The sequence below is a fragment of the Mirounga angustirostris genome, unplaced genomic scaffold (genome assembly GCF_029215605.1).
Source record: "Mirounga angustirostris isolate CCGP_5_RB_7025 unplaced genomic scaffold, mMirAng1.0.hap1 SCAF_7, whole genome shotgun sequence".
Classification (NCBI taxonomy): domain Eukaryota; kingdom Metazoa; phylum Chordata; class Mammalia; order Carnivora; family Phocidae; genus Mirounga; species Mirounga angustirostris.
This window is the reverse complement of record NW_026991715.1, coordinates 77,081,235-77,225,413: the sequence shown is the minus strand read 5'-3', so window position 1 is coordinate 77,225,413 and position 144,179 is coordinate 77,081,235. Positions and strand designations below refer to the sequence as shown.

The window sequence follows — 144,179 nt, the reverse complement described above, 5'->3', positions numbered from 1 at the left end:
AAGTTGCTTTTATCCAGTACATTAGGTCCAAATATCAAGAAAAATTACCCGGCATACCAAAAGGCAAAAAACGTGATTTGAAGAGACAGAGCAAACATCAAAACCAGACACAATGGAATATTAGAATTATCAGACTGAGGATTTAAAACAAGTATGATTAATAGGCTAAGGGATTGAATGGGTAAAGTAGATAGAATGCAAGAAGAACAGACGGGCAATATAGGCAGATAGATGGAAATCATAAGAAAGAATCAAAAAGAAATGCTAGAGATAAAAACCACTGTAACAGAAATGAAGAATGTCTTTGATGGGCTTATTAGTACCCTGGACATGGCTGAGGAAAAGAATTTCTGAGCCAGAGGATGTATAAGTAGAATCCTTGAATACTGAATTGCAAAAAGAACAAAGACAGGGAGGGGAGTTAAGGAATAGAATATCCAAGGACTATGAGATAACTATAAAAGGTGTAACATACACATAATAAGAATACCAGAAAGAGAAGAAAGAGAAAGGAACAGAAGAAATATTTGAAACAATAATGACTGAGAATTTCCCCAAATTAATGTCAGACCCCAAACCACAGATCTAGGGAGCTCAGAGAATACCAAGCAGGATTAAAAAAAAAAAAAGTCACTACACCTAAATCTATCACAGTCAAATTATAGAAAATCAGAGATAGAGGAAAAAATCCTGAAAAAAACCAGAGCATAAAAACACCTTACTTATAGAGGAGCAAAGATAAGAATTGCATCCAAATGACTTGTCTTCCATCTCAATAATTCTCTTTTCCAGAATCCATGTAAGTGGAATCATACAACATGATGTCTTTTGGTTCTAGCTTCTTTCGCTTAACCAAAATACATTTGAGATTCATTCATGTTGCATGAATCCACCATGGTTTCTTTCTCCTTTTGTATTGTTAAGTAGCCTTAAAATGTATAGATATGCCACAGATTGTTCATTCATTCATTCATTCATTCACATTTGAGTTGTTTCCAAGTTTTGACAACTACAAATAAAGCTGAAAGAAATATTCATGCACAGATTTTTGTGGGCCTTAAAGCTAAACACTAAGTTTGGGTAAACTTGGGTAAACATATAAGTATATATTTAAATTTGTTTAAGTTAACAAAAGTATCAAACTGTTTTTCAAAGGGCCCATACCATGTTAGATTCTTACCAGCAAAGTATGAGGATTCTAGTTGTTCCACATCTTTGTCAACACTTGGTAGTATCGGGATTTTTTTTCTATTCTAATAGATGTATAGTGGTATTTCATTGTGATTTTAATTGAATTTCCATTGTGAGTACTGGTGTCTTTTCATATGCTTATTTACCATCAATATGCCTTTTTGAGTAATGTAAATTAAATGTAAAATAAGTTTTGAACAAACTTATTTTCATTTACATATACATTTACAAACTGTACATTTACATATACATTTACAATCTTGTTTTACATTTACATATACATTTACAAAACTTATTTTTTTGAGTTGTTTTTTAATGTTGAATTTTGTGAATTCTTTATATTCTGAATACAAGTCTTTTTTTTGAGGTATAATTGACATAACATTATATTAACTTCAGGTGTACAATATAATGATTCAAAAATTTGTATATGTAGGAAATGATTACCTAAGTCTGGTTAATAGCCATTATCATACAGTTAAATTTTTTTTTCTTATGATGAGAACATCTTAGCAACTTTTAAATATGCAATATAGTATTATTAACTATAGTCACAATGTTGTACATTACATCCTCATGACTTATTTATTTTATTACTGGAAATTTGTACCTTTTGATACCCTTTAAACACTCCCACCCCCCATCTCTGGCAACCATCAATCTTTTCACTGTATCTATGAGCTTTTTTATAATGGCCATCCTAAAACAGGTGAGATAATACATCAATTTGATGTCATCTCCCTGATGATTAGTGATGTTCAACATTTTTTCATGTAACTATTGGCCATTTTTATATCTTCTGTGAAGAAATGTCTATTCATGTTCTTAGCCCATTAAAATGTTTTTATTTTGCTATTGAGTTTTATGAGTTTCTTATATATTTTAGTTATTAACCCCTTATCATATAAATGGTTTGCAAATATCTTTTCCCATTCTGTGGGTTGCCTTTTCATTCTGTTGATGGTTGTCTTTGCTACACAGAAACTTTAATTCGATGCAGTCCCACTCATCTTTTTTTTGCTTTTGTGGCTTGTGGTTTTGTGTCATATAAGAGCGATTGTTTTAGCAAGGTATTTCAGCCTTTCAAAATTTGAGGCCAATCTGCCTCTCTTCTTTCATCTTTCACCACTGCCCAGCTGCAAACCACAGTCCAGGCCCTGGACCACTCCTAATCTCTGAAAATTCCATGCACATCATTGTGTCTTTGCATATTGTTCTTTCCTTTTGGAGTATCTGTCCTCTGCTTTCTATCTACAAGGTGAAATATTACAAAAGCCTCTAGAGGTTTTCCTGATCTTATTCCTCCCAAAGGAGAATTCATTGCATTCAGCTTTGTTTAGTCCCCTAGTAAAGTATATACTACAGTTGTTGATATAATTGTTTCCTATTCTAGACTATATCCCCCAAATTAATATTCACCAAGGATAGGGTATACAATTTTTTAAGTAAATTTGGTCATTTTCTCTCAATTTATCTATAAAGTAAGAGTGCTTCTAAATTTGTCTGCCAATGATAACCAGGTGAAATGCATATTTAAAATATAGATTCTATGGATGCCTGAGTGGCTCAGTCAGTTAAGTGTCTGCCTTTAGCTCAGGTCATGATCCCAGGGTCCTGGGATCGAGTCCCGCATCGGTCTCCTTGCTCAGTGAGGAGCCTGCTTCTCCCTCTGCCTGCTGCTCCTCCTGCTTGTGCGCTCTCAAGCTCTCTCTCTCTCTGGCAAATAAATAAATAAAATCTTTAAAAATAAATAAATATAAATAAATAAAATATCGATCCTAGAGTCCCCATCATAGATTATGAGTTCAGAGGTCCAGGAAGTCATATGTGAAATTACTTCACTAGGGGATTCTTATAATTGGGCATGCTTAAGACACTAAGTTAGACTACTTCTGGGGCTCTATTCTGCTCTAAAATTTCCTCTTTTTTGGTCTATAATTTCAATTGTCATAGAAGAGAATAAAAGTGTGGGACAGGGGCACCTGGGTGGCTCAGTCAGTCAAGCAGCTGGCTCTAGATTTTGGCTCAGGTTATGATCTCAGGGTCCTGGGATCAAGCCCCATGTCAGGCTCTGTGCTCAGTAGGGAGTTGGCTTGAGGATTCTCATTCTCCCTCTCCCTCTGCCCCTCCCCCAGCTTACACACACAGTCTCTCTCTAAAATAAATAAATAAATCTAAAAAAATAAAAAATAAAAGCTTGGGACAAAGGTGAAGAACATGTTTTAAGATGAGTAGCTGGACTTTTGGTAACTGATACCCATCCCTTCTCCTTTAGTTCTCATTTTCAAGGGCAATTTTGAATTTATAAGCCTGGTAAACAAGTAGGAATATCATTAGAATACAGGGAAAGTAAGAGTTACAGTTCCTTGGTCTTTCCTTGACTTTCATGACTTGACACTCTGGAAGAGTCCTGGTGAACCTGTTTTGTCATATATCCCTCACTTTGGGTTTGTCTGATGCTTTGGATCAAGGTTTTGCATTTTGGGCAGGAACAGGACAGAAACAGCATTGTACCCTTCTTAGTGCATACCAGGAGGTGTGGTGGTTGGTATCTGCCAAGTTTCTCTATGTAATCATTCCCTTTCCCTTGTCATTAATAAATGTCTTAGGGGAGATAATCTGACACCATGCAAATACCCTGTTTCTCAAACTTTTATCCACTAATTTTAGCATCCTTCAATGTTTTTTGCCCATGATAATTAGCACTATGGTGTTTGTTTAATAAAGATTTTAGATTTACCTCATTCCCTCTATATATAGTAATAGGAATTTTTCTATAAGGAGAAACTATTCCTTCTCTCTCAGTTATTTATTTATTGACTGGGTCCTTCATTTTCGCTTGTATGTCCTTCTGTTTCCCTTCCTTGCCAGGCCAGTAGGAATTTAGAAAAGCAAAAGATAAAAGTAAATATCACTTAAAAAGATGATTCATAAAGAACTTTCAAACTTTTTACAATATACTGTCAAACCAGAAGGACTAGTCAAACAACAAAAAAGTTAGATTAAGATCAGACACCACAAACACCATTGATCAAAGCAACGAATCCATAAGAAATGAATTGACCACGAAAAGACAAAAAAATGTCCTTACTCACTGATTGTGTATGGTGTCTTAAGAGCAAAAGTTAAGTCAATCCATTTTTTAAATATTTATTTATTTATTTACCAGGACATCTATTATTTTTCAGAGAACAACCCAACAAATAAATTATTGGTATTGGAGTAGTATGACGATTGATACCACCAAATGTCTCTACCTTAAGATTATTTCCATACCTATATCAATAAAATATTTTGCAAAATATGTTGTTTGTTTCTGCAACAGATTGGTATGTGACGAATAAAAAAACTGTTTGCATGTGAGAAGAATAATCAATGATTCTGGAAATTAGCAGCAATTCCTTGGATGGCTTAAGAACAAGTCACCAAACTTGCCTAGACCCGATTTTCCCATCTATGAAATGACTATAGTTTTTACCTACCTAATTAAGAGATGTCAGGCATTAACTAATGTTTATAATGGGCTTGAGATCTGTGATTAAAATCTGTTATCCTTGACGGAAAATAGAGCCATTCAATCATTAAGGAGTAGTAAACAAATCAGAGGAGATATGTAGACAACGAGAAGAAATACTAAAGTGAAAACATACTCAGGAATGAGGAGTGGGGGCTGGGACAAGAATCTCTTTTGATGAGTAAGTACTTATGCACGTTTTCTCTTCACAGAATTGAGCAATACACCTCTACAATGTCTCAATAAGGAGACTTCCCTACACTAAGGTCCTTAACTTTTTTGTGTCACAGACTTTTTCACATTTTAGTATAATCATAAGATTCTTCTCATAATAATTTTTAAATGCATTAAAAATATGTAAAGTTATGAAAGAACCCAATTTTATTGAGGCATAGTTATCAAAATGTTTTTTTAAATTTAACTTTAGAGTAATATGTATTCTTCTTCGTCAAATGAGATCTAACGACAATCTAATAACTACTATAATTTCAGAGTAGTGATGGCTGTAAACAATATTTCAAGAAATTTTCAACAATTCTAATGTGATATGAAAATATATGTTTTCTATTGATGATAATATTAAGGAACTGCTCTTATTTCTGTGGCTCCTGGCTTACATTTACAATTTTTTTAATGCTAAGCTTTAGTTGGAAATAATTGAAAATAAAAATGTATTTTTTCCCACCCAAATTTATGGACATTCTAAATTTTAACTATTTGAATTTCAGGTTAAGAAATTCTGTCTAGGGGGCTCCTGTGTGGCTCAATCAGTTAAGGGTCTGCCTTTGAATCAGGTCATGATTTCAGGGTCCTGGGATCGAGCCCCACATTGGGCTCCCTGCTCAGTGGGGAGCCTGCTTCTCCCTCTACCTGCCCCTCCTCCTGCTTGTGCTCTCTCTCTCTCTGTCAAATAAATAAATAAAATCTTAAAAAAAGAGAGAGAGAAACTCTGTCCTATGGCCAATATCAAAAAGACAAGAAATAACAAATGTTGGTAAGGATGTGGAGAAAAGGAAAGCCTTGTGCACTGTTGGTGGGAATGCAAACTGGTGCAGCCACTGTGGAAAACAGTATGGAGTTTCCTCAAAAAAATTAAAAATAGAAATACCATATGACCCAGTAATTCCACTACTGGATATTTAACCAAAGAAAACAAAAATACTAATTCAAAAAGATATGGGCACCCCTATGTTTATTGCAGCATTATTTACAATAGTCAAGATATGGAAGCAACCTAACTGTCCAACAATAGTTGAATGAATAAAGAAGATATGGTGTATATGTATAATGGAATATTATGTAGCCATAAAAAAGGATGATGTCTTGTTATTTGTGCCAACATGGATACATTAAGAGGGTATTATATGAAGTGAATAAGTCAAGCAAAGACAAATGCCATATGACTTCACTTACATGTGTAATATAAAAAAAAAAAACAAAAACAAATGAACAATAATCAAACAAAAACCGACTCTTCAATATAGAGAACAAACCAGTGGTTGCCAGAGAGGAGGTGGGGAGGGGGATGGGCAAAATAGATAAAGAGGATTAAGAGGTACAAATGTCCAGTTATAAAATAAATAAGTCACAGAGATAAAAAGTACAGTGTAAGGAATGTAGTCAATAATATTGTAAAAATAATGTAATATTGGTGATAGATGGTGACTACACTTAACCACAGTAAAACACTGAGTAACGTATGGAACTGTCAAATCACTATGTTTTACACCAGAAAATAATATAACATTGTATGTTAATTATACTAAAGAAACAAAAAAGAAAACAGAACAAAACAAAAAAGAAACCCTTTCTATATCTATCTGGGGACCACTCGGATAGCCAAACATTTAATATTATTTCTCAAAGTGAAATCAGGTGATCACAGTTATAGAGTGTTGATTAAAAATGCAAATCTCTTGGCCCTTTCCTAGACCAGCTGAATCTGTATTCTTAACAAGCATCCAGGCAACTGATACATACACTAAACTTTGAGAATTGCTTCAAAGGTGGTTACATCAATTGTTACCTTCAGTGGAACCAAAGCTATCAAGCCAGAGATTCTTTTTTTTTTTTTAAGATTTTATTCATTTATTTGAGAGAGAAAGAGCATGAGCGAGAGGGAAAGAGAAAGAGCAGGAGCAAGAGAGAGAGAGAGAAAGAGAGAACAAAAGGGGGAGGTGGAGAAGCAGAGGAAGAGGGAGAAGCAGGCTCTCCACTGAGCAGGGAGCGGGACATGGGGCTCTATCCCAGGGCCCTGGGATCATGACCTGAGCTGAAGGCAGACACTTAACCCACTGAGCCACCCGGGCATCCCCAAGCCAGAGATTCCTAAAAAATAGTTTGAGATATTATAATATGACAGGTCTGGAAGGGGCCTAGAAATTTTCATTTTTTAATAGGCATTTCGAATGTTGTGATGAATATGTTCTTAACTCCATTATGATAAATCTTCCTAAAGAAGACACTAAAAGTCAAGTAAGACATCTACCTGGGCACAAAAGGAGCTAATGAGGAGTTTTATGTCAGAATCATCATAGCAATACCCACTCCCCTTTCCTTTTCTGCACCAGGTAACGCCCTTCAACTTTCAACTACGACCCTTTTTCTTCTGCCTCACACATCTTTATCCCTACCCCAGAACCCTGTAATTTGAGCTTCAGACCAGTATATCCAACAGCCTGCTACCCATTTGTCCCTGGACATCACACATGACTCAAACACTTCAAGCCAAAACTGAGCTCATCACAGGCTTCCACAGAATGGCTTTCTCTCTTATATTGTTTATCTTGGGTATTGGTACCCCCACCTAGAAAGATACTCAGAAACTATCCTGGATGTCTCCCTACTTTTCACTGAGTTTTTCTTTCTTAGGTGACATTTTGGAGTGATGACTGATTTTAAAGCTCCAGCAGTGGCCTTTGAGTCGGCATATTTGGAATGCTAACCTTTAACATGGCCTAGTGATTGGAAGAGTCCTTCTCATACAGCTCTCACTCCCCGGACTAACTATAACATAACTGAGCTCTAAGAAAGTTGAGGAGGTTAGGTTTATACCAACTCAAGTTTAGGCCTCTGAAGGAAATGCCCTTTGTTTCTATGATTCATTTTTATCTTGTATTCATTTTTCTTGCCCTTAGGTCCACTCAAGTAGTATAATTTGAGGGTTCAAGTTTAGGGTACAGGTCTTAGAGAATGGTCTCCCCATCTGCCTCTAACCTACACAAGAGAAATCTTTGGGGCTCACGTGGTCCTGACTGGATCATGAGTAGACTACACGGGGGTAGGAGGCCAAAGCCCAACCTAATAACCTGTAATTCGGAGTTTAAAATTCTGTCACCAACAACCTGTAATTCGGAGTTTAAAATTCTATCACCAACACTTGGTGGAGTTAAGCCGACCAAAGTGAGTACATAGCTAAAGTCTGGGAGGTCAGATCACTCAAGAACCTCAAACTTGAAGGGCTGTTGCATTGTTTATGGGTAAATCCCCACAAGAAGAACCTGGTTATTCCACCAGGACAGGGTCAAGTAAGTGGACCACAGACTTGGTGAAGAAGACAAAGAGATTCAGTTCTAGAGTATCAGGATAGCCTCAAGGCAGAGCCTCAGGATGTAAACTTCTGCTGACCTGCTCTGTGTTCTCCACTCCAGGAACTGTTTTCCTCTTCATCCTATTCCTCAGCCAGGGCAGAAGGAGTAATACGTAACTCCAGAGAAAATAGAGCAACCCCTGATGGACCAGGAAAATAGGAGGCAGAAAAGAATGATTACATCTCTTCAAGGAGAATAATCACAGACTGTGGGATTTCAATGCTGACAAAATAGATTTGGGAATGAGACATGGCAGAGGGGCTTCTTGATGAGCTCCCGTGCACACAGTGCTAGGAAGAACCTAGAACAGTGGTAAGAGCAAACAAAGCTGGTGTTCCACTAGGATTAAAGCAGTTTACAAAGTGGGCTCTATGTTACTGAGCACAGGCCACCCTCAACTCAGGATTGTGGGCCAAAACAATAGGAACCTGAGGGGAAAACATAATGATTCAGAAAAAGAAAGAAGAGGAGGATCTCAGGAAAGCCTGTGCCATGGAGATGCAAACCTTGCAGTTACTGGATATGGACTCCTGAATAACCGACAGAAATTGATTGGTCGCTTGGTGAGTTTGGAACAAAAAAGCCTTTATATTTTTTATTTTTATTTGATTTTATTTTATGTATTATTTTATTTATTTTTAAGTTTTATTTTATTATTTTATTTTTCTTCTGTCTCATCCCTAACCCCAGAAAATACCAATGCTCTTTTGGCCTATGGTTGGTAACAGCAATGTGAATCGAGACCTGCTACCTCCAATCTAGTAGGCACTAACCACCTATGGCTATTGATCACTTGAAATGTGGCTAGTCTAAGTTGAGGGTTTCCTTAAATATAAAATATCTACTGAATTTCAAAACTTAATATAAAAAAAGAATTTAGCATATCTCATTAATTTTTATAGTAGTCACATGTTGATAGTATTTTGATAAAGTGGTTTAAATAAATACTAAAATTAGTTTCATCTGTTTCTTTATACCTTTTTAATGTAACTACTAGCAATTCAAAATTACATATGCAGCTTGCATCAACTTTTTACTAGACAGTGCTCATCTGGACAGTGACATATATTAGTTCTGGGGATATTGCTCTTCTGTTGTGTATGTACTAAATAGAGGGAATTTAGCACTTAACCAAGGGTTCTAAATTTAGTTTGTTTAAAAACCAACTGGGAAACATAAGAAAAGGCCACTCTTGCCCCAACTCTCCCAGGTAGATTTCAACTATTATAATAGGGATGCAAACAATGAATTTGTATTTTCGACCAGTTCCCTAGAAGATTCTGATACAGGAGGTCCTCTGACCATACTTTTGAGAAATACTAGCTTAAGGTGTACCTGCTGCACTGATCATGTTTAACTCCAGAATGGTTTCTGTTTTTCTAAATTTTGTGGGTGGGAGCAAATGCTGTAATAATCTCATGTTCCTGTTGACCCTCTGGAACTTGGGCTAAGTGTGTCCCAAGTATGTCCTAAGTATGGATATACTTTAAAATAAGGAAAGGAATAGGAGACTGCTTTGCCTACTGCAGACAGCAATAGGAAGCAGCAAGCCCAATTGCTTGTAGAGGACAGGGAAGTTGCACAGATACATGTATAAGGTATACTGGGAGATGAGGTGAGAGGGAAATAGGGAATAATAGAATCTGGAAGAAGGAATTGCCTTTTGCAAATTATAGTAAGCAAGTCTAGCCAAAAAAAAAAAAAAATTCAGTATTTATCAAAATTGCTAGCCAAATATAAAAAAATTTCTTTGAGTCAGATTACCCTAAACTCTCAGTCAGCCACACACATAGTTTACAGAACAGTCATGTGTCACCTCAGTTAAAGTATTGTCCCTTCCTATTTCAGATGTTTCTGAGGGAAACCCCGGGCACTGGGGAGGTGAACGGACCATGTCCGGATGATGCAAGGGAGCTGTGGTCAGGATTATGTACAGCTATGGGCATTTCCAATATATCGCAATCTCCCTTGAAAGGAATAGCAGTACCCCAAGGCCTGAGTGTTAAAACCATTTTGTTCAACAGCAAGAGAACAAATACGGGCTACTATCGACCATACACCTGAGGGAACTCAAGGTACTTCTTGCTTTACTTCACATCCAAAAGAGGACAAGATAAAAACAAAAGTAGGTAATATTGCTGGTGATTGGAGTTTTTAATGTGACAAATGAAAAGACTAAAGCAGTACTTTCTCAACCGGTTTCAGTTTATGTTATAGCCTCAGGTAACTGGCCTGGGGTCCTGACTGTCCAGGTTCCATCCCCTTACCTGCCCCAAAGACACACTTCTGACCCTTTCCTTTGAGAAGCACCATTTAAAGTCCCATGAATACATATGGTACTGTATGTGGCTTTTCCTCACTCAGTTTTTCTCTAGGAAGTTTGCCTCTGTTATGGATAAGTGACAGATGGCCCCAGGGCTCTTCCTAATTGGGAAGATGGTTTCTCCTTTTCTTATTTCTCTTCCTTTGCCTTTTTATTTTATTTTTTTAATTTAACTTCAATTAGCCAACTTCCTTTGCCTTTTTTTTTTTTTTAAGATTTTATTTATTTGTCAGAGAGAGACAATGAGCAAGCACAAGCAGGGGAAGTGGCAGGCAGTAGGAGAAGTAGGCTCCTTGCCAAACAAGGAGCTCGATCCCAGGACCCTGAGATCATGACCTGAGCTGAAGGCAGATGCTTAACTGACTGAGCCACGCAGGTGTCCCTTCCTTTGCATTTTTAAAGACTGTATGGGGAAAGAGGTCAAAGAGGTTATTTGAGTTTGCTGTTCTTTGTCTTCAGGAAGTACATTTTTTTTTGCTTGTGATATACTTTTGTTTGGGGGAGTTCTTCCTAACCTCTTCTTACCATCTATATGCAATCAAGAACCCAGATTAGTATGTGAGCTTATGAGAAAGTAGCCAGGAGTGACAGATGGACATTAGAAAAGTGTGTAAAGATGTAGACACAGCAAAAGGAAAGCAAAGCTGCCTAAGCACAATACAAAACCAGGAGTCATAGTATTGACCATCTACCAAGAACTAGAATAATTTTTATTTAATATTAATTAAATGTACTAATATCACTCTGGAAAGATTAGTTGCTGTGGGTGTCAGATATTCAGAAGTATTAAATATAGGAATGGAGCTGGTATATAAAACCTCAGTAGTATTCCATAAAATCAGTCCCAGTGGTAGCTCTCTTAACTGACACTTAACTCCTCACTGCCACTGGCTGAAGCCTATGGTTTGATGAATCTTACACTGAGGCTCCTTTCTAGTGCCTCCAACTATTCTATTCTCCCAGATGAGTTGTAAGCTCTCTAAGAGATATATACATGTTCCCCAACTTATTTAAGTGAGTTGTGCTTATCAATATCAGTATTTAATAAAAATATTTATTTTTATTAAATTATAAATACTACTTTAACAAACTATTCTTAAATTTAATACAATATTTTTCATTTTATCATATTATAAATAAATGCCAAATACAACAGTAAAATTCAAAGTAAAAGAAATAGGAGTGTAAAAGGACAGTCTTTATCTATAAAAACTAAATTTAATACCTTATAAAGACTCAATAAAAGTGAGTCATTTTTAAAAGTTTGCTCTCAAATTAGAGTGTTCAAGGCAACTGTAAAAATTGGGGGGGAAGTCTTAAAAGTCAAAAGACGTTGCACTCAAATTGCTTTATAAGTGTCATTAACTCCTATTTCACTTTAAAGAAACAGAAACTAGAAATCGGAAATGATGTAATTTGTGTTATTCTATCATGACATTTTGAGTATTTTTTCATGCCAGAAAGAAGTCATAGCAGACTTGTACTCAAAATTCACGAATTAATGGACATGCATGTATTAAGTTAAGATAAAACGTTTAAGGTAAAAAAAAAAAAAGGTTAAGGTATTTGTGCCATTTTTTTTATGATTTCCTAATCTTAACTGACTTTTTTGGTGTGATCCAAACAATTCTGGGTCATCTTTGGGTCCCAACTGCATGGAGTAAGATGGCTACTATTAAGGTTTTTGAAATTTTTAACTGAATCCATTTTTGTAGTTGCTTCATGGGATTTTAATATTTTATTTCCAGGGGAAAAGAAATGGCATCACATTACCAGATGATATTCTGTAGTACCTAGGAAATAATATATAGGGAGAATGTGACAAATAGGTAAGTGATGATATAGCCTTCTCAGAATACAAGTAAACCATAATTTTAGAAACAGCCTTAAATAGTTACATAGGATTTTTGGAAAGTTTTTTTTTTTTTTGCACTTAACTTTTGTTATTTAATAATATTTTCATTCAAAAAAATATCTCAATAATATTACACAACAGTTTTTATGTTGAACCCAAATTTTAATGATAGTCTATAGGAATTAGTGAAATAGGTGAAGGAGATTAAGAGTGAAAGAGTGAAAAACATTATGTAATATAAACCAAAGTTTATAACATGATTTCTGGTGCTAATTTACACCATTACTGAAATTCATCAAGGTTTTATCAAGGATGCAGTAATTAGAGTTTCTCCCCTTTTTTCTACCCCAAATTATATTATTTAATTGTAAGTTTATATGAAATGCATAATGAATGTGCTCATCTGCCAGTCACTTTCAACGGACTCTAATTTTACTGGGAAAACTATGTAGCTAAGGAAGCAGTTACCCATTCATCTCTTCTTGATGTCCTAACGCATTTTAGAAAACCAAGTGATGAGAAGAGCAATATTAAATTCAGTGTCCAAAATTAAGAAGTTTTGACATAATGCTATCAAATCACTTTTATTTGTTTAATATTTATAAGCTTGATTTTTTTTTTCATGGATTGACTTTCTCATACTAGGCATAACAGGACCCCTTTTTTTTTTAAGATTTTATTTATTTATTTGAGAGAGAATGAGAGAGAGCACATGAGAGGGGGGAGGGTCAGAGGGAGAAGCAGACTCCCTGTTGAGCAGGGAGCCCGATGCGGGACTCGATCCAGGGACTCCAGGATCATGACCTGAGCCGAAGGCAGTCGCTTAACCAACTGAGCCACCCAGGCGCCCATAACAGGACCACTTTTTAATCACAAAAACAAGTAACTAAGGGAAAAATTTTATGCCTCACGGAAAATCTGAATTATTCTTATATTTAATTAAATATAAACAAATTTTTGGAAGTCCATGTAAACTCCTGTCATAACTTACCTGTGTCCCACTAGAAAGCATCTTCCTTATCTCATTTAATTCATATTACCAGGAACAGTGATATATTTAACATTTCAACAGAACGACTGATTAAAGCTTTAAATAAAAATCTATAAGTCTTCTCATTAGAGCAGTTTTATGTGACAAATTAGGCCTCAAAAAAATTATAATAAAACTCCTCTCTCTACTTAGAGATCCCAAAAGGATATAAAACACATTATGAGGTTCTACAATGGTAATTAATTATGAAACTTAATCTGTACTCCTAAGGGCACATGTTTTTAAGTTGCCTTTTTTTTAACAACCAAGGACATACACTTTTTAAATAACTACACATCCCTCTTCATTTATAATGAATATGGAAATGAAATTACTTTGCTCTAACTCAATAGAAATCTTCATTTCTTCATTTAAAAAAATATTTATTGAGTGCTAAATATGCCTGGCACTATTCTAGATGCTGGAAATATAGCAATAAACAACATAACCCTATAGAGTTTATATTACAGTAGAGGGAGATAGACAATAATAAAATTAATAAGTAATTAATGACTAAGTTTTTCAACTAGTGACAAGGGCTCAAAATAAAGCAGGGAAGGGAGATAGAAAAGGTGGAGGATATGTGGGAACACAGAAGGTAGCTTTAAATTTTAAACAGGATGCTCAAAATAGACCTCACCAAAAAACTATTAGTAGGGCTTGCAGACATTTGTAAAGACTTTAACTATTATATGAAGTGAAATGGAAGCTTTTGGAAGTTTGAAAAGAAGAAGTGACACAATCTGACTCACCTTTTAAAAGAATCCCTACCTGCTGTGTTTAGCATAGAATGGGGGGGGGCAGTGCAGGGAGGTAGGGAGAATGCAGAAGATAAGTTAAGAGGCTACTGTAGTGATAGCCAAATTATGGAAATAGCCCAAGTGTCCATTGATCAATGAATGTATAGAGAAGACATTGTATATTGTGTACACACACACACACACACACACACACACTGGAATATTATTCAGCCACAAAAAATAATAAAATCTTATCATTTGCAACAACATGGTTGGAGCTAGAGAGTATAACGCTAAGCAAAATAAGTCAGTCAGAGAAAGACAAATACCATACGATTTCACTTATATGTGGAATTTAAGAAATAAAACAAATGAACAAAGTGAAAAAGAGAGAGAGAGACAAACTCCCCCAAAAGACTCAACTATAGAGAATAAACTGATGGTTACCATAGCGGAGGTCAGGGGGGATGGATGAAATAGGTGAAGGAGATTAAGAGTACACTTACCATGATGAGCACTGAGTAATGTATGGAATTTTCTGTAGAATATTGTTGAATTACAATACTGTACACCTGAAACTAATATAACACTGTATGTTAACTATGCTGGAATTGAAATTAAAAACTTAATAAATTTCCTTTATCTGGAAAAAAAGGCTATTGTAGTAATCCAGATAAAAGATTAAGATGGTTTAAAATAGTGAAAAAAAATGGAATTGGGCTATCTTTTGAAGGAGAATTCTAAAAGAATTGGTAATTGGGTGTGAGCATATAAAAAAAAAAGAAAAATCAAGGATTACACCAAATTATAAATTCCTTATTGTAAAACAGCATTCCAAAAAAATTAAATTAAGGACTGGTTAAATAAGAGCATCTTTAGAAATAATAAAACAATAATAGCTGTATTGGTCAGGAAAGTCTAAGTTATACAGCTATAAGGAAAGAAAAGAAAAGAAAAGAAAGAGGAAAAAAAGTTAAGTCTCAAATAAAAGTTAATTTCTCCTTTTATACAAAGTTCACTGCACATTCAGGAGTTGTTCTGGGGCAGCTATGTTACACAGACTTTCCAGTGATCCATGTTGCTTTGATGTGTTGCCTCTTTCATCTCAACCTAAGGCCTTCTTCATGACCAGGAGGGAAAGAAAGATGGAGAATTGTGAATGGCCTTTTCACTAACTCTGCCTGAAAGTGGTATGCATCACTTCTGCTCACACTTCCTGCATCAAATCTATAGTCGCACGGCTCTATTAAACAGTGAAGGACCTGAGGAGTAGTCTTTCATGTGTCAGGAAGGGGAATAGAATGTATATTACTAAAACTAGCTTTGCCTACTATATTAGCGAACATTATATAGCATTTTCTACGCGACAGGCTATGTGTGCTATGACCCACAAATAAAAAATTCCCGTGATATGTTCTCAGTGGTTTCTACCTTGAGTAGAGCAGCACTTCGGCATGTTCAGTCTGGGCTCGTTGTCCTAGACCACAACAGATGTGATTTCTAATGCTTGGGAATCTACCATGACCTGGATTTACAAATGCTCTGGGAAAATTCAACTATTCCCAGATATGCACATGCAATAACAGAATAGGAGTTATGTCTACCAGTTTCTACCTTAATTTGTGGGTCATAGCACACCCCAGAGATGGGATTATGGTACCAACCAAAGACATGCCCACACACACAAGCCATAGCTCTCAGCAGAATCCATGCTTAGGCATAAATATTCATGAACTCTGTTCTTCCAATGTTTGGATATCAAATTTTATGTCTTAGGAAGTTGATGCTGTGTCTGAAAAGATTAACTGAAGAAAGTCCTTCCCCGGAGCATCCTCCAACTTCATAAATGTTACTCCCTGCCAACAAGCAGTTTACTTTTATACCTAGTAAGATTGAAAGAACTCCAGGGCACCCACATGGCACCATATGCAATGAGGATTCCTGAACCAAGGACTGAATTTAGGATCAGTGTTTTGTTATGTTGCCTCTCATTTCCCTCAGGTCACATTGACCGAAAAGTCCAAGACACTGCTAAAACCACTTTTGACCCTCTAATGTCTTTGAAGGGCATCCCTCTATGTTAATTGTACCAGAGCCATGCTGCAATACCAAGTGGTGGTGGACAGGTTAATTCTAATCAACAAATTATCTTTTATTCAAGGCCATGCTCAGCCCCAGACATTACAATCCTTTGGTCCTCAATTGTATACCAAAACATACTCAGTTCAAGTTCAGTTTTTACAAAATACAGACTCATTGTAAAGGTGGAAAGATTTGTATTATCTTCGGAGCATATGTGAAAATTCCTTTTATTGAGAGAGAGCTATTTTTATTTGGAAAATACTTTTCTTAAAGCTAAAGGAAGTAGCTGGGGTCCTGAAAGTCTGGGGATTAGCTGGCATGAACACTTCAAAGGAAGGGAAAGCAACTCTTCATAATAGAAGCAGAGGAGTTTGTGCTTTGGGGGAATATTTGAAAGGGGAAGAAAAGTGAGCTAAGTTGATGGATATATGAGAGAAGGTCCAGAGAGAATAAACCCCTATGGGCATGACACCTAAGAAAGAACAAGAAATCAGTGATGTACAGCAAGAATATGAGCTGTGGCATGCAAACCATTCTTCCTTGTCTTCTACAATAGCTCAAATGAAGCCCAGATTTATCACTAATAATTCAGCATGAGTCAATTTTCATGTGGAAGATCAGAGTTGTGCATCTTGGATGACACAAATTAAAACAAATTGAGCATATGGGAATGCAGTAGGCAAGGAAGAGGCAGTTCCTATTGGCATCTTTGTTACATCTTAGGACCACCATATCCAGGTTCTCTCACCACTGTCTACCAGATGGATTGTGTGAAACTTTTTCTAAAAGAAATACTCTAACCTTATTATTACCAGCCAGTGGTTATGAAGGAGAAATAAAAAGTACTTTTAACAGAGGAATCAACAATAGAGACCAAGGGAAATTTGCTAGATCTTTTCTTGTGAAATTTTCTTACTTAAGGCCATAACTCAATATTCTCTAAAATTGTTGCCTATCTCAAAAAGTAGGGTAGACACCATCTACATCTACTCATATCTTTCCCAAGCACACAGAGAGATGATATTTCCTATCTTCTGTTGCAATTAAATGTGTGATAAGATTGAGTTCTAGCCAAAGAAATATGGGCATAAATGACATAAGCCACAATTAGCCTGAAACACACACACACACACACACACACACAAACTTCCCATGTAAGGTCTTTGATCTGCTACCTGATCAAAGGGGTCTTGGAGGACCTAGAATAGGGCAAAGTCTGGGCTCCCCCCAAAAATACTTGAAAGGCCTCCAAACCAGGGCTACCAAAATGGGACTGTTGAAAGAATGAGAAATAAATGCACTATGTTAAGTCACTGAAATTTGATGTTTAACTATTAGAGCAGCTAACATTACAATTTAATACAAAGAATCACAGTTTTCACTACAAGAAAAGACTCCTATCTTCTGATGCTTAAAATCACAGAATTCTGGAGTTAAGAGTGAAATAAGAAATCATTTAGTCCAATATGTTCTGCATTTACCAAACCCCAAGTTTGTCAATAATTCTTCATGAACTCACTTCTGGCTTCATTTCCCACATTCTTTCATTGTTTCTAGACTGGATTTGCTTATACCTTCCCCAAGTATGATATATGATATCTTAACGATTCAGGAATGGTGTGCTTGGTTTTAGGTTACTCCCCAGGGCCAATGTAAATTCATAAGCAAATTATGCAAGATTATAAATAACAAATGTTCAAGGTGCTAATATTGTTCGGGATGAAGTTATATTCCAAACATTTTAAGCATAAAAATAATGTTCTATATTCTCCTTCCAGATGAGCAAGATCCAGGAATTTAATACTTAGAATATTGGTTCTTATTAAATAGTTATTGTGATTTTCCATGATTTTACCTTAGGAATTTTTTTTTTATTTCTCCTGAATCTATCTTCCCCATTATGATTACTCTGTTACTTCAAAACAAACTCCCACTTATCTGACATTGATGAAAACTCTAGAATTAGTTTTGATCTTTGGCAAGCCCTGATTCTTCCGGAAGCATTTTTTCAACACTGGTTTTTTATATATCCACAATTGTAAATATGTAATTTACTTTTTATATCACAGACATTTAGTCTCTATTTAGGAATCTTAGTTCAGTGCTTAATAACATTAGCAGCATCACTATATGACCTGCCCTATGAAGCATTGTTTTGTGATATATCTTTCCAGACCACCTCAGGGCTTTCTGTTAATATGTCCTTTTCCTTTTTTTTTTCTCCAAGCAGTTCACATTTAACCTTAAAGGAATCAGTTTACTTCTGTTGTTCAGAAATGTCTTTATACCTTACGATCCATTGCTACAGTAAAAGTTTATATTATAGTAGTTAATATGCAACAAAGTATATCTTAAGCAAATTGCATATTAGAGGTTTTATTTAAATGTCAAAGTAAAACTTTGTCATTTAAACAAGCTTGTAATTATAGCAACAAATTTCAAGTTTTGTATATTTTCAAGATTTATGTCCCTTTACAGAGTCAGTAATGCCTTGAAGCCATGGAGCATCAAAATGGTTCTCTAACAGTTGCAACATGGGCAGTCTTCCTGCTTTTCAGTAACAATTTCCATTCCATGTTCTCCAGCATCTTATTTTCTTCCTTTCAAGAAAGATCTCCTTTGGGGCGCCTGGGTGGCTCAGTTGTTAAGCATCTGCCTTTGGCTCAGGTCATGATCCCAGGGTCCTGGGATCGAGCCCCGCATCGGGCTCCCTGCTCTGCGGGAAGCCTGCTTCTCCCTCTCCCACTCCCCCCGCTTGTGTTCCCTCTCTCGCTGTGTCTCTCTCTGTCAAATAAATAAATAAAATCTTTAAAAAAAAAAAAGATCTCCTTTTTCTGACAAAACAGTAACAGAATTCTCATCATAAGTTTCATAAAACTTATGTTTAATGTGACTATCTAGAAATCCATTTGATGAATTTTAGTCTTATTATAGTGTGGGGGTTTGTTTGTTTTTGAATATTTGCAATTCTTTTCATCTAACCCAATGGAAGCATATATAGTTATATTCATAAAATACTGATAGGTTTTGTTTTCAGAATGAACAAATTTACTATTTCCTAACTGTGAGGCTTCAGAATAGCTTCCCACTGTATTATTTTTATGTTCAATATCTACTAGAAAAAAATGTTTCTAATGCTTCTTCCATCTTAATGTCTCATGTATTATTTCTCTTTTCTGATTTCCTTTCACACATTCTATTGTGCTAGTTACTGATATCTTTGGATCAGCATGACTACTGTAGATTCCTAATTATTTTCTCTCTCTCTCTCTCTAAACCTCGGTCTCTTCTGTACCAATGGCCTTATTACTTTTCCTAAAATTATTACATTAGATCATTTTTTCAATCAATAACCTATTGCTAACCAAAGTAGTAATTTCTTGGTCAATTACATCTTACTCATTTTTGTAACCCTCACTCCTAGTACCAAGTTCAGCTATATTAAATACATTTTTTTAGCTAATGGCTTCAAAATTATTCCAAGTGGGTACTAGAGGAGTACATAGCAAAAAGCAAGTAATACTGCAAGGAAAAGGGAAAGTAAAGAAAAATAATATATAATGAGATCCTACTGTATCATCTTATATTTTCCCCCAAATAGCCTATGAACTAAATATCATTATTCTCATCTCATAGATGTGAAACTAAAGCTAAAAAGTCAAATGAGGGGTGCCTGGGTGGCTCAGTCGGTTAAGCGTCTGCCTTCGGCTCAGGTCATGGTCCCAGGGTCCTGGGATCGAGCCCCGCATCGGGCTCCCTGTTCCGCGGGAAGCCTGCTTCTCCCTCTCCCACTCCCCCTGCTTGTGTTCCCTCTCTCGCTGTGTCTCTCTCTGTCCAATAAATAAAATCTTAAAAAAAAAAAAGAATTTATAAAAAGTCAAATGATAGCCAAGTGCACACAACTTGAAAGTGGCAAGCCAAAAGTCAAAGATGGGTTTGACTCTAATACCTTTTTGCCTCTTTCTGTGGCCTTAGGCGGTACCATCTAGCTTTTGAATCACAAGTATTGGTTTCTCAGCTGGGAGAGAAGGGGGAATTCTATGATAGGCAGAGGAAACAGTATGAACAAATAGGTACTCACATACATGGGGCATCTGGGAAAATTTGAGTTGTCAACTATTGTTGGAGCATAGTCCCACCACCACGTCCGCTGGCGAATCAGGTGGACAGACTAGGGAATCTGTCGGTGTTCTAGAGCAGGACTTAGGGTAGAGGGTCGAATTACCCACTAAGCAGTTAGCCATGTTAGTATATATGTTACCAGAAGTGTTCTGGAGCAAGATGGAGCTATCAGCTCTCTCATCTTCAGAGGTAACCACTATTTTAACTTCTGAAATTTAGTTTCTGAAGTTTATATTAATGGAACCATGCAGTTATATTATGTCTGGTTTCTTTCAGCCAATATTATATCTGTGTGATTCCTCCATATTGTGTAAGTGAAAATAAAGTATGTCCACTTTCCCTTCCATTTTATGAATGTGTTACCCATTATTTATCCATTTATTATTATTTTATTGTGGTAAGAACACTTAACATAAGATATATCCTTTTAACAAATTTTAAGTGTATAATGTATTATTTCTCACTATAAGTACAATGGTGTACAGCAGATCTCTAGAGTTTATGCCTGTTGATTAATAACTCACCATTTCCCTTTCTATTCAGCCTCTGGTAAACACCATTCCAATCTTTATGAATTTAACAATTTTAGATACTTCATATAAGTGAAATCACAAAGTACTTGTCTTACTGTATCTAGTTTATTTCACTTACCATAATGTTCTCAAGATTCTTTCATGTTGTCATAAGTTGCAGAATTTTCTCTTTTTTTAAGGTTGCATAGTATTCCATTCTATATATATACACATAACAAGTGTTCTTTTATTTATCCATTCTAATTCCATCTAGATTGCTTCCTGTTTGTAGTCATAGTAAGTAATACTGTTGTGAATTTCCAGTGTAGTTTTGATGTTTAGGTGTGTGTATTTCTCTTGGGTATACATCTAAGACTGAAATTATATTCCTACTAAAGGGCATAAGAGTTCTAGAACAATACCAACACATGGTATCCAAATCCACATCAACTATTAGTATTGATATTTTTAATTTAACCATTCTGGTCACTGGCTGATGTTAACTCATTAGAGTTTTAATTTTCATTTCCCTATTGACTAATGATGTTGAGTACCTTTTCATATATTTATTGAAAACTTGGATATTATATCTTATGACATGTCTATTCAAGTTTCTTGTTCTTTTTACTATTGTTACCTTTCTTATTAATTTGTAGGGTTTCTTTATTATATGCATTGCAAATGTTTTTTTTTTCCTATTTATAGCTTACCTTTTCACTCTCTTATGGTAGCTTTTGATGAACAAAACTTCCTAATTTTAACATCATCCACTTTGTCAGTATTTGCTGATCTTTTCCTTTATAGTTAATATGCTTTGTAATACTGATTAAGAAATCATTGGATTTCTTTGGGAGGATAAATAAGAGGTGTTTCGAAGAATCAGGAGTCAATTAAGGACAGGATCAAAGCAGACACAGAAAAAGAACAAGTGAACAAGGGTAAGTCATGCACCTTTAAGTTCATGGTATGTGGATGTGTTGGGATTATTTAAGACTACAGAGCTGAAATGGACACTACATATTACTCAGATCCCTTCTGCCAAACAGGGCTTAGTCAAAGTTTCTTTGGAATGACCTAAGGAAAATGTGGCATATATATTCAAAGGCAATCTTGATATGAGGCTAATTGCGGCATACCCGGTTACCAGAGCGCTACTTTCACCATGTAGTCAGATTCCCCAGCTGAAGCTATAGGTCCTAGGATGTAGAGCAGTGTGTATGTTAGCCAGGTTTGGCATGAAGAAATAAAAGATAACATAAATAAGCAGGGGTAAATATGGGGGGGAATACTAAATGGTTGGTTCACTTGATGAATTGTCTTAAAGAACCTTATGAATTACCCTCAAACAAGTGCAAGTGTAAATGCCTGTACATTAGGGAAAACCATCTAGGGTTTCCCACATGGTCTGTCTGCTTTGATGTATGGTATAGGTTTCTATATACTTTATATTGCTCCTTCCCTATTGGAGAGTATATTACTGAGGTTTTCCAGTTTTAAGATTCAAACCACCTTCTGAAGAAGAGATAGGAAGGGAAGAGAAATCTCTTTAATTGAAAAAAATCAACAAGCTTATGATTTCAGGCATGACTGGATTTAGGAATTCTAAGACAAACAACTGGGTCTCTCTCTTTCTCTCCTTGTTTCTAAAGTCTATGTATTTGTTAGCAATAGCTAATTCCTACTGTAACATACTGGTAATGAACACAAGTTCTAGATCCAGATGTCTAACTTCAAGTCTCAGCTTTACCACTAGCTGTGAAACTCTGGGCAAGACATTTAGCCTCATTTACTTCATCTCTGGATTGGGGATGATAAACATTTACCCTGCCTCTAAAGGTTATCATAGACTAAATGATTAGTTGTATAGTTAATTAACACATAGTAATTGTTCAATTAATATTATCTAGCCATATCTTGATTCTACTTTCCTCTGCATTAATTTCAATCTCAGATAGGCTCTCCTTAGGCAGGGTCTCCACACACAGTAGCAAAATTGTCACCAACAGCTCAAGATTTTTAATATTGGTTTAAATCTGTTGTAAAGAGGGATTTTTCTGCCCCCCAACAGTTTCAAATATAGCTCAGAAATTATCTTCATGTCTTCTATTGTGTAGTTATCTATGGCCCAAGCACTGTGGCTAGACTAATGTGATTCTCCAACTGGATCACATAATCACTCCTGGATCAAAGCTGGGGGAAGATCAGTCCTAAACTAATAAAGTGAATTGGCAATGGAAAAGAAGCAATGCCTTAAAAAAAACCTGATGTCTTTACCATAAGAAAGGAGAACATGCTGGCCAAACTAAAACATTAAATGTCCAAGAGAAGCAGGGATCCTGAAGGTTTCCTGGAGCAACTCATCCAAGTAACTATCAGGGCTTGTTCTTGGGAGGACAGGATATGGGGAAATAGGGATGGAAGGTTTGATGGCATGAATGTTGTGATTAGCTGACTGGGTAGAACAATACACTTTTGAAAATTACACTGTAGTAGATTATACCTTGGGTCTGCATAGTATACAGCATTGGAAATAATCTAAAACATAGTTGGTACAGTAATTGGTCTAAGATGGCGGATGATGCACAAATGGATACAGAGACATAGAACTTTGAGCAGTGACTGCTGCATGAGGAGAAATGGGCTCAATGATAAGATATCAGTGTTAGGCAGTTTTTCTGAATAAATCATATGACAATGACTAGAGTAACTAGAGATTCAGTAAAGAGAGTAAGGCCTGCCATTTTGGTAAATGCATCTACCTACCAAGATTGTGATGTGGTCTTTGAAAAGATTCAAGTATTTTACCAATCTAGGGTGATGATTTTGCAGATGGCCTAGGGGTTGGAGTGAATAAAGAAAGTCTTCCAGAATTTCCTAATCCCAAAGAGAGATACCTGAGTAGTGCTATAGTATAGGGCATTGTACTTATTTATTTTTTCTTTTTTTTAAATTCAAAATTTAATTAGCCAACATATATTACATCATTAGTTTCAGATGTAAAGGTCAATAATTCATCAGTTGCATACAACACCCAGTGCTCATCACATCAGGTGCCCTCTTTAAAGTCCATCACTGTATGGTGACTAACATAAATAAATAAATAAATAAATAAATAAATAAATAAATAAATAAATAAATAAAGCCCATCATTCAATTACCCCATCCCCCCACCCACCTAGGGCATTGTATTTAAAGAGAGAACACTGAAATTTCTAAAAGTAACATCAGCATAAGAGTATAGTTAAGACTCATGTTGGTACTTCCTCATTTGAATGATGGAGCATGGTGTTTTTGTCTAGTTTAGGACCTGACTGGGGCTGTGTCTGGCTCACTACCAGACACTAAAAGGCATAATCTCCACTTGTTGTTTCTGCCTAATTGTCTCAGTTATTGTCAGTTGTGGCCAACTAGTGGACTCACAGTCTGGGCCAGCTTCCCAGTCAGCTCTCTCTTGAGGTCCTCCTGATCTAAGCCGTAAGTGTGGGCCAGTTTCAGGCCAGTTGCTGTTAGAACCTAAATTCTACATTTACACTTTCCAAAACAGATGTGCTAAATGATCTGTTAGGGTAAGCTGGACATTTCAAACGTGGTCTAGAAGATGGCCAGAAACCCCCACACAATTCACCAATGGGAAATTGCCAGGTTATCTAAATAAAATTATGCATTTACCTATGCCTAATTAGCAAAAGACTAAAACTATTGCTTTTTAAGTTCCATATTCATTCATTAGAAAAATATTTATTTATTTATTTTTAAATTTTATTCATTTATTTGAAAGACAGAGAGAGCACCAGTGGGGGGTGAAGCAGAGGGGGAGGCAGAAGCAGACTCCCTGCTGAGCAGGGAGCAGAAAAATATTTACTGAGCACTTATTATGTGCCAGGAAACTTTTCTTAGGTGCTGGGAATGTTTCTGTGATTAGAGCAGATAAAAACTACTGCCCTCATCTAGCTCACATTCTAGTAAGGTAGGACAGACATTAAACATAGTAAGTAAAATGTACATTATGGAAGGGAATGCTATAATGTCTGAGATTTACTTTAAAATACACCAGAAATAAAAGTAGTGGGGGTATAGGTTAAATAATACTGGTAAAATATTGATAATTATTGAAGCTTGGTGATGGAAACATGGCAATTCATTATACCATTCATACACACACACAGCACATACACATAATTGTTTCTGACAAACACTATATAGAAAAGTAAAGCAGAATAGGAGAATAAGAAGTAGTTGGGGGTACAATTATAAACAGCATGGTCAGAGAAGGCCCGCATAAAGATGACAGCTGAGCAAAGATCATAGGGATAGGGTCACTCATTTATTCACTATTCTTAGACATACAAAAACAATGACATCTTTTCTTTTTCTACAACCTATCTGGTCTTCCCTGTGAGCCCCCACTTGCTTTTGGGAAGCAGGAAGGGAAAAAAAAATCTAAACTTAATCCAGCCCAGGAAAACCTCAGCCTAATCTACTTGTTGCCTCAAAGGTGTAGAATGGGACACACTAATGAGGCAATGCGGAGACACAAACTTCTATTATCCATAGTGAACACAATCTTCTCAGTTAAACATAACACGTCTAAGGCACCTAAGTATTTTCTGTACATGCAAGTCTGTACATTTTTTTGCCTAACCCAAGTTTATCATTTTTATGTTCTCATCTTTCTTCCACAATTTGTCTTCTCCTTACCTTCCAGTTGCTCCCTAATTTTTCCCCAAGGTGACAATAACTAGACCACAGATTGCTCTACCTCTGTTTAGCAATTACTTCATTTTCTTATTGTATTTTCCTATTAAAATATCATGATCATGAAGAGGGACTCCATTGTTCAGGACATCAGGAGTGGGGCCTTATACAGCATAAGTTAGTTAGAGCCTGTTCTTTGGTCAAACTCCATTTGTGGTTTTTAGCTCATCCTGTGCTTATCATCATAAGAATGTAAACATTTTGCACTTGCCTCATCCTTATCTATTTTTTCAGAGTGTCTTGGTGACCTTATACTTTCCCCTGAATTCAGTGACTTTATACATTTTGTTTTTTATAACCTACATTAATGTAATTCCATCCTCCAACAGAAGATATTTTCCTTCTGATCAATTCTACTGGACACCAAGAATTTGAATACTCTGATCCTTCTGATTCTCTCCCTTAAGCATTGCCCCAACCCCTGCCATTCCCCCCAGAAGCTGACTTAACCACTCTCCTTTTCCTAATTGAATCCTCCCTTCTGAAAAACCACTAGGCTAGTTTTTTTGTTTGTTTTTAACTCTGATCCCAGTTCAGTGCGTTGTGAATAGTGTATTAAAAAGAAATGAAATTGGGGCGCTTGGGTGGCTCAGTCGTTGGGCATCTGCCTTTGGCTCAGGTCATGATCCCGGGGTCCTGGGATCAAGCCCCACATCAGGCTCCCTGCTCTGCGGGAGGCCTGCTTCTCCCTCTCCCACTCCCCCGCTTGTGTTCCCTCTCTCGCTGTGTCTCTCTCTGTCAAATAAATAAATAAAATCTTTAAAAAAAAAAAAAGAAATGAAATTGTAGTGGATAAAGTATATCAAAATACATTGCAAGTAGTAAGAGTTTTTTATGTAACAGTTTTGTTTCAGCTATCATATTTATACTATATATTATACTATATATATATACATATATATATATACATATATATAATGAATATAATACGTACATTTGAACTGGGTCATAACACAATGTTTCCTATTGTGGTTAGTGGGTGCCTTGAAAGCCCAGTAGCTATCAGGCCTAGCTTTTGATATGTTAAATGCAAGTAAAAGGAGTTTAGGAAAACCTTTTCACTCTCCAGGTTTGCAAGACAATTATCTTCCTAGAGAGGTCAAGAAAGTCAGCTTTTGAGTCTAAAGCTCATCAATGTTCTTTTTGGGGTAGCTTCTTTTGTACAATAGCCTCCAGCTCCTTTTGTGTAATAAGCCTCAAACCCAGGGGGAGGAAGGCTGCAAAAAAGCACTAAGTTGTATCAGTATTATATTACAAACTATCATCCTCTTAAATGTGCCTTGGGCTTCCATGTGGATTTGCAGTTCCTTAAGCAAGAAAGGCATTTTTTCTCATTGACCCCAAGACATGTCTGCAGAGATGAAGCAATGTTGGCTTGCAGATCCCTAGAACAGCTGTGTGAGAAGCTGCTGGTACCTGCAGGACAAGCAGTTTCTCTTTTTAATGAACTAGTTCAGCCAGATGGGTAGGTATAAATATTATGGTCAGCATTCCCCTCCTTCACCCTCCCTTATTTTTGGGCTTCAACGGATGCATTTACCCACTAGAACACTAGAATATAAGGGTTTTTGTTGACAGCTATATCATTAGTAGCCAGAACAGCATCTAGCATATAGCGTGTGCTTAAAAAAAAAAAAAAAAAGTTCAAAAAAAATGCTGATTTAAAGTGTTTTTTTGCATGTATCTTTAAGAAACGTATGTTCCTAGAATCAACAGTTAGCAGCAGAATGTCTATTGTCCCCACACAGGGATTAAGCTTTAAGCTACCCTGGGTGGCAGACCTTCGAGCATGAGAATGACTATGATAACTACATTACCTGCAGAGGTCCAGAATTAAAAAAAAAAGGCAAGTCAGAATCCCAAGATTCAAGAATTAAGAGCCAGAATTTACACACAAATGCCAAGTTTAGGAAGTGGAAACGATGGAATGAGGACTCAGGGTATGTATAAGAAATGAGCCAGAAACAGGGAAGTGGGTCCAGAATGGTTTCTGCAAACACCACTGGGTAGTCTCTTATATAGGCCTATAGTTAAATGAAATGTGGTAAATTAGACTGATTAAAAGGTACAGGATTGAAAGCAAAAATGGGCAGATGGCTAAAGAAGTAAAATTGGATATATAGAGGGGCTTAGGGGCAAAAAAAAAAAAAAAAACGAAAAAAAGTGAGGGCCTGAATAAAGCAGAAGAAAAAGTAGATTTTAGACACATTTTTTATTAGAATCTTTAAGACTTGGTGACAAATTGTTAGTAAGCTCTTAAGGAAGAATAACAATGATTAAGGTAATCTACTTTGAGGAACTGGGAAGACAGTGATCGATCGTATTAAAAAGGAATGGAGACTATGGGGGAACAGTTTTGTTCACTTTATGAGTTTAGTTTTGAACATAATGAATTTGAATTGTCTGTAGAAAATTCAAGTTGAGAGGTCAAAAAGGCCTTTGGAAATTCTCATGTAGATCTCAGAAAAGAGATGAGAGTTGGAACTAAAGATTTAGGAATCCATTTGTAAGTACTAATGAATTTCACAGGAATAATTTGAATGTAAAGATTGCTCATGGAATCAGAGAGAAAAGAGTGAAGCATGTAAGGATGAGGTAGTTTAACATTTAGGGATAAATGGAAGATCATCCAATAAAAAGAATATAGATAAAATAGGAGCAGTGGTTTTTCAGAAAATGAATTTGATATCCAAGCCTTGTTTTCTTGTCCTTCACTCATGATTATGCCACATGTGATAGCTAAAATTAATCACCTCATTCAGATTTCTTCCTTTCTCTACCCTAGTTCCATATATACATATATGTATACTATTGCAGGGTGGGATCCTAGGAAATAGACCCTGAGATTCTGAGATCTGCATGTAGGAGGCCTGTTGGCAGTGGGGTTTCCTCTCAGAAACAAGATCTTCAGTGAGCCATTAAGAGAAATAAGATTGGGCAGAGGGAGAATTTGAACTGTGATGCAGTTGTAACACAGGCCTCAGTTGACCCACGTGAGCTCTGAAGCCCACTCAGAGAAGTTACCCAGAGAGACAGAGGGAGTGTAAATTTGATGCAGGATCTTCTTTATATCGAGAGGAATTTCAAGAGAAGAATGTAGCTATGAGCAGTCAGCCAACACTCTAGGTGGATGTAAGCATGGATGTCTCAGTCCTAAAGGGGCTGAAATATGAGTGTCACAGCACAGCATCCACTAAGATTCTTGTTTATATCTTGATAGGCGTGTGTGTGTGTGTGTGTGTGCGTGCATGTGCACCTTTGTGTATTTAGTGATTCTCTGGTTCATCAGTGAGTGTATAATAAAAAATGATTACTGATGACAGAAGCATTTTGGTAATAGAGCAAATATGTTGGTAAACTGACTGACTACACCTGCTGTTGTTGAGAAGCTACTAGTAAGAACAATTTTCCAACTCATATCCCAGAGGTGGAAACAGCATAAACTCGTGTGGGAAAACCAAGGTTGGGGGAGCTTATCTCTTCCCTAAGAGAAATAGTCAATAAAAATGTCTACTTTATGCCCTGATCTTTACAGTTTGCTCATGTTGTAGCATCAAATCGGGAACTGTGTCATATTACTTAGAGCTACCTATAGGATAACAAATATAATTTTTGCCAGAAATTTTCAAAGCCTATCAAAGTTCCTGCTAAGAGTAATTTTTGACCAACATATAGATATAATGTGCTGTAATGATTTTTTTTTTGGAAGGGACTTACACTGTTTCTGCTTTGGTTCACTTGGACCTCTCAGCAGCACCCCAAGACAGGGAGGGCCAGACTCTGGCCAGGACTCTGGTGTCTGGAGGTTATGTGCACACATCCTATCCAGTGTTTCAGCTTTTGGGAGGGAGGGAGGCAGGAATGATAGTTCAGAGGAGGGAAGGCCCCAAATGCACCACGAGCAGGGCAATGTAGACTTCTCACTGGCTGAATAATAAGAAAAGCATCTAGTCGAGCAAAGCAATATAGACCTGGGATTTAATAGATAATGATTTTTATATATCATCCAAACTTAGTACTGTAGTGCAAAGCAAGCTCAAGACTTTTATGCTTTGTAAAAATATGTTTCTGGGTTGTCTAAAATCCTCTTTGTAAATAATTCAGATGTATAAAAATATTAACATACTAATAGAAATAGTCAATGAAAATGAGGAATAGGATCAGGAAGAGGCATCAGATTTATTTGTGAATGAAGATAATGTAAATTAATATTTTTTTTTAAAGATTTTATTTTATTTTATTTTATTTTATTTATTTGAGAGAGAGAGAGTGAGACAGAGCATGAGAGCGGAGAGGGTCAGAGGGAGAAGCAGACACCCCACCGAGCGGGGAGCCCAATGTGGAACTCAATCCTGGGACTCCAGGATCATGACCCTAGCCAAAGGCAGCCACCCAACCAACTGAGCCACCCAGGCGCCTATAAATTAATAATTTTTTACTCATTTTTTTGAACTATTAAGTAATTCTGGGGGTAAACCTGACCTTATTCAAGACTAAATTTCTTCAGATGTCTTCAGAATCCACTGCAAAAGTTCATAACTAGTTTCCATTTCATGGACACAACCTAAACAAATGGTTTGTTGTGGTATTAAGGACAAAATTAAATAAGTTCTGCCATCAAGTGGTTCGGTAGTCTTAGATGTATCACATAAGCTCTTTAGGCTTTCATCTTCTTACCTATAAAATGAGGGGGTTAGATAATTAGTAAGGAGCCTTCATGCTCTAAGAGATACATGAGAGGTTTAAATGATTCATTAGTAATGAATTTAAAGAGCACATAGCACATATTACCAAAGGAAGCATTTTAAAAGCAGAATTATAGGATTTTGCCTCTGAAATATATGTTAAGCTATAGAATTCTTGAAAGTAGTCTATTACTGCCCTCTCCTGTTAATTATATGGTGAAGATAAGAAATAAACCAGAAGACATGTGAAAGGTACTAACAGGTATATGTAAGTATACACAATATCACTAGTCATTTGGGAAATGAAAATTATGATCACCATGAGATATCACCTCATGCCTGTTAGAATGGCCATCATCGAAAAAACAAGAAACAAGAAATGCTGGCATGGATGTGGAGAAAAGGAACACTTGTGCACTGTTGGTGGGATTATAAATTAGTACAGCCATTATGGAAAACAATATGGAGGATCCTCAACAAATTAAAAATAGAACTACCGTATGATGCAGCAATTCCACTTTTGGGTCTATATCTAAAGGTAATGAAAACAAACTAGAAAAGATATGTGCACTTCCATGTTCACAGCAGCATTATTTACAATAGCCAAGATATGGAAACAATCTAAGTGTCCATCAGTGGATGAGTGGATAAAGCAGTTACCCCCACCCAAACACACACAGTTGAGTATCACTCAGCCATTAAAAGCAAAACAAAACAAAACAAAACAACAAGGAAATCCTACCATTTGTTTTGTGATAACATAGATGAACTTTGAAGGCATTATGCTAAGTAAAATAAGTCAGATACAGAAAAATAAATACTGTATGATCTCACTTGTATGTGGAATCTTAAAAACAAAACCCAAAACCAAAACCAAAAACCAAAAACCCCAAACTCATAGAAAAAGAGATCAGACTTGTGGTTAACAGAGATTGGGGGAAGGGGAACTGGAGGAAAGTGGTCAAAAGATACAAACTTCTAGTTATAAGGCAAACACATATTAGGGATGTAATGTACAACATGATGACTACAGCTAATACTACTGTATGATATATAGAAAAATTGTTACAATAAATCCTAAGAATTCATCACAAGGAGAAATTTTTTTCTTTTTTTTTCCTTTTATTGTATCTATGTGAGGAAATTGATGTTAGCTACCTATTGTAATCATTTCAAAATATATGTAAATCAAACCATCATTCTGTATGCCTTAAACTTATACAATGATGTGTGTCAACTAGTTTTCAATAAAACTGGAAAAAAAGTAAAACAAATATGAAGCATTTTTATTTTAAACTAACTTATAAAATTCTTAACACCCCTCCCAGCAAAAATTCACTTACTCAGAAAGGAGGAAATATATTAAAATACTGCATTCAAATAGAAACCAAAAGAACAGTAGAATAGATCAACAAAATTGGAGCTCGTTCTTTGAAAGAATTAATAAGATTGATTAAACCCCTGGCCAGACTCATCAAAAAGAAAGGAGAAATGACCCAAATAAATAAAATCATGAATGAAAGAGGAGCGATCACAACCAACATCAAAGAAATACAAACAATTTTAAGAACATATTATGAGTAACTATATGCCAGCAAATTAGATAATCTGGAAGAAATGGATGCATTCCTAGAGATGTATAAACTACCAAAATTGAACCAGGAAGAAATAGAAAACCTGAACAGACCCTATAACCACTAAGGAAATTGAAGTAGTCATCAACAATCTCCCAAAAAACAAAAGCCCAGGGCCAGATGGCTTCCCAGGAGAATTCTACCAAACATTTAAAGAAGAATTAATACCTATTGTTCTGAAACTGTTCCAAAAAATAGAAATGGAAGGAAAACTTCCAAACTCATTTTATGAGGCCACCATTACCTTGATCCCAAAACCAGACAAAAACCCCATCAAAAAGGAGAATTACTGACCAATATCCCTGATGAACATGGATGCAAAAATTCTCACCAAAATACTAGCCAACAGGATCCAACAGTACATTAAAAGGATTCTTCACCATGACCAAGTGGGATTTATCCCTGGGCTGCAAGGTTGGTTCAACATCCACAAATCAATCAATGTGATACAATACATGAATAAAAGAAAACAAGAACCATATGATCCTCTCAATAGATGCAGAAAAAGAATTTGACAAAGTAGAGCATCCTTTCTTGACTAAAACTCTTCAGAGTATAGGTAGAGGGTACATACCTCAATATCATAAAAGTCATCTATGAAAAACCCAGAGCAAATATCATTCTCAATGGGGAAAAACTGAGACCTTTCCCCCTAAGGTCAGGAACACAGCAGGGATGCCCACTACCACCACTGCTATTCAACATAGTACTAGAAGTCCTAGCCACAGCAATCAGACAACAAAAAGAAATAAAAGGCATCCTAATCGGCAAAGAAGAAGTCAAACTCTCACTCTTTGCAGATGATATGATACTTTATGTGGAAAACCCAAAAGACTCCACCCCAAAACTGCTAGAACTCATACAGGAATTCAGTAGAGTGGCAGGATATAAAATCAATGCACAGAAGTCAGTGGCATTCCTATACACCAACAACAAGACAGAAGAAAGAGAAATTAAGGAGTTGATCCCATTTACAATTGCACCCAAAACCATAAGATACCTAGGAATAAATCTAACCAAAGAGGCAAAGAATCTGTACTCAGAAAACTATAAAATACTCATGAAAGAAATTAAGAAACAAAGAAATGGAAAAATGTTCCATGCTTATGGATTGGAAGAACAAATATTGTGAAGATGTCAATGCTACCTAGAGCAATCTACACATTTAATGCAATCCCTATCAAAATACCATCCACTTTTTTCAAAGAAATGGAACAAATAATTCTAAAATTTGTATGGAACCAGAAAAGACCCCGAATAGCCAGAGGAATGTTGAAAAAGAAAAGCAAAGCTGGTGGCATCACAATTCCGGACTTCAAGCTCTATTACAAAGCTGTCATCATCAAGATAGTATGGTACTGGCACAAAAATAGACACACAGATCAATGGAACAGAATAGAGAGCCCAGAAATGGACCCTCAACTAATCTTCGACAAAGCAGGAAAGAATGTCCAATGGAAAAAAGACAGTCTCTTCAACAAATGGTGTTGGGAAAATTGGACAGCCACATGCAGAAGAATGAAACTGGACTGTTTCCTTATACCACACACAAAAATAGACTCCAAATGGTTGAAAGACCTAAATGTGAGACAGGAGTCCATCAAAATCCTAAAGGAGAACACAGGCAGCAACCTCTTCGACCTCAGCCGAAGCAACTTCTTCCTAGAAACATTGCCAAAGGCAAGGGAAGCAAGGGCGAAAATGAACTATTGGGACTTCATAAAGATAAAAAGCTTTTGCACAGCAAAAGAAACAGTCAACAAAACCAAGACAACCGACAGAAGGGGAGAAGATATTTGCAAATGACATATCAGATAAAGGGCTAGTATCCAAAATCTATAAAGAACTTATCAAACTCAACACCCAAAGAACAAATAATCCAATCAAGAAATGGGCAGAAGACATGAACAGACATTTCTGCAAAGAAGACATCCAAATGGCCAACAGACACATGAAAAAGTGCTCAACATCGCTTGGCATCAGGGAAATCCAAATCAAAACCTCAGTGAGATACCACCTCACAACAGCCAGAATGGCTAAAATTAACAAGTCAGGAAACGACAGATGTTGGCGAGGATGCAGAGAAAGGGGAACCCTCCTACACTGTTGGTGGGAATGCAAGCTGGTGCAGCCACTCTGGAAAACAGTATGGAGGTTCCTCAAAAAGTTGAAAACAGAGCTACCCTACGACCCAGCAACTGCACTACTGGGTATTTACCCTAAAGATACAAATGTAGTGATCCAAATGGGTACGTGCACCCCGATGTTTATAGCAGCAATGTCCACAATAGCCAAACTATAGAAAGAGCCAAGATGTCTATCAACAGATGAATGGATAAAGAAGATGTGGTACATATATATATTTATATACATATAATGGAATATTACGCAGCCATCAAAAAAACATGAAATTTTGCTATTTGCAACAATGATAGAACTAGAGGGTATTATCCTAAGTGAAATAAGTCAATCAGAAAAAAACAAGTATCATATGATCTCACTGATATGAGGAATTCTTAATCTCAGGAAACAAACTGAGAGTTCCTAGAGTGGTGGGGGTGGGAGGGATGGGGTGGCTGAGTGATAGACACTGGGGAGGGTATGTGCTATGGTGAGTGCTGTGAATTGTGTAAGACTGATGAATCACAGACCTGTACCTCCGAAACAAACATTATATGTTAAAAAAAAAAAAAACATAGTAGGAAGGGAAAAATGAAGGATGGAAATCGGAGGGGGAGATGAACCATGAGAGACTCTGGACTCTGAGAAACAAACTGAGGGTTTTAGAGGGGAGGGGGATGGGGGGATGTGTTAGCTCAGTGATGGGTATTAAGGAGGGCAGGTATTGAATGGAGCACTGGGTGTTATACGCAAACAATGAATCATGGAACACTACATCAAAACTAATGATGTATTGTATGGTGACTAACATAACAAAATTTTAAAAAAGTATACTTATCACAATGAACACAGAGCAATGTATAGAATTGTTAGAATCACTATATAGTACACTTGAAACTAATGTAATACTGTATATTAATTATACTGGAATTAAAAAAATAAATTTTTAAAAATCCTCAAAAAAATACTGCATTCATGTTGAGTTAATCAAACATTATAAATTTTTATAGTTAATAAAAAAGCCCATGACTATCATTGCATTAATTGATCCAAGGAAATAATATACAACATATGAAGCATCATGAATTCATGTCATTAAATGTCACTGTAATACTTACAAAGCATAGGAACATTTTTAAATGTCATAAAGGAACACAGCTGATCTGGTCATTATTTTGCCTCTGAAAAAGCAGCAAGGAAATTTCTATTAAAACCATGCTTGCCAAAATCTCAAAGTTTAAGGGTATATCCCAAATATCTTTAATGTCTCCTGACAACTAATGTTGCTATTAAGTATTTTATTTAAATTTCCTGTTTTTATTTTGTATTGTTTTATTTTTTTGGTTCTTGTTGTTGTTTTATTCTGAACATCAGAAATCAACATTTTAAAATTGCAACATGAATTCCATTTCTTCTACGTTCAAAATGCAACATTTCATTCACTCAACAATTTTTTAAATTGGCATGTAACTCACATCCCATAAAATTCACTCCTTTAAAGTATACAATTCAGTGGTTTTTAGCTAAGTCACAAGGGACAACAACTATTTATTGAATGCCTACTATGTGCCAGGTTTCTGGTCAATTTGATATTCATGAACTAACAGAGTTTTCAAATTACAACATGAACATTCCTTATCTATGCCAGATAAATCAGGCAAATTTGTAATAATTTTTAGTTCCTGACCAGAGATGAATTTAGCCAATGCAAAAAAATGAAATATGCTTCCAGAGTTAAAGATAATGCAGAGTTGCAGTTAAGATGTTTCCCCTTTGGCATAGTCTGGCTTGCTCATGAACTTAGATTAAATCCCTGGTATCACCTGGATAGATGTGAAATGGTTTATAACCATGTAGAACTGGAGATCATAGAATTTTAGAGCTGAAAGGTGCCTTAGAGATCATCTACATCTTTTATCTTCACTGTGCAAATCAGGAAACCAAAGACCAGAGAAGGTTAATGACCAGTTCAAAGTCACAAACTCAGAGCCAAACTTTCAAATTCTTTCCTAGTGCTTGTTTCTCTATAACACTTTCCAAACTGTACTTCTCAGGGGCCCAGGATTCTTGGGAGGAACCTATGGGATTTCGGAGATGAAAGAGGAGTGTCTGAGTCTAAGAGTCTCTGCAGCCCTCCCTAACTTCAATTCTAGCATCTCTACTTTTACTTCTTTGCATACATTTCTAAACAAGCTTTTGTTTAAAGATAGCTTCACAGGGTACCTGGGTGGCTCAGTTGGTTAAGCGACTGCTTTCAGCTCAGGTCATGATCCTGGAGTCCCTGGATCGAGTCCCGCATCAGGCTCCCTGCTCAGCGGGGAGTCTGCTTCTCCCTCTGACCCTCCCCCCTTTCATGCTCTCTCTCTATCTCATTCTCTCTCAAATAAATAAATAAAATCCTTAAAGATAGCTTCACTGCTAAGAAATAAATACATTTAAAATTTTGGAAATGCTCAACACCCAAGAAAACAAATAATCAAATTTAAAAATGGGTGGAAGACGTGAATAGACATTTTTCCAAAGAAGACATACAGATGGCTAACAGACGCATGAAAAGATGTTCAACATCACTCATCATCAAGGAAATGCAAATAAAACCACAATGAAATATCACCTCACACCTGTCAGAATCATTAAAAACAACAACAGAAGAAACAACAGGTGTTGGTGGGGATATGGAAAAAGGGGAACCCTCTTGCACTGTAGGAATGCAAACTGGTGCAGCCACTGTGGAAAACAGTATCAAGACTCCTCAAAAATTTAAAAATGGAACCATCCCAAAATCTAACAATTGCATTACTAGATATTTACCCAAAGAATATAAAAATACTAATTGAAAGGGATACATGCACCCCAATATTTATAGCAGCACTATCTACAATAGGCAAACTATGGAAACAGCCCAACAGCCCATCAACTGATGAATGGATAAAGAAGATATGGTGTGTGTGTGTGTGTGTGTGTGTATAATATGGAATATTATATGTATATATAATATGGAATATTATTCAGCCATAAAAAAGAAATCTCGCCATTTGCAACAACGTCAATGGAGCTAGGGGGTATTATGCTAAGTGAAATAAGTCAGTCAGGGAAAGACAAATACTATATGATTTAAGGAATTTAAGAAACAAACAAATGAGTGAAGGGGGAAAAAAAGAGACACAGAGAGGTAAACCAAGAAACAGATCCTCAATTATAGAGAACAAATTGATGGTTACCAGAAGGGAGATGGGTGGGGAGATGGATTAAATAGATAATAGGGATTAGGAATGCACTTGTTGTGATGAGCTCAGGATGATGAATGGAAGTATTAAATTACTATGTCATACATCTGAAACACTGTATGTTAACTGGAATTAAAATAAAAACTTAAAAAAAAATTCTGGAAATGGCTTAAGTACTCCATATTGTCCAGAGGAAGTATGCACCTATTACTGCACACAGTGTGAATATTCTGTGTAGAAAACTGCTCAACACCACCTGAACACTTAAGAGGTTTCTTAGTAAATGGTGTATTTTAGGAATTTCTCCTTTTTCATGCTAGCAGAATTTAAAAATATATTGTACATATTTGAAAGTCTAAAAAGGAAAACATTTTTCATTTACTGACCTCATATTTAGGTACTGAAACTATAGAAAAGAAATACACGTGGGTAGATGATTGTATTTATTAACTGAATGCAAATCTACATCAAAAAACAGATTTCTGACTATAGTTTCTGTAGTATTAATCTGAATTGAAAATAGATTAGCATCTTCCCAAGAACACTTGATTTTTAAAAGTACTTTTAAAGGTTTTAAAGTCTAATTATGCCTAAAGGAGTCATAAAAATGTTTTGCCTAATAGCCTACTCAAATACATACTCTAGTACTAGAATAGTACTGCCAGTAATATAGTATTTATTTCCTAAGGGAACTGGTCTTCCAGGAGTACAAAGGCTGATCTGGCACCTGGAGTGCCCAACTGAATTTGGTGGTAAAAAGAGTGGGGTGCAGCCACTCAAGAGATCAATGCTCTTTGAAAATCATTTCAATAAGTGTTCTTCTGTAAACTTTGACACTTTCTTGAGTCACTTACTATATTAGTTTTCCCAAATGAAGTATCACAGATTGTGTGGCTTAGAAAATAGTTCAAGATCAAGGTGTCAGCAGGGTTGATTTCTTCTGGAGCCTCAATCCTTGGTTTGTTCGTGGCTGTTTTTTCCCTGAGTCCTCACATGGTCTTCCTTTTGTACCTGTTTCCAAATTTCTTTTTTAATGAACACCAGTCACACTGGATTAGCTTCATTACCTCTTTCAAAACCTTGTCTCCAAATGCAGTCACATTCAGAGGGATGGGGAGTTAGGATCAATATATGTATTTTGGGAAGACACAATTCAGTCCACAGCACTTACCATGAAGCAAGAAATACTGCTGGTCAATATTTAGCAAGCAGCTCTTCAAAAAGGAAAAGCTCTGAATTGCAGCATTTACTTATTTCTATGGTAAAAATTCTCCCACCATAGACAATTTCAAGCTATCAGTGTGATATCTCCGAATGCAGATTTGGGGAGAGATATGCCACGGCACACCATTTTTTATTATTTCTACTGTAGCAATATATAGATGTAAATAACGTTAAGAGATCAGAAGTCAGCAGATTTTTCCGTATAGTGCCAGGTAATATTTCGATTTGCTCAACTCTTGCATTGTAGCAAGAAAGCAGCCATGGGCAGCATGTAAACAGATGGGCCTAACTGGGTTCCAGTAAAACTCCATTTTGCAGTTGGACTTTGCCTAATGATACAGACTTGGGGAGACGTAGTGTTGTAATTGCTTCTTCAGCAGCTTTCAATCAGCCCTCCATGTTTCAGCCTTCCTTCCCATCCCCTTGATCAAGTTCTTCGGCTACTAGTTGCTGGCACACCTACGCCTTTCCAGGCTAGATCAGCAGGACAGCCATGGAAGTGTACTACTTCTATCTTCTGTCAAGATAGAACTTGCAGTTCAGCTGCAATTAACACCATTAAGGGAACTGCCTCTACATGCAGCATTTTCAAGTTTTGATACAGCATTCCAACTGAGGCCACCTCTCCTGCTCAGCCAATGACTGAGCATGGTGATGGTACTAGAGCCCCGCCATCTTTACCCAGTGTAGGATTTCCCCAACAGGCAATATTTGCTCCAGAGCTCCACACTGTGTTGGCTGAGCTTCTGTCAGATTTGAAACCTTTCTTTCCCAATCCTGCTTTCTCTCGCTTTATCTTTTTTCCAATAGACTTCTTGTACAACTAACTTTATGTCATCTTCTTCTTCTTGGAACACCCCAAATGAGACACTTGATTAAAGGAGTAGTCTGAGAAATCAGTAAGATGGGCTTTGGGAAACTGGATCAGGACCATCCCACTGTCAGTGAACCTCACCACATGTGGTATCTGGGGCATGGATCGTCTCTGGTACAATGTGGGGGCCCAGTTATGAAAACATTCACCAGGTGTCACTAGGGAGACTACTCTGAAGCAGAGGAATGCCATGGCAGGGGCAATTCAAAAGTGTGTGTACGTGTGTAAACAATAGATATAAGCTATTATTTGCTGGCTATTATTTAGTTGCACTGAGGCCTACAGAAGGTTAATGAAAACCAGAGAGCAGTTAACCAAGTGAAAACTCACTACTTTCCTAGTGGCTTCTAAAGACACCCTTACCTCCTGCCCTGAGAAAACAGAAAAAGCTTGAACACCAGGGAATATGGACAACTGCATGGATGTCCCCAAAGATTCTGGTCCTGAGAGACTCCCGTGAACACTCAGAGCCTACAGAAGTTGCTCAATTTCTGATTAAAAGCTAGCACTCCTGGGACTCCTGGGCAGCTCAGTTGATTAAGCAGTTAAGCGGTTAAGCATCTGCCTTCTCAGGGTCCTTGGGCTCCTTGCTCAGCAAGGAGCCTGCCGCTTCCCCTCCCTGGGCTCGCTCTCTCTCTCTCTCCCTCTCTCTCTGTCAAATAAATAAATAAAATCTTTTTTTAAAAAATTAAAAAGCTAGCACTCCTCTCAGGCAGAGAGTCACTACAGTGAATGCTTCTGAACAAAAGAGGGCTCTTTAGGAAACTTAGCCCACCTTCTCTCATGGCTGCCACACCAATAACTAGGGTTAAGACACAGCATAATCTGAATATGCTAGGCCTGCTCTATACTCCAAAGAAGCAGCAAGAACTAGTCAGCATATACTGACAGGAAACAGGGGAATACGTGGGCAGATTTTCAGAGTGCTTGATCAAGACAGCTAGAACATGAGAGTAGATAAGGGCAAGCTTATTGACTTGGTGGCATTCTTGGGATATGGAATTTCACACCCTGGCAGGGTCCCAGGGGATAGTGCAAATCTCCTGTTAGCATGGTTCCTAGAAATCTAGAGAAAGTAATGGCCTATGCTGAGAGATGTAGAAATGCCTGAATTGCCCGGCAGACAGTGGAGGGAAAGATTTAAAAGATCAGAGAAGTAGATATATTATGTGAGGCCAGAAGCCCATATGGAAGATTATGTTGCATGAGAGGGATCAGAGGATACACTATTCACCAAAATCAATGGGCATGCCATGGTAAGAGAGGCACTACCCTCATGAAGAAGTTCAGTGACAGCTCACTTGTAAAGGCCAGAGCTTACTGTAGGTGATACTACCATAGAACTTGGCTTATTGATTGCAATGGGAATGATGAGGCCCAGAGGCATAGTAGATCCAGAAGACAGAACTTAATACCAGAGGTCAGCATAATCACAGTTATCCTAATGACTGACAAAATCAGCATGATGGCCAAGGGAGTTCAACCCGCAAAGAGTTGTGGAGATGTTTTCTAGAACTAAGTGTCCCTAGGAGAAAAAAAAATGATGGCAGGCAACAAGGATCCTGCCTAACATATGTAATCAAGGAAAGGAAGAATGAATGAGGAGACAGAGCATGGTCACTACAGTAAGAAGTGTCAGGATCCCTTGCCCAGTTCCCAGATCGGAGCTAATTTTTAGACCCAGAAGCTGTAATCAGGTCCTAGAGGAAAGGACTCCACAACACTATGGCAAATATATATTGTAATGATTCTTCTAGTTCCTCCTGCAAAGGGACCTAGGCCATTTTCTCAGGTGACTGAACACTGAGGAAAAGGAAATATCCAGACATTTCAGGGAAAATTAGACATGGGGAGTGAGTTGACATTGATACTTAGAAACCAAGAGTATTATCTTGACCTCCCCATTAAGAGTTGGAATACATAAAGGCCAGGTAATAAATGTAATCCTGGACAAATCTGGACTCACAGTGAGTACACTGGGTCCATGGAAAAAACTAGTGCTCATTTCTTCAATCCCTAAAGGTTATAATTGCAACTGACATGCTTGGCAGTTGGAGTAATCCCCATATTGGGTTTTAGCTCTTAAGTAAAAGCTGTTACAGTGGGGAAGAGTAAATAGAAGTCTTGGACACTAATACCCAGTGTACTTCTGACCAAACAGCAGCAACAACAAAACAGTATATCATATTTTGGGTATGGACGGTGGAGATGAGTGCCACTCCAATCTAATGAAGGCCTGAATAGAACAAATAAGGCTAAGTAAGGGATAATTTTCTCTCTGCCTGACTGTTTTAGAGTTACGACATCAGTCTTCTCTTGCCTTTGGATTCAGACTCAGACTGGAACTTACATCATCAGCTCTTCTAGTTCTCAGGGCTTTGGACTGGAACTGTATCATTAGCTCTCTTGGGTCTCCAGCTTGTTAGGTGTAGATCTTGGGACTTCTTAGTAGTCTCTAAAGCATGAGCCAATTCCTTAAAATAAATCTCTTTTTATGTGTATCCTATTAGTCTGTTTCTCTTGAGAACCCTAATACATGGTCCCTATCCTAGGGCCCTATCATTTGTCTGCCCCCTGCAAAAACTGGATGAATCCTGGAGAATTACCATATACTACTGTAAGCCCAACCAAGTAGTTAGTAGCTTTGACTGCAGGCCAGATTTGGCCTGTCTGTTTACTAGAGCATATTAATATGGCTTCAGTGACCCAGTATATGATAAAGCAAACTGGGCACAGAATCTTCTGGATGTTTATGCTATTTTACTTTTTTTTTTACAGCTGTTTCATATATACCCTTATCTGAATATTCTTAGCCAGTTGACTTTCAGTTTTTCAAAATCATTCCACAGAATTTTCATAGAAACTATTGCCTTCTTAGTTCATCAGTTTATGTAATTTTTTTCAATTACATAACTGCACCAATGAGTACAGCTAGCATTAACAGGCTTAAAAGAATAAATACATAATTTAAAATATGCAATTCAACTTACAGAAGCAGAAATGTATGTTGCACTAGAGTAGCTTATCACATATAAGCATTTAAAAGGTCAGCATGTCAATGACAGCAGACAGTATGTTTTACAGAGGGGATGGAGAGGGTGGGTTATTCATTCCAAGGAGTTACAGTGGATTGAAGATTAAGTGGAGCTCAGTTATGACTGTGTTTATACTCAGAAAGGACATGATCCTCCTCTCCTTCTTCCTAGTCCCATGTATGTGTATATGGTGGGAGGTGGCAGGGAGGGAAGGCAGTGGTAGGGAAATGTACTTTAGAACTTTCCAACACTAAACAGATCTGATCTTCTCACTTCCCTGCTCCTAAACCATCATTAGTTCTCACTGCTCTCAAGATAAATATAAACTCCTTAAGGGCACCTGGGTGGCTCAGTCGGCTGAGCGTCTGCCTTTGGCTCAGGTCATGATCCCAGGACCCTGGGATCAAGCCCCATGCCCGGCTCCCTGCTCAGCAGGCAGTCTGCTTCTGCCACTCCCCCTGCTTTTGCTCTCTCTCTCTGACAAATAAATAAATAAATAAATAAATAAATAAATAAATAAATAAATAAAACCTTAAAAAAATAAGAAAAATAAACTCAAAACTCCTTAAAAGTGATGTGTCCCTTCACCAGCTCAGAGTCCCTATGTTTTCAGTCATATTTCTACCTTGTGCCCCTTCCCCCATCAATTCTCCTGTCATGCCACTCAGTCTAGAATTAATTTTTCCTTCTTTTTTTAAGGTGATACATAATTTACTAGCCATACTGGTACATATTTAAGAGCAAAAGGGGACACTAACCAAATGAGACAATGGGAAAAAATATACAAACTGGGGTACTCAACAGACTTGTGATCCCCCTATTCATTATGGGCCCAATGATTTCCTCATTTCTGTGATCTCAGGGCCTAACACTCAGAGAATGGTCCAAAAATCTGGGTTGAAATTGATTATATATTCTATAACCCTCTCCTATTGCTGTTTTTATTTCCCTTTCCAACCTTGGTCACCAATAATACCTATAGAAACTTTGTGTGAATTATAAAATGTGCCCTTTCTTGCTGGTAGCAAATTCCAGAGTACATAGCAAGTGGACACAGGATGGATTTCAGCCACTACTTTCCCCTCACATGGGCACTTTTCTGTAGTAAAAAAATTACTCGATGTGTCTCCAACTATTTATCCTGTATAAAAATTAAGTGGTTGTGGAAGATCCTGAAATACTCCACTGAAATATATGTCAGATGACATTTGAAATCTGGATGAGAAAAGATGCAAAGTGAATTTGTAGTAAGGGGAGAAAAGTATCAAATGTTTATCTAGAATTTTATGCAGAGTGAACATGAGAGCACTCATCTATCGGGGGGCAATAAATTTGCTTCACATTGAAACAGGAAAGATTTTACAAGTGGAACATGGGGCCATAATATTATTTAGAGAAAACATACTATCAATATCAATCTAAGAAAAAGAAAAGCCGATATTCTCACTGCTCAGAAATGGGCCATATATATAAAATGTCCATTTTGTTTTAAGAAATCTATCTTAACAAACAAACATTCAGTATTTTTTTTTTTTGGTTATTCAATACCTCCCTAACATAGTACATATATTTTAGATATTACCCACTGGGGAATTAAAAAAAAAAAAAAAGACGAGGGGCCCCTGGGTGGCTCAGTTGGTTAAGTGTCTGCTCGTGTTGTGATCTCAGCGGTCCTGGGATCAAGCCTTGAGTCCTGCTCCCTGCTCAGCAAGGAGTCTGCTTCTCCCTCTCCCTCTGCCCCTCCCCCCACTCATTCTCTCTCTCTCAAATAAATTAAAAAAAGATGAAACTTCAAACTTCTTATCCTTAAGACCCTGACTTCCTTTCTATGTCCATTCTATGTACCCCACTCCTCTATTACCATTCTCTACATCTAGAACAACAAATACTTTGATTTTTAAACTGCCCATATTAAATAGTAATTAAAGAAATCATTTTTTAAAATTGACTCAATTTAAAATTCTAAACTTGGGGGTGCTGGGTGGCTCAGTTGGTTAAGTGTCTGCCTTTGGCTCAGGTCATGATCCAGGGTCCTGGGATCTAGCCCTGCATCGGGCTCCCCGCTCCACGGAAAGCCTGCTTCTCCCTTTCCCCCTGCTTGTGCCCTCTCTCTCTCTGTCAGATAAATAAATAAAATATTAAAAAAAAATATATATATATATATACTGAAAGCTATTTCTTCATTTATATATTTTAGATAATGTCTCTTCACCTATTGTTAAGAGAAAGTAGGATTTTGTCAGATAGGATGCCTCAACTTCTAGGAATGCCAATCCCACCTCATTTAAGAAATAAGAACTGTGCTGATTTCCACAACTGGAAGCCCAGAGTTTATTGTGAACCTGCATCAACTTCATTCAGTGGCACTAGCTCCATTTCTCTGTGGTTCCCTCAGGTCTGTTATCCCTGGAATGATGTCCCATCCTTAGACTGCCTCTCCTGTATGGGCAAATGAACTGTAGCATTTCCTGGTCTCACACTAACACAGCTGACATCCAAAGGAAGAGAGAGGTTCATTCTTTGATTTTTCACATTAGAATAAAGAAAATCTCTTTTTCTGAATATCTAGACAAATCCCTTATAGATCCTTTTTTTTTTAAGATTTTATTTATTTATTAGAGAGAGAGAGAGAGCACAAGCAGGGGGAGAAGCAGGCAGAGGGAGAAGCAGACTCCCACCAAGCAGGGAGCCCGACACGGGACTTGATCCCAGGACCCTGGGATCATGACCTGAGCCGAAGGCAGACGCCTAATGGACTGAGCCACCCAGGCATCCCCTCCTTACAGATCTTTACTACAAATTGGGTCATATGTTCATTCCTGAGCCATTCCCTATAACCTAGGGAATGTCATGGATTTATTGGGTCAGAACTGCCCATCCACAGATTTATTAGATTGGCAAGGGCAATCGGATTGCACTAATAAGTTTAATCAGGCTGACCTCTAGAGTGGTCTACATGGCCACTATGCAATGGGGAAAAGGTGGAATGGATGTTGGACAAACAATGCCAACTTCTCCTGTAGGCATTTAGCACTCACATACCACATCCACCCATACCACTCCAAGAGAATCACATCACCATATTTAGGTAAATCACACTTAACTTCATGATAACCATGAAAAAAGCTGGCAATAGGGTACTATAATTTTATTTCCTTTCTGTAGAACATTTATGTTTTACCTGTAATTTTTGTTTTGTTTTGTTTTACCTGTAATTTTTGATTGCTTTTAAAAATTCTACAAAATCTACTTTTAACATATCCCTAACTTTTCCAAATGTTTCATCCGATCAATTTACCAGGGAGCTTACCTTTTAGTAGGGGGGAAAACAAGAGGCAAGTAAGACAAGTAAAATGCGGTAAACGTAAATCCTAATCACTATATTTATGAAGAAAATAAACAAGGGAACTAGAAAAAGTAACTGCGGAAAGCCTCGTTAGAGAATGCTGTTTCGAGGGCCTCTCTGAGGAAGTGACATCTGACCTGAGACCCAAAGGATGACGAATAGCCTGCATGAGAAGAGCTGAGAGAAGCATTCCAGGCCTAGAAACAACCAGAGCAAAAGCCTGTGAGTGGAAAAGAATTTGTCAGGCTTGTGGACAGAAAGGAGGCCAAGTGACTGGGACAGAATGAGTAGGGGGGAGAATGATGGGGTAACACTGCAGAGTTAGACTGAAGTCAGGTCATACAGGCTCTTGGAAGACCATAGAAAGAAGGCTGGATTTCTCTGAAAGGGTGTGAAACAGCAGAGCAATAGGATTTGCTTTATGTTTTTAAAGACACCCCCTGGATCCTTTGTTAAGAGTTGATTTAAGAGGAGGGTGGGGGATGGAGCCAAAATGGAAGTATGAGAATCAGCAGGATACTGGCTGCCACACTCTTCCTCAGAGCAGTTCTACTAGACTGCACTCTTCAGCCTATGTTTTTTTTAAAAAGAAGCTTGAATTGTTTTGAAAATGTTCAATCAGCTTTATTTATTAATGACTAGACGTTCATTTAACTACTAAGACCCAGAGAACAACAAACTTCGACAAAGTACTTGTACTTATTTCTCTTATTCACTTATTGCAGATGAATCATGTAGGCTCACCTACCATCTCCTCTGGAAGTTTTGTTAGTGACATATATAAAATGATAATTTCATGTAACTTTTACTTACATTCCTCTAATTAAAGTGATCTTAATTCATCAAGGAGAAAAATAGGTGATCCACAATAATAACTAATATTAAGAAACCACAAAATCAAATTGATTTTTAATTTTTTTTAAAATAAAGCATTTATGCCTTATTATGTGATGCCAAATCCCTAAATACTTCACATTTCAGGTTGAAAAATTAAGATCTATGGAGAATTTAAAATATGAAAACAGAGAAGCTTCTAGCTAAATGAGCACTTTTACTTCCTCAGTGTTAATACAAAAATTAGTATAAACAAACAAATAACTAGTATGTGAGTGCTCACTCCACTGAATTCAAATTAGATTCCTTGCTGTGTCATAAACATAATAAGTACCCTCTAGCCTTAGGGCTTTTGTCCTCGCTCTTCCTTCTACATAGAATGCCCCTGTCCCTGCCAAATATCTGCAAGTGTCTCTTCTTCACTTTATTCAGTTTTTGGCTCACATGTCTATGACCTTATCGAAAAGCTCTCTGTGACCTTGTTTAAAATACCATCCCCATCACCCTCTATGTAAATATGTAAATATGTAAAATACATATTTTTTCTTCATAGTGCTTACCACTACCAGATATAACATACGTTTACTTTCTGGCCCCCCAAACAGGAATATAAATTAAAAAAAAAAAAATGCAGAGACTTGGCTTTCTTGTCAATTGTTGTATCTCAAACATCTAAAACAAATAGCACAATACATAGATGTTTCACATACAGTTGTTGAATAGAATGTGTCCTTATCAAATTAGGAACTACATTCTTAGCATTAAATGAGTCTAGGCTGTCTTAAATTAATAATGACTCAACTATATTCTTTTCAGCTGAAGACTTTCTTTGCCCCTGTATAGTGAATCTCAGGGTCAGGATTAGGGACATGTCCTTCTTGTCTCCAGGAATATAAACTCCTTTGAAGCTGGTATGATCAGCTCGATCAAGCTGGTCAAGTCCTGTACAGCTGTTCACTTCCAGTCATTCTTTTATTTATTGACAACATTATTTTCTGGTTTACTATCATATTTCCCCTTTCCAACACTATATGTGGTCATTCTCAGTGACTTTCAAAATATTTGTAGATGACCCATCCAATAGCATAGTCTTCCAGTTCTTTTCTGTTACAGTGTTTTTGTTTTTATTTGTTTTTAAATCTGTAGCATTTCTTTCTTAGGATTTCCATCTCTCAGCTCACATTGCCCATCTGTTCTTGCATGCTGCCTACTTTATCCATTATTGTTCAGAGTATATTAGTCATTGTTGTTTTAAACTCCTTGACTGATAATTCCCAACAACTCTGTCATGTCTGGTTCTGATGCTTACTGTCTCTTCAAATTGTGGGGTTTTTTTTTGCTTCTTGATACACCTGGACATTTTTTTTCTTGATAGTTGGACATAATGTACTGGATAAAAGGAATTGCTGTAAATTGGCCTTTAGTGATGTGGTGTTGAGGTGGTGGAAGAGAAGCATCCTTTAGTCCTGTGATTAAATTTCCGTCATTTAGTGAGCCCATGTCTCTAGACTGTGAACCTCACAAGTGTTTCTCAGATTTTTTTCTGTCCCCCTGTGGTGGGACAGCATAACTAGAGTGGATAGGAGTTGGATATTTCCCTTCCCCTAGGTCAATTAGGCTTTGAAAATAGCCCAGCAGGAAGAACAGAATGGTCTGGAATATTTCTGAATGGTTCTTTTCCCCTCTTCCTGCAGAAAGCACAAGGGGATTTGTGTCAGATATTTATTGTGGGAACCTAGTCAAGCTCTTGGAGGTAAATCTCACAATATTTGTGAATCTCACCCTTCTATGACTGGGTCCCCTGAAGTTTTTAACTCAGAGTTGTTTACACAAATCCTCCAGAAATTCATCAATTACAGTTCAGATTTTCCTAATCTGGTCTTGTTCCCACAGTGTTTTCTGCTCGTCTCTGCTCAGGTAAACCATGACTCTGTGTATTCGCTTGTCTTGCCAATCTTGGGAGCAGAGGTCTGTCCTGTGTTGTCTCCCTTCTCTTACTGATCCAAGAAGAGTTTCTGATTTTACAGTCTGCTAGCATAGAGGGGAGACTTCCAAGCTCCTTACCATGGAACTGGAAAAGACTGACTTCTTTAACCTTCATCATCTCCACAGACCATCACCAACCTCAACTCATATCCTGGACTAACCCTGGACCATGTAAGCACTGATAACTGTACTACCTGTGAAATATCAATTTTGAAGATCCTATTTGGTCCACCCACCACCTCCTATCTGTCCAGCTCACTTTAGCTTGGCAGTAAGTCTTTAGCTTCTTACAGACCTCCAGTTCATTGATACTCCCCTCCACTCCCACTGCTTTTTAATTATCTGTATTCACTCCCACATTTACCCAGCTTGGAATTCATGTTTCATCATATAATCATTCCTTCTGAAGTACAATCAAGTGCCTTGGCTCCCATCTCCCTCTGTTGAACTCATTTCACAAAATCTCAAACCTGCTTGAATTCAAGTATTTGTTCCTTTGTGCAGAGACCCAAGCAACTTAATAAAGAAGTAATACAATTAGCTGACTCATTTCTCTTTAAATTCATGACCACAGACCACAAACGAACACCTAAGCCAACCTGGTTGTCCTTCTATGCTTCCCTAGGAAGTTCATCTTTACATTCTCTGAGGTAGAAATGTCATATTTTTTTTTCCTGTTACCTCAGACTCCTTCATTCTCCTCATTTTCAGCTGATGATACTACTCCCTATGTAATTCATTGTGAATACAGAAATCATCAGAGAAGATTTACTTCATCTTCATTCCAATAGATATCCAAACCTCTCCGCATCTGTACTTGTCTTCTCAGCCTTCTTTTCTGTTAAAATTGAAATAGTATGATTTTCCCTATCAGGGGCAATTTTAACTCTTGACACCTATATTTTCTCTTCTTCTCAGTTTTGCTTCTTCAGTTATTACATTTGTCTACTACACATCATCAAATTTTCATTCTCTGCTTATTATTCATGCCAGTCTACCAACAGACTTCAGTATTTTCAACTAAAAAGAAACACTTCATTGACTTACTCCATCTATTACAACACACCTCTCTAACCTTTTCACAGCAAAGGTTTGTTTTTTTTTTTTAACATTTTATTTATTTATGTGTCAGAGAGAGAGAGAGAGAGAGCACACAAGCATGGGGAGCGGTAGGCACAGGGGGAAGCAGGCTCCCCACTGAGCAAGGAGCCTGATGCGGGACTCGAACCCTGGGCCCTGGGATCATGACCTGGGCTGAAGGCAGAAGCTTAACCCACTGAGGCACCCAGGCGTCCTGACAGCAAAGGTTTTATACACACACACACACACACACACACACACACACACCAATTTTTATTTAAAAATTATATAGAATGTTTACGGAAAAAAAAAATATTTCCCTCTCCCAGCCCTCTCCACTCTCAAATGCCTTCAGCATTTCTAGCTCTTTGATATTTATCTCCACATTTCCAAACAACATACTTGTTTGCTATTTATTGATATATTTAGATACTAATGTATAGCAAATGATGACTGCAACTCAATTGTCGTCACTCTTACATCCCAAATTAATCTAAATTCCATCTTCTCTACATTTCAAAGCTACTCCTCTAATCCTAACAGCTATTATATATTAGAATAGCTTTTTACGTGGAGAGCTAGAGAGAGCCGCTTTCACTTTTCCTACTATTATCCATTTTCTACATAGCAGCTACAACAATCTTTTAGAAAGTAAATCAGATTATGCTATTCTTTGGAGTAAAGCCTTTCAATAGCATCTTCTTGTGTTTGGAATTAAACCCCAGTGCTTTTCATAGACCACAAGGCTCTGGTTCAAAGGAGATTCCCTGAATGTTTTTTTGACATCCAATATCAACTTAACTTTTCATACACTATGCTTCAGCTATACTTGCCTCCTTTGGTTCTTCACATATAACAAACCCCTTCTTACCTTAGGGTCTTTGCACTTATTCTCCTTCCTGCTCTTCCCATGGTTCTTCCTACAATAGGCACAACCTCATTCTACCAGTTACAGCTTGAAGAAGTCTTCTCTGACCACTCCATTGCTCTTTCCATTTGTCTCCTTTTTACTTTCTCTGACATTACTTCACCTTTCCCCTACAAAACCCATCCCAATTTGTAACCTTATTTCCTTAATGATCTCTCTTCTTTCCCTCCTCCAAAGTAGAATGGCAACTCCAAGTGAGAAAGCCCCTTGTCCATCTTAACATGTTTTCCATGCCCCTACCCCAAGGATAGGCATATAAAAAGCACCCAAGAAATACTTGAATTAATTCTGCAATATGTGGACTAAATATAAATTAAACTAGTTTAACTAAATTATATATTATATCCAGCAGGAGTGTGATAGTAAATAATAGACCCCTGAAATCTTATAAGGCATGAGCTAATGGACCCACTTCCTAGTCAGTTATTAGGAAATCTGCCTGCACCCAATTTGGATTCTCTTTTACAATCTTCCAGGGCCACTCCTGACAAAGGACACTAAGGTTCTTCATTTGGGGCAATGGTACCCACTTCTGGCTGGTGCAGATTCTTTTGTACTGGAGAATGAGAGGTGCTTGAGGGGTTGAAATAGTCTGTGGTCTGAGTCTATTTTGGGGTTTATGACATGCAACTGCCTTACTGTGGAGGACTGCCTGCGAATTTTCTTTTAGGGAGATTTGTTTTGTATTTAGCTAATGCTGAAGAACGTAGTGGGTCAGGTTTCTCCTTAAGTTGTCAATTCTTCTGAACTTCTGTTTCTTAGCAACAGCTGGGACTCTGACCATCCTCATTGTCCTCTGCTTTAGCTTCAAAGCAAACAAGAGGAAAAGTGCACAGCAGCTTGCAGTTTGCCATTTAGTAATATTCCCAGACACATAGTGCATTCCAATCTTAGTAGCTATTGATAGACAATGTAAAGGATCATCACACTTTTGTGAAGGGATGAGCAGTGAAAAATGTTTTGGAGGGAACTGAGAAATTGGAATGTCTTGATATCATTTTGCTTCTTCTTGAGAGTCCTATTGCTATTACTAAAATTTCACTCTGGAATGCAAATGTAAAACTTCAGTGTTAGAAACAAGGTGGCAAAAAAAAATATGTTGCAATTCAATAAATCCCTTGACTAATTTCTTTTTTTGGTGGGGAGGAGCAGAGGGAGAGAGAGAATCTTAAGCAGACTCCACACCCAGTGGGGCTCGATCATACAACCCTGAGATCGTGACCTGAGCCAAAATCAAGAGTGGGATGCTTAACCAACTGAGTCACCCAGGCGCCCCTCCCTTGACTAACTTCTTGATCTGTTTATATATTCTCAGACCAAAGGCAAATTGGCTTCAATAATTGTCAAATCTGCTAAATTTGGCATAAATGGACAAATTTGGTGCAATTGACTTTCATCTGGGAACTTTGTTCAGAACTTCTCTTTTCAAACATACTTTAAAAAACCCTACAATATAGTAACCAATGCATGTGACTTTTTTTTTTTTTTTAAATATGTAGCTAGACAATTCTCTAATGCCTCACCTCAGTGAATATATACTCTGAGTTTTAAGATACTATTGGAGAAAGTCTGGGTAAAAGGTTCACAATTGTATAACAGAGGCTAACAAGTTCCCATTTTAGGGCAGGAAAGTCTTTATTGCCTGCTATTCCACCTTGATTCAGCCAGCTTCAGTTTCTCTGAGGTTTGTTATTTTCAATCCTATTCACAGTTGAACTGGAGAAATACTCTTCCAGTTGCAATTGGCAGAAACCCACTTAAGCTAGCTTAAGCAAAGACATGAAATTTTATTATAAGGATAAATTATGATAAATAATTCAAAGATAGGAAGCAAACTCAATCTTCTCAAGAGACTGACATCAAGAAATGGAAACCTATCGGGAACCAAGGCCGCTTTTATAGCTGTGTCTGATATGTCAGCACTGCTTCATGAAAGCACAGACTGGAGTCAGATAGCCTGAGTTTTATTTTAGCTGCAATACATATTTACTTTAGTCAAGCTTCTGAGCTTCCTTACCTGCAAAGTGGGGATAATAGTACCAACCTCACAAAATTATAACACTTAGACCACTGAGTGACACAGTAATGTGAGATCATTCTTACTCTGCAACACAACTCAGATTCTCCACATGCTGCTCCCAAATAAGGTAGCCTTGACCTAACTTCCTTTCTCAGAACAGATTAACTGTCTGATAAACATTCTCAACCCCAATTTTAAATACTCAAGATAATTTGATTGGTTCAGATAGGGTATAGTTGTTCATCCTAACTAAAGACAGAGGCATTAAGTTACCTAATACATACACAGCTGCTGAGGCCCACTCCTGAATGTTTATGAATATTTCTCGGTGGTGGTGGTGATCATGAAATAAGGCTAAACTCAAAACAAAACAGTGGATTTTTCTTTTTAAGATTTTTATTTATTCATCTGAGAGAGAGAAAGATACAGAGAAAGGGAGGGAGGGAGAGAAAGAGAGAGAGAGCAGGAGCAAAGGGGAGAGGCAGGAGAAGCAGACTTCCCACTGAGCCAGGAGCCTGAAGTAGTGCTCAACGTGGGGCTGGATCCCAGGACCTGGAGATCAAGACCTGAGCAGAAGGCAGATGCTTAACCATCTGAGCCACTCAGGTGCCCCAACAGTGGATTTTTCTATATTTCTCTTAACTCACAGATCTTCCAGAGCCACAAAAAATACCAATATAAGTGACTTTACCAATGTCATAATAATGGATGAAGCTATGGTTCAAAACCAGATCTGACTCCAAATTCAAAATTTATTTTCACTAAACAATGCAATGGAGTTGTTCACAAAGTGAATCTATTATGCAGCTAACCCTGTATTTAACCAAGCACTTGAGACACAAGTTTTCAAGTAGTTCAAAATTAGGTTTTCCAGTTTCTTTCCCTAATTTTTAAGAAATGGGATATAGCATATACACAGTAAAGTCAACAAAACTGAAATGTTCAGTTCAAACTTTTTCATATGTATATGCTCATATAACCAGCCAGATGAAGATGTGGAAGGACATTTCCATCATTTCATCATTTATGCCCCATCGAATACCCATGCCCTGAGAGGTTACTATCCTTTTATCATCACAAATTAGCTTTGTTTGTTCTTAAATTTTATATAAATGGAATTATACAATATGAATTCTTCTGTGTCTATTTCACTCGACACAATACCTCTGAGATCTATCCATGTTATTGTGTAGCAATCTATTCTTTTTAATTGATGGGTATTATTTCATTGTATGGATATATTTCACTTTATTCCAGTTTGAGGCCATAATGAATCAAACTGCGATGAACTTTTGTATATGAGACTTTCAGCAGAAACCTTCATTAATTTATCGAGATAGAAGTTGCTGATATAGGGTAGGCATAAGTTCAGCTATAATAGATACTGCCATCGATTTTTCAATCCAATTTACACTTCCACCAGCAATAAGAGTTTCAGTTACACTATATTTTCTTTTAAACAAGGACAATGGGGCACCTGGGTGGCTCAGTTGGTTAAGTGACTGCCTTCGGCTCAGGTCATGATCCCATGGTCCTGGGATCGAGCCCCGCATTGGGCTCCCTGCTCTGAGGGAGGCCTGCTTCTCCCTCTCCCACTCCCCCTGCTTGTGTTCCCTCTCTTGCTGTCTCTGTCAATTAAATAAATATTTTAAACAAGGAAAATAACATAATCAGTCTATGGTGCTAGTTATATTTCTTTGTTCTGCAAATGTGTTTTGAGGTTCTTTTGTTGCTAATTATAAATAAGTTTGAGCTTAGGCTAAGTTATTGGGTAGAGTAGATCCTCCTTCATTAGCACCCTTACCAAACCACAACTCTACCCATTAAGATTTCACTAAAAAAACTACTTAGCTTGCCGTTCTTTATAGCAGGGTTTCTCAACAATGGCACTATTGTCATTTGGAGCCAGATAACTCTTTGTTGTTGGGGCTGTCTGGTGCATTGTAGGATCTTTAGCAGTACCCCTGGCCTCTACCCATTATATGTCAGCAGCACCTGCCATTCATTGTGACAACCAAAAATGTTTTCAGATATTGCCAAATGTCACCTGTGGGGCAAAATCTTCCCTTGCCCCATTAATAACCACTATTATAAAAAATAAGTGTCCTGGACTCTCCACACTCTATCTAAACTGTTTTGAGTCAATGCAATATTAATACAATGATGCCCATAGTTTTCCAGTGCTATAGCACAGAATCATCTTTAAGAAAAGGTGAGCTTTTAAAGAATGCATGTAAGTCAAACAGAGAAAGACATGTATCATATGATCTCACTGATATGAGGAATTCTTAATTGCAGGAAACAAACTGAGGGTTGCTGGAGTGGGGGGTGGGGTGGGAGGGATGGGGTGACTGGGTGATAGACACTGGGGAGGGTAGGTGCTCTGGTAAGCGCTGTGAATTGTGCAAGACTGTTGAATCTCAGATCTGTACCTCTGAAACAAATAATGCAATATATGTTAAGAAAAAAAAAAAAGAAGAAGAAGAAGGTAGCGGGAGGGGAAGAATGAAGCGGGGGAAATCGGAGGGGTAGACGAACCATGAGAGACGATGGACTCTGAAAAACAAACTGAGGGTTCTAGAGGGGAGGGGGGTGGGAGGATGGGTTAGCCTGGTGGTGGGTATTGAGGAGGGCACATTCTGCATGGAGCACTGGGTGTTATGCACAAACAATGAATCATGGAACACTTCATCTAAAACTAATGATGTAATGTATGGGGATTAACATAAGAATAAAAAAAAAAGACCATCACACTGAGGAAAAAAAAAAAAAAAAAAGAATGCATAGGCCAAGGACCCATCTTAAAACAATGGAATGCAATCTCTTGAGGTAGGGCTTGAACATTTTTATGGCAAAGCTACCCAAAATTTAATTCTAAATTTTGGCACAGTTGAGAACTTCTTAACATATTACTCTTCCCAGGAGTATATGCTTTAAAATAGATTTCTACCAACAATTTTTCAAACATTAGTAGAATATGAGGCATACATAAATTTGGGGAATAGAAAGCTCACAGAAACTCTCAAATCATACCGATGACCACCTGGGGCCCATAACTATAAATAGTGGTATCTAGTGTTTAGTTCCTGATTGAAAAAATTATTTTTTTTCCTAAATCAGACTTTTAATGTATTTCCTTTTCTGAATGATTGTTAATCCTTCCAGCTATCGTTAATCCTTTCAGCTAATTATTGCTAACTCTTCTCTAATCAACCTCTCTCTCAAAAGGACGTTTCTCATTGTTTTTGAAACACCTGAAGTCTTTCACCTAAACAAATAAAAATCCACAACCCTTCCCCCAACAATTCATATTCCCTCCCAAGTCAAAGTCAATGATTTTAGACCCAATGATTCATTTAACACATTCCACTCCAATCTGACTTCTGGCCTTACTATTCCAACAAAATAGTTCTAAGGTAACAGATGTTCATCATGTCACTAAATCCAGTGGATATGCTGACTTTATTTCACATGATTCTCAATAGTGTTATACACTATTCACCACTGCTTCCTTGAAGTACTTATGCCTTTGTTATACGGATTCAACCCCATATGAAGGGGGTTATCCATTCCACAACACACTTGACATCTGCAACTCCTTATCCAGCTCATCTTCTTCCACCTAGCCAAAAATTAATTCAAGTTCTTGACTGTGTACTCCTAGACTGTCTTTCAAATTTATTTCATGTATACTCCAGACTTTAATTTCTCCCCACACACTTAACAGTTTTTATTCAGTCCATCTCCCTTCTCAGCTCCAGACTTCTATACCAGACTCTTAAATGACTCAAAGGTGTCAGAAACTCAGTAAGTGCCAAATTTATGATCTTCACACCTACCCATCTCCAAATATATTACCATTGAAATGAATGCTATTACCATTCAGTTCTATTCCATTCCATTGTATGTACAGCTTCCCTCCTCCTCCTAATCCTGAATCCAAGTGCATCAACAAACCCTGTGGACATTTCCTTCCAAAACTACTCTCTTCCATAACACTACCCTGGTCCATCAAGTTATTTATCTTTTAGCCTAATTCACTTAAGAATATTGTTTTCTTTGACATGCCACTAATTTTGGCTAAATTTTCCAATTTGCAAATCCTTCATTACCACAGTTTAAAATCCTTCAAAGGTTTCCCTTTGTTCCAAGAAAAGAACCCACTCAATTTTTTTTTTTTTTTTTAAGATTTTATTTATTTATTTGAGACAGAGCATGAGAGGGAGGAGGGTCAGAGGGAGAAGCAGACTCCCTGCCGAGCAGGGAGCCTGATGCGGGACTCGATCCCGGGACTCCAGGATCATGACCTGAGCCGAAGGCAGTCGCTTAACCAACTGAGCCACCCAGGCGCCCCAGAACACACTCAATTTTTATTACTTATTATTTTTTTAGAGAGGAGAGTGGGGAGGGGCAGAGGGAGAGAGAGAATCCCAAGCGGCTCCATGCCTAGCATGGAACCTGATCTCACAACCCTGAAACCATGACCTGAGCTGGTATCAAAAGTTGGACGCTTAACTGACTGAGCCACTGAGGTGCCCCAAACCCACTTCTTTACCTGGCTTTGGGACCTGAAGAGCCTGGCTCCTATGCAGCTTCATCTTCCTCAATTCTGTCTGCTCCAGCAGTACTATGCTCCTTGTAATCCAAACCAGAGTACCTCTGAAAGTAAAAAATGCCTATCCTTGGCAAACTGGATTGTAAGTTGACCCCATCTCTCTGGCCCAGAATTTTTGCCCATCTTATTTCTTTTACCTGGAAAGCTCTTTACCTCTCTTTTGCTTTTCTACTCCATATTAATGCTTCAGTTCTCCAATAATGTCACTTCCTTTGGAGCCTTTTTTTTTTAAGATTTATTTTAGAGAGACAGAGAGCTTGTGAGAGAGCACATGAGTGGGAGGGGGGGAGGGAGAGAATCTCAAGTAGACTCCGTGCTGAGCATGCAGCCTGACAGAGGACTTGATCCTAGGACCCGTGAAATCATGACCTGAACTGAAACCAAGAGTCAGACACTCAACCGACTGAGCCACCCAGGCACCCCTGGAGACTCTTCTGACTAGGGCTCTCCATTATGAATTCTCATGTGATTGATTCTTCATACCATTTTTCTCAGTTATGATTTTGCAGTATGATGGTTTCCTCTATTAGACTTTAACTCTTGAAAGTATCTGTTTTTGCTCTATTATAATCCCCCCACAATCACCCCCACCCTAGCAAAAAGTCTGGTATGCAATTTTTCGAATAAATGTCAACAATAGTGCACTGGGGACACAGAGAGTCCCACTCAAGGGGCTCACAGTGTAGTATGGAAACAAATGCTTTATTACAATACAAAGACATGCTGCACTTACAGAATACACAATTTGATGTCCTAAAAGGGAGGTGGAGAGCTGCCTGACATGTCTCATAAGGTGTCTGTACAATTGCATCAGGACATTCAACAATCCTTGATGATTTACTTAAACCTGTAAGAGACTACTTCATAAGATAGATGGACTATATCCATTTACAATTAAAGGTAACTTTCCAATGACCTGAAGAAATGTGTGGCTAGAGTGTTGTGTGTCTCCTAGGAATGATGGGAGGCAACGCTGGGGTCAGATTGTGAAAAGACTAATTAAAATATTATTTATGCAAATTTGTAGTATATTTAAAAATACATATTTAAGGCAGGGGAGTGATTTCATTAGATTTCAAGTCTGAAGGAAGGCACAGGGTGAGCTAGAGGGAAAGAGTAGAGAAATTGGGGCTTATATAAAGTAGTAGAGATTAAGAAAGGGTGAGGAGGGCATACACCAGGTAAAATGAACAGCAACTAAAGGATCTGCAGGAGAGGAATAATACAGCATTAATGCACCAATTTGATATTAGTTAGCTAAACTTACTTTTCTTACTTGTGGGTGCACTTAACTTTGAAATTAAAGGAGGTAGAATCTTTACATACACGTCAATGGTTAGATTTTATATATATAGTTGCCTCTTGGTATAACCTCTAAGAACTTTCCATTTGAAATTTAACTTGTGATTCAAGAATTTATCAGTAAAATCCCCATATACAATGGCCATAAGCAAGGTGAACGAACTGTTGGTGGATATCTGAAAAATCCAGAAAAAAATTTCTAAACACTATCTAGAACCTAAAAATTCTGCTTATCAGAAGAGGAAAGGAAAGGGAGTGTCCAGCATGCATAGTTAGGAAAAAATTTCCTCAGTTACTGACTCCTGCCCCCTGTTCAACACTGGGAACCACAGCTCCTGTCATATAATTTTAATGATTAAAAAAATAGAAAATGTAAATATTCACTATAAGGTGACTTAGAATTTCATGGGTTCTATTTATAAAGGACTTTGTAAATTTTAAGTATATTTGGAAAGCTATTCCTCTGTTTGGGAAGGATCTGGGGGATAATGACATAGGTTTAGATTCTAGGCTATTTTAATACTGTTCTGATTGTTTTAGCAGCTTCTCATACACAAATCCTCTAGGCAACAAGAATATAATTATGGAATTAAAATCCTATCTTGGCATCCAAAACATTCATGAGAAAAGCAAGAGTTATCATTGTCTTTATGTTGAACATCTCACAATTCTGGGTAAGTGGTTCTCAATCTATCTCCACCTATGGATACCCATCAGTAACTAGTCCTAGCAGAGCATATCAGAATCAAGGTCCCACAATGTGCTGTCCTAGATTTTGTAAACACAATATGCTTCCCAAAGAATATGAAATTTCTCAAATGGGAAATAATAAAGACTTCCTGGTTGACATTAATTTTCAAGGATTTTTGCTAGTCATGTGCTGAGATTATCAACTGTCTATTGTTTTTAGTACCAATAGAGAGAGATAACAACAGTTTGTCCAAACAAAGTGAAACTAAAAATTTAACTGTGCAGATAACAAATGGTCAAAAAAATACTCTTGCCTTATTAATCAAATAACTTTTAAAAAACTTAACTGTCAAGACTGTTCCCATTTTCCACAAATAGCTTGTATTTCTCCACATTCTCAACAGTAATTCTAAAATTCTGTGGAGTCATAAAGTATATTATGATATTACCAGAAATATAAATCTCAAAGGTTCAGTATTTTGTTACAAATTTATTAAGACTTATTTTGCAAAAAAAGTGTCTATAGAGTTTATGTGTAGTATGTCACATCCAAATGGCATAGTTTAAAAAGGTTTGTGATGTGCTTTCAGAAAACATATATATAACTCATACAATTTTTTTGTAAGATAATGATAAAAAGTAGTACAGATATAATTCAAGTCTTTATTATCCAAATCATTCTTGATTACAAAATTCTTTATCTGCAATGGTTACTGTTTTTCTGGAGCTTTTTCCTTTTACTTACCACTCTAGTAATCCAATAGAAAAATTAGTCTGAGGCACAGGAAGCCCCTATCCTTAAGGCACCTTTATCATATTTTCAAAGCATAACATTAAAAACTAGCAATTAGTTCCTACTTTTAGGGACTTCAGAAATGGGTATTTATTACGACCTTATTCTTCACAACCCAGCATTACAGCTATTTAATAACTAGGAAAAAAGAAAATTTTTAAAAAATGGCGGAGCACAGATCATTTTACAAATTATGGTAGTGTTACGTTTTACTACTTCATGATTAACATTTTTTTTTCGAGTAGACCATGTGTACTTGTTTGCCTTTCCCTACTTCCCAAAGGTGAATATACCCTTCCATACAATGAACACATATTTGGAATTATGTTTTGAGATCTTTTTGAAGGCTTTAAACCAAACTGTTTCAACAGCTAGTGGACTAAAACACGAGTATTTCCCACAGACGAAAAGAATTATTTTGGGAATGCAGCTACCACATTCAAACTCATTGGGCTTGGAAGGTGGGCCTTTGCACCAAATCCAATCATTGGCGAATAGGATTAGAGTTTTATCATTAACCTCAAGACTGACCAATGGATTGGGAAAAAAAAAAAAGTATAAAAGAATTTTGATTTAAAAAATGCTTTCAAAAGAGTGAAGCAGGACACCACCGTGCTTGAAAGGTGTTTCCTTCCACACTTGTAAAGGGTTGTAACTTAGGCCCGCAGTTACAGTTATGAAAGAAACCGTCAACTAAATTGCAGCAGGTTAAACCGACACAGTTACTAACGTCCCGGAGTTGCTTTTCTGTTGCGAGTCGGCACCGCACCCTCCACCCCGCCCTCCAGGAAGGGACTTAGAAAGGTAGTAAAAGCTTTTTACTGAACCAGGCAAGGGCTCCCCACAAATGAATCAATCACAGGAGAACAACTCGGTCTCTATTTTTCTCCGTCTCCTCAGGAGCCCCGCCCTTTCGGGGCAGGAGACCCCCGAGAGATCCCGTGTCACAGGTCGCCTAAGCGTAGAAGGCGGCGGGAGGTGACCACAGTTGCCCAACAGTTGGGTTCCCAGGCTGCCTGGTGTGACGCACAGCCCCCTCCCCACCCCTCCGGACAGGCGCTCAGACTGTGCCGAGGGAGCTATGGTTCCAGGCCTGGGCAACCAGACTCCACGCAAGACCTGCTCCCTCGGCTTATCCAACTTGGCCCTCCCGCGGCACTCCGAGCCCCAACGTAGTTTTTAGCGTTTCCCCACCCCCCTGCTTCCCCCGTAGCTTCTCAGTCTCTCCGCCGCGACGTCCTTGCGTAATCATTCCGAGTGACAGTAGCGTCCATACCCGCACGGAGCGAGCCTGCAGCTCCCACTTCCCGGAATTCAATTCCCGGCCACTAAGAGAGGGCGCCCGAGCAAGGACCAGCGGCCCACGGCCGTGGCCAGAGTCCGGCGGCCTCCGCGCGGCCAGCGTGCGCGCTCCCATTCATGCGCGTGCGCGCATTCACTCTTCGCCCTCCTCAGCACCAATAGCTTTCCTTCTACAGCCCACGACTCCACAGCGTAGCCCCTCCCACCGCCCGCGCGCCAGCCGGAGGTGTTCGGCGTGCGCGCGCTCGTTCGCCCGCCGGCCCGCCTCGCGCCCAGTGGGGAAGGGGAGTGAGCAGAGGAGCTTACGTCGCGCGGGAGGCGGAGGCGACGGCGACCTCGGTGGTGGCGGCGGCGGCTACGACGGAGACGGTTGCGCTCGCTCTCTCGGCGTCATGGCGGCTGCCGGGAGCCGATAAGCGGCGGGAGCGGGAGCGCGCGCGTGGCCGCGGCGACGACGACGGCTCGTTACTTCTCGCTTTTGCTGCCTTCGCCGTTGGTGCTTCAATAATGAATTGATTGTTGGGTCCGCTCCGCAGGGGATCGCGCATTGGTGCCGCGGCCCGGGGCTTCCCCTTCCCCTCCGCGTCCTTCCCCTTCCCCCTCCTTCTCACGGACTCCTGCTTACCCCGAGGCGCCCGGAGCCCGAGGACTCACTCGGCGGCAGAGACCGCGGGCCCGGGCGCGGGGGAGGCCGCCGACCCGAGTCGGCTCCCTCCGCCCCGCGAAGCCTGCACGCCCGCCGGTAAGAAAGGGGGCGGCGGGCGGGTCAGGATGTGGCGGGGAGGACGGGAGCCGGCCAGGCGGAGGGCGGGGGCGGCGCGGTGCCCGGGCGGCGGCCCTGCGGCCGAGCGCCGGGCGAAGGCCGGGACGTCTCTGTGAAGGCCGGCAGGGGCTGACGGGCTCGGTGCACAGGGGGCGTGTGAGTGGCGAGCGCAGGCCGGCGCCGAGGAGCGCATCCTCGCGCCGGACGGGCGGGCAGCTGGGCAGTCGAGCCCGGGCCTCCTCGGCTTGGGGCTGGCGGGGCCGCGAGGGGAGAGCGGTGAGGGGAGAGCGGCGAGCACTTGCCGGGTGCTTTGGTCCCGCCGCGACCCGGACTCCCAGCACGTGGGGAGCGGCGGGGAGGGGGAGGGGGCGGCGGCCCGGGCGAGCCCGGGAGGGCGCGGGGCGGGTCTGCGGGAAGTTTGAGGCGGGAAGAGAGACCCGGGGACCGGGATGAAGGCCCGGAGAGGGACGGGGTTGGAGGGGGGGATGGTGAGCGTCTGGTTGGGAGGCTGATTGGAGCCAAGCTGCAAAGTATGGATGAGGGAGGAGGAAGGTTTCCAACCTCCTTTCGAGTACCGCTTTGAAAACTTAGCAGGAGCGAAGCAACTGTTAAAAGACGGGCGCAGAAAAGGAAGATTCAAAGAGGTATAGCGACTTAGGGAAGAGTCATTGTTAAGACGCGTGAAAGGCAGGAGAGAGCTGCGTGCGCCTGGAGCTTCAGAATTTACGGTTGTGAGAAGGTTTTCAGAAAGAGGACTTGGAAAAGGAAGTTACAGTGTACGGAGAAAGCCATTTTGAGGGGCGAAAAGGAGTGAAAAGGAAAGAACGAAGAGAGTTGTGAACTTTCTCGGTAAAGAGAGACTTTGGGCAAGAGAGGCAGTTTGTTAGAGTACCTGGATTTTTAAGACATCATTGTTTAATAGTAAAGCTCTTTGATTAGTTGGAATTAATATTTAACGTTGAGACTAAATGTTGCGTGGAATAGTTACTTTTTGGATGACCATTTCTTGGAAAGAGTCTACTGGACTGTAGTCTCGAGAATTAAAATAACCGATCAAGATGCAGAGTTTACTATGATTGGGTTGGCAACAGCGTATTTCCCCCCTCTTTTTTGTGGAGTGGAAATAATCGTAGGAGTAAATTCTCTTTGCTGAGGTCGGCGGACAGCTCTGCTCTCAGTCGCCTGTCTCGGTACTTTCTGGCTGGGGAAGGATCTGACGTCTCCTTCCCCCGCTTCTTCCTCTCCCTCCCCTGCCAGAGATCTCCTTTGTTTATTCGTGGATGGCTTGTAGGTGACTCTCCAGTGTTGGGCTGAAATCTTGAAGGGTGGAAATGCTGTGTCTTGGCTCATGATTTCTACCCCAAGCCCATGTCTTAATTAATCCTACTGTATATTCTATTACCTTTTTTTTTTTTTTTTTTTAATGGAACCTCTGCAAGTCCGAACTGGATAAATACTATTTAAATTTTATCACTCCACTCTCGGTTTACCTGCGAAAGAATACATTTGTTTTGACCTATACATTTTTCGCTGAAATTGTATGATACACTTTTATTCTGTCCTCATGTGAGCATTTTCAAAACTTTCCCTCACTCAGTTATATGAAGTTCTGGGTAATAGGAATTAGTGCTTGATTAAAGGTAATGTTTTTTTCCCCTTCATTTGTTTGACCAAGTTTCTAATAAGACTTTTTCTGTTCTTGAGTTATATATATGTATATGTTACATACTACCACTTTGCTTTATCTGTTTCTGTATAATGCGTATATATGTGTATTGCTACACAGTTGCAGTTTAAAAGTTTTATCACTCCACAAATATTTTAATTTCTTCTGTCAAAAATAAGCAGTAGTGCTAAATTCTAGTAAGTAGTCAGGAATGTAGTTAATAGAAGCCTAAGTATTTTGAGTGAAAGACCGCTAACCCTTCCTTACCATCTCTAATTTAATTGGCCTAGGTAGATTTGTATGAGTTCTAAATAGACTTAACTCATCTTTTCCTGGATAGGAAATTTTCTTACTTTCTCAATATATTTTCTTTAGGTGAATCAAAAAGGGCCCAGGAAGCCTGTGAATGTTGGAGAAAATTCATCTGTGAATTTTTGATGTTTAAGGAGTTCGTATTTGTATTCATCTTTTAAACTGGGAAGATTTATATTTTATTTTAAAACCTCTTGATATTTACAATGAATGGACACAGTGATGAAGAAAGTGTTAGAAACAGTAGTGGAGAATCAAGGTAAGCACTTTATTATCAAGTATTTATTATGAAGAAAATGTAAAACTTGAATGACTCTTTAGTTTTCTTAGTAGGTGGCAGAGTTTTCAGATCAGATTCTTCCTCTTAGTTATCCAAACAGTAATAAAAAGTTTCTGATACATGAAGTTTTGTTGGTAATACAGGTTTTATTTTTTCCATTGAGATAAAGATGAATTTAAATATGGAAAGTTTAGGTGACTTAAATCTCTTTGGAGGTTTATATTGTTTGGGTCAATTATTGAAACTAAAGCAAGTAAAAAGAGACCTTTAAATTGCTTTGACTGTTAGTTCACTCTCCAAATAAAGGCAATAAGGAGTTCTTTACTCACCTTTTTCTGGCATTTTGTCTTTTATCCCTTTCCTGTCCAGTGTAGTAGCCACTAACCACATGTGGTTATTTAAACTATTTAAAATTACAAAATATTCAAAATGCAATTAGTCACACTTGACGCATTTCGAGCGCTGAAAGCCATGTGTGATTAATGGCTACCATGATGTGTAGCACAGATAGAAAACATTTCTGTCATTGCAAAAGTTCTTTTGGACAACGCTGATCTGGACATTTGTTAAAATATTGCTGCAACCCTTTTTTCCCCCCAATTTTCTTTTTAAATTTCAGTTTTAATTATATATGAATGAGTTACTTGGGCCATGTCTTTGCAAAGAAGATAGAGTTAATGGGAATAAGCCATATTAAGCTGTTTTATTGTGTAAGAAACCTCTTTAAATACAAAGACTCTTTAAATTCTTCTCTAACCCCAAATTTTGAGTTACCTGCACATTGATGGAATCCATGTCGTTATATATACACTTATCAGTAGAGATCAGGAATGTGAGCATCAGAGTCAGACTGACTGATTACTTTTTCCAGTTCTACTTTTTATTAGTTGTGTAAATTAGGGCAAATTACTTTACCTCTGAGGTTTTGTCTTTTTCACTTATAGAACATGAATTACAGTGTTATTTATCTTATTTAAAGTTGGGAATAGTGAGGTGTTATGTGGAAAGGGCTTAAAATAGTTCCTGATATAATAAGCACTCACTATTTGCTTATTATAATTAGCATCATGTTTTATGTACCATAGGATACTACATAACTGGAACATTAATTACAGTGGTAGAGAAATGTGATGGACAAGAAACAGGAAAGTTTTGGCAGTTGGGAGCGTTTCAGAAAAAATGTTGGATAGAGAAGGAAGCAGTGTTATAAGTATTTGACTTGAAACTTGGTATTTTCTGGTCATGCTAGGTGTACTTTATCAGCTTTCACAGGCAGACTGTTTGGATAACAAGAACACAGAAAGGAGCAGTTATGGAAAGCAGCATTATTTAGTTGAACAGGTATTGGTCTAAACATTACAAAACCTGAGTTGACACTCTGCTTTAACTAGTTCTTTGAATGATCGTCTCAACTTTAAAAAAAGAATTGAACTGAATGGTTTTGAAGTTTCATCCCACCACTTAATTTACAAAGTATAATAAGGTTTCAGACAATAGAGTTCAAGAATCAACAGAGTTGAGAGGCTAAATTGGAGGAGTTTTGAATCTCATATTTGATTCAAATCTCTACAGGTACATTGACTATAGTAAGTGATTAGAAGAGTCACATTGTTCACATTCTTTTGTTAGTGAACAATGAAATGGTTAATAGGTAGAAATATCTAGAGGAAACACAGGAACTAAATTACTCACAAAATAGGAAATAAGACTCTTGAGAGTAAATCCTCTAGTTGAGTGTTCAGAGAGGTTATGTGCTGTTAACATTCTGAGCCCTTACTTGTTCCAATGATGTTTTATGTATTTTGCTGCCGTATCTAAAGGGGAGTAATAAGATAGATTTGGTAGTATAAGTGAAAAAAGTTAAACCCTGTGAAATCAGATTTACTTAAAGAAATCTTTTACAGTGCATATTTATGAAATAATTGCAAATCATATTCCCTAATTATTGTGAGTTATTATTTCAACTATACAGGTTTTACATGCTTCTGAGAAGTGTGGTTGTCAAGTTATCTTGTTCTTGCAACTGCCTTGGTGTTTATCAGAAGGAGGGAGACCTGCTTCTCATCTGCTTTCATTTTCTTCCTTACTGCTGTTACGCTGTCCTTTTCCTTTGCTCTACTGTTATTGTTACCAACCCTCCGCCACCATTCTCCCCAGCACCCCGCCCCCCCAAAAAGCTTTCATACCAAGGCAGTACAGAGAAAGGAGATTGTGCTTAAGGACATGAACTTATAGGTAGGGGGATTTTCTTGCCAAAAAAACCCACTTCTAGTAACTATGAATATTAATATAGAGTGAAGAGAGGAGAGATATGCTCTGCTTTTAAAATTGATAATATAAATAGTTTTTAAAGTAAAACTTGATTTTTATTGGGTAGAATTTTTAAATGGATTTTTCTTTTAGATTTTCTTCCTTTGTGGAAATTCCATTATGAAATGAAATAAAATCAAGTAAGAAGTCATTTGATATTTTTGGTTGGTATAATTAGTATAATTTTATACTAAAAAATGTTCTTTGATTCTTTCCATGTGGAAAGTTGTCTATGACCATTGAGTGAAAGGAGGAAGAATACACAGGAAGATGTCTCTTTAGTTATGCTATAACTGACAATTTTGAAACTTATTTACTAAGAAATGTGGGTCAGGATGCACCTGCACATCAGTTTAAACTCAGCACAAAGTTTATTATATAACTGAAGTTAAGCTTTCTAAAGATGCTTTTGGAAGATTTTAAAATACTGATTCCCGGCTGTGGATTTGAGAAAAAACAAAAACATCAAGTTTTCCAAATCCTGGTTAGACTTTTTATTTTAAAGTTCTCTTGAATGATGATTTAATCCAGGAATAGATTTGTGGATGAAGACCAGAAATACATAGTCACATTTGCTAATTTTTGGGTGATTAGTACGTGCTTAATGTTCAGAACAATTTCTCTCCTTGCCTGCAGATTAAATTTTTAATCTAAAATTGTACATGTAAATTTGATAATTTATTTGAGTCACTTTAATTAGTATCTACATATGATGCTCTTGAAAAATTTTTAGAGTGAGGGAAATTGTTTGTGATGTGCTACAGTGGTCTTAACCATTTATAGTTAGTATGTGGCTGGCAGTTGAGCTTTATTAACCTGATTCTTAGAATTCTTTTGTTTCATTATTGCTTTTCATAGCGTTAACAATGCTTGATTTAATATATTTAATATATGTTTTAAATATATATGTGTGTAAATTTTATATTTATTTAGAAGAACTCTGTGTCACACAAATTTCCTTGGTTTATAGAGAATATTTTTGTTAATGTTATATACTTCAAAAATCTTTGGATCTGAACTTTTAAAATGTTTCGTGTAAGTAATGAGTAGGAAATATGATCAGTGGAAATGTTCTAAATGAAAATATCCTTTTATAGAAATTCAGCATCTTTAAAAGGCTTTGAGAAGTCTAGTCTAAAGGACCTGTTAAATTTAAGGAATACCAAGTCAAAGTTAATTTGAACACAGGCCATGTTTCTTTACCATATATTTATTTGTTAATGTCTTGTTGAAAACTACTATGGTACACCAATTTTGGCAATTTTGTGTTTATGTACACAACACATACCAGAAAGATTTGTTGTCATCCAAATCATTTTTTTTTCACTAAGTAAATTTGAATAATTTTTAAAGGCAATACCAGTTAAAATGGTATTTTCTAAGCTTACTTTGCAGTTATCTCAGAGTTTTAAAGTCAATTCATTCTTAAATTTCAAACGTTTGTGCTAAGAAACATTTTAAGAAAGGCAGGAAAACATGAAATCATAAAGTCAGAATAGCTAGAAATCATTGAGTTAAGGAAACTGGTTTAAATTTTTCCATGATGTCATTATTTGCGGGAAGTATGGCTCTTTTACGCCATTTTCTGTTAATCCCTGTTTTTCAGCTCTATATGTACTTTTTTCATTTATTCCTATTAGTTTTTTTTTTCTCAAATATCCTATACACGATCCTAGATGATCTGAGATTAAGTACCATTTCTTAACATTTTGAAAATTGAATAAACTGTTAAGCAGGAGCTTTAGTAATAGGTTACTCTCTCTCCAAATGCAATTTACTGAATTAAAATTTTCATAGTATTTCCTAGGATTGTGATTAATCTAGATTACTGTAGAGTATTTAGACTTTCAACTGGTAAGGATAAGAGAATTGTATATGATTTGACTTTCAAATACATTACTTTTATCTACATAGGCATGAGATAATGTGGATGCAAATGTTAATGGGTAATTGCCCCTTTTTTATACTGCTTAAGTAGTTACTTATTTAAGATCTTGGTGACTGGTTACATCTGGTATGGTTCTATGTTTAAAAATAAAGAGTATTTCTTTGCAGGGAAGAGATAAAGAATAAATAGAAAAAACTTTATCTTTCTTACAGAAAATTTTAAAAAATGTATAAGTAGAAAAGTTAAAGCTGCAGTTGTGGTTCTTGGAGCTTGTTGGAAATGTACAGCCTTGGGCCCCACCTCAATCCCTCTGAATTAAAATCTTGATTTTAACAAGATTTCCAAGTGATTTGTGTTCATGTTAAATTCCTGTGCGTGTGTGTATATATATCTACACACACACACACACACACACACAGAGGGAGCTGTTTGCCTGGAGTCATTCAGCACCTTGCCGCTTTTTTTGTTGTTGTTGTTACTGATACTGTTATTTTTTTTTTCTGGGAACCCCCAAAGGATGGTGTCATGGCCCATGCCAGCAAGAGATTGAGTACATTTCATTTCTCTTGATATGATGATAATGTGGCATGCAGAGCTCTTACTCTGACTGAACCAGACATGGTATACAGAGTGTACAGAGTATTACATGAATTTATCATAGTTTATCCTCATAAAACTCCTGTGATGTGTGCAGTATTATGATTCCTACTCTCCAGAAGGGGAAACTACTAACTGAATTCCACACTTTACTTGGATTTCATTGGTTTTTCTATTAATGCCACTTCTGTTCCAGGGTTCAATCTAGGGTACCATGTTGCATTTAGTTGCATTTAGTTGTCAGCTCTCTGCAGTATCCTCTGGTCCGTGAAAGTTTCTGTCTTCGCTTGGTTTCCTTAGGTCTTGAAGCGCTGGCCAGGTAGCCTATAGAATATCCCCCAGCTGGGATTTATCTGATGTTTAAGATAAACTGGGGTTATCAGTTTTTGGAAAGAATATGACAGAGATGAAGTGTTCTTCTAGTCACATAAATGGAAAGGGTAATATCCACATGATATTACTGATACTAACCTTCATCACTTAGCCATTTTAAGTTACTGCTTTTTTCTTCTCATACTGTATTCTTTGGAAGCAAGTCACTATGTCTATCCCTCTTGCAAATGGTTGGGGGGAAGGTTGGAATTAAGTTCTGTCTCCTGCTAGGAGAGAGTACCTACATATATTAAGTGGAATTCCTCTGTAAAGAAGTCTTTTCTCCTCCATTTATTCAATCATTCATTTATATAAGCCTGGACTTACGTATATGAATTTTATACTTTGGGTTATAATCCAGTAAGTTATTTATTTTGTTGCTCAAATTGTTTTAGCCTTGCCCATCAAGTGCTATCTTTCAGGTTGGCCTCTGTATCCTTTTTACGTACTCCTCTATCTTTTTGCCCTAGAATCAGCCATTTCTCCAAAGAGCTCTGGATCCTTTTATTGGAAAAAAGGGTATTAGAAACCAAGGTTTGGGTGCTGGGTGTGCTTGTTGCTACCCAGGTATCACTGCTTCTAGGTCCTCGCAGTGGAAAAAGCGGACAGAGCTAGGTAGAATATGCATATATACTAAACCAAGTATATCTACATATCTCTAGTTTTGGTATCTATTAGTATGCATATTAAGGTAGACATGAGTTCGTATTGATGTCTAATTCTGTACTACAGGATTCATCCTAATTTTCCTCTCTTGCTCCTTTATAACTTCAATCTCCTTCAGAGAGAAACTTGGCTCATACCATCCACCATCCCATCATGCACTTCAAGGTCAGATACAGGTAAAGGAGTTTTAGAATTTTTAGGTCAAACTCCCAAAAGAAACAAATTTATCAACTAGAATACAATGTTTATGTACAGTATACAGTTCGTATTATATTTAGCCTTACAGATTCTAGTCAAAACACTGTTTTCTAAAGTTACTAAATTTAGCTTCTTCCTCGCACCCTCTTCAGTGTGGTTGTCATAAATTTGTAATAAAGTTAGATTCATTTGGCACAGTTTGCATTTCATTCTGTGTTCCTCAGTCACAGGTTGATCTTTTAAAGTTGCATGTATTATATTTTCTCTGTGATGTACAGTTTCATGTGTTTTGACAAATGCACAGAATCATTTATCCTCTATTGCATTACTGTGCAGAATGATTCCTTCACCTTAAAATTTCCCGTCTTTGTCCCAGATCTGCCGAATCAGAATTTTCATTTTAACAAGATTCCCAGGAGATTTGTATGCATATTACATTCATATGCATATAGGAGAAGCTGTTCACCTGGAATTATTCAATATCTTGCCATGTTAATGAAGAAAGATTATTATGATTTAGAGCAATAGCTAGGTTTTGACACACCCATCAGGTTAAGTAAGTATACTCAAATTCATGGAACCATGTAGGTAAACAAATGAGGTGAAAGAAAATGGAATTGGGCAAAGTACTGGAGTAATGTAATGGGCTATATCGAAAGTTTTCATGGAGCTCTTTAATTTTTGTAACCTTAATGGTAAGAAATGATTTAGTTTGGAAAGAAAGGAAGAACAAATAGTATATATTCAGAAGTGGGATGGAGAGGAAGGTTTTTACAGAGTCATAGGCCCCCAATAAAGAAGTGCAAGTTCCCTAATAAAGAATGTGGTGGAGATGCTGGCTTTGCAGTTCTTTAGTCTGATGTTTATTCAGTGTTATGCTGAAATTATTGTATGGTTTAGTCCCAAGTGAAGGAAGGAGTTTAAAAAGGGAAGGATACCTGAATAAATGCAATATGTGTTGAGAGAATAATACTCATATAAATGGACTGGTCAGAACCACTGGTTTAAAGAGATACTCTAGAAATTTATTGTACCAGATCAGATTCAAGTTCTTACGTATGAATGGCTGAGAAAATTGCTGTTTATAGTTAAGGGTATCGTATCTGTCATTGTGATATGAGGTGACTGCTTAGTCAAAAGTCAACTTTAAGTAAATGTTAAACTGCATTTGAGAGTTCTTTGCTGTGGATAGATTGATATCTAAGTTATCATTGAGAATAAAGTACAGAGACATGGTAAGTTCGGCTAAACAGTTCTGGCTTCTGGCAGCCATTGTCTATACAGCACAAAAATAGTGGCAGCTCTTAATGAGGAACCATTCATGTTATCTATTTCACAACTCTCATTGCTGCTTTCAGAAGTACAGGTCTCTGTCTTCAGATACTTAATTTAGATAATTGAGCAACTACTTTGTGGTAGGTTGTATGAGATATTAAAATTGGAGATTCTCCTATGAGGCTTATAGTGAAGAAACTGAATTTAAGTATTTGTAGTATCAAGTGGTTATAGTTAATACAAAGAGGTAATAGCGTGCAGCCGTTCAAAGGTGGGAGACAGAGAAGTTTGATCATACGGCAAATAGTTTCTCTATCAAGCCCAGTGTCAGAATGAGGTTTGTTGTTGTTTTTAAAAGAAATGTGTAAAACCCTGGTGATCTTAGATTTTCTACATGTTAAAAGTTCTGATAATGTGGCTTTTATGATGGTGAGGTATTTTGACAGGCTTAAGCAAAAAGCAGATTAACTTTTATACTCAGGAAAATGATGTTAGATGGCAGTAAATACTGTGCTGAAGAGCTGTTAATGTGAAGCAATGGGGCCATTGGACAAGAGTGGAGTTACAGTCTAAATTCCTTGAAAGGAGAATATTGTTTTTGTGCTTGAAGTAGATTGTAGTATGATTATTGCCATTTGATGCAACTACTACAGTATTCCCATTTCTCACTGAGTAAATCTTGCATTTATAAAAGGAGGATGTTTGATCTAAAAGAAAGTTTTTTTTTTAAAGATTCTATTTATTTATTTGACAGAGAGAGAGATAGTAAGAGCAGGAACACAAGCCGGGGAAGTGGGAGAGGGAGAAGCAGGCTTCCCGCCGAGCAGGGAGCTCGAGGGATCCCAGCACCCTGGGATCATGACCCCAGCTGAAGGCAGACGCTTAATGACTGAGCCACCCAGGAACCCCTGAAAGGAAATTTTATAAGAAAAGAATTACAGTTGTATATGAGTACGAAAAATGTAAATAATCTCTTTATTCCAGTTTTAGCCTGTATTTTATACCAAAGGATTGACCTAATGTTCAGTAACTTATCTCAGTCATATTATACTACATTGATGATTTCACCTCTTTTTTTTTTTTTTTAATCGAACTGCTCACGGTAATTGGAGGTGGTGGTTATGTGCAGCACCTCCTATGTGTATCTGCAGACTGATGAAATACCAAATTACAAATAACTTTATTAGAAAGTAAAGCATATAGTGCTGGGAACTTAGTTGTTTTGCAACAGTATCCATTAAAATAATAAAAAGCATATACATACTCCAAAAATCTTTTTTAAAACAAATTAATCAAATGGATAATATCTTTAAAATTGAGCTTTTAAATATAGACATTTATTATTAGTGTTAACTTAAAAGTTGTGGATGATAATTTCAAGCATATGCGTAAGTAGTGACAGTAGTAAAATGAACCCTCATGTAGACATCATCTAGCTTCACATTTTATCTCATGGCCAATCTAGTTTAATCTCTAAATCCACCCACTCAGTTATTTTGAAGATTATTTTGAAATACAATTTTTTTTTTTTTTAAGATTTTTATTTATTTATTTGTCAGAGAGAGCGAGCAAGTGAGCACAAGCAGGGGGAGCTGCAGGTAGATCCGGCAGAGGGAGAAGCAGGCTCTCTGCTGAGCAAGGAGCCTGATGCGGGACTCGATCCAAGGACCCTGGGATCATGACCTGGGTGGAAGGCAGATGCTTGACTGACTGAGCCACCCAGGTGTCCCTGAAACAATTTCTACATAGGTTAGACTTCTGCATGATAGATAATACTAATGGGGAAAACAAATGTTACCGGTTAAGTTTTGTCTACTTGTTACAATTACAAATTACAGAAATAGAGGAGCACCTGGGTGGCTCAGACAGTTAAACGTCTTGACTCTGGATTTCGGCTCAGGCCATGCTCTCAGGATTGTGAGATCGAGCCCAGTGTTGGGCTCCTCGCTGGGCGCGGTGCCTGCTTAAGATTCTCTCTCTCCCTCTCCCTTTGCCCCTCTCCCCATCTCTCTTTCTCTCTCCTTTTCTCTCTCCCTCTCCTCTCTCCTCCCCATCTAAAAATAACCCAAAATTACAAAATTAGAGATTTGTATTATTAATATTATAACAAATTTTATATGTATTTTATGAAACTAACGTTTAGTGACTTGCAAATGTATATATAGTAACCTTTATTTCTCATCTGATTCTCTGAATGTTTACTAGAGAAACTTGAGTTTACTTTCTACCTCATATTCAACATGTCTAAACCCAAACAGTCATCTTTAAAATTAGTCATGCTAAATGTGACTCTTTCTAGCATCTATTTCTAGCAGTTTTATTCTCATTTAGACAGTTGGAGGCTTTAAGGTGGTAGAAGCATACTGTACTTTGAGTTTATAGTAGCATTTTGATTTGGATTGGTAACTTAGAATGCTAAAAGGAACTGTTGGGTTCCTATTTTGTGCCTCACATAGCAGTGGCATTAGTTGGTTTTCAGAACCATACAGATGGATAGATACATTCCAGATTTTCTCAAACCTTTGATGTTTTTTTGATGGCTTATAATAAAAGATAAGGCGGATAACAGATTTTAAAATATTTTTTAGAGATATATTTGAGAGAGAGCGCACGAGTGGGGGGGGGAGCAATAGGCAGAGGGAGAAGCAGACTTCTTGGTGAGCAAGGAGCCCAACATGGGGCTCCATCCCAGGAACTTGGGATCATAACCTGAGCCAAAGGCAGACAGTTAACCGACTGAGCCACCCAGGCACCCCAACAGATTTTAATACAATGTAATTTTATAGAATTTAAAGGTAGTCCGATCTTAGTTATCATCTAGCTGAACTCTTCTCATTTTTTAAATGACTACTCTAGGGTAATACATTTTAAATAGTAAGTTGCAGTATGTTAAAGTATTAGGATCAGTTTTTTTTTTTTTTTTTTTTTTACTGAAAGAGAATAGTGTAAGCTAGAAGAGAAAATACAGTGTCCCTTTTGTACAGTACTAGTTCATCAAATTTTTATGCCTATGTGTGCATGCGCGTGCATGTGTATACTGCATCATGATATGAAATGTATTATATGTCATAGTCCAAAAAGTTTGAAAGCCAGTGCCTTTGGCCACTAATTCATTTTTTTAGTTTTAAGTATTTTCTCAATACCTACAAATTTCCATATTGTGGGGCGCCTGGGTGGCTCAGTTGGTTAAGCAACTGCCTTCGGCTCAGGTCATGATCCCGGAGTCCCAGGATCGAGTCCCACATCAGGCTCCCTGCTCAGCAGGGAGTCTGCTTCTCCCTCTGACCCTCCTCCCTCTCATGCTCTCTGTCTCTCATTGTCTCGCTCGCAAATAAATAAAATCTTAAAAAAAAAATTTCCATATTGTTTCTCTAGTCCTGTTGAAGTGAATAATGGCTTATAAAAACAACTAAAATGAAGTGCCTGACATATTGAATTCCAGGATGTAGTTAGAAGAGAGATACATGGGGGCACCTGGGTGGCTTACTTGGTTAAGCCTCTGCCTTCGGCTCAGGCCCCACATCTGGCTCCCTGCTCAGCGGGGAGTCTGCTTCTCCCTCTCCTTCTGCCTGCTGCTCCCCCTGCTTGTGCTCTTTCTGTGTCAGATGAATAAACAAAATCTTTTAAAAAAGAGATACATGTATACAAATAATTATAATACTGTGAAGGCATTACTAATAACATATGAGCAAAATATTGTGAACATGTGGGTTGGAACAGTGATGTGCCTGGAGAAATTGGAGAAGGTTACATGAAGAATGTGATAATTTTAAATAATGTTAGAGTGGAAAGTTTTATCTGTTCTTTCAGAGAGGAATCATTCTCCAGAGTGAAAAGTATGGGGAATACTACCAATACTGATCTCTAAAATCACTCCCTCCATAAAGCTGTTTCCCTCACCTCTAGTTCTTTAATCAGGAATCAGTCCATCTTTGTATCTTTGATGCTCATGTTTTACTTTTTCCCATGGTATTTTGTCTCTGCTAGAAATTCTTGCTCAATATTTGTTTGTTGAAGAGATGAGCCAATGAATTCACATTATCCATGTACAGAACTTATTCTTTTAAAATGTTTATTGCATAAACATTATTATAGTATAGAACCAGTTAAGGTATCCTATATGCTGGAAATCTCACAACACAGGGGCTCAAATAGTTACTTCTTTTTCATTCTCAGATAAGTGAGCGCTACCCCTTGAGGTTATTAAGGTACTGTGGCTAGTGAGACAGGTTTGCTAAACTTAATCTTAATACATGGCTTCTCTTGCCCTACTAGCCATTTTTCAGCCAGCAGGAAGAAAATGGGGAGGGGTAGGATTTAAGGCAAGCCACTTTATTAAGGCTGTGATGTAAAAATCCCATATAATTTCTAGCCATATCCCTTTGGCTGGAACCTGTTTACATGGCCACATGTAGCTAAAAGCTGGGCATATACCAGTGAAACCTGGAGGACAGTTAATATACTACTAAAGGGCAAACAAAATGGATACTGGGTGAGTGGGGAGGAGCAAGTAGACAACATAAACATATGGCACAAATAGAAATGTTATTTTAAAATAAATCACTCCTATCATAGAAATTCATGGCTTTCATTTTCTCAATTTTTCATTTCTTTATATGTATTCATAATTTGTACACTTTGGTTATCTTAGTATTGGTATTTGGTTTTGTAACTTATTCTTCTCTGAGCCTCAGTTTATTTATCATATGAAACTGAAAGGATTAAATGAGAACCCAGGATCTGGCACATAGCACCAATTAGTAATTATCATGTCTTCCTTTTTTTTATTTTTTATTTTTTTAAATTTTTTAAAGATTTTATTTATTTATTTACTTGAGAGAGAGAGAGAGAGAGAAACAGCATGAGAGGGGATAGGGTCAGAGGGAGAAGCAGGCTCTCCGCCGAGCCGGGAGCCCGATGTGGGACTCGATCCCAGGACTCCGGGATCATGACCTGAGCTGAAGGCAGTCGCTTAACCAACTGAGCCACCCAGGCGCCCTCTTCCCTATTTTTATTAAGGAATTTATATTGAAAATTTTAGTATATCTGTAGGTTTAACTCATAGGCATTTTACATATTTATATTTACAGTTATGACATTCCGAAGAACAGCTAAAGTAGTCCTTGAAGTAATGATTCTGATCTTGAACTCAGGAAAAAGACCCTCCCCTTTTTTTATTTCTAATAGCTGTCAGTGTTGAATTCCTACAGTATATCAGACTGTATGCTTTACATCTCTTTTAATCTTCACAGTAATCCTTAAGTATGTTTATTATTCCCACGTGGCAGAAACTTGAGGCTTGTCTAATGGGTGTACATATATAAATATAATTACAATGAGAAGAAGGAGCTAGAAAGCTAGGAAAAAATAAGTTAGGGTTGATTGAACTTCAGAGCACTCATCAGGTTAGCTCTGAATTTTCCCCATAAGTATCTTTCAAGAATTCTTTCAGAATTCCCCTAAAGAAGTCCTTTTGAATGGTATTGACTCTTAAATAGTAATCAGGGAAGGGAACAAGGCATGAAGTGAGAATTTAGTATAATATGTTTGTTCCTTAGAATAGTAAATATATTTCTTTTTTTATGTATTACTGTGTTTGTCAGGCATACAACCTTCTGTTAATATTTCTGTGGAAAATCATTTTACCTTTTATCAGTGTATCCTATAAGCCTTCCTTCCGTACCTTCTCAGAGTCTACTATATTTAAATACTACTACCAGTTTAAAAAATTTTGAAAATGATAAAGTAGGGAAATGGTATATACCAGAAAGAAAATCTTGACGTCCTAGGGACAAAAGAAGAAAATAAATGAATACATTATTTAATGGACTTAAAATGAGAAATCATTGATGTAAACCTTTGATACAGGCAGTCTAATTTATATATAATGTTTGAAGACACAGTCTTTTTTTCTTCTTTACTGCTATTGTTTTGAGAGGTTCTTTTTATTGCTCCTTGGTACTTCCACACCCACTCCAGTAACACTTTCTTTCTCCTCCCCCCCCCATTCCAATAACACTTTCTTGGCTTTTTCAGTCTATTCCATCCCTTTATCAGGGCCAGTTTCTTCTTTTGCTGATCTGATGGTAAGGAAAGCAGCTGCTCATTGTTACCATTTTCTTGGAAGATCATTCACTATCTTATTCATTCTTCCTTTATGTGCTGTTGCAGACATAGTTTCCAATTTCTGTGATAAACCAAAAAATACTTGAACATTTTTTTTCTTGTAATATAGAAGAATCTCTGTTTATTCACTTGAGAATATTTTCTCATCTACCCGTTATAGGTCTTGGTGTTTTCTTTAAAGGATTGATTTGAGTGGAGAGTTGAGTGCAGAACAAGGAAGTGTTGCTATTCTGTCATATGCGAGGCTGAGCTAACATAGACTCTCCTAAAGTAAAGTACTTCCTACCCACAAACACTTGAAAATCCTAAAAAAGATTGGGAAAATGGGCAAAAAGTAAGTGTACTGCTAAACTGCAGAGAAGACCTTCATGTGCCAGAAACAAAAGGGACCTTGAAGTCAGCAGTAAGCAAGCTCCGAGCAAACATGGCAGTACAGGGGATATTTGGAGGGATACAGGGTCTCTGAACAGGAGGCTGAGGTTGGAATTGAAATTAAGTATTTGACTAGGGAATTAAGTCTCCTTAAAGTTGGGACCCCAGAAGGCTTGCCTCCTCTGGAAAGAATCTAGAAAAACTTCCTATGTGTGCTTTCAAGGACACTTTTTGTTGTTGTAAAGATAAATTAGAATATAGTTATGAAGATATTTTGAAATCTATGAAGAGCTATTAAATTCTGTCTAGAGTAAAATGAGAGAAAGGGCCATAAGAACCAAGCAGATAACATAAATGAATGAAGCTGTCTGGGTATAAGATACTTGTTTGGGGGAGGTGACTAGTGAAGATCATACAGAGATTTGGTGATTATATGCATCATTGTAAGGAACCAGTGCTACTTGGATATAGATAATTGTGACCATGTAGGGAATGGACCTAGTATTTAGTGTTCTAGATATTCTGATTCTTCAAAATTATTTTCCCCATAACAATTTTAAATTAGGTGACTTAGAGAAAGAAAAAAAAACAAAAGAAGAAGATTGGAGGTAAAGAAACCAGGAGGAAAGAACAAGAAAATTGTGGAAGATGTAGGCTTAATGATATTTTTTAATAAAAAACAGAGAGGTGGTAGTTTTAACTGTTTATTAATTCACATGTTTTTAGAGTCAGAGTTCTAGAGGGTAGAGACAGATTTAAGTAATAACACTCCTATAATACAACTAGCTTATGTTAAAACATGTACTAATAAGTGCCATGCACCCTGCTAGGTATCTTATGTAACCTGTGGAGATCTAGAAAAACTCAATTGGAGATGTGAAGGATGAATAGAGGAGGAGTACTAGTGAAGAGTACAGAAAAGTTGCAAAAATAGTACCAAGAAATTCTTTGTATATCTTTTGCCCAGATTCACTAATTTTTAACTTTTTGCCTCTATACGTATATTATCTATATACATGATACATTTGTAATACATATTTATTTTTCCTGAGTTTTTTAAGAGCATGTTACAAAAATGATGCCCCTTTAGGCATTGATACTTCAGTATATATTTTCTAAGAACAAAGGTACTCCTTTACAGAAGCCATGTATAGTTATTAAATTCAGGAAAATTTACATTGATATAATACTTTAATCTTTAGTCATTATTCCAGTTTAGCCAATCGTCCTAATCATTTTTCAGTACAGGGTCCAGTCTAAAATCACATACTGCATTTGGCTGTCATGTCTCTTTAATCTTCTTTAATCTGGAACACTTCCTCTTTGTTTTTATGACATTAGCATTTTGAAGATGATAGGCTAGTTATTTTACAGAATATATTTCTCAGTTTGGGCTTGTCTTATGTTCACTTATGATTAGATCTAAGTTATGCATTGCCTACCATATGCACCTCTGGCTGGAGTACTGTGTAAGTGGTGATAGATCTTTCTCAAAGGTATATCTGGAGGCTCATGTTGTCTTCCTGTCCCAATGATGATGTTGTGATCATCAGGACAAGGTGGTGGTATCTGGTTTTTCAACTAGTTTCAGATTTATCTGTTACACTAAAAAGCAATTTCTGAGAAGTTACCTTGGGACTGCAAATTTCTACTCATCAGACTCTTCTTAGATTTAGCATGTCTTGATGATTCTTGCCCAAATCAGTATTTTCTATAATGATTGCAAAATGGTAATTTTCTAACACTACTCTCCTGGTCACATTAATTATTTGGCATTCAGAGCCCTATCAGAGCCCTCCTCTGTCTTTCTGCCTGTCTACCTACCTACCTGCTTATCATCAGCATGGACTCAAGGATTCCTGTTTTATTTACTGGATAATAACCTTCTTATGGTCTGTTTTGATGCTCAGGTCAGATGTGGCCAATGAAAGCTTCCTCAGGTTGGCTCCTGTGTTCTGTTGTGGTTTTTTTCTCCTGTTCTTTTGACATGCCCTCATTTTTACTTTTCCTTCCTTCCTTTCCAAGTATTTTGCTTTTTGGCATAGCAAGATAGTTTAGGTTCATCTTTTATTTTCCTGTTCCTAGAATCTGCCATTTCTTTTTTTTTTTTTTTTTTTTAAGATTTTATTTATTTATTTGAGAGAGAGGGAGAAGCAGGCTCCCCGCTAAGCAGGGAGCTTGATGTGGAGCTCCATCCTAGGACTCTGGGATCATTCCCTGAGCTGAAGGTAGATGCCTAACTGACTGAACCACCCAGATACCCCTAGAATCTGCCATTTCTGAAAGGACTCTCAGTTCATGTAAGTGTGGAATAGTACATAGCTATCAGGATCTGGGCGCTATGTGATTATAAATTTAACACTTCAAAGCGGCTATTTTTACATTAGTTGATAATTAGCAAATCAGAAGATACGCTGCCATAAATACAAAAAGATATATGCAAAGGCCATCTTTTAGTATCACTGTGGTATCACAGGAATGGAAGCAAAGCATGTTCATCATTGAGGGACAAGTTGAAACTGTGATGTATCTACAAAATGGAGTATGTGCAGTTGCATAAAGGAAGGGGGAACATATCTACTGCTGTGGGAATGATCTCCCGAATACTATATATATATAAAATATGTAATAGTGTAAATATGTTAATGATTATGAAAGAGGAGATATAAACGTATATTCTTACTCATAATTTGCTTATATTGAAAAAAGGGAAAATAAATTTAAAACTTTAAAAAAAGTATAGGGGAGAGAGGACATAATGTAGAGGAGATAAGGATGCGTAGTGGATTTTGACTAACTTCTATAAACTCACGTTGAACCCAAGTAAATAATAAAACAAGATTAAATTGAGATGAATAAAAAGCAGTCTCTAAAATGAAAAAAAAGCAAATGACCGTGAGGAAACCAAGTTGGTGGCTATATAGAAATAAATTATTTCAGTTGACTTTAAAACTAATTTGCTTCTAGTAGTATTCCTGAAGGACAAAAAGAATTGTAAAGAAATCTTGACATTTAGTAATCATATTGTTAATAATATAGGTATTATTTTGGAACTATTACATATAATCTAAGATAGGCAGTAATTTTGTTAATGTCATTTGGAACCAAAAAACTCAACCCAAGTGATACTATAAAATAGAAATAAAAACCCTGCAAATTTAAATTGGAAATGCTAGTATAAATTCTTAATGTATTGTCTCTAAAAGTATTTATCCTAGGTCATTCCATTAAAAAGTCTTTTTTTTTTTTTTAAGATATTCTTTATTTGTCAGAGAGAGTGCGCGTGTGTGCACAAGAGGGTGAGTGGCAGGCAGAGGGAGAAGCAGGCTCCCCGCTGAGCAAGGAGTCTGATGTGGGACTCTATCCCAGGACCCTGGGATTATGACGTGAGCTGAAGGCAGACACTTAACCGACTGGGCCACCCAGGTGCTCCTAAAAACAAAATTAAAAACAGCGGCCAATCCTGTACTTAGAGGCTCACTTAAGTACTCAGATTGTAATTTAAATTCTGATCTAAACAGAAGCAGGGCTTTTTGATGAAATGTCTGAGTTACATTCTGAAACAAGAAATATACAAGATGAGCCTGGTTCTTCTTGTCAGACCAGAAAGTGAGGAAGCTATCAAAGACTGCTTGAGTTCTTGTCAAAAGGACTCAGGAACTAATAAAGGGTTTCCTGTTGGCTAAAGATGGGACAATTTGAAAATCAACAATGATACAGTGGATTAAAATTCATCACATAATTCAAATCCATGAGTTCATGAGTCATAAAAATTATTGGCCGACTTTGAAAGGATGCATTTAACTTTCAAAACTGACAAATAAGGAAAAGAAATGAAAATGGCTTTCATGTATGAACTGTACCTTAAGGTTAACAAATATGAAAGTTTCTCATTATAAAAGTTTTCCACCTGTTAATGAAGAAATTATATAATGGGTAAATAAAGCAAGATACAGCACCATTTTACTGCCTCTAAATAAATAGGTGATAAAGCCATCATGATCAATGGCTGCTAAAAACATTAGATAGAGAGCTTATAGGGAACTGCAATGAACAGATAAGGCTGAAAATGCCATAACTTAACCTTAACCTCGCTCAAAAAGAGACAACCAAACTTAAGTTTCTTCTGATAGAAGTCCACAACAACTGAAAAAATAGTCTTGCTAAGAAAAGCTGAATTTTAATCTGAGTCTCTTGATCCAAGAATTTACAAGAACTATAAGGGCCAGAAAAATATGTTAATACCACAGGGTTACAGTAAGTGAAATCTGAAAAAGCAGAAAAAACTACCTAATTTCTTCCACAAAATAAATTGCAAGAGAAAACAAAGAGGAAAAGGGAACTGTCAAATTAATAAAGGAGACTTAGAGAAAAACAAATACCATATGATTTCACTCATATGTGGAATTTAAGGAAATAAATGAGCAAAGGATAAAAGGCAAACCAAGAAACAGAATTTTAACAGAGAACAAACTGATGGTTACCATAAGTGGGGTGGGTGTGGGGATCGGTTAAATAGGTGATGGGGATTTAAAGAGTTGCACTTGTTGTGATGAGTACCTGGTGATGTTTGGAAGTGTTGAATCTCTATTGTACACTTGAAACTAATATCATGCTGTATGTTAAGTAACTGGAATTTAAATAAATAAGATGAAAGAGACTTAAAAAAATATAATTCAAGGGCAGTATGTGAACCTTATTTGGATTCCTATTCAGTCAGTCCAGGAAATGAAATCGTGTGAGTTAATGTTTAATTTCATATTAAAATGATTTCATATTAAAATTCAGGAGTAAGTGTTATTTTAAAGATATGATACTGGTATTGTGGTATTTAAAAATAGTGTTGGTTTCTTTTTATTTGTAGTACTTAAGTATTTATGGATAAAATTTTAAAATGCCTGAGATTGTGTGTGTTTGGGAAGCTGGATTAGTTGAAACAAGATTGGTAAGAGTTGATAATTATAAGGTGGGTTTTTAGATATATGGTAATTCATTATGTTGCTCTTTTGTTTATATTTGAAGTTGAATATAAAAACAAGCCTGAAAAGAGACTTTAATTTGAATTGCTATTTTATTTTTTAAATGTATTCCTATTTAATTTACCCTCAGAAAACAATTTAATTTTATCCAAGTGCCCATCAACTTATGGTGGGTTTTGTTTTGTAAATTGAGAAAGGTAAGGAAAAGAATACAGTGTTTCTTTATTGTTAATGTGCTAGTGGGATTTAATATAATTAATAAGGGTAACTCTTAAGTAATCTCTTAAGTAACTTTGTTGTATAGAAGATCATTGTTACTGGTTTTTACCTAAATAAATAAAATGTTAGTTGGAGCTCAGCAATATTTCTTGTAGGCAGATTATATTTGTGAATTTTATACAAGAATTTGAAGCCATATATATCTTTGTTTGTTTATATGTACATCCATCCACCCATCAAAGATGCTCTTCATTTGGTGTTCATCATACAAAGGACAACAAGTAAAAATCCCAACACTCTAGAAACATATAGTAGAATATGAAAGGTAGGATACCAAAAACACCAAAGAAAACAATACTACAGTGTTCATTACATAGTGTACTCACAGCCAAGATAGTGGTATGTAATAGTGTTTTGGAAGTGCTGAGGAAGGATACCTAATTTAAGGTTGGATTGAGAATAATGGAGTTAGGAGAGAGTTTTGGAGAAATGCGTCTGAGATGAGGCTCAAGTAGGAATTACATAGTGGGGGAAAAAAAGAGAAGTACTTAAGCAAAAGCAGGAAGTGGAAAGAGAAACTGGCTCTCAGAATTCTAAGTAGTTTGCCATTGCTAAAACTAAGGATTTAAGTGGGAAACTGGCTGGAAATAGGCTGGCAAAGACAAATTCCTGAATGCCCTCATAGGTGTTTGCACTTTGTTATAGAAACACTGAAGACTTATAAAAGAAAGTTAGACCATGCCCAGATTTCTATTCTGGAAAGAGCATTTACAGCAGTGGGCTGAATTAATAGGGAGGTTTTTCAACAATTTTAGCTCAAAATTTTATGTCTGAATATAGATTTTTTTTTCCTGAACCTGTGTGTTTTTCCTAAAATTTTTAGGATTTTCTTTTTTAAAAAATTATGTAAAACATTTACATGTTTTGAATCTGAGGACTCACTTCAAACCTTGTTCCCTCTACTCTTCCCTCTATCCCTCCTTCTGTAGATAACCATTTTTTAAATTAATTGTTGGTTTATGCTGCCATTATTGCTATTTTTAAAATATAGGCAAGTTATGTATATTTTTCCCTTATACAAAAGAGGCATACTATAAAGATTGTTTTGTATCTTGTTTTTTTTGTTTTGTTTTGTTTTTTACTTAACTATATTCTGGAGATTGTTCTGTGGCAGTATGTAAAATATTTCTTATTTAATCTTGTATATTCTTAATCTTACTAAGAACAACTAAATAAAATACTTTATATTTCCAATACATAAGGTAAAGACATTCTATAATAGGTCTGTGCCATTAGAGTAATCTAGATTCAGACTGTTTGCTTTAATCTCCAGCCAGAACTACTACAGCCTAAAGAATATGAAGGGAAAGATTCCTCCTTTCCCTTAGAGTTTTGATTTATTAACAAAGACTTTTGACTAGCCATTCATCTGGAATGACTAATCAAGACATAATCAAGAATACAGGGGTATGATAGCCCCCAAATTCAGTCGTTCTTATCTACCTATTTTTCGAGTATCTGTTAAGCATCCTCACCTGTATAAAGTTCTGTGTTTAGGTACTCTGGAAAAAAATAAATGATATCCTCAAGAAGCTTACAAGCAATTTTCCTTTTCTATCAGTCGCACTTTTTTCTTGGTTGTATATGCAGTGCTCCCCATTCACCTAGATCAGTTATCTTAAAAATAGCGCAGAACAACATTTATTGGTTGACATGACTATCTCTCCATACCGGGTTAGAGGTTTTGTTTTTGTTTTTTTTTTTAAGATTTTTTTATTTTTTATTAGAGTACAAGCAGGGGGAGTGGCAGGCAGAGGGAGAGGGAGAAGCAGGCTCCCCGCTCAGCAGGGAGCCCAATGTGGGGCTCGATCCCAGGACTCCGGGATCATGACCCGCGCCCCAGGCAGACGCTTAACCGTTTGAGCCACCCAGGCGCCCCAGGTTAGAGGTTTTTTAATGGTAAGGATTTTGTATGCTCTTGGTCGTGCCCAGTGCCTAATACACAATACTGTCAGTGAAGTTTATTGAGTAAATGAAAGTGGATTAAAGGAGAAATAAAATTGGGTGCCTGGGTGGCTCAGTTGGTTAAGCGACTGCCTTCGGCTCAGGTCATGATCCTGGAGAACTGGGATTGAGTCCCACATCAGGCTCCCTACTCGGCAGGGGGTCTGCTTCTCCCTCTGACCCTCCCCACTCTCATGTGCTCTCTCTCTCTCTCTCATTCTGTCTCAAATAAATAAAATCTTTAAAAAAAAAATAAAATTGTATGTCAGGAAAAATATCTTCTCTTAATATTCTTGCTGAAATTTCTCTGAAGGGACCGAAGTGAAATATGGTTAAGTGGGGTTTGTTTATTACGAGGCACCGTGCTGTTTTTGGATCTCTGAACCATGTGACCAACAGTTAAAAATTGCGGCAGAAGTGATTGAGGGGTGCCTGGGTGGCTCATTTGGCTTTTGACTTTTGATTTTGGCTCAGGTCATGATCTCAGGGGCAAGAGATTGAGCCCCCAGTTGGGCTCCACGTTCAGCAGGGAGTCTGCTTAAGGATTTTCTTTCCCTTTTCCTCTGTTCCTCCTGTCACTTGCATGCACATGGTCTTTTTCTCTCTCTGTCTCTAAAATAAATAAATCTTTTAGAAAAGTGATCTTGGTATCATAGACTTTAAAAGGCAAATTTTTGCTGTTTCTGTGAATATTCTACTCGACTTTAAAAATATACATATGTTTGCATTTTAAGCATTTTAATTTATATCTAACTTTTGGAATCAGAAGTCTTCTTTCAAACTTTTATGTCTGTGTTTCCTTGTGAATACTAAACTCGCTCTAGAAAAGGAAAAATTTTATAAATGAATTACTTTTAATAGTGCAGTCTATTTCCTTAGAGTCATACCTCCATCTGGTGGTATTTCTGAAAATTACAGCAGAGGACATGAAGCTTGAGTTTAGCTGTGTGTACATAAACTGCATTAACTGCTGTTTGTCAGAAAGCTAAGTGAAGTTACATCAAAAGCTGAGTCAAATGTGTGTATAAAGAATTTAATGCCCCAGTTTTCAACAATTCAGATGTAAACACTATGTGAACAAATGACCTTGGGAATAATAGTAATTTACATAATCACCTGTTTAGGCCAGACCATTTCTAGGCTACTTTGGACTGAAAATTAGTAATGGGAAAAAAGGTGGTTTCTCAATGAACTGGTAATTGCTTTCACATGTGATATACAGAGGTTAGGAAGGATTGTGACAATTTACTATTATTTCAGATTTATTACTGTGGAACCGTGATAGATTCAGTGATACTCTCAGCGAAGCTATTAGTAAATTGTGTGGGCTCAGTCCCTAGGACCCCGGGATCATGACCTGAGCTAAAGGCAAACGCTTAACCAACTGAGCCACCCAGGCGCCCCTTTTCATAGCTTAATTTTAATAAATCACTTTTCCCCAGAATGGTAGAACACAGATATAATTTAAAGACAAGTAAAAACTACAATTTTTTTTCTACGTATGACTGGGAATTTTCAGCACATTAATCCTTTTCTTCACACAATTTCTACATTAGATTTCCTATAGTTAAATAGCCTTTTAAGGATAGCGACTATGGCTTCAATTTCTTGTTTTCCCAAGTTTCTAGCCCAGGATTCTGTGTTTGATAGATTTTGCTTCTTATCTTGGAGGAAGATTGTGATCTGATTGCTTATGTTTTCACCAAAACTGTACTAAATCTATCAAGTAAGTCATTTGTTATAGATTAACATTAATTCTTTTTTCTGTTTGTTTGGCTATGGAATGTTGAAATGTGAAATAAACAAGGCTTAATGATCTGGGGATTTCTGCTGACTTTTAAGAAAAATTAAATTCCTAATAAATTTTGTTTGAAATCTGTTTATTTTCAAATTGTAGCCAGTCGGATGATGATTCTGGGTCAGCTTCAGGCTCAGGATCTGGTTCAAGTTCTGGAAGCAGTAGTGATGGAAGCAGTAGCCAGTCAGGTAGCAGTGACTCTGAATCTGGATCTGAATCGGGCAGTCAGTCAGAGTCTGAATCAGACACTTCCCGAGAAAACAAAGTCCAAGCAAAACCACCGAAAGTTGATGGAGCTGAGGTAATAAAGTATCCTGAAAGACAGATTTCTTGTACTACTACTTTGGGAAAATTTATAACATTGGTTTATAGCCTTCTTAATCTAGCTTTTAGAAGACATTAATTTTAAACATTAAAATTTACTTCTCAAACTTGTAGTTAAATATCTGTGGACTTGATTGGCTTTGAGGAGAAGCAGTCAAGCAAGTACAAAACAAACACTTTCTGTTTTTGTTTTTGTTTTTGTTTTTAAAGATTTTATTTATTTGACAGAGAGAGAGATAGCGAGAGCAGGAACACAAGCAGGGGGAGTGGGAGAGGGAGAAGCAGGCTTCCCGCCGAGCAGGGAGCCCGATGTGGGACTCGATCCCAGAACCCTGGGATCATGACCTGAGCCGAAGGCAGACGCTTAATGACTGAGCCACCCAGGCACCCCAAACACTTTCTTTTTTTTTCTTTGAAGATTTTATTTATTTATTTGACAGAGAGATAGCGAGAGCAGGAACACAAGTAGGGGGAGTGGGAGAGGGAGTAGCAGGCTTCCCGCTGAGCCAGGAGCCCGATGCGGGGCTCGATCCCAGGACCCTGGGATCATGGCCTGAGCCGAAGGCAGCCGCTTAACCGACTGAGCCACCCAGGGTCCCCCCAAACACTTTCTAAGGCAGAAACTGAGTTTCATAAATATTCATTGTCTCATGGATAAAAATTAAAGGCTTTGTGAGGTCTCTCTGTTAATCTTGAGTGTCTGATCTCTACTTTCAAGATCTTCAAAGGAGGTACTTTATTGCTAATAGCAGGAGAATCTAATAGAACTTGCTTCCTTGAAGATGCTTGGTAGATTAGGCTAAGGGTCATCTGTTTGAAAAAAGCTACTACAAGATTTACTAAAACCTATCTGTACCTCATAATGGAATACAGTAGTGTTACTTCGAGTACCAGTCATGATGAGATCTTTGGGCCAGAATGTACATCAACACACAGCTTCTGACATGGAGAAAATCTTACTGTCTAATAAATCAATAAATAAAAATAAAAGTCAGTTGAACTGAAACTATACTTAGTGACATAGTTGATTTGCATTCTGACTTAAGCTCTTCATCTTCGCCTCACATCAATTAAAAAACCAGGCAACCAGTTTTCAAGTAGCACTGGTGTCACATATTGTCACTTTGTTTTTTGAAAATAATATTCAACACCAAAGAATATATTGATTAATATTGTTTATGAAACTCAGCACACCATAAATTTTTTATATGCAACTAAAGCTCAGAATTTTATTTTAATTGCCATAATATTGTATTACACGTAATGTGAGTACAGAAAAGCGTCTTACCTTAGTATTTGGAGGCAGTGATAATGCTGTCCAGTAAATTAACTTTTTTTCAGTTTTTTCAAGATTTCATCCTTCACTGGGTATATTTCTGTTGCAGTTTTGGAAATCTAGCCCTAGTATTCTGGCTGTTCAGAGATCTGCAGTGCTCAAGAAGCAGCAGCAGCAGCAGCAGGCTTCATCTAATAGTGGATCAGAGGAGGTGAGTTTTCACTGAAAGTCGACATGATGCCCATTTAACTGGGTGTAGGTATTTATGAAATTATTACAAACAGCAAGTGTTTGAAAGGATGAGGAAATAACTACATTTAAGTATATGTATCAGGAGCCTTCGAATATCAGTATGTTTTTATCCAGTAATTCTACTTTTAGGGATTAATCCAAAATAAGCAACAGACGTGTGTACATTTGCTCATCACAGCAAAACTAGAAATAAACTGTGAATACTATGAAAATATACATAGACAAACATGTCTATTAAATCAGTATAGATGAATAGCAAGTCACAACATCTTTTTAAAAGAATAGGCCATAGCTTTAAACAGTATAGTTCCTGTGCACACGTAAGTACACCAGCATGTGTGTTTGTGCAGAAACATTCAGAAAGAACTATATCAAAAACTGTCTAATGGGGCAGAAAAATATTACATCAAAATTTGAACATACCAATAATTACAATTCCTCTTTGAGGCCATACTGGGCAACAATAATGGTTTCTAGAGATGGTAGATTTGAAGGTGTTATACAAAATGCTGACATTGTGATATTTACCTAATGTCAATGGCTATGTTACGAATTTGTAATAGAGATGTTACTAATTACTTTATGTGCTAATAGTACAAATATAACAACATGGGAACAAAGCTTTATAATTAGCATTATTAGCAAAGTGAATGTCAGGTAGTATGACAAGCAAAAATTTGATACCATGGTCAAATTCTAATCATTAATAACATTAGCTTTGTTTTTTTTCTTCTTTGTAGGATTCCTCCAGCAGTGAAGATTCTGATGACTCATCGAATGAGGTCAAAAGGAAAAAGCATAAAGAGTATGTCATTTTGTTCAACCGATCACTTTCATGGCAGGAATACCTTATTGATGTTGTGTTACTTTTTTTATGAAAAACTGTCAAAAGTAGACTTTTGTAAAGTCTTGGTTCATGGTATCTTATTAGATTAATTAAACTATTAATCTTTAGCATTTATCTTTCTGTGAGGACTTGAGGTTTTTGTGCCACTTGTTTATCTTCTCTAACCCCTCTCTCCTATGTATTTTTAAACTCCAGAGATCTACTTGGTCATAATATCAGAAAATCTTAATAACTTGGGAAAACTATGTGGAAGTGTAGGGACCAGTGGAATTTTGAGTATTTCTGTTAATTTCTGTTAATAGCTATCTTACTGTTCATTTGCACATGAAATTCGCTTTCCCCGTAGAACTCATTTAGAAATTCAATATAATTTCCTAAACATCTTGACCCAGAAGGTGTTTAAGGGAACTTCAGATTCTCAGTTCAGTTATTTAGATGGTCTGAGTTTTTTTCTCTCTCATTTTGTCAAAAATATCATTCCGTTGTCTTAGGTCTTATTTTTCTACTTGTCTTGGATATTCTGCAGTTTCACTTTGGTGTGTCTAGCTTTGGATTTGTTATTTATTTATTACACTTTATTCACTCATTTTATATATCTTTAATGTGAAGAGTCCTATTTTCTGGACATTTTCTTATCCTATAAATTTCTCTGGTGGTACTACTATTAATATATATCAGTCATATTGGATTATATCTTTTACATATACTAATGGATCATCCATCTTCATAAATCTTACTGTATCATGTTTTTTAATCCCTTTATTTCTATGCTACATTATGGCTAATTTCCTCAGATATGTCTTCTAGTTTATGAATTACATTTTCAACTACTGTGTCTCATCAGCTCTATAAACTCTTCCACTGAGTTAGTAATTTGTAAACTTAGCAGAGGTGCAGCCAAATAATATTTTTTAAAAAATCTAGTGATTTGGGTGATGGGTGGGCTTGGTTAGATATAAAAATCATTATAATTTGTATTATAAAAAATACGAATTGGAGATACTTTTACATAATTTATCTACTGCTACTTCTAATGTGCAAACTCTAAAAAGATCTCAAGATAAAAAAGAAATTGCTTCTCATGTTTTTATCATAAACCAGATTTTAGCATATGTGCGTGCTTATGTAACTCTTGACATAGTTATAATTGACACAAGAGATACAGAGGAATGGAGTAGAAGCAGTAGCTGTGAGAGAGAGGGTATGGCGTATATATAAGAATCTAATACGTATCTTCCATTTGAAGTTTATATTATAGCAGAATATTAACATGTGCATTCATGCAGTAATTTTTCTCTACATGTGTATTAGAATTAATTAAGTAGACCCCAAGTAGACTAAAAATAGCAATAAAGGTAAGGTAATCATTGACTGTTGCTTAAAATGGACTGATTTTTTTTAAATACATTTTTCTATACTGTATTTTAAGCTTCTTAATGAACATGTACAGTACTTTAAAAATCAGTTTTAGGGTGTATTTTTTTTTTTAAATCACAGTCTCCAGAAAATTGAAGTGAGAGGGTTTAGAATCTTTTTTTTTTTTTTTTGAGATGGCAAGTATAATTCTACAAGATTTTCAAAATTAACCCTGTGATTCTTTAAATAGCATACTATGTTTTCATCCACAGTGCTAATCAGAGTAACATTTCCTTATTTGCCATTCATTGAGGTATAACTAAATGATTAACAAAACTCTGGCATTATAGCAGAAATCTGTGAAGAATATTTTCTAGCATTTTTTTTTTACTCTACTCACATTTTAATGTGTTGGTGTGGGTAAAAGCAACGATTTTTTTTTATAGTAACTGAAATGTAGTTCAGTTTGATTTTTGTACTTTTATCAGAGATAAAATTTGCTATACAATGTAAGGATAAACAAACATACTTTATATATTCTATGTACAGTGAAGATTGGCAAATGTCTGGGTCAGGATCTCCATCTCAATCTGGTTCAGATTCAGAATCTGAAGAAGAAAGAGATAAAAGCAGTTGTGATGAAACAGAATCTGATTATGAGCCAAAAAACAAAGTTAAAAGCAGAAAACCTCAAAATAGGTGAGTATAGTATGTTCTCAACTTGACACTGAAAATTGTTGGTTACAGAAGGTATTCTTTTTGTATATAGTGTCTTGCGTCTTGTTTTCTATGCTAGTGTTTCTATAAAACACCTCTATCCCTTGGTCTTCCCTACCTAGATCTAAGGCAAAAAATGGGAAGAAAATTCTTGGACAAAAAAAGAGACAGATTGATTCATCTGAGGAGGAAGATGATGAAGAAGATTATGATAATGATAAAAGAAGTTCTCGTCGCCAAGCAACTGTCAATGTTAGCTATAAAGAAGATGAAGAAATGAAAACAGATTCTGATGATCTACTGGAAGTCTGTGGGGAGGATGTTCCTCAACCTGAGGAAGAGGAATTTGAAACAATAGAACGTTTTATGGATTGTCGGATTGGGAGAAAAGGAGGTATTTTCTTAAAAAACATATTTATTGTTTGGTTGTTTCAGTAATATTTACTAAAGTGAAGTATTTCTTGAAGTTATTTCTGTTTTGAAAGTGAAGAGGGTGGCTTTTCATCTGTTATACTTATTTGTTATAAAATATACTTTGTTTCGCCTGAGTTTTCTTCCCACAGAATAATCCATTTAACCTCACTTCATTGATTACAGATAATTAGAAAAATTTTTAATCTACGTATTTGAGCTTTTCAGTTGTCATGCCTAAATAATGGTTGTTATTTAGGTACTTTCAGTTTCACAAATAGTTGGGTTATTTTTAAATGTTTTTTCTTTCATCTCAAATTAGTTATCTTCACATGCATTTTTTTGTTTTGTTTTATTGACATATGACATACAATGTATAAATTTAAGGTGAACAGCATGACTTACATATATTACAAAATGATTATTACCACAGTAAGTTTAGTTTATATTTATCCATCATCTCATATAGATAAGAAGATACCACAGTAAGTTTAGTTTATATTTATCCATCATCTCATATAGATAAGAAGAAGAAAAAAAGGAAAGTTTTTTTCCTTATGATAACTTTTAAAATCTACTCTCTGAGTAGCTTTCAAATATACTGCACAGCAGTGTTGACTATGGTCATTATGTTGTACGTTACCTCCCCAATACTTATCTTACACCTGGAAGTCTGTATACATCTGCATTATTACCCCCCCACACACATCTGCCAGCTGCCTCGGGTAACTACAGATCTGATCTCTTTTCCTATGAGCTTTTCCTTTGTTTGTTTTGGATTCCATATGTAAGTGAGATCATATGGTATTTGTCCTTCTCTGTCTCACTTATTTCACTTAGTGTAATACCCTCAGTGTTCATCCACATTGTTGCAAATGGCAGGATTTCCTTTTTTGTGGCTAAATAGTATTCCATTATATATGTGAATCACATTTTCTTTATCTGTTGATGGGACACTTAGGTTGTTTCCATGTCTTGGCTGTTGTAAATAATTCTGCATTGAACACGAGGGTACACATATCTCCAACATAATTTTGGAGTTTTTAAAGGTGATTTTTCATCATTTTATTTCCAGTTATCAGGCATCCAGTCATCGGTTATTATAAATTACTGTATGATCTTAGGTGTGCCACTGTCTTTTGACTTTGTTTTTTCTAATTTTAAAACTGAGGGAATTAAATTAGATAATCTTTCCATTCTAAAATTTGGAGTTTCTTTTATGTATGTATAATACAATTTTCCTTAAATTCTTGTACCCTGATTCTTTACTTATTTAAAAGCACATATATTTTTCTCTTCATATTCTTGAATTTTTGAGTTGAAGGAAACAATCTTATAGCAGAATTACATGGAATGTATTGTGTTTTCTTTTTCAGCTACTGGTGCTACTACAACCATCTATGCAGTTGAAGCAGATGGTGACCCAAATGCAGGATTTGAAAAAAACAAGGAACCAGGCGAGATCCAATATTTAATTAAATGGAAAGGATGGTCCCATATTCACAATACTTGGGAGACAGAAGAAACCCTTAAGCAGCAGAATGTTAGAGGAATGAAAAAATTGGATAATTATAAGAAAAAAGATCAGGAAACAAAAAGATGGTAAATACGTTTTATATTACATTTAATTTTTTAACAGTTCAAAGATGATTACTAAGCTTTTTGTTAATAAGGAATACATAGTCAAGAGTCCAATAACCTAAGAGGAGCCCTGGGTGGCTCCGTCGGTTAAGCATCTGCCTTCAGCTCAGGGCATCATCCCATAGTCCTTGGATCGAGCCCCACATCAGGCTCCCTGCTCAGAGGGGAGCCTGCTTCTCCCTCTCCCACTCGCCCTGCTTGTGTTCACTCTCGCTGTGTCTGTCGCTGTCAAATAAATAAACAAAATCTTTAAAAAAAAAGAGAGAATCCAATAACCTAAAATAACTATTTATACTCTTAAATTGTATTTGAAGGTAATACTTTTTGGAAATAGCCATATCTAAACTTCTCAATAATAGTTGTGTAGAATGTCATCTCATAAATTATAAATTATACATTTTTTTAAATTAAAAATTAATGATGCTTCACTTTATTTCTATTTCAGTTTCTTCATTATTCAGCTGACTCACATGATAAGTGGCAAATGGGAGATTTTGTGCTACAGATAGTATTTGGGGGAATGGTTATTTAGGGGAGATTTTGAAGTCTTATTTCTGGATTAATAATCTTTCAGGTTGAAAAATGCTTCTCCAGAAGATGTGGAATATTATAATTGCCAGCAAGAACTCACAGATGATCTACACAAACAGTATCAAATAGTGGAACGAATAATTGGTTAGTAATAAATGATTCTCAAAGTTTTATCTTTCCATTTCGATCTGAGAAAAATTTAAATGTATTGCTTATACATCAAATACAGTAGTTTAGTCTTACTGTCATAGGGTATTGTAAACCAGATGACTAATTTTTGCTTGTGTAGTTTTTTTACCAAACATTAGTCCTTGGATAAGATTCATTGTGAAAATAAATAAATAAATATCTGATTTATCTCACAGCTCATTCCAATCAGAAGTCAGCAGCTGGTTATCCTGATTATTATTGCAAATGGCAGGGCCTTCCATACTCAGAGTGCAGCTGGGAGGATGGAGCTCTAATTTCCAAAAAGTTTCAAGCATGCATAGATGAGTATTTTAGCAGGAATCAGTCAAAAACCACTCCTTTTAAAGATTGCAAAGTGAGTATTGTTGGAAATTTTTAATTAATGAAAATAGTATTTACACATCATAAATATTACAAGCCCAAATAGAGAGTTGGATCTTGATTTCAGGTAGACTAAGAGAGAGAACTGTGCTTGGTTGATAGGTCTTAGGGGAGAAGGTGTTCTGGTGATTGCCATGCGGTCTTAATGTGGTGCTGTCTTTTAGCCTTGGTGAGTAAAACTGTCAGGAAGATGATAAATTGGTGGTTGTGAGGAGTGTCTTGGGGAGAACAAATAGGGGAAATTACCTGGAAAATAGATATATATGCTTGCTTTAAAAGGTAGTGAATATTTTCTTTGAAGGTAGGAAAGAAAAGAGGAATGTACCCATAAGAAAAGAAATGGTACTTAGGACTACCTTGCCTAATATAAGATCTTTTTACTTAGAGACATTATCAGCAGTAGTTTTGAGGGTCTATGTACTATTAGAATTTGTTTTCTTACTATAAGACTGAATTAAACTGATAATGGTAATTTAGAAATCAGAAAGTTAAGCCAGTTGTATGGTTTATTTCTAGGTCAGGGCTGCACTAGCAGTTAAATGAATGAATTTAACATAGCTCTTGCTTCTGAACTGTGTAAGACTCAAGTATTTCAGCAGGAACTTACTTATTTCTATCATTTTTTGTCCAAAAAAGAGGGCAAAATATTTCACTGTACGATGTTGTTACAGTAAGAGAAAACAGTCTTCTTTGAATGAATCCTGAGATATATTTTGAGTCATGGAATTTCTGAGCTTGAAAATTTGAGATAAAATTTCAAAATCTATGGTAAAATCTGAGATTTTGATCTTTTAAGATTCTCACATTTGATAGTTCTTCTTATTACATTTATTTCTACTAAAGGTATTAAAACAAAGGCCAAGATTTGTAGCCCTAAAGAAGCAGCCATCCTATATTGGAGGACATGAGAGTTTAGAATTAAGAGATTATCAACTGAATGGTTTAAATTGGCTTGCTCACTCTTGGTGCAAGTGAGTATATTTTGAATTGTCTGTTTAATTTGAGGGCATACGAATTTTACAAATACAGGATTTGGAAAAGATTTCCACCAATATCAAGGATGAAGACTGGTATTTATATGCAGGCTTTTGAATTTCCTTAGTATATAGTAATATTTATTACATACTAAGAAGAAAATCCAGGGGAGTTTGAGTTTAACCTTAATTGCTGCACTACTTCATATTACTGTTACTCTTTAAGCTTCCTTTGGACTAAAATGATGAACTTCGTCCACTTTTTTTATACTATTACAGAGGCCTTTACACTTATTATTTATAGCTAATAAAAGTGGTATATAGTTTGTATACCTTTCAGATTAATTTTAACTTTAAATTTGTATATGGGTTATATAAAAAGGTTTCTTTATAAATTTGAATCTATTGCATACATAATTGTTGTTTTTAATTTTGTAGAGGAAATAGTTGCATACTTGCTGATGAAATGGGCCTTGGAAAAACAATACAGACGATCTCATTTCTGAACTATTTATTTCATGAACATCAATTATATGGACCTTTTCTGTTAGTAGTACCACTTTCCACTCTTACTTCCTGGCAAAGGGAAATTCAGACATGGGCTTCTCAAATGAATGCTGTGGTTTATTTAGGTGACATTAACAGCAGAAATATGGTAAGTTGTTTCTCCACACATTTAAAAATCTAGACATACTTGTCTTTATAGTCTTAATTTCTAGTGTAAAACTTGCCACAAAGTACTCAATACATATTTAATTGGCTGTAATAAAAGGCAGTTTTCATCTGAGTGTTACTTTATGTAATATATATTTTTTCTAAGTTCTTATGGAGAATTTCAAATATACATGAAAACAGAAGACTATAATAAACCTCTGTGTGCCCATCTCCAGCTTCACAGTTCTAATGCTTTGCCGGTTTTGTTTCATCTGTACCTCTACAGAGTGCTTTCCTCCCAAATATTGTGAAGCAGACCCAGACATCATATTTCATCCATAAATGCTATGTTGTTAAATGAATTAATCACTTATGTTTTGTTAAATATGAACTTCCTTCAGTAGAAAGTGTGTATTTAAAAATGTGTCTGCTTTATTTTTATAGGTTTTGGTATGCTGTGGTATTTATATTTTATTTATAAGTAAGATGAGTGTAGCTTGTTGGACTGTGTTAAGAATTAAAATGATTTTATTATATAAACAGATTTTTTGTGTATTTTGGAGGGATTTTTTTTAGATATTCAAATGAAAGTATATTTTTCTTAATGTTTGTCTTAAAATTATCTTTAAAATTTCTTGATAGATAAGAACTCATGAATGGATGCATCCCCAGACCAAACGGTTAAAATTTAATATACTTTTAACAACTTACGAAATTTTATTGAAGGATAAGGTGTGTATTACCTATGCTTTTCTGTTTGGTGTATATCCATTTTTCCTTTACCATATATTGTGGATAGGGTGAGAAGATAAATCATGGATCAGCAAACTACATCCTGTGGGTCAAATCTGGCTTGTTTTTTATGACTTTTGAACTAAGAATGGTCTTTACATTTTTAGATGGTGTAAAAACAAAGAATATGTGACAGACCATCACACATTTGTCTACAAGAAGCTAAAATATTTACCATCTGGGTCTTTACAGGAAAAGTTTGCCAACTATTGACTTATATAAAACTAGTTTGGTATAGTGTGTTGATTTGTAAGATCTTCAAAGAGGAGGAAAATACCTAAAAGAATTAAGCTACCCCTGGGTGAAGCACTAAGCTAAATGCTTTATAGATGTTGTTTAATTAGTTCTTTATAGTTCATATCTCAAGTAATTCCCATCTATTTTATAAGATATTGCTATTTCTGCTTTATTGGAAAGAAAAATCCAGTGTCAAAAGAGGTTAATGTTCTTGTCTCCTAGGTCATACAACCATTAAATAGCAGAATGAGGCCTGTCTCTGTTTTAAGTCAGAGACCCACATTTATATATTAGAGATCCACAGTTCATAAAAATCATACGGTGAATTATTTCTACACTTGGAATAAGATGCTTCCAAATTTATATCATATTTTCTCTAAATTGACATTAATAGAGGCTTCTGCTGGCCTTAAGCTAAAAATCTGTGAAAAATTTTAAATACTATTTTAATGATACTGTTGTATTTCTTTTTCCTTTTTTTGAATGTGTAAGCTAGTAAAAACTTTCATTTGCTTTTCTCTGTTTTCCAGTGGGTGAATTAGTCATGCAAAGGAACTTTATTTTGCATGTTGAGTTACTTTATTTGAGGATTTCAATAAATCTTGAAATAATATATAATTTTTATTTGAAAAACAAGTTTGCTTTTAATTTTACTTTGCCTCGGTTTATTAATTTGAATTTAATTTTTCTCTTAAAATATTAACTGTGTTTTTCTGTTCATTTTAAGGCATTCCTTGGAGGTCTAAATTGGGCTTTTATAGGTGTAGATGAAGCACATCGATTAAAGAATGATGACTCTCTCCTGTATAAAACTTTAATAGACTTTAAGTCCAATCACCGTCTCCTTATTACTGGAACTCCTCTACAAAACTCCCTCAAAGAGCTCTGGTCTTTGCTACATTTCATTATGCCAGAAAAGTAAGATAAATTGGGATATACAGTTTTAATATTAGTTTCATATGTTAAGCTTAGCAGGAAAATAATTAGTGTAGGTAGTAAGGTCCGTAGAAGTTTTATTGTCCTAGAACATTAGACCACAGATTTTTAAGAAGGAAAATAAAAAAAGGAAATGGGATGTAACATTTTGTATTTCTAATATTTTAATTTTTCAGTTTTGTAAAGAAGTTTGAGTCATGTGTAATAAATTAAACAGTTGATTTTGCCCTTGTTCAAAATAATATTCATTTGAAAAACTGAAACAGTATCCTTCTTAGTATTTAATAGTAGCAATAACTACAATAATAAGGTCTTGGTAATCCCTTTTGAGGGAAACTAGACTAGATAAGGGTCATATAACTTGTTCAAGATGACAAACATTTTTTTTCAATAGATTCAGAATTTTAAAATTATATTTTTTGAGAAATATTTTAGTGATAATTCTGTATTTGAAAATACTTTAATTTTATTTAACATCTTTAGCTCAAAGAGAATCATAATTTTTGTAAAACAACTTATGTTTCACCTTTATATATATATAGGACATTTCTTGGGAAGGATAGTTCTTAGAAGTGACTAATATTAGATCTTTTTTCCTGAAAGTCTATATTTTGTTTATATATGACTACTCTCAAAAAACTCATATGCAATATGACTTTTTTCAGTGGTTCTTCCATTTTCTTAAACTTCTAAGGTTTTCTTCCTGGGAAGATTTTGAAGAAGAACATGGAAAAGGCAGAGAATATGGTTATGCAAGCCTCCACAAGGAGCTTGAGCCGTTTCTGTTACGCAGAGTTAAAAAAGATGTGGAAAAATCTCTTCCTGCCAAGGTTGAACAGATTTTAAGAATGGAAATGAGTGCTTTACAGAAACAGTATTACAAGTAAGCTGTAAACAGACCACATATTCTGGATGTTTAATTCTAAATAACCCTCTGTAACGTTGTCTCATCGAGGTGTCCCCCCACCCCACAATAGGTTTTTAGAGCAATAACAATTCTTGAATTTTAGAATAGGCTTATTCTATGGGCTCTTGAAGCCGAAGAGATATTGAATGGCATGTTCAAGATCATGGGTGACCTAAGACTTAATTGTGTTTGTCTATTTTATGCTCTGTTACCATATAGAGAGTTCTGTTAAGTGTTAATACTAAAGTGTTAGTGATACTAAGGCATTATTTTGTAGTTATGATAATTATATAATTGACAGAGGTAGAGGCCAGAAAAAGAAACTTAAAATTTTAGGCCCCCTGTTGAAGAATATTAATCATAATTTAAATTTATATGTAAGATCTATACAGTACTATTTCAAAGAATCAAAAGGTAATATTTGTCCTAATAGTTATTTAAACATTTAATTGCATAAAATGCACTGCTACGTGCATTTAGATTCTCAGAAACTTATTTTATGGTAACATCTGTAAAGTGCCATACATTAAAAGAAAATACATTTATTGCATGAATTTTAGGTTTGTATTGTGGAAAATTTCAAACATATACAAAAAGAGGATGACATAATAAATTACCAACACTTGGCTTTGTTTTCAACTCATAGCCAGTCTTATTTTATCTCTAGCCATTCCCACTTGCCCCACCTCCTATCATTTTGAGGCAAATCAGAGATAAAATTGTTTCAAGTCCCTTCCAAGATTAACCTTATAAAAAAGAAGAAAATAAAAGATGGTAGAAGACAAAGTATATTGTGGTGAGAGGAAATGTTACATAGTTACATAAATAGTTTGGAGTGATAAAATAACCACCTGTAATTTTTCTACAAGTTGCATATGTATTGTTTAATTGTAATTTAGAGAAGGCAGTGTGGGTAAACCAGGTATGTTCATGAGGTTTCTTATAGGTCTATGTTTTGGTTGCCTAATGTAGTAAAATTTGTAGGAAGGTTAATATAGATGATAGCTGACCCATTTTTGAAGTAACTTTGGGGTAAAAATGATTAATACACTACACTCACTATGTTACATTAAGCCTTTACTGTATATAGCACAGATAACAAGTTATGTGTTGTGTTCTCATTAATTTTATGAATGAAGTTCCTTAGTCTTGTGAATGAGGTTTGGTCCATTGTATTATCCAGTTGTAAACTTCATAATGGTGCAATTTTGCTTTGGTGCTTGATTGTTTTTTCATGATTTTAGAATTCATCCTGGTAAGTGTTCTGCTAAAGCTCATTTTTATGTTATTTTTTTTTTCTTTAAACAGATGGATATTAACTAGGAATTACAAAGCCCTCAGCAAAGGTTCCAAGGGCAGTACCTCAGGCTTTTTGAACATTATGATGGAGCTAAAGAAATGTTGTAACCATTGCTACCTCATTAAACCACCAGATAATAATGAATTCTATAATAAACAGGAGGCCTTACAAGTAAGGGTTTTAAAATATTGTTACTTTATAGTAAAACAAAATTCTGGGAATGCTTATTGCAGTTGTAACTAAAAGTGCCACGAGGCTTTAATAATTGGTTAGAATTTCTCTTTGGTTATGGTATAATTAAATAATGGGGTTTTTTTTAGTCTTTAAAAAAGGCTTCAAAATTATAATTTATCCAATTATTTTGATCATTTTTCTAAAAATGGATTTGTATGGACTACCAAGATTTATCCAGCAGAAATCCCTTAGTATATTCTTAATTGACAAAAATTCACATCAGTGAATGTGCTGAATTTGTGATATGGCAAATGGTAGGCTTGAGAAAGACATCTTGACCTCAGGTTTTACCATTCCTATCACTTCTGGAAGACAAATGGAAAGTATGAAGAAGGCACAACTGCCATCCAGTCACAGTAGTGCTTTGAAGTGCTAGGTTCAGTGACTGATATGTATAAATTAAAATAGGTTTTCTTACTGTTTTAAAACCTTCAGTTGCTGCTGCTTTCAGTATATTATTTTTCAAAGATTTTTGGAGAAGTAGTGTAATAACTAGCAAATAAAGTGAAACTGCTCCCCCCATCCCCTTACTCCAAAACATGACAAAAACCTAGGTGCTAAATGGCAAGGAAAATCTTAGCTGGCATAGATTAAATTGATCCTAGAAAGTCCTAGAAAATTTTGAAAACTGAAACTGTTTTCCAACATTATAAAAACATAACATTTTGATTTTAAATATAAATTAAAGAAGATGAAGTATTAAGTAGAGTATTTGTTTCGTTTGATTCTTTTCACATGCTGTAACAGTTGTAATTTATTGTTTCCTAGCACTTAATCCGTAGTAGCGGAAAATTGATTCTTCTTGACAAACTGTTAATTCGCCTAAGAGAACGAGGCAATAGAGTTCTTATTTTTTCTCAAATGGTGCGGATGTTAGATATACTTGCAGAATATTTGAAATACCGTCAATTCCCCTTTCAAGTAAGCATTTCATTTTTTCTTTTTTGTTGACTTAAATTTCATCTGATTCTTGAGCGTGTTCTACAAAATTACCTTTGAAATTCTTCTGTATAGATTTTTATATAAACTGTACTTTTAAGATAATGTATCTTTTAGAAATTTATAAAAATTTAAAAATTCTGTTTATCATTATTCCTTTTTTTTCTTCACCTTATATTTCGCAGCAAAGCAATTTTTCTTTTCTCTAATTTTTATTTTAATTCTGTACTTCTCTTCTGTGCTCAAATCTAAATGGGCAGCTTTATGTATTAGGCTTTAGTTTGAGGAAGGGAAAGAGAGTGCAGTCCTTGTGAATGTTACCAGGACTGTTACACATTCTGAAGAATCATGTTCTCACAGTTATTCTAATACATAGCTTGCTGTATAAAACGATAGATGACTCCAAGGACGGTACTAAAGACCAAAATGGTCTTATATTCCATCTATTCAGTATTTATTTTGAAATCCATTCAGGGTAATTAAAGCTAATATGAATGAGTGTTTAATGTTAAGAGACAGGTGCTAGTCTCAGTACTTTCTAATAATTTAATCCTTATTTAATCCTTTTATGAACAGTGCCTAGAACCTAGTGAACACTCATATAACTAGTAAATGATATATATTTAGTGCAGGATATAAAATAGAAGCAGAGGGCGCCTGGGTGGCTCAGATGGTTAAGCGTCTGCCTTCGGCTCGGGTCATGATCCCGGGGTCCTGGGATCGAGTCCCGCATCGGGCTCTCTGCTCCTTGGGAGCCTGCTTCTCCCTCTGCCTCTCTCTCTCTGTCTCTCATGAATAAATAAATAAAATCTTTAAAATAAATAAATAAAATAAAATAAAATAGAAGCAGAATTATAAAGATGAATCTCAACAGACATAATCCCTGCTCTGTTGGAGTTTACATCATAATGTGGAAGATAGACATTAAGCAGGTAATTACAAATAAAAATAACATTATAACTCTGGTAATGTCTGCTTTGAAGGACAGGTTTTTGGTGATATGAACATGATTGAGAAATATATAGTCATTCACTCTAAGGGAAAAGTATGGAAAAAGTATCATTTGATTTTCTTAACAGTTTTATTCAGATGTAATTTCTTTCCCATGCAATTCATCCATTTAAAGTGTACAATTAAGTGATTTTTTAATATAGCACAGAGTTGGGCAGCCATCAACACAATCTTAGAATGTTTTCATCCCCTCAAAAAGAAACTGTACCCTTTAGCTATCACCATGTTTCTCCATATCACCCCTCTGTCCCCACCCTAACCCTCTGTTGGTTGTTTTTAGACAAACTATTACGTGTACATGGTCAAACAAATAGTAAAGAAGTTCTTATTAGCAATTCTATGCCTCTAATCCCTTCTCATTCCCAGATTAATTCCCAGAGAAAATTATTTTTACCACTCTTCTGATTTAGGTCATACTTCAATAAATGGTATACCCACTGTTTTTAAAAGTCTTTACTAATTGTAATTGTTAATGAAAAAGATACAGATAGGACTATTTAAGTTTTTTTTTTTTTTTTTTTTTGGACATCAGCTAATATTTAGTAAGGACTCCGTATATATCCAACACTGAGCTAAGTGTTTTACTGTGTTCTCTCACGGAGTGCTCTGAATTTTGTGAAGGAAGTACTACTATTATGTTCATTCCCTGAGAAAGAAACAAACAAGGTGAAAAGTCAAGATCACTTGCTCAGGCACTCATGAATACTGAAGACACTCAAATGCAGGCTATTTGACTAGAACCCATGGTTCCCCAAATCAGTGACTTTCAAACTTAAGGGCTTTTGCTGGACCCCTTTCATTCTCTCTCTCTCTTTCTTTAAATTTTGTTTTAAAGATTTTATTTATTTGAGAGAGAGAGAGCAAACATGAGCAGGGAGGAGGGACAGAGGGAGAGAGAGAAGCAGACTCCCCACTTGAGTGGGGGCCCGACATGGGGCTTAATCCCAGTACCCTGAGATCATGACCTGAGCCAAAGGCAGACACTAAACCAACTGAGCCCCTGGACCCCTTTCTCAGAGTTTCTGATTCAGTAGATCTGGGATGGGGCTCAAAAATTTGCATTTCTAAGTTCTCAGGTGACACTGATGGCTGTTGGTCCAGTAACCACACTGGACTTAATCAGCATTTAAAAACTGGTCTGTAACCTATTAATGGATCTGGGAATCATTTCAATGAGTTGTACCAACATTTTGAAAAAATGAAATAGATTTTAATATATGAGAGTATATCATGGTACATTGTGTCATGTAACTTGCTTCAGGTATACAGCTGTGTACACATTCATGTGTAAAATGTATTTCTTACCGTGAGACTCAGGCAGAACGATAGCCATTGTCATTACTTACTGTTATTATCTGGGGAAATAGTTTTAGTGGTTAAGAACACAGACTTGAGAGACAGAATGCCTGGGTATTGTCTTCTTGCCTCTTACGTGCCTTATACTCTTACGGCCTTAGCAAAAGCAATACTGCCTTTTCATACTTAATTTCATTGTTGATTTAATATCTTTTTTAAATATTTGAATCTGTTATATGCAGTATTTTAATGTGTTTTATTCTAGAGATTAGATGGATCAATAAAAGGAGAACTGAGAAAACAAGCTCTAGATCATTTTAATGCTGAAGGATCAGAGGTATGAATGCTTTTAAAATTGTAAATTAATCATTTTAGTTGAATGTGCTTTTTTTTTTTAATCTTACTGTTTGTTACCCAGTTTTTCTTTGTAAGTGAGGTTTTAAAATCAATATTCTATGTTAAATCTGAAGAATTTTACCCTTTCTTAATCAATACTATTTCAGCATAGGAGAGTTAATTTGATTCAAAATAAATTAGCCCACTTTCATTTACAAATTTTTAAATTTGATATATATTATTCCCATGTATATTTGTATTTAGGAGTCTTGTTGATTGGTTTTGCTAGAGGTTTTTGTATTTTATTTTTTAAAACTGCCCTTTACTTTTATTGGTAAAATACTTTTAAATTCAAAAAATCAGTTGTAAAATTCTCTAATTATTCACAGTCACGGTTAAGACGAATTTAAAATTGAGCCTATTTATAATTCCTTACAGGATTTCTGCTTTTTGCTTTCCACGAGAGCTGGAGGCCTGGGAATTAATTTAGCCTCTGCTGACACTGTTGTTATATTTGATTCTGATTGGAATCCACAAAATGATCTTCAGGCACAGGCTAGAGCTCATCGAATTGGGCAGAAGAAACAGGTATTTTTTTTTTCTTTTATTTTACTTTTAGATTCCTTTTTTATGATCATCAGTGTTTGGAAGTGATTTTGGTTTATCTTCTGGGTCAGATCATTGGAACACAGTCATGTTGCTCTTTAACAGGTAAAGTACTCAGGAACTCAGATTTACCAAAATCACCTGGAAGGTTTGGCAGAATTGAATACCCGAGCGGGGAGGGGTTGGGGAGTGGATGGAGGGCGCCCGGGCAGCACTCTGGAGCTGGCACGGCAGGCACCGCGCATCGCATACACACACAGCTCTCAGACCTGGATTTCAGAGACCTAACAGCTGCAAGGCCTGCCATAATAGGATTATGCATTCTCTTTTATTTTTTTATTTTTTTATTTTTTTTTAAAGATTTTATTTATTTATTTGAGAGAGAGAATGAGATAGAGCATGAGAGGGGGGAGGGTCAGAGGGAGAAGCAGACTCCCTGCTGAGCAGGGAGCCCGATGCGGGACTCGATCCCAGGACTCCAGGATCATGACCTGAGCCGAAGGCAGTCGCCTAACCAACTGAGCCACCCAGGCGCCCTGCATTCTCTTTTAATCATACATTCTGTTTACAGCTGTAGAGTACCAGTGTTTTTCATTCAAAACATAAGCATTAAAATGTCTTTATTATCTTAACTATGATTTTGCTTAGGATATTGCTACCTTTTTGTTAACCTGTATCTTATTAATCCATTTGCCTGTAAGGTTCTTTATGCAAAAAAGCCATTCTGATTTTATAGTTTTTGTACAGCTATCTGACACCATTGTAATAGGCCTTGAGAAAAACTGTATGTCATCATTCTGATGCCTTGGTCCTTGTATTTTAATTCATTTACCTCCATCTAGAGTAGTGCTTATCAAACTTCTCCAAAGCAAGAGATACGAACAAATAGCACAGAAAGATCACGTTTATATTACCTTTTTAAGAATCATGTTTTCTACTGAAAAATATGTCCATAATTTTAATTGAAAAAAAATATTTTGCCCAAATAATTCTCATAAAACTCTCATCAGAAATACATTATGCTTCTTTCTGTAATTTTTATACTCTGGAAGAACATTGCATACCCCTAAGTGTGATAGCTTGTATTTACAGTAGTGGTTCTTAACATCATCAGACCCAGAGACTCCTTTTTACAACAGCTGTTTTTAGCACCCCCTTTTCCTTGAATTGAATACATGAATTTGAAAATAATTTGAATGCCCTAATAGCAATTTAGGTAAAAAAACAAACTCTTTTTAAAAAATAGGTATTTTAATATATAGGACTACACTGGAATATAAAGAACAAATTTAGAGTTGGGAAAATTAGAGCAGGACTCATTCTCCATAGAAAGTACAAAGGAAGGAAAGATCGGGTATATTGGTACATAAGACAATAGAAATTAGCATTAAAATTAGATAACAATACTGACTTACACATTATATAGAGAAGCAAACTTGAAGTAGGGATAATAACAATAACATGCCAAGATAAATTATAGACTGTCAGAGAGGAGAGGGTGAGGAAATAAGATAATCTCACAGGTGAGCTGGGCCTAATGTATATGTGAATAGTCAAAATAGCCCTGTTTTATGAATGAGATAGGGGGTAGTGGTTAATTGCACTAAACCCTCCTATATTGAAATCCTCAATACATGGCTGGGCTCATATTCCATTTATACTACTTAAATACTTCTTAAGGGCCACCCCATTTTCTAATAGGTGATAGAAAGTAGAGGATACATTAGAAGAACCAGTTATATAAAATACTATAGAAAGTTGCATGGTAGACCTCTAGGAAGAATATTTGAGTAAGATCGTAAAATAATGGTAACAGATTTCTTACTATTTTGTTACAAAACTTAAAAAATGTGACATAAATATGACTATATTTTAAAATAAAAGTTATTTAATACATTATCATTTAATACATTTAAAATATATAAATATGAATACATATTTTTATTAATGATTATTGAGATATATTCTTTATTATTTCATTATTGGTGTATTAAGATTCCTATGCCTCATGTACTTGGCTGTTTTTTGTTTTTTAAGTTTTTATTTAAATTCTAGTTAACATACAGTGTAATATTAGTTCCGGGTGTACATTATAGTGCTTCAACTCTTCCATACAACACTTGGTACTCATCACAATAGGTGTCCTCCTTAATCCTCATCACCTTTTAAACCACCTCCCCTTCCCCAGGGTAACCATCAATTTGTTCTCTGTTGTTAGGAGTCTGTTTCTTGGTTTGCTTCTCTTTTTCCCCTATGATCATTTGTTTAGTATTCCACATATGTGTGAAATCATGCACATACCTGTGGCTTTACTAGTATTTGGTTCTAAATCTGACACAAGGTATTTCATATCTCTTATTAAATATTTACATGCAACAACTACAAAATGAGTATAGATGAGTAGTACAGATGAGTTTAATTGGTGACACTAATACTATACACATTTGGAAATAACTTTGACAGAGATTTAAATAAAAGGGTATCCAATTATCTACTGATTTATGCAATAGTTACAATGCTGAAAAAACTAGTATATGTTTTATAACTTCATTAAAACTCTTCATGTTTACCTTAAAATGGAGTTCAAATTTAGACTCAAAATAATTTAAAAAGGTTTTTAAAAATCATTTGTAAGACTTGAAAGACTGAGGATACTTTTTCTTTGTACCTGAATGTCCAGTTTAATGCAGAATGTCTGGTATCCCAGGTCCCTTTGCTCTTAAGTATTGGTAAACCCACCTAATGATTTCAAAAACTATAAAAATGTTCCCATAAATTTTCAAAATATCCCTATATGGTGGTACTGTTTGATATAGAACTGCCGACCTTTGGGTATTTCAGATGAGCAAAATGAATCCTTTTTACTACATTTTATGTTTCATTATGCATATCTTTACAGGTGAATATTTATCGTCTAGTTACAAAGGGATCAGTTGAAGAGGATATACTTGAAAGGGCGAAAAAGAAGATGGTTTTGGATCACCTTGTGATTCAGAGAATGGACACAACTGGGAAGACAGTACTACATACAGGTTCTGCCCCCTCAAGGTAGTTAATTTTTTTTTTTTTTTTAAGATTTTTTCATGTGAGAGAGAGAACATGAGCCGGGGGCAGGGGAGAGAAGAAGAGAGGGAGAGAAAGAAGCAGACTTCCCTCTGAGCAGAGAGCCCGATGACACGGGGTTCTATCCCAGAACCCTGAGATCATGACCTCAGCCAGAGGCAGATGCTTAACCAACTGAGCCATCCAGGCGCCCTGGTAGTTACTTTAATATTTAAAAAAAAAAAAAGTCATTTAGAATCATTCTGCACTCATTTTCCTGAAATCTTACATGCTATAAGCAGAACTTGGAGGTACCATATTTAGTATTGTAATTTTTTAAAGCACTGGATTAATTTTTAGTCAAAAGCATACATTTAGTCCTGATTTTACCACTCAAGTTTTATAAATCTTGGGAGAAATTCCTTTAACTTCTAGGTTTCAAGTTCTTAACTTTTAAAATAAGTACACTTATAATACTTAACATGTCTAACTCTGTCATATAAATTATATAAAGTTGACTGTGTCAATAATGAATAAAAGTGCAATGTAAATATTGTTAACTGTTAGTATTAAGCATTTTTATTTGTTTTTCTTGATTTAGTTCTACTCCTTTCAATAAAGAAGAATTATCAGCCATTTTAAAGTTTGGCGCTGAGGAGCTTTTTAAGGAACCTGAAGGAGAAGAACAAGAGCCCCAGGTAAAAAAAAAAAAAAAAAAAACTTGCCTCAAAATGTGCCATTTCTTTAAACTTGTAAGTGTAAGGTGTATCTACTTCAAAATATGTTAAACTATACTTAAAGATTTCTTTCTAATTATAGGAAATGGATATAGATGAGATCTTGAAGAGGGCTGAAACTCATGAAAACGAACCAGGCCCTTTAACTGTAGGAGATGAATTGCTTTCCCAGTTCAAGGTAGATTTTTCTTTTTAATTTTTCTTTCAAATTATCTAAATTGACAAATTATTTTTTGTCATTTTGCATTTTATTAATCTCTTTAAGCACAATCAACATGATAATTTCTCAGTATTTTTGGCTTAAAATTTGCTATGGTGTATGAAAGTTTTTCTCTCTCATTCTGACAAACCAGTAGCAACTTGTTTTGAAAAGGACCATTTATGAATAGGTACATACAGTGGAATGAGGAGGGCTGTTATTCTAATTAGCATCTAAAAAAGTGCTTAGCACATCCTCAAATATTTGGGTAAATGAGTGAACATGATCTCTAATGGAGATTTGTATGACAAAAGGCTTTAGCCTTCTATATGTTGGAGCAGTTTTTGACATTAAGTTAAGCATTATCACACCTAAGAAAACTCAAGTTATTCAGTCCATGTAAGCAATGAGCTCCTTTTAGTACCTGTAAATACCCCTGGTTTGGTGAGGGGTAAAAGGTTGCAAGGAGTCCTAAAGCAATGTAAGTCAGCCATCCTCACAGAGTAAGTTGTATGCCAGTTGTTTAGTGTAAAGAAGCAGGTTCCTCTATAGCCATTTTCATGAACTGAGGGTTTTAAGGAGAGCAGTTCAGTTTGTGTCATTTGTTCATTCAACAAATATTTATTGAGCACCTGTAGTGTGCCATGCACAGGGACACAACAGTGAATAAAAATGTTTGTAATTTTAATGAATCATTCTGGCTGCAATGTGGAGGATATACCGTAATGGAGCAAGAAATAAAGGAAGGGAGATAGGTTAGAGGACTATTTCTTTAATCTTGAGAAGTTAAGGTTTCTGGAACCTGTACTTAATCTGGGTATTGTCTGATTAACTCTACATGGTTACACTATTTGCTTTTAATTTGACTAATTGGCAGTTTGAAAAAATGTCACTGATAAGCTAAGTAAAGTAAATACAGATTACTTTTATAACAGTGAGTTAATTCTCCTAAACTGCTAGCTTTGGGCTTTCATCACAGTTAAATAATAGACACAGGGTGTCTGGGTGGCTCAGTCAGTTAAGCATCTGATCTTGGTTTCCATTTAGGTCATGATTTCATGGGTCCTGGGATCGAGCCCCATGTAGGCCTCCACACTGAGCGGGGAGTCTGCTTGAAGATTCTTTCCCTCTGCCCCCTCCATGCATGCACATGTGCATTCTCTCTCTCTCAAATAAATAAATCTTTAAAATAAATAAAGACATGAGAGAATGAACACTATTTGCAGTGTCATTTCTTAACACAGGATAAGCACAGGTTTTTTTCACCCACTTTCTCTAAGTTTTAATGTGCCACTATTGGCAGTTAGGTTTAACGAATCCCTCCCATGTACCAGAGTCTTCATAGTTCCTTAAATGTATTATCTTATTTAATCTTCACAAAATTTAGTGAGCTCAGTCTATCCCTTTTTTTTAAGATGAAGAAACTAGGAACCTCAGGTTATCTATGGACCCAGAGTTCTTTGTGTCTTGTCAGTAGCTTTTGTGTTACTTTTTTTTTTTTTTTTTTTAAGATTTTATTTATTTGTGAGAGAGAGAATGAGAGACAGAGAGCACGAGAGGGAGGAGGGTCAGAGGGAGAAGCAGACTCCCCGCCGAGCAGGGAGCCCGATGCGGGACTCGATCCCGGGACTCCAGGATCATGACCTGAGCCGAAGGCAGTCGCTTAACCAACTGAGCCACCCAGGCGCCCGCTTTTGTGTTACTTTTTATGATTATAAAAATAAGAATACTGGTTTATTCTACAGCACTTTGTAGTTAACGGACTGGTGTGGTATTTTCAGCGGAAGATGATTTAGCATGTTAGTATAAATTATTTTGTTGGTCTGTCAACTAATTTTGTTGAGCAGCAGGACAAAAGAGAATCATTCTTAGAAGTTTTTTGGTTTATTCTACTTTGACCTAATAAAAAAATAATAAATAATAAAGAACTAATAAAGAACTTAGATAGTTTAGCCGTCATTTTTGGTTTAATCCATAGTCCTATTCATTATCCTGAGGATATTTAAGTTTTATTGCCGTATTCTGGTATGTCACATCCTCTCCCCTAAAATGCAAAATGTAATTTAAGGATGAGTTTTTCTTTAATGCTTATTCTGTTATAATTCTTGAATTTAAGGTTGCCAACTTTTCAAATATGGATGAGGATGACATTGAGTTGGAACCAGAAAGAAATTCAAAGAATTGGGAAGAAATAATTCCAGAAGATCAAAGAAGACGATTAGAAGAGGAAGAAAGACAAAAGGAACTTGAAGAAATTTATATGCTCCCAAGAATGAGAAACTGTGCAAAACAGGTGACTTTTTAATTTAAAAGATTATTATTGTAAGGGTATTTATACCTGGACTATCTGGTTTTGTTTATAAAGCATACTGGTCCATTGTTTTCTTTTTTAGTGTTTTCAACTGATTTAATAATTCTTGCCTCATAAAATAAGTTGGAAAGTGTTCACCCCTCCTCTGCTTTTATGAAGAGTTTGTATAGAATTGGTATTCTTCATTAAATGTTTGGCACTATTTGTCAGGGAAACCATCTAGGCTTGGAGTTTTCTTTGTTAGAAACACTGATTTCTTTTATAAATATAGAACTATTCAGAATATTTCTTTCTTGAGTGAGCTTGGTAGTTTGTTTCTTTCAAGGAATTTGTCCATTTTATCTAAGTTGTTGAATTTATGGGCATAAAGTTATTCATAAAATCCCCCCCAAATCATCCCTGGTTTCATTTATTTTTCTGTTTCAGATTCATTGATTTCTGCTCTTTATTACTTTTTGGCTTTGCTTTAATTTGCTCTACTTTTTTTTAAGTGTTCTTAAGATGTATTCTTAAGACAATTTAATCAAGACCTTCTTTTTATAATATTATTAGCATTTAATGCTACAAGTTTCCCTCTAAGCACTGCCTTTTTTGAATCTTGTAAATTTTGATACCTGTTGTGTTTTCATTTTCATTCATTTCAGAGTATTTTCTAATTTGCCTTATGGACATACTCTTTGACCTGTAGGTATTTTTTTGTTGGTTTGTTTTTGTTCTTTTTTGTTGTTATGAAGTGTGTTTAATTTCCAAATATTTGGGAGATACTCTGATTATTTTTGTTAGTTGATTTCTATTTTAATTCTGTCATCATCAGCATACCTTGTATGATAGGAATTTTTAAAAACTTATTGCTGTTTATTTTATGACCCAAATGAAGAAAATAGGAGATTTTTAAATAATGGTAAGAGGGCCATGCCAGGCTACATCAGATACTGCAACAAAAGGAAAGAAACTTTAATACTAGATTTTTTGTTTGAATTAACTTCTGTTTTTTAGAATATTACATTATATTTCTGAGCTTTTTTGGTGCCTCCTTAAATTTTGAGTCTGAGGCAAATGAGGGAATTGCTTAGTCATCCTTCTTGCTATCCTTCCCTCAGGGGTAGAGTGTTTTATTTTTCTTTTCCTGCAACAGTATTGTGTCTTCTGTCTTCTTCGGTGAGGTGCCCTCAGTGCAGTAGAAAACTGCTCCCTTTCTCCAGGCCATCATCTGGAAGGAAAGTTTTTTCTGATCTCCTGCCCAGTCTTACTCATGAGCACCTATTGGGAGTTTTGCGGAGGAATATCTGAGAGGGGGTGCAGGTTCTGTTCTCCATGCCTTTCGTTTCCAGGACTCTCATAGTCACCCAAACAAAGCCTTTAGTAAATTTTAGCTAACTTCCTTTTGCCTGCTTTTATGTTATTTGATGACCACAACTCATGCTTTTCACAGGTGAGCCAGAATTCAGGTTCCATCTTTTCTTACGAGTCTGCTGTATTTTCTTATATTTTAGACCATTAGATTGCCTTGTGATTTTGACATGTGTAAGAGAAGTTAGGATTTTGTAGATGAGATTTGTTGTTAGGATTGGGGCATCCTATCAATAGGCAGAAATGGAGCCAAGTGATGTGTGTGGTCTGAAAGTGACCATGTATGTAGTTTCTTGTTAGTGTTTATTCCTGCCAACCCCATAATGATTTCCCTTTATAGTACACGGAAGCACAGCATTATATTACTACTTTTGAAAGGATGAGAGGAGGTTAGAATGAGTAAGAACTGAATACTGTCTTTGACTTTCAGTTAGCTTTCAACATATTAGGGGTTCAGAAAATGCACGGTGACTTCCAGAGACTTACAGAAAATATGTTTTGATGTTTCTGTTAAATAATGAGTGTTACAAATAAATATTGTTGCTTTAATTCTCATTTAAAAAAATTTACCATTGATGTTGTTTAATTCTATGTTTATGGTATTTGATTAGTTGCTTGTTAATAATTTTTCTCATTCTTACAAAAGGACAATTTTGGGGGCGCCTGGGTGGCTCAGTCGGTTAAGCGTGTGACTCTTGGTTTCTGCTCAGGTCATGATCTCAGGGGTTGTGAGATCCAGCATTGGTCCCCATGCTCAGCGGGGAATCTGCTGGAGATTATCTTTCTCTCTCTCTCCCTCTCCTCCTCACACGTGTGCATTCTCTCTCTCTCTCTCTCTCTAAATAAATCTTAAAAAAAAAAATTTGTATTTTATTTCTGATATATAAGAATGTTTTTAAAAATGTTAGGGCCTTTAATAACTCTTTGTCATTAACCTGCCATGTTTTTCTCTGTTTTGTTTGCTTTTTAATCTTATTTATAGAAAATTTTTTGATATACAGACAAGATTTCAATTTGTTAATTCTCTCAGTCTTTTCTTTCTTAATGTTTTCTTTGCTCTTATAGTTAGAAGCCTTCTTTAGTCTAAAGTTTGATAAATTTTTGTTTTCCAATTCCAGATTAGTTTTAATGGAAGTGAAGGGAGGCGCAGTAGAAGTAGGAGATACTCTGGATCTGATAGTGACTCGATCTCAGAAAGGAAAAGGCCAAAGAAACGTGGAAGACCACGGACTATTCCTCGAGAGAATATCAAAGGATTTAGTGATGCAGAAATTCGGCGGTAAGATGACATAAGGCTATTTTACTTCAGCTTCCTTTTATTAGAAGGTGAAATTAAAATAGACAAATCCCATAATTTTCAAAGATTAAAATGAAAGTTTTAGAGAAGGCAAATATATGATAATTGTGTAGGGATTGAATGGTTCTGCTTTTGGGTCTTCATTTATAGTATGAAAAATAAAGTTTGGTATCTAATCTCTGCATGTTATTTATTTATTGTTAATCTACTTAGACTGCTAAATTTTTTTGGCTTTATTAAAAATGTGGTTCAGAATAGTGGCCCTTTTAAAAATGAATGTATATTTTAGTACATTAGACTTATTTATTAAAATTTCTCCCTGCATTTATGACTCCCAACATTACTATTTTTATGTGGGAATACTGTAGTTCCAAATTTTTCTAGTTTTTTTTTTTTTTTTTTAACACTGAGGAGATTTGCTTTTTGAAAGTAACAATGTTAAAAGCATTTCTGATATGTCCAAGTAGGAATTGAGGTAAGATAGTCACGTAGGATAAATTACAGTTTTCTTTCAAAATATGTTTCTTTATATACATTCATATAAGGGGACTGGGATAACAGCCTACTTTTGTTTATGTAATATTTTTGCTTATGAAATTTGTAAAAAGGTTTGCTCACTGTTATATTTTGAGTTTGTTGTTTCTTTCAAGCCATTGTAGTAACTCTTTTCTTTTAATCATAGACCTGACCAATAAAGTTCTTCCTCATTCTTTCTACCAGAAAACTAAATATATTGTTAGATTTTATTAAGGGTATTTTTATGACCACCTGATTTGCTGGACTTTCTGTCTTTAGTTGAAGAACATTTCAACTTCTACTTTTCCTGGATATTTTCCCTCATCCATCAACCACTTGGGTAGCTTTGTTCTTAAGTAAAATTTTTATTTTCCATTGTTGGTATTATACCATACATCTGAAATAAAGCTATTATTCAGTAAACTTTTATCAATACTTCAAATGTGAGGAGGTGTAGTATGATTGATAATTCTGGACACACTTCCTGTGGTAGCCTTGAACTTGTCTTGTGAAAATAATAAAGTAATTTCTAAAATAAAATTTAGCTTCTATTGTTTTATTTATATTGGTTTCTAAACATCATCCTGGGTGTTAAAATATGTCTTGCTTGGTATATCTTAATGTTTTAACATTTTTGTCTTTAGCATAGTTTATTCATTTGTGTTAGTATGGTAACAGTGCCTTGAATTAATTTTTGCACTAACAGCTGTTTTCTTATTTCCACGTATTTATAAATCTGTTTTTTAATGGATAGTGAAACCCACACTTTAACCAAGCAATTATTTTCTGTTAGGTTTATCAAGAGTTACAAGAAATTTGGTGGCCCTCTGGAAAGGTAAATACGTTTGTCATTCTCATAGAATTACAGAATGTGTGTTTACATGCTGTCAACTTTATACACACTACTATTGGGTTTAGCTACTTTGTTAAATTTGCTTTAAAAATCATTTACAACGTTAGTCCGTAGAAAGCAAATTTCAGATTTTTTAAAAGGTTCTCATATTCTTAATTCTTTCTAGGCTCTAAAATTTTATCTACAAATGAAGGTTTCTATAAAATACATATGTCTGTGAAATACTCAGCATTTTGTAATTGTACTTTTCACATGCCTTTATCCCATCTTTTTCATCCCAAACTTATAAATAGCAGATTTATCCTTTAGAGAAGGTGAGTTGCTAGCTTAGTCTTTTGACTTAAAGAACAGTTCTGTTTTCCCTTACTAGGGAAATTTTCTTAAGTTTCCCTAATTATGGTTCCTTTTTATATGAACTATTAAAATTCAGAATATCAGGACAGTTTGTGTGTGTGTGTGTGTGTGTGTTTTAAGTTAATGGTTAATTTCAGTACGTGTTGGTGATTTGAATATTCTTTGTCCTTTGTTGTGGCAAGCCCAATGTCTGAATATACAGTGGCAAAGACTCAGATTGGCTCAGTTCTATTTTTTCTCTCCAAAACTCCCTCTTAAAGATACTTTCTGTTTTATTTTGAATATTTAGAGTTACTATACTGTATTTATCGAAAAAAAAAAATCCGCATGTAACTCGACCTGTCCAGGTCAAGTCTGTGTTATTCAAGGGTCATCTATATTACAATGCTTTAGAATTTAAGATTTGATTGGTTATGAAAAGCTTTTATAGAATTATTACATAATTTTCAAGTTGGAAGCATACCATTTTTTTCTATAATGAATTAATTGGTTAACTTTATTATTCTTGAATATATAAATGAATTGTTTCCCTGCCAAATTTTTTAAACATTTTTTGAACTCCTTTTTTATGTATCTTGTGCCAGTTATGTGAACTAGACTTCGTAGGGCATGTAGAGTGACTTGTAGAGCTTGAGGCAGGGTGAAACTGACTCTCTCTTAAATGGCACCACTTTATTCTGCATATTTACCTGAAAATTGTATTATTTCATTAACAGATTAGATGCAATTGCTCGGGATGCTGAATTAGTTGATAAGTCAGAGACAGACCTCAGACGACTAGGAGAATTGGTGCATAATGGTTGCATTAAAGCTTTAAAGGATAATTCTTCAGGAACAGAACGAACAGGTAATATTTAAGTGAGAGTGATTTAAAGAGAGGTAAATGAAAGTTTCACATAATGCTTTTACTGAGTTAAGAGGTTGTTATATCATAGCCACCTATTCATTACTCTTAAAAGACGCTTTAGAAAACAAAGCAGGACCATTCCTGGGTAATAGGAAATGGGTAACAGAATTGTATTCTTGAAATCAATAGTGTATGTCTAACTGGTATATTCGAGCTAGTTGGTAATATCAGAAGTTACTGTATTTTTAGTATAGATGGCTGGGAAAAGATAGTGTACATATGTGATATTGGCTTTGGGCATAGTTACCTCATTATGCTTATTTTGTAATTTACCTAAATGAAAATATTTAGTTAAGATTTAGTAATAAGGTATACTGAAAAAAATTATACTAGGCCACTTATTTAGAAGGTGACAGTATTAATAGATGTATCTTGTGCAATTGAGAAAACAATTATGGAAATGCTTTCAATGAAATGCTTTCTTTGAATCCACATCTGCTATATTATAATTTCTGTAGTATGTACTGAAAAATCTTGTAGTGAAATTTAAGGTTTGCCAGCAAGTGCCACCCCCCAATAATAGAAAGAAGTAATACTTATAAATATAGCTAAATAAGTGATGCTTATTAATGTAAATATTAGTATATCTTGCTTTGTATTTTGTAGAATTGTATATTTCATATTTTTTTATGTCTTGAAAAAAATTAAGGTGGTAGACTTGGAAAAGTGAAGGGTCCAACATTCCGAATATCAGGTGTACAGGTGAATGCCAAGCTTGTCATCTCCCATGAAGAAGAATTAATACCATTGCACAAATCCATTCCGTCAGATCCCGAAGAAAGAAAACAGTGAGTTGTTCACTTTATTCATTGTAAATTATTTCTTGTTATTCAATAATTTGGGTATGTATGTTATAAAAATGTCTTATGTCATTGGCTAGTTTGAATGAAATGTTTTTAAAAATAAAATAAGGCATAGTATTTTGAAGTTCCAATAACTTAAATATATTCTTCAAAATTAATTTTTAATATGGCAGTTAAAAACTTGACCATGGTTATTAACTTTGATACAGGTATACTATCCCATGCCACACAAAGGCAGCTCATTTTGATATAGACTGGGGCAAAGAAGATGATTCCAATTTGTTAATTGGTATCTACGAATACGGATATGGAAGCTGGGAAATGATTAAAATGGATCCTGACCTCAGTTTAACACACAAGGTACTTAAATATTTCTTGTTTCCGTTGACTACTGATGTTGAATTAGATTTTTGCTTTTTAAATTATGTTAGAAATAGGGGCGCCTGGGTGGCTCAGTTGGTTGAGCAACTGCCTTCAGCTCAGGTCATGATCCTGGAGTCCCGGGATTGAGTCCCGCATCTGGCTCCCTGCTCGGCGGGGAGTCTGCTTCTCCCTCTGATTCTCCCCCCTCTCATGTGCTTGCTCTCTCTCAAATAAATAAATAAAATCTTTTAAAAAAAAAATTTAAATTATGTTAGAAATAAACTTGATTAAAAAAAAAAAAGAAATAAACTTGATTGATAGGAAACCAAGGCTCTAACTAGCTGTATGACCTTGGCTTCTTGGTTTTCATGAGGGGTTGAATTTAAATGATCTCTGAAATTTTGCTTTACCTCTGAAATTGTATTTTTATTATTAAGGCATAGATGTATTTTTCTTTCTATTACTAGGCTTAAAGTAAAATTCTCATTCTGTCATATTATTCAAGAGCAAAATAAATTTTTTTTTTATTATCAAACAATGTTTAGGGGTTTTAGTGATTTGATACTACCACAGCTAAAATCATTTCTTTTTTTTTTTTTTTTAAAGATTTTATTTATTTATTTGAGACAGAGAGAATGAGAGACAGAGAGCATGAGAGGGAGGAGGGTCAGAGGGAGAAGCAGACTCCCCGCTGAGCAGGGAGCCCGATGCGGGACTCGATCCCGGGACTCCAGGATCATGACCTGAGCCGAAGGCAGTCGCTTAACCAACTGAGCCACCCAGGCGCCCGCTAAAATCATTTCTTTGCCTAGACTGGAAAACACTGGAAACATTGCCTTATTATCATTTAAGTTATCTTTTTATATTTTACTTCTTCATAGTCACTTTTGATATTGGTGTTGTGTCATTTGCTACCTCTGAAGCCAAACTTGAATAGCTTAAATTCCTACTGTAAAAATTTCTTCAGAGTGCATGCTTTGGGTCACCTAAATAGCTGATACATTGTACCTAAGGAATTTTTATATACTTTATATATACTGTTATTGAGAGAGGAAAGAAATCTAAACATACTGTAATGTTTAATAACACTGGATGCTAAATACACTTGTATATTTGAAAGAAATTTTTAACCTCACACTTTGTATTATTATTTTGAATGGAAGGATTTTTTTTTCATGTATTTATTTAGAACTTATTCCCAGGCAAATGAAATCTTTGCTGTGGTGTAGTATAAAAAAATGTATTTTGCATTCTTAGTTGTTTATTCCTACAAATTTTAACAATTGTAACTTGCCAGTAAATTATATGTATTTCTTTAAATGAGTAAGCCTTTTATAGGCAATAAATTTCTCATATTATTTATTAAAGACAACCTGAAAAAATTAATTTTTCAGATTCTTCCTGATGATCCTGATAAAAAACCACAAGCAAAGCAGTTGCAGACACGTGCAGACTACCTCATCAAATTACTTAGTAGAGATCTTGCAAAAAAAGAAGCTCAGAGACTTTCTGGTGCAGTAAGTTAAAATTTAGATGCTTAAAGAGCAATTTACTTTTCAGTAAGATAAATTTAGTTTACTGATAGCCCTAGACATCTGAGGCTAATATGACCTTATAAGTGTATTTTTCTGTAATTTGGTAACTTTAATTGCATATTGTGATATTTTGCCTTAAGTTATCTCTGCATTCCTGTTAAAACTGGTAAGTCCTATCTTTCAGAAGTGGGATCCTGTTTTTTTTTTTTCCCTAGTGTTTGGATAGGTACTGGGGGCACCTTGTTTAGAGTGGTATACTTTTTAAGGGGTCAAGCCTTTATTACCGTTTTATTTGGTGTTGGAGAGCTGAAGGTACAGCATAAAGATCACTGAGCTTATTTATTAGGGAGGGGCCAAAAAAGTAGGAAAAATACAATGAAGAAGAGATGATTAGAAACTAACAGCCTTTAACCATTTGCATTATAACCACAATGTCAGTAACTGTGTACCAATAAAAATATTTCTAATGCTATCTCTGATAGGATCAAATTTAGTTCAGATAATAGTAATTTAGGAAGGTGAAAAACTTTCTGTTTCTTTCAACCTCCACTTTTCTCTAATCCTTTTTGAAAAGAATAGTTATAGTTAGTATCTGTTATTCATAATACGTACTTGATTCATTAAGTTATATCACTTTTGTTGACTTTTTTTTTTTTTTTTTTAAAGATTTTATTTATTTATTTGACAGAGAGAGACACAGCGAGAGAGGGAACACAAGCAGGGGGAGTGGGAGAGGGAGAAGCAGGCTTCCCGCTGAGCAGGGAGCCCGACGCAGGGCTCGATCCCAGGACCCTGGGATCATGACCTGAGCTGAAGGCAGACGCTTAACCACTGAGCCACCCAGGCGCCCCTTGTTGACTTTCTAAGATCGGTGTAGCGTACTGTTAGAGTAAGGATTGGGTAGGAATATGTGTTCTTTTAGCTTTTTAGATTTAGTATTTAAGAAATTTTTTTTTGACTGAATCTGTGGAGTTGGTTAGAATAAAAATAATTATTTTTAGGGAGGATCAAAGAGGAGAAAAGCAAGAGCTAAGAAGAATAAAGCAATGAAGTCTATAAAAGTGAAAGAAGAAATAAAGAGTGATTCTTCGCCCCTGCCTTCAGAGAAATCCGATGAAGATGATGATAAGGTAAGAATGTGTTTTAGAAAAACAGACTTTGTATTAGAAAGGGACATAGCATGTTTTAGTATACTTGACATTTAAAATTTGAACTAAGACCTGAAATTTTACTTTTAGGTACTTGAAGTTCCTTTTTTGTAGTTCATTACATAGTCTCACGTATGGAACATAATTTTACTCATCTAATGAATATCACTAAGAGGGATATAGAGCAAAGGTCCTTCCTTTTCAAACATTTGCCATTTAAATGAGGTTCTGTTTCCATTAATTTTATTTTGAATTTTGAATGGGACTGGCTTCCTTTAGTTTTTATAGGAAGGTGAACATTGCATGTATCATTATTAATGGGATTCTGGGTTATTTCTTTCTGAATCCACATACATGCATTCCGTAGTCATGCAAAGAAAAGAAATTAGTCTTTGTCAAGATTTGGTTAGTAATACATTGGCCATACTTGCACTTTTCAGGATGAGATCACTTCTGTGAAACATCCAAATAAAAAAATTAAAACAGAAAGAGACAGTGAAGAAAGACCTGAGCCAGATGTTTTTATAAAGAAGGAATCAGAAGAAAAGAGGGAAGCAAAAGAAAAAGAGAATAAAAGAGAACTTAAGAGGGAGATAAAAGAAAAAGAGGATAAGAAAGATATAAAGGAAAAAGATTTTAAAGAGAAAAGAGAAAACAAAGTAAAAGAAGCTATACAGAAAGAAAAAGACATAAAGGAAGAAAAGGTATGCAAATCGTAATGTAAAACTTAGAAAGTGACACAATCAGCATATTTACATTTTAGGAAAATAAATTGCCTGTCAGCCCAAATTAGCCTGAATAACTGAGTTCTTTAAAAATACATGTGGGTATCTAGAAGAGGAGAAAAATAGGTTTGAATCTTTTTTTTTTGAATGCTTTACGTATAGGGTAACATTACAGAGTAGATTTATTTTTGGTTTCCCAGAAAGATAAAATAGAGTATGGAATGTGAGCAAACTATTGTAGAATAAAGTGAGATATTGTTTTCTGGAAGTTTTAATCATTTCACCTTTGTTTTTGTTGGATTTTTGTTTTTATTTTCTCTTTTTCTTTAGTTGAGCGAATCCAAGTCTGATAGCAAGGAAAGATCCAAGAAATCTTCAGTGTCAGATGCTCCAGTTCATATCACCGCAAGTGGTGAACCAGTTCCCATATCTGAAGAATCTGAAGAGCTAGATCAGAAGACATTCAGCATTGTAAGTAGTAGACTTGCTGGTTATTAGTAAGAATTCATATAATATTTTATGTTAATTGGAAGTTTTATCTTTTGGAGCTTTTTAATTTAGAAGTGTATTTGAATTGGGTAGTACTGCGGTTCAGATTGATAAAGGCAATAAATTTAAATTTTGTAAGTTATCTTAAATTTAGAATTAACTTGGAAAAACTTTTTAATAAATTAAAGACTTTAAGGAGAGTCATTTAGGGAATACTTGGAGCAAACTTCTTTCCCTTCAGCTTTAGAATTGTAAACTACTCTGTTCCTGAACCTTTTATCTTTGTAACATCGCTTCTTATCTACAGTGAAGAACTAGCTTTTTTCCCCAATCTTTTATAGACCAGTATTCTTAGAAAGTACAATAAAAACAAATAGTGAAAATATTTCATTAGAAAAGTGAAAATAAGGAAAAAAATGCAAAATGTAAGCCCCGTTATGTTACTAGATTCAGTAGACATAAAATTGCACTGTCAAACTGATACAAAAGTTTCTAAAATTTCTGTACCTATTCCCCCTTGTGGACTAGTACAGGTTCATAGGCCACTTTAAGTAACACTGGTCTTACATGCTGTCATGCTTTTATGTTCATCAAAGTCAGAGAGGATCTATCTTGGCTTCTTTCCAAATGAGTTATTTACTGGATATAATCAGGAACCCAAAATAGTCTCAACTGAAATTAATTGTGATAAATATTTTGAGAAAAACTTTATAGTGAGGTTGCAGTGTGGGAAAGCAGTTATGTGTAGCAATTGAATGTACTGGCTCTGGAGCCAGAGTGCTGCTGTTAGGAAAGTCAGTATGATGACCAGAAGAGTTGATACATGGAAAGTTTTCAGCTAGTGCTTTGCGCAAAAAATTGGTAGTGGTTGGGGTGGATGTTCTTATTGAATATAGACATGCCAGCAGATCGATTGATAAAGGACTAAAAAATCCAGACACAGAGCAAAATCAGGAAGGAGTAGTAATGTTACTAGAGAAAAAAGACTGAATGATATGAGACAGGTACAAATTATCCTTCAGTAAGAGATACGTTATTATTGGTAGCACCTAAAGGGAAAATTTATAGTCTGATATAAATGTATCTTATTTATATATAGTTACAGTGTGCACAAATATATGTAAATATATATTCATATAAGATATTTCCTCTTTGGGGCGCCTGAGTGGCTCAGTTGGTTAAACTTCCGACTCTTGATTTGGCTCAGGTCATGATCCCTCTTACACATGCGAGTATGCATGCTCTCTCTCTCTAAAAAGATAAAATCTTTAAAAAAAAAAAAAAAAGAATATTTCCTCTTTAGGATCTCTAGAATCTGCATCTTTTTGCTGTTTGGGTGTAATCTTAAGTCAGTTTTATTGCTAATATTAATCAAATGCTATACTTGAAAGATGGAAATTTTCACTTCTAAAATCATGTTTTTGTTTTACCTCTTACACCATTCTAGATGCCCAGGTTACCTGCTTGTCTCATTTTCTTCTACTCTGTACCCTAACTAGAGAATGTTGATCAGTGAACCCATTTATTCATTCCTGCTAATTCTTTGGCATGCCCTAATACAGCTTCAAATATTTTTCATGCTCTTTAAGTGTAGTAGTTCCTTAACACAGTTTTACTCTCCTCCTCACTTTGGCTGTTTACATCCCTCCAATCCCTAAGAATGCTGGGGACAGTCAGAATAAGCTACTCTTGTTCCTGTCTTCCATCTTACTTGAACATATCTCTGGACTTTCACCTTTATCTCTTCAGGTTTACATGCTGATTCCTTAGCATCTTTTTAAGGTTAACCTTTCTGTTTGTGACCTGGTTCTTAATCTAGCCTCTCTATCCATTTTCTGTTGATTTTTTTTTTTTTTAAAGCCTCTCTATTGGGTGGGAATAAGGAGGTGGTGGTGTGCTTTTGCTTTTCTGAAGTGAAGACTGAACTCTTTTGAACTGCTTCCCTTACTCTGTTCATTACTGAGAGGTGAAATTGTACCTCTTGCCACCTTTCTTTACCTACATTTCCTCCTTAGTCTTCTGCCTTGTTCATATAACTGCTGAAATGGAAAACTTCCTGTTGTACCCAGTGCACGAGTTTCTTCTCCATTAACTTTCATGATAGATCTTAAAATCACTTGTATTATGGAAATGAAGAATGGAATAGTTTTAAACATGGACTCTGGAGCCAGACTTTCTGAGCTTGCATGATTAGGATTTTACTGCTATATAAATTTTATTTGGGACTAGCTCTGACTGTTAAACTCGGTGGCCTTTTCTTGGTCTTCATTTTCCTTCCTTCACATCTTTGCCTAATTTGACACCTCTTGATTTTGTGTCTTATTGATTTGTCTCCTAAATTTCATTTTATAATTTAACAGTTAAGAAAGAGTACAACCTTTGAGATCAGACCTGGGTTTGACAGATGTCATTTCACTCTAAGCTTCAGTCTCTTCGATAAAATAGTGTTGCATAGATCTACTACCCGAATCAAATGAGGTGCCTTTGCACAACACATAGCTTCTGATACCTAATAAGTGCTTTATAAATATTTGTTATCATTGCTCCAATTCCCAACTTCAGGCCTTGGCCTTAACATAGATTTTAGTCATGAATTCCTCTTTTTTTCTTTACCGCTATCAGTCATTGAGCAAATCATATTGGCACTCCCATACTACTTGAAGCTACAGCCATCTCTGCCCTCGATTATTTCAATAGCTTCATAGCTGTTTTTCACTGCTCCCCACTCTTCTTGTGCTTATACCCTTTTCGTTCCTTAGTGCATACTCCACACAGCAACCAGAGTGATAATGACTGTTACAGAGAGGGTCAAGTCACCCCCTCTAATTTTTTCGCTTCAAATCCTTGAGTGGCTTTCCCTCGCTCAGGATGAAAGATTCATGATAATAGGCTAAAAGATACTGCACCTGGTTTATTACTTCATCTCTTGCTACCTCCCTCACTCAGTAGGTTCCAGCCACACTGGCATTTATACTATGCCTTTGAATATACAAGTTTTAGAACATAGGTACTTGTTCGTCCCTCTGCTCAAAAGTGGCTTACTCCCTCATTTTCTGTAGATAATGCTCAAACATCACTCTTCTCTGAAGTCTTATGTGAAGGAGGAATGTCTCTCCTTTTTCTTGCTTTATTTTTCTTTATCACAGTTTTCACCATCCAACACTCTGCATCTTGTTTGTTTATTGGCTCTTTTCTCCTAGTAGAGTACAGGTTCCGCAAAGGCAAATCTCTTGTATTTACTGCTCTTTCCTGGGTCTGAGACAATGCTGAGAACATGGTATGCACTCAAATTATATACATTTTATGAATCATTTTCTAGCAGAATAGAAACTACCAAAATCAAGCAAGAAGCAGGAAATGTAGAGAACAGATAAGAGTACTGCTAAAAATTAGAAAGGAAAAGATTTTCCCTTTTTAAAAAAAGACATCAGGCCTGGCTGAGTTCTAATAACTAAAAAGCATGTAATTCTAATATTACTTAAATTATTCCTGACAGAAGATGGATAACTTCCAAGTGATTTGGACAAATAGGTCAGTAAAACAGAATAAAATACTCAAAAGATTCCATACATATATAGACACTTAATAAGACTGGTGATAGGATTTCTTCTTTAAATAAATGGCGTTGGATCAGCTAAATATATTGTCTGTAGTTGATCATCCTTAACATTCCTGGAACTAACCCAACTTTGCTACTTGAGGATATAATTACCATTCATTTTAAATTTGTTTTGCATTTGGATACATAAATAAAATTTATGTATAGTTTGCTTTTTTAGTAATATTCTTAATTTAGTTTTGGCTTAAGGTTATAGTGTTTATTGCACATGTTGGACTTTAATTGAATCATACAGTTTTTGATACATCATCCTTTTTTTGGCATGCCAGTGATATGTAGGCCAAGGAAAAGGTTGGCTCCTATCAAGCATCCCCAATTCCCTGACCAACCAAAATATAAGAGCAAAATTCATTAGCTACTTTCTTTTTCTTACTTTCCAAAGGTTTAGAAGAATAGACAGTTTATACTTATAGCTATATTGGTTTTAATAGCTTTGCCAGCATATTTTATTTTATGAAGATCCTTTTTTTTTTTACATTTTACTCTATATTAGAGTGATTCTAGGATACTAAGTTGTGTTCTGAGATATATTATTTTTTAACATTCTGTGTTTAAGACTGCTTAATGATGTGTTACAGGGTGTAAAATAACCATTTTTACAGAAGGTAAATAAACCCAAAGCTTTTACATACAGAAAGATTGAATTTAAATGATAATGGAAAACCTTACTTTCTGAAGAAAATCTGAGAGGAAAAACCCTGATATTTAAGAGCTGTGAGGCAAGCTTTAATGCTTTTTTAGCATCAAACAGTGCTGTATTTACTCATATCGATATCATTTGAAGGAAGTAGATCTTTGTTGAGTTCTTATTTTTAATACCTGTTCTTATTTTCCATACATGTTCTTATTTTCCCATTTTAAAGTGTAAAGAAAGGATGAGGCCTGTCAAAGCAGCTTTGAAACAACTTGATAGGCCTGAAAAAGGCCTTTCAGAAAGAGAACAACTGGAGCATACTAGACAGTGTTTAATAAAAATTGGAGACCATATCACAGAATGTCTGAAAGAGTATACAAATCCTGAACAAATCAAGCAGTGGAGAAAGTAAGTGATGTACTTTTCAGGAAATGTTAAATTTGTAATTATGTAACCATCTATTTGTGTCTTATATTTCAATTTATTTTTCTTATTCTGAAGTTTAGGTAACAAAATAATGTTTAAAGAGGTAATCTGAGGGTGATTGTTTTCATTTTTTTCCTTTAACTTTAAAGCTTTTATTTGTGAATGATTGCTTAATTATACATCATGATAAACCACAGGTGGCACCTCTTCCTTTAAATACAGTATAGTGAAGGGGTGCCTGGGGGGTTAAGCATCTGACTTCAGCTCAGGTCATGATCCAAGAATCCTGGGATTGAGCCCCGCATTGGGCTCCATGCTCAGTGGGGACTCTGCTTGTCTCTCTCCCTGTGCCTCTCTACCTGCCTGTGCTCACATGTGCTTTCTCTCTTTCTCTCTCTCAAATAATTACAGTCTTAAAAAAAAAAGTGAAAACTGTTTCATTAAAATTCTGGTTGCATTTTATTTTTAGAAATTTCTAGTTTGCCAAATTTTTCTTGGTAATAACTTCAGAATTTGCAGTACCAAACAAATAAATTTATTGTTACATGAATTTAGCAGTTCATCTTCCAGGTGTAAGTATACAGCCTTGTAAAAATTAATATTCTCAGGCAGTGTAAAATGCAGATTTTTATCTTCCCCTTTGCTTTAGAAGCAGCAGCAACACAGTTGGTCTTAAAATTATAAATCTGAGCTGCTATAATACTACGCAAATCACTTAATGACTACCAGACCGAGCTCGGTGTTAAGTCAAGCTACTAGACAAGTTAGGAATACTGCAAAATGACCACAGCCAGTCATATCAGTTGATTAGCCTGCTGATTTCCTTGCTCTAGGCAGTGCAGCTACACATCAAAGCAAAAAACTGTAATAATGACATATTTCTGAAGGACTGATGATTACACTAAGGATTCTATCCTTGTCCCCTTTCTCCTTAAAATCAACCATGACCCATGTTAGAGAGAGGAGCCAGGAAGTTGATTATGATCACTAGGCTTTTGAAAACAAATGAAACTGAGCTATCATGTCTGAAGACACTGAAGCCATGCATGGACAATAATAATAGCCTGAAGTTAATGTGCTTATAATGCCATGGAATGATTCCTGGAGTTGGCATCAGAAGACATGCTTGGTCCCCATCTTGGCTAATTACTGGCTTTGTGACCTTCGAACAGTTACAGAATATCTCTGAGCCCACTAGTAATCATCCACAAAATAACATCATCTGTACTTAAAACCCTTTATATAAACTATATATAAGGGACTGTATATTTTTCAATTGAATGATAACGATAAGGTATAGTAGGAGGGGCACCTGGTGGCTCAGTTAATTAAGCATCTGACAATGGATTTTGGCTCAGGTTGTGATCTCAGGGTCCTGGGATGAAGCCCTCTCCCTCTGCCCCTCCCCCTGCTCACTCTGTCTGTCTGAAATAAATAAATCTTTAAAAAAAGATGATAAGAGGAAGGAGAGGAAATAATCCTAAAGTACTATATTGTCTAGCTTAATCTTTTATTTATAGCTGAAATACATATACTGAAGTTTTAATGCTTTCTTTAGATAATATAAAACAGAATTCTATACATCTCAAGCTCTTTCAACTCATATCATGTCCCTCAAACTACAGAACCATAGAACAGGGATACAGTGAAGATCAATTTTATATATATAGATAGATAGATAGATATATTAGGCTTAAATGGAAATATAGCCACATTCTCTTTTTATATTCAAGATCCAGAGTTAAAGTTTCTCTGTTCATGGCTCCCATACAGTTGCTCTTTAACACATTCTTTAGGACCCTTCTTAAACAAACTTAATCCACATTATCTAATGGTATCTTTAGTCGGACTACTACCATAGCTTGTTTCTTTTATACTAATATAAATCATAATATGAGTCCCTTCCTGATTTGTAAGTTTACAGTTTTTTGGTTTCAAATTAGGATGGATTACTATTTTCACTCTAAAAGATTATAAAATGAGGGGATTTTGGAGAGAAGTAAAACTTAGTATTTAGTCTCATTTGGAGTCTTATCCATATGGGGGCACCTGGCTGGCTCCATCATTGGAGCATACAATTCTTGATCTTAGGGTTGTGAGTTCAGTGTTGGGTGAGGAGATTACTTAAAAAAAAAAAAATTGGAGTCTTAGCCATATAAAGTTTTAAAAATACTAGAAATAATGTCCTTAGACTTTGTTCCGTAGAAGACTAAGTATGTGTGTTTCTATCTAGAGGTTAGGGGGTTCCATGAAAAATCTAAATATTTTCCACCAGACTAATTTACCTGTTCTTCTTCTAGAAACCTGTGGATTTTTGTATCTAAGTTTACGGAGTTTGATGCAAGAAAATTACATAAATTATATAAACATGCTATTAAAAAACGGCAGGAATCTCAGGTAAATTAATGCATCATATTTTTTTCCTTTATGTTACTAAAACTGAGACATACCTCCTTATAGAAGAATTCAATTAATAAATGTAGAAGGAATGAAGGAAATATAAAATCACTGTCAGAGCACAATAAAAGTTGTTACAGGTAGGATCTTCTGAAGGAAGCTAAAATTAGTGGGCATGAAAGCAAGATATGGCATAGACTAAGAGTATCTCCTCCAAGATGTTTAATAACCACCTTAAACATTTGATCAAAGTTAACATCATAAACCCTCATTACATGCACTAAGAAAGGTACATCACTTTTATGGAATTCTTGGCAAAAATATGCATACCCTTAGTTTGATCATGAGAAAAATATCAGACAAACCCCAATTGAAAGATGTTCTACAGAATAACTGTTTAGTACTCTATGAAAGTGTCCAGGTCATCGAAGACAAGAAAAAAAAAGCTGTCCTAGATTGGAGGAAACTAAGAAAACATGAAAACTCCGTGTTGATATGGAATACCAGATTGGATCCTGGAGCAGAAAAAAGATTTTAGTGGGAAAATGTAAAATTTGAATAAAGTTTCAGGTTCAGTTCATAGTATTGTACCAATGTTAATTACTCAGTTTTGATTATGCTGTGGTGTGTGTAAGATACTGACATTAGGAGAAGCTGGGTAAAAGGCATATGGGAACTCTAGGTACTATTTTTGCAGCTTTTCTGTAAGTCAAAGTCTTTCAAGTCAAATTTTTAAGAAAGTCATGGGACAAATAGTCTATGCTTTAAAAAAAGGTATCTGGAAGTGATACATTTATACATTCTAATATATGAGGACTTCTTTCAGCATCAGAATTTTCTTTTTAGGGTGTTTTGGTTTTTTTTTTCTTTTTCCTATTTTGTAAGGGTATTTGAAGCCACTTAAAAGATTCTTACATATGTGCATTTATTTTAGCAAAATAATGACCAGAACAGCAACTTGAATGCTCAAGTGATTAGAAATCCAGGTAAGTGTTACTGATTGTTTTAGAGAGTAAATTTAAAAATTGTTCTCCTCTTTCAGGTTTGTTTTACATAATACATACCCACATTTCTGTATCGAATCTGTTATCTTAAACAGTAATTCTTTTTAGCTAATTAACCTTTCCATAAATCAGCCTTTTGTCAGTTCCTAGAACTTATAGAATAATTGTTAAAGTGAATGTATTTTTTAAAAATACTATTTCGAATAATGTATTCTATTGGTGCAAGAGTCACAAAAGTATAGTCTGAGAAGAAAATGGGCCTTAAATTTTTCAGTTATATTTTTTCACATTTCAGAATACAGTAACCCTTTTGTAGGCCTTACTGTACTGCCTTTATAGACCATTTCTAAAGTCTTTAGCTGTCTGTTGGGCAACTGATTTTGTTTTTCTGGAGTTGAAATAGGAGTTTTTATAACCTAGCAGCAAAGTTAATTTTGCTTACCATGTTTTTGTTTTGTTTTGTTTTTTACATCATTAACAAAAGCTGTATTCTTTTCTCTAACAGATGTGGAAAGATTAAAAGAGAATACAAATCATGATGATAGCAGCAGGGACAGTTATTCATCTGACAGACACTTATCTCAGTATCATGATCATCATAAAGACCGACATCAGGGAGATTCTTACAAAAAGAGTGACTCTAGGAAAAGACCCTATTCTTCTTTTAGCAATGGTAAAGATCATCGTGACTGGGATCATTACAAGCAGGAAAGCAGGTAAATTGGACAATTAGTTTTGAAATTTTGCTTATTCATGTTTTTTTTTAATTTACAATACTTTATCAGTCAATTTGGTATTCAGGTAATCATAACAAATCTTAAGTGAAATGAAGGTGTTTGTTTACAAATAAAAAAACTGATACATAGCCCTTTTTGTTAATATTGAGAACTGAATTTCTATAAATTTTTTTTTAATTCTAAATTTAAGATCCACGTGTGCAGTAAGAGATGAAAGTGTAGGGAGTTCTGTAATTAATAAGTCATAGGATTCATTTTTATTGGTTGGTGTTAGAATATTGGCTCAAATATTCTTCAAAATACAATAATAGAGTAAAATAAAAGCTCAATGGAATATGACTGAAATTTGGTGGGGGAGTTCTGTGTTCCATTCCGTTAAAAAAAAACACAGGAAAAACTAACTCACGTGAAAACACTTTCCTGATTTTAAACTTAATCACAGCAATCTGGGAAGTCTTGAAATCAGGAAGGTTTCTCTGTTTATTGTTATTTGAAGCCTTTAAGTAGTAAACAACCTAAATAACAACAAAATACATTTTACTTGGTAAAGGAATATTTTCATAAGTTAATGATAATTATGAAAAGAAAAAGAAAAAACAGAAAAGTAAAAAATGAGAAATAAATTAGTAGATTTTCTTTGCATTTTAGTTGTGCTCACTGTAATAATTCCTTCTGTAGTAGAAGCACTGTCATTAAATATATCAATTGTAGAATGGCTCTCACAATTAGAAAAGGGCACACGAAACGAAAAGCTGTATTTGTAGTAGTAAATTTTTATAATTTCACAGGCTTATAGAACATAATTTATGTTGTTTATAACAATGACCTTTCCCCAACTAATGAAAATTCCCTTCCCACAAATTAGTCCACAGACTGCATTTTAGAGGTTTTTATTTTTTTTCTGCTTTAGAGGTTTATAAAAGGCTCTGATTTCAAGGGTATTCTAGATCATTATCTTAATCCTCACTTCCAGATAACTAAGATGGATTAGTACAGTTTTTGCATAGAATAAAATGTAGCAACTTTATTGAAAAATGGGCATGTGAGCTAAGGGAAATAACTCAGAGACAAATACCATATGATTTCACTTGTGTCTGGAATCTTAAAAAAAAAAAACAATCAAGACTCAGACATAGAAAGAACAAACTGATGGTTGTCAGGAGGGAGGGGAATGGGGGGGGATAGGTGAAATAGGGGGATAGGTGAAATAGGTAAAGGGGATTAAGAGGTACAGACTTCCAGGTATAAAATAACTTGTGAGGATATAAAGTACAGCTTAGGAATAGTCAGTATTGTAATAACTTTGGACAGATGGTAACTACACTTAACCATGATGGGCTTTTCATAATGTGTTTAATTTCAAATCTCTATGTTGCAGACCTGATACTAATGTGATATTGTACATCAGTTATGCTTTAACTAAAAATAAAATTGTATTAAATAGTTAAAAAAATAATTAAAAAATAAAATGGGCATGTAAAATTAGATGCTGCCTGAGGTGTTCTGTATGGTTCACTTTAGTTTTGTGAATTGAATGATTTTTCCAGAGAGGCATGCAGAGATAGGTCCAATAACTAAAGCTCACTTAGGAAGTTTTTGTAGTGAAACACAGAGCTTATATACAATTAAAAGGATGCCTTAAAGTATTTTTGTGTTTTATTTTTTAATAATTATTTTATTTGGAAACATTTAATTTGCATTGTTAATTTAATTCCTAATTTGTCTTTTATTAGGTATTACAGTGATAGAGAGAAACACAGAAAACTGGATGATCACAGGAGTAGAGATCACAGGTCAAATTTGGAAGGAAGTTTAAAGGATAGATCTCATTCTGATCATCGTTCTCATTCAGACCATCGGTTACATTCAGACCATCGGGCAAGTTCTGAATATACACACCATAAATCTTCCAGGGATTATAGGTATCACTCAGATTGGCAAATGGACCACAGAGCTTCCAGTAGTGGCCCCAGATCACCACTAGATCAGAGGTCTCCTTATGGCTCCAGATCTCCATTTGAACACTCAATTGAACACAAAAGTACACCTGAGCATACCTGGAGTAGTCGGAAAACATAACAAAAACTGATATTTTGTCTTTCTGGACTTTTCTTTTAGCCATATATCATAAACCAACACAGTAATTGCCTTACATGACTTGAAAGATATAAACAGATCTTCTATCAGTAGCAGTATTGTTACTTCTTTCCAGGATGCAAGGTCTATTATCCCAACAGAAGAGAAAATATTTTTATATTTAAGGATTATGCTGCACTGTACTACAAATACTGTAGTACTTTTTTTTTTTTTCTTTTTTAAAGAAATGGAAAATGTTTACTATTACAGGGACCTCAACACTGCCCTTCCATATAGGCTGGATAAAACTGTTTTTAAGTCAGTGATTTTAGACTGACCTCCATTTAAATTATGTTTGTATATGAACTTTACTCTGACCTGTGATCATGTTTCAGGAAGGAATGAAAGAGAGTTCTTTTCTTAATAAAGAAAAAACACTCAAGGACTTTGTTCACTTTCCAAAGCTACTTGTTTACATTGTACACTGCGACCACCTTGCCGCTTTTCATCACAAGCTTGAATATTTAAATTCTGTACTTATATCTTGTAAAATAGCCAGGAATTTCCTGTTTGTGATCTATTATTATGCCTTTTTACACACACACACACACACACACACACACAAATGGCTGTAAATTATTGTAAATGGATTAAATGAGCTTTCCTTACTTCCTTTCCCTTCTCAGGCTTTTTTTGACTGTTCCTTTCCCTACCAACTCAGGCCTTCTTATCATTTAAAAATATCAGTGTAATAACACTTTTTAATGATTTGTCTTGATGGAATCATTGTTTAGAATGTAAAAATGGGGAAAGGGGCCACTTAATTCCATTAGTCCTCTTTTTATATTGACTATTTTATTAGATACATGTTATTTCTTTTTTTTCTTTTGTAGTAAATATTGTGTTTGTAGTAACAAAATGGTGAGATAATATGTAAAATCTAAACTGCATGCTCTGGAAACATTTTTTTCAGATGCATTTGGTTTAAAAGGGTAGGTGTATGAACACTTTTCAGAATCCAAAATGGCCAAAAGTTATTGTAAATCCATTTGTTTTCCCTTTTCATGTGGGCAATAATGTCAAATGTGCTATGCAGCCAGGTAACATTTTAGATAAACTTGATTGACTTTTAATATAAACTGTTACAATGCACACTGATTGTATATAAAAACCTTATATATGACAAATTAAATTTAAGAAAAAGGATATGTGGGCTCCTGTAATTTTCTGCTGCATTCTTATTCCAAGCACTTAACTTTTTTTTTTCTTTTTTTTTAAGTAGTAACGTTTAGCTACCAGGAAAAAGGTATTTTGGTAAGCAGTTAACTATTGTTAATGTGTGGCACTACAACTAAATCTATTTTGAAGACTATATGAATCTATGAAGTAAAATTTAGATCGTAGAAATCTTTGTTGGACTCTTGTTGGTTTCCTGCAGATTTTATTTTAGAAAGCCTTATATTTATTCACAGATTTTTATTTTGTTATATTCAGTGGAACTTTTTGAATCATGTAGCATACATTCTTGGATGTGTGCTGTGCTGTAGCAAATTTGAATCTTAACTTTGACAAATATAAGTATATTGGTATATGCCTATAATATTCTTAAATGTGTCCCTGTTGATTAACTGTGGGAGCAATCTACAGAAATTCGTCCATAGATGGATGTATTTTTTAAACGTTTTCCTTTTATCCATTTAGGTCTAAAATTTTATGTGTACAAAACAAAGCTTTCCTCCCCCCCCCTTTTTTGAGTAGTGATACCTCTTTTAGTTACCCTGGAAAATAATAATCTATTTTTTCCTGGCATATCAGGTAACATAGGAAGAATAGCTCATTTTCTAAACATTAATTTATAATTAAATATAAAAGTGATTAAACAGTCTAGTGCCGGTACACATTTTTTAAGCTTTTCCACTTTTTTCCACGTTTAGTATAAATGATTATTCCACAGATAGCATTTAACAAAAAAATATAATACTTAATGAAATTGTAATATTAACACAGTGAGCAGATCAGGGTTGGCATTTTTAATTCACATTTGTAGCTGGGATATTTGCATTATATCCTATTGTACAGGTTACATAGAAGAACATTATTACATATTTTGAGGCAATGGAATGGGCTCTAATTTCTTAACAATGCCACATTTAGTTGAATATTTTAGTCACCTAATTAGTTGAGTTGAATGAAGAATCTAAAACTGTATGTAACATTCATTGATGGAAAATATGTTCATTATTTGTAAGAAGTCCACAATCCTGTAGAAGAGGAATAAGCCATAAATTTATTAAAACACAATGGAGAAGAACATTAGTGCATAAATATCACAGGGAACATTCTCTATAAAATATGCTTAAATTTTGTCTTTTACATGCTCATTCTGCTTTGCTATTTTTATCCATTTGTGTTTAAGTTTTCAAGGGTGAGAGATTATGCATAGTACTGTACCAGTTAACCCTCCACTTTAATAATATACAATAAATGATTCTTATTAAAAGCAATGGCCTGTTTGCTTATAAAGAAAATATTCTTTGTTCAGGATATGTTAGAAAATAATTTTAGACTGGAAAGCTGTGGAAAACTGGAGTGTGAATGATTTGTTCATTAATTTCAGAGTGAGTGGCTTAATAAAACAAACCTTTATAGCATGAAACATAGTAGATTACATATGTGATAATTTCTATAATCCATTTTTGTAGTTAAATAATGAAAAGGTTGTATAGATACACTGATTGACACTGATTTCATTTCCACGAGATTTAAAGAATACCCACTGGGGTAATTGGCATAATTCCGTTCGTTACTTTGTTTCTGACTAAATAATAATGGAGTTTTATAGTTGTGGGTTTTTTTTCTTTTGCAAGGAGTATATTGATTTGGGGTGGGCCTAGGTGGTGGAAAAACAGCTAATTTTTAAATATGGGATTCTTTTGGACTTAACCCAGCTTCATTTGAAATTGTAATGTGAACTCACAAATGTGGCTTCATTGTTAAAATTTTAAGTAGTTTGTTACTTAGCAAATAATGCAAAAAATACTTTTAAATGTTTCTAAATTGATATTTAAGCATGTTAATATAAACCAACTATCAAACCCATTACTTAAATTCAAGACCCAATTTAAAAATACAGATCGATTACACATATTGTAGCACTTCATGCAAGATTTGTGATGAACATGTTTAAGGGCAGATAACTAGGCAATAGTACAACAAAAATATCCTGAGACAACATAATGTCAAAGTCTTCTAAATTTAGACATTTAAAACAAAACAGTTGATATTATATTTTCTCCTGACAATGACTGCAGTAATTGACTTTATAGATGCTTTATGCTAATTTTTTTCTTCTTTTTTTAACTTAATAGATTGATTTTATTACAGGAAATGTTTGGATTCTTTTATAAGGAAAGACCTAAGGGTAAGAGATATTAACTACATTAAAGAATGAAAGATAAGGTTATTTGGTAAAGTAGGATTAAAAAATACTTTCCAGATTTTTTCCAACTATCTATACAAATTCTTCAGTGGGGCTTCATGTGCCATATTTTCTATCCTAAAAGGCCATTAGCCACCTTGTCCTTTAATTAAAACAAACAAACTTAACCAATCTTTATTTGAAACAAGATTGGTAGTTCAAACTCCCAAATGAATAAGATGCTTTTAATTCTATGTCCCAGTCTACATTTGAGTCTTGATCTAAGTATTAAATTGAAATGGTATAAATAGTCCCCAAACAAAACCTGAGCTCATCATGCTTCTCTTAAATGAGCTAAGATATTGACTGCACTGATCTACATTATCTGGCAGAAATGTGGATTGCGTTGTGGTTTTACTATTATAGACGACTGTTAGGTTTCCAATCTGTCGATGAGCTGTGGAATTGACCTGGCACTCATTGTTTTTTCCTCTTTTTACCTTTCAAAACTTTGCTTTGTCTCTGGTGTTCTTCAGTTTCACTATGCTGAGTTTAGGTGTGGTTTTGTTTATTTATTTTAATTTTTTAAAATTTTATTTTGTTAGTCACCATAAAATACATCATTAGTTTTTGAGGTAGTGATCCACGATTCATTGTTTTCGTATAACACCCAGTGCTCCGGGTTAACCCAGTGATGGGTATTAAGGAGGGCTCGTAATGCATGGAGCACTGTTTATATTTTTTAGATCAGGTCTTGCCTCGACCAGTTCTTTCTACTTTCTGGAAACCCGTGGTATTACTCTCATAACATTTTTTATTTCTGTCCCCTGTCTCACCAGCTTTACTGTTTTTCTTTTTCTTTCAGTTTCTGCGCTGAGTATCTTCAGCTTCAGCTACTCCCCTGAACTCATCTCCACTTAGATATCTAATAGGCATCTAATCTTAAAATACGGAAAACCAGACTCCGCCCTTCTCCACCAATAACATTAAGAAAAAACACAACTGCCAATGTTCCGTAATTTTTGATAAATGAATGGACTTGGCATTCACAACTTTATAATATGTGGCACTTTACCCCTAGCTATTTCTAGTCTTTCTCTCTCACTCACACTACTCCATTGTTTAGAATACCCCAAAGAATACTTCTGGGACTTTGCATTGCTGGTCCCTCTGTCAAGAATGCCTTTATCCCTAATTTGTACAAAGCTTACTCCCTCGCTTACATAATTCAAGTCTGCTCACATGTCATATCAAGTCTCTAAACTGGTACCCTGCCCCTATCAATCATTTTTTAATCTCTTTTCTTTTCCTTCTAGCACTTACCATTACTTGACTTTGTTTTTTTCATTTGTCATTGCTTCCTCATGAACATGTAAGTTCCATTAGGGGAAGGACTTCATCTTACCACTGCTGTAACCCCAGGAGCTAAACCAATGCCTCACATATCAGTTGCATTTTTTTCATTATTTTGGTTCTTTCCCAGAAATGCTATGTGCTGTAAGTGGCCAGCATTATTAAACTTTTGTCTTTCCATTATTACCTGATCTGTTAGTATATATGGAACATTTATATGCCTTATCAGTATCTCTATTACTAGAGTCTTTTTACTATCTTTTGCTTTTTAACTCAACTAATAAGAATCACCTGAAACATAGAGAAATACCTAAGTCTCATCTAGAAATTAAAATAGAGAAAGGCCTTAAGTAATATGATTTTGGGGATTTTAATATTTATTTTATTGACTTGAATAATACAGAGGTTAGGTCCCCTCTTAAAATTAAAACACTATGCTTATATATAAATGAAAACTGGTATTTGTAACTTACGGCTGCTTAGGAAAGATGATACTTTGTGAAGAGATATTCAGAGGTGTGATATATAATAGGAAAATATAAAACATTTTGATTTGTCTGTTCCTTTATCTTTTGATAGGAAATATGTTGTTAGGTGGCATGATAGACTTTTTCTACTCATAAGGGAAGAACACAACTTGTAAAGACACCATAATGCAAGAGAAACATGTTGCATTTCCAATGTCTTTAAGGTGAAATAGCCAAAAAAAAAAAAAAAAAAATTCCCTCCCTGGCTGGTTTTTGATATTTTTTCCCATTAAAAATTTAGATCACGTTTATATAAGGTAAATTCATCCTTTTTAGGTATACATTGTAATAAGCTTTGACATATTATACAGTTATTTAACCACCAACATATTTAAGATACAAAAACCTTTCCAGCACCCCAAAAAAGTTATCCTATACTAATTTCCCCATACCTAGTCCCTGGCAACCACTGATTTGTCCCCATAGTTTTACCTTTTCCATAATGTTATTTAAAGGAATATACAAAATAAAGGCTTTGAGCTGACCTTTCACCTAGTATAATGTTTTTGAGATTAATGTGTTTTTGCATTAACAGTAGCTCATTACTTTTTATTATTAAGTGCTGTTCTTCATACTGAATGTTCTACAGTTTATCCATTCACCAACTGGGTTTCCAGTCATTAGGCCATTATGAATAAAGATGCAGTAAACCGTCATGGACCAGTCTCTGGATAGGCATATTCTAACCTTGGGAAATACTTCGGGGTTTCTAGGTTGTATGGTAAAGTATGTTTTACTTAACAAAAAACTGCCAAACTATTTTCCAAAGTGGATATGCCATTTTATGTTTCCACCAGCTATAGATGAGAGTTCTTGTTGCTCTTTAACCATGTGAGCATTTTGTATGGTAGGGTTTGCTTGTTTGTTTGTTTTTTTCATGTCGCCATTCTGGTAGGTGTCTAGTGGTAACAAGTAATTTGCATTTCCCTAGTGACTAATGATATTCAACATCTTTTAATGTGTTTGTCATTCTTCTTTCTAGTCTTCAAATTTTTTTCCAGTTTTATAAATAGAATTATTGATGCAATTCACGTATCAGATAAACTGCAAATATTTTCTCCTAGTCTGTGACTTGTCTTCATTTTTTTAACAGTGTCTTTTGAAATGTAGAATTTAAAAATTTTTGATAAAATCCAGTTTCTCCCTTTTTTTTCTTCTATGGTTCCTTCTTTGTGTGTAGAAGTCTTTGCCTAACACAAGATCACAAAGATTTTTCTTATATTTTAAAATGGTTATACGTTTAGGAATTACATTTAAGTCTGTGATCCATCTCAAGTTTTTTGTATATAATGTGCAGTATGAACGAAAGGAGTTATGGGGGGATATTTTTAGGTTTTCGTTTTGGTTTTTTTGGATATGCATATCCATTTTTCCAACATCATTTGTTGAAAAGACTTTTTCCACTGAATTTCTCTTTTACCTTATTGAAAATCAGTTGTTCATATGTAGGTGGGTCTGTTTCTGGGCTTCCTATTTTGTCCTATTAATTTATATTTCTGCCTATGCCAACAACACACTGTTTTGGTTATTGCAGTTTAAATAGTAAATTATGGGAGCACCCGGGTAGCTCAGTCGGTTAAGCGACCGACTCTTGGTTTCAGCTCAGGTCATGATTTTAGGGTCGTGGGAGCAAGCCCCATGTGGGCCTCTCTGCTCACACAGAGTTTGCTTGAGATTATCTCTCTTCCTCTCCCTCTGCCTACCCCTCCACCCCCCACTTGTGCGCTCATGCTCTCTCTCAGTAGTAAATACAATCTTTAAATAAATAATAAATTATGAAATCAGGTGGTAGTTCTAAATTTTGTTCTTCAAAATTGTTAGGGCCTTCTAAATTCCTTTGCTTTCCCACATACATTTTAGAATCAAATTGTAAATTTCTACCAAAAGCCTGCTAGGATTTTGATTGGGATTATATTGAGCATATAATCAATTTGGAGAATATTGATAGTTTAACAAGATTGAGATGTCCGACTTAATACAGTATATATTCCATTATTTATGTCTTTAATTTCTCTCATTGTGATTTTTCACTATACAAATCTTGCTAAATTGTTAAATTCATCCCTTATAAATGCTTTTTTTAATTACAATTTTTTAAAAGATTCTATTTAAGAGAGAGAACATGGGGAGGGACAGAGGGAGAGGGAGAAAAAGAAGGGAATCCCAAGCAGACTCCTAGCTGAGCACAGAGCCCGATGCGGGGCTTGATATCATGACCCTGTGATCATGACCTGAGCTGAAACCAAGAGTCTAATGCTCAGTCAACTGAACCACCCTGGTACCCCTTTAATTTCAATTTTTAAGTATTTATTGATTTTTGGATTTAACCTTTTTCCTGTGGCCTTGCTATACTCAATAATTAGTTATAACAGCTTCTTCCAGATTTGAGATTTTCTACATAGATTATCATATCTTGGAAAAAAGAGTTTTATTTGTATCTTTGCAAACTTTTATGCCTTTTTTTTTTTCTTGCTTTAATGTACTTCTAGGACCTCTTTTATAATGTTGGTAAGAATGGGCATCCTATCATAAGAATTGCCTTATTCCCATCTGGGATAAATTCATTCTTTCACCACTGCGTATGGAAGTAGCCATAGCCTTTTTGTATATGACCTTTATCTTGTCAAGGAAGTTCCCTTCTAATCTTAGCTTTCTGAGTATTGAAAAAAAAATGATAGTAACCACAAGTACTTATCCTTGGGATGTGTGTACCTGTTGTACAACTTCTTAAATCACGGAATCATATTGGAGACTGCCACCCTCAATACCTATTCTACATTTATTTTCTCATAGTACTTTTTATCAAAGAAACCATCAAAAAACAACTTTGTAATGTAGTGGGATCTAATGATGAAGTTGAACTATCTTAAACTGCTGGTTAATATTTTGGACAGATGGACATTATGAATGTGTTTCTTTCAAAAATTTAACATTTCCTGTAGCACCTCTGTTTCTGCTGTTTTTGCAAACTATAGCACTAGCCTAGCACAGTCATCCTTTAAAAATCCATTAAACATTAACTGATTTCTTCTTTTTTTGCTTAAGTTTATTTTTAAGTAATCTCTACACCCAACATGGGATTCAAACTCATGACCTCAAGATCGAGTCACATGTTCTGACTGAGCCAACCAGGTGCCTCTGATTTATTCTTTTTTTTTTTTTTTTAAAGATTTTATTTATTCATTTGAGACACAGAGATACAGAGAGAGAGAGCAGGGAGAGAGGCAGAGGGAGAGGAAGAAGCAGGCTCCCTGCTGAGCCAGGAGCCCGACATGGGGCTCGATCCCAGGACCCTGGGGTCATGACCTGAGCCAAAGGCAGACACTTAACCATCTGAGTCACCCAGGCGCCCCTAACTGATTTATTCTTAATTGCTTTATGCACTCTTTCTTCTTGTCTTGTCAAATATACGGTTCATTTATATCAGTTCCCCTTGGAGAATCTTGTCATTTTTTAGAATTTAGTTCACTTTGTTGCCTGGTGACCTCTATACTCTAATGGGTTCAAGTAAAACTATGATTTTTTAGATTAACTATTTTTTCATGTTAGGATAGGAGGAATGTTCTCTTAGAACTGTATCCTAAGAAGAGGCACTCTAAAATGGGTTTTTAAGTCAATTTTATTGAGGCATAATCTATATCCCACAGTAAATTGCATGCACCATACATGTGCAATTTGGTGAGGTTTGAGAAATGTATACATTAACCTAATCATGATACAGAATATTTTCATCACCCCTGAAGTTTTTATTGTGTTCTTTCCAGTCAATCTCCATACTTAAACTGTAGCCTAGGAAACCACTTAATGATTGGCTTTATATTACTTTATATTACTCCAGATAGATTTATCTAACTAGAGTTTAATAAGTAGTGAAATCACACACTCTTTTTTGACTTCTTTTGCTCAATATAGTGTTTTTAAGATTAGTTCATGTTGCATGTATCTGTAGTTCATTGCTTTATATTGCTGTATAATACTCCATTGCATGGATCCACTGCTCACTTAATGGGTTTCCAGCTTCTAGCTAATATGAATAAAACTTCTATGACCATTCCTTTACAAGTTTTGTGCATATGTTTTCATTTCTTGGATATATACCTTGGAAAAGAATTGCTAAATCATATGATAAACACTGAACTTTTAAAGAAGCTGTCAAACTTGTACAACGTAGCTGTACCATTTTACAATACATGAAAGTTGCACTTGTTTTGCATCCTTGCCAGCACTAGCTATGGTGTTTTTTAAAAAAGTTATTATAATAGTTATGTAATGCAGTTGCATGGTTTTAATTTGCATGTTTTTGATGACTAATGATACTGATCTCTTCATGTGCCGTTGGCTATTTATAGGTCTTATGTGAAATACCTATCGAATCTTTTGCCCATTTTGTAGTTGGATTATTTGCTTTCTTGTTATTGAGCTGTAAGCATTTTTTTCTGTCCTGTATTTTTAATAGATTATATTTTTTGATAGATTATATTTTTTAAAGCAGTTTTATGTTCACAACAAAATGGAGCAGAAACTAGAGATTTTGCATATGTCCCCTGCCCTCAACATATGCATAGCCTCTCACATTATCAACATCTCTGTAATAAATATATTTTAAATAACAGTCTTTTACTAGATATATGTATTGTAAATCTATGACTTGCCTTTTTTTTCTTAATAGTAATTTTCAAAGAGCAAAAGCTTTAAATTTTAATGAAGTCCATTGTCTAATTTTTTCCCTTAATATTTCATACATTTTGTATCCATCCATATAACAAGCTTTTGTCTACCTTAGAGTCAAAAAGATTTTCTGGTGTTTTTTTTTTTTTTTCCCTAGAAGAGTTATTTAGGTCATTGTTCCATTTCAAGTTAATTTTCTATATGATGAGAGCTAAGAGTTGGGGCTCATTTTTTCCTCCATGTGGATATCCAGTTTTTCCACCATCATTTCCAGAAAAGAGTAATTTTCCTCACTGAGTTATTTGACTTCTTCATATATATTAAAAAAAAATCGGTTGACCACATGTGTGCGTCTATTTCTGAATATTCTACTGACTATCCCTATGCTAAAATAAAATAGTCTTGATTACTATATCTTTATATTAAACCTCTTGAAGTCAGGTAGTAAGAATGCTTCAACTTTGTACATTTTCCAAATTATTGTGGCTACTCTAAGTCCTTCATATTTGTTGACCTTAAACAAAAGAGCCCCTATTTTACCAGCAAAATGAGTTTATTGGGGAATAGCAGAGGAATTGCATCTCAGGACAAGCAAATTATGGTGAACCAGAGGCAAGTCTGGAGAACAGAGGAGAGGGGCTTGCTTTTACAGAAGAAAGGAGGAAGCTGAGAGGGCTGTTTCACCGAGTTCTCATTGGCTGGGCTGTTGCTAGATAAGGAGAAATTCTTCCTTCGCACTGCTGGGGTACGTAAAATAAGTTTCCTGTTGGGAAATGTGAGGTTTGCTTCTTACGGTGACTAGTAGTACATGAAAGCTCATGCTTCAGGGCTTCCCTATTCAATTTTAAATGAGGTTTCTTTTATTTATTTTCACATTTCCCCCTTTTGATTAAGATCTTTCCTCAAAACATTGCTGCTCAAGATTAGATTTTTGATACTTAGTGGTTTTGTCCCTTGGTGCCAGGAAGGACATTTACTGGTTGTCCTGTTCCACATCAGAGGGAAAATACACAGATTGCAAACTCTTGAGGCCTCATTTAAGTAATGAGGAAGGGAATGAGGGATAACTCTCAGGCATTTCCCATCTGAGGTCTAGATCTTACAAGGTTGGAAGCATTGGAGACCATCTGTAAGTGCTGAGCTAACACCACCCTCCTGGATGCATCACTTCTGTAGAGATTTGACAGGCAACAGGTGCAAAATTTAAAAATGATTACATAGCAGAATAATGACCCCAGTTTGTATGTGTATAATAGTTCTAAACCAGGAGCCAAACTTGAAGACAACCAGCTAAAGAGGTATGGTTATG

The 144,179-nt window shown here is 35.7% G+C and overlaps 1 protein-coding gene across 5 annotated transcripts; it reads left to right on the top strand.

Annotated features, from left to right (window-relative positions):
* The first annotated feature begins 61,535 nt into the window (after positions 1 to 61,535).
* Positions 61,536 to 140,855, top strand: CHD1 (chromodomain helicase DNA binding protein 1). 5 transcript variants are annotated; one of them, XM_054513088.2, is made up of 37 exons: positions 61,540 to 62,152; positions 64,215 to 64,410; positions 87,335 to 87,536; positions 88,945 to 89,046; positions 89,828 to 89,892; positions 91,840 to 91,989; positions 92,130 to 92,401; positions 93,795 to 94,020; positions 94,634 to 94,734; positions 94,956 to 95,134; positions 96,004 to 96,131; positions 96,573 to 96,789; positions 97,431 to 97,520; positions 98,545 to 98,735; positions 99,448 to 99,636; positions 100,969 to 101,131; positions 101,963 to 102,115; positions 104,706 to 104,777; positions 105,215 to 105,364; positions 108,282 to 108,430; positions 109,026 to 109,122; positions 109,244 to 109,339; positions 111,477 to 111,653; positions 114,140 to 114,300; positions 115,628 to 115,669; positions 116,758 to 116,888; positions 117,598 to 117,736; positions 117,961 to 118,111; positions 119,509 to 119,631; positions 120,651 to 120,779; positions 121,238 to 121,501; positions 121,853 to 121,993; positions 126,494 to 126,672; positions 128,991 to 129,087; positions 130,022 to 130,073; positions 130,597 to 130,807; positions 132,562 to 140,855. In XM_054513088.2, exons 2-37 carry the CDS (start codon positions 64,358 to 64,360, stop codon positions 132,905 to 132,907), a joined length of 5,388 nt encoding a protein of 1,795 aa, XP_054369063.1. In that variant the 5' UTR covers positions 61,540 to 62,152; positions 64,215 to 64,357; the 3' UTR covers positions 132,908 to 140,855. The 5 variants fall into 5 exon arrangements, with proteins under 5 accessions (XP_064452494.1, XP_054369063.1, XP_045755188.1 ...); XM_064596423.1 differs by lacking the exon at positions 61,540 to 62,152 and adding an exon at positions 62,243 to 62,329; XM_054513091.2 differs by lacking the exon at positions 61,540 to 62,152 and adding an exon at positions 62,688 to 62,817.
* The last annotated feature ends 3,324 nt before the right edge of the window (positions 140,856 to 144,179 follow it).

What these genes read in the sequence shown, in the direction of transcription:
- CHD1 (XM_054513088.2), top strand. Translation starts at nt 64,358, where the DNA reads ATGAATGGACACAGTGATGAAGAAAGTGTTAGAAACAGTAGTGGAGAA. An exon ending in ATAAACAGGAGGCCTTACAA is followed by an intron (nt 101,132 to 101,962) that starts GTAAGGGTTTTA and finishes ATTGTTTCCTAG; the next exon opens with CACTTAATCCGTAGTAGCGG. An exon ending in ACAGGTTCTGCCCCCTCAAG is followed by an intron (nt 108,431 to 109,025) that starts GTAGTTAATTTT and finishes TTCTTGATTTAG; the next exon opens with TTCTACTCCTTTCAATAAAG.